At 32.7% G+C, this 121,996-nt stretch overlaps 5 protein-coding genes and 1 long non-coding RNA gene across 6 annotated transcripts; 5 read left to right on the top strand and 1 right to left on the bottom strand.

Moving 5' to 3' along the window:
* Positions 1-7,057: 7,057 nt before the first annotated feature.
* On the top strand, positions 7,058-23,566 carry LOC143060852 (E3 ubiquitin-protein ligase TRIM33-like). The gene is made up of 5 exons (XM_076233643.1): positions 7,058-7,096; positions 12,283-13,707; positions 20,620-20,669; positions 21,861-22,046; positions 23,561-23,566. The coding sequence occupies exons 2-5, from the start codon at positions 12,294-12,296 to the stop codon at positions 23,564-23,566; spliced, it is 1,656 nt and encodes a 551-aa protein (XP_076089758.1). The 5' UTR covers positions 7,058-7,096; positions 12,283-12,293.
* A 3,778-nt stretch (positions 23,567-27,344) lies between these two features.
* LOC143074787 (uncharacterized) lies at positions 27,345-30,895 on the top strand. Its single transcript, XM_076250064.1, has 4 exons — positions 27,345-27,702; positions 28,263-28,448; positions 28,827-28,953; positions 29,411-30,895. Exons 1-4 carry the CDS (start codon positions 27,425-27,427, stop codon positions 30,455-30,457), a joined length of 1,638 nt encoding a protein of 545 aa, XP_076106179.1. The 5' UTR covers positions 27,345-27,424; the 3' UTR covers positions 30,458-30,895.
* Positions 30,862-33,424, bottom strand: LOC143074799 (uncharacterized). The gene is made up of 3 exons (XM_076250067.1): positions 33,172-33,424; positions 32,518-32,730; positions 30,862-32,042 (listed from the first exon to the last, which is right to left on the bottom strand). The coding sequence occupies exons 1-3, from the start codon at positions 33,365-33,367 to the stop codon at positions 31,057-31,059; spliced, it is 1,395 nt and encodes a 464-aa protein (XP_076106182.1). The 5' UTR covers positions 33,368-33,424; the 3' UTR covers positions 30,862-31,056.
* A 5,488-nt stretch (positions 33,425-38,912) lies between these two features.
* LOC143074772 (uncharacterized) lies at positions 38,913-64,996 on the top strand. The gene is made up of 6 exons (XM_076250058.1): positions 38,913-39,016; positions 40,753-40,830; positions 42,092-42,193; positions 57,355-57,577; positions 61,526-61,591; positions 64,706-64,996. The coding sequence occupies exons 1-5, from the start codon at positions 38,969-38,971 to the stop codon at positions 61,558-61,560; spliced, it is 486 nt and encodes a 161-aa protein (XP_076106173.1). The 5' UTR covers positions 38,913-38,968; the 3' UTR covers positions 61,561-61,591; positions 64,706-64,996.
* Positions 64,997-81,110: 16,114 nt separating this feature from the next.
* On the top strand, positions 81,111-93,549 carry LOC143074751 (uncharacterized). Its single transcript, XM_076250050.1, has 2 exons — positions 81,111-81,149; positions 91,069-93,549. The coding sequence occupies exon 2, from the start codon at positions 91,087-91,089 to the stop codon at positions 93,196-93,198; it is 2,112 nt and encodes a 703-aa protein (XP_076106165.1). The 5' UTR covers positions 81,111-81,149; positions 91,069-91,086; the 3' UTR covers positions 93,199-93,549.
* A 226-nt stretch (positions 93,550-93,775) lies between these two features.
* On the top strand, positions 93,776-97,572 carry LOC143074764 (uncharacterized). Its single transcript, XR_012978070.1, has 2 exons — positions 93,776-94,878; positions 96,235-97,572. It is a non-coding gene; the product is annotated as an uncharacterized LOC143074764 (long non-coding RNA).
* The last annotated feature ends 24,424 nt before the right edge of the window (positions 97,573-121,996 follow it).

Here is a 121,996-nt window from a genome sequence, read left to right as displayed (position 1 = left end):
TTTTAACTGTCGTCACTCAGTATTCTTTATAATATGACGTGTATGGTAAATTAAATTAATTCTCTTTATCTCTCTATTATAATAGTCAAGCATTTGGTGAGGCGGTTACTCCATTGCGTTAATGAAAGTATAGCACTGCTCGAACGCGAGAAGTCTTAGGCTCGATCTTGGCTCGTTTATAATCGAAGACTGATTGCCTCTCTGCCAAGCATCCACTATTTATATATTAGGGCAAAGATTGGTCGGTCAAGGTTGAAATCATATAGGTCCGGATAGAATTACATGTCTTCCTGCAGTATATTACAAAGACTGTTCATATTCATCTTCTCGTCCTAAATATACATATGTAAAATACATATGCAACGAACATTTATATAATATATATGGCCTTACATCATATTGAACTTTCATTTTTTGTTCCACTTAGCACGATCCCTATATCCCCCTTTTCAAAACCCTTAGTTCTCATTTGGCATCGATATCTTATTATATTATGTATTCACTGTTACTTTCCTTACCTCCTTACTTATATCCGTTAATGATTTATTTAGTAAAAATAAATTAGGCGATCGTCTTTTAATAGTTTGTCAATAAAATTGATAATACTATAAGTTAATTCACTTCAATGGATATGAAAACAATGTCTGGAAATGTCTTTTGTATTTGGACTCCATTAGCATTCCTGATACACGAATAAGTTCAGAACAATCGCAAATCGAACACACCTCAATTATAATAACCATTAAATATGATAATTTTTTTTCTATATCCATGTTTTTTTTTAATTAAAAAAGATTGGTTTTTATATTTTTGAAATCATCAGTAAAATAAATATCCTTTTAAACTAATTTCCCACAACACATATCATAAAAAAATAAAAATAGATAAACTATGCAGAAAAAAGAAAAAAAGTAAGACAAAAAAAAAGTATAATGGAGTGTTCATTTGCATCTGATTCCTTTCACGGATTTGGCTATACTTTTTGGACCTTTTGGATTATAGCTCTTCATCTTTTATATAAGCTTTGGATTTGAAATATTTTGGCCACGAGCATCACTGAAGAGACATTTATTGTCGAAATGCGCATCTGGTGCAAGAAAATTGGTACCGTTAATTTTATTACTAACATTTATTTATATTATATAACAATCTGTCGTTGCCAAATGCTGGTCCAGGATTTTGAAAGGGGGAGAGGTAAAGGCAACGTTTGTAGTGGAACAAAAAATAGAAGGATTTAGGGACAGATATATAAGGTTCTTTGCATATCTATTTTACGTATCCATATTTAAGACGAGAAGATGAATATGATACAAACTTTGCATTACCACACGAAGACATGTCATCCTACCCGGACACATGTTTTTAACCCAGGATCAACAATCTTTGCTTTAACTCCTAAATACTGCGTGTTTGGCAGATAGGCAGTCAATCTTCAATTTGAAACGGGCGAGGATCGAGCCAAAGACTTCCCGCGCCCGAGCAGTGGTGTAGCTTTGATTGACGCAATGAGGCAATCTTCTTACCAAATTGTTGACCATTAATCAAAATAGGAAAGTTTACTTTATACCATGAAGGTCATTGTAAATAGTAGACTGAGTGACGACTGATCAAAACGTTGACTGCTTTTCTCTTTACTTACTCATTTCTCATTATTATCGTAATGCAAACTTTCTTTCATAAAATTAGCACAGTTGATGCAAGTTAAGTAAAAGTCAATGTTCACCTTGCAAAAAACTGATTCAAACATCTTTTTGAAAATGAACTAGTTACTTTTGGTAGACAAAGTTTTCAACAGACACTTGGCATTGCTACATTTTATGTAGTTCTCTTCTACCTTGGACTATATTAGCAAAACTTCATAGTTCACCCAGTATTATCATCCAAATATAAACGTATAAAGTTAAAAGACATAGTGGATCTTAAACTTAATATCCCGTAATCTGTATCAAGCATTAAAGAGAAGGCCATACATATGTTTATTGCGATTAATTCACTAAGATTGTCTTTTTATCGTTTTCAATCAACCGTCCACTCCCCATTGACATTGCCGACCTTTAAGTAAGCGAGGCTTTGCATACGAAGATTTAGATCAATTGCATCACCAGAAATAAAATTCAAGTTTCGCTACTTTCAATTGATTGAAACTTGGTTGCTCAACATCAAGTGGCAACTATTTATGACTAATTAACATTTAGAGCGCGTGGCATTTTCTCTACAAGATGCATCCGTTTTAACGTGCTCACTATGACCAGACGGGACTGCGTACTTGTACATCCAATGGTTAAACTGTCGATCGGATTACAAGACCAATAGTGGCCATATTTATATTCCACCGATCACCTTCGAGGCGAATGCGCGACGAAAGAGACAAACATGAATATGGGAGATATATATTCACTTACGTGTATTAATTTAAACAGTTGTATCACCGTGCCCCTTTACATGAACATATTTCCATGTTTTGTGGACCTCCTTCACTGCAATAGGCAGAGATACGATCAGACAGGATGGTTATGTCGAGTATTGTCACTTTATTTGCAATCTCTAGTACGATTGTAAAACATGGTTTCTAAAGGCAAGTCGATGGTTTACCGTGCAGATCATCTGTTATGTGTGTCGTATAAGATCATTTTACTTTCCATGCAGTTACATTAAAATATATATGTCGACGTCTTGATAGAGATTGCCAATAAAATTACATTACACGATATAATCAATCTATCTGACAGTATCTCGGCCTATTGCATTGACGGAGGGGAGCATAGAGTGCACGAATTTTAGAACGTTAAATAGATATACTTGCTTGGAATAGATGATTTTAAAAAATTAGCACAAATTTCTATTTTAAATCTTTACCTATTTTGTTATAAAATTTGGGATGATTTCATAAACAACAACCTTCAAGGGGAATAATTAATTCAGGTACTTGGAATCAAATGCACCGATCATAACTTCACCATTTCAATTGAACCATATATTTATCTCTCAAACAAAGCTACCAAATTAAAATTTAGTGTGAAAAATAAAAAATGAATAATCTGAAGCAAGCTCATATTTCAAATTTAGTTTTAAAAGTTATAAGATTTAAACAAGAGTTTCAAACACACCGGCATGTAAAAAGTGTGTAGTACACACGACTTGCTTCTTCTCCTTTGCCCGCTTCTATAATTTATCGCGAGGTATTTTTTTCCAAAGTTAAAATTCACATAATTGCTGTATTTTTCTGATACTAGAAGTACTTGTCGTCTTTCCTTAGAATTTTATCAAATGGAACGTATAAGTACGTATCTTCAAGAAAACATATGATTACATTTTTTCTGAATCAGTTACTTTTAATATCAGAGGTGTATTTAGGGGGGCAGGGGGCCACCTTTTTTGTTGGAAAATTTGGTTGATTATATAGGGAATCATTGACACAATACCGGAGCGGGACCCCTCTTAGGCAGTCATTAGGATCTCCATTATGAGAATTTCTGATTTTAGTTTTATGACCAACGTATGATAGCAAGGGGTTATTATATTTGCTGGTCGGTGCATATGTCCTTCTTCCGTTTTGTTCAAAATGAAAAAAAAACTTAAAAATTATATACAAAATTAGGGTTTGACCTAAATTAAGTGGTAGACTGAACATGAAAATATGATCATGAGAAGAGACATGATGTCTTAAGGCAACACATTATGTTGCAAATGTTTTGAATAATACATGTACTTGTACATGTATCTTCATATGCAGAACTGTCTCTTTTGTCCCGCACGCGCCTCGACAGTAAATCCTCAAAAGTGATCCTGGTAAGAAATATGATCACTATTGGTCTTGTTTCGATCGGCAGTTAAACCATTTCAAAAGCAGAAAGTCCGTTTGGTTGTGCGGGATGTACAAGTACGTAGTCTTGTCTGGTCAGAGTCGGGACGTGTAATCTGATGCCTCTCGTAAAGAAAATGTATTTGGAAATGTCTTTTGTATTTGCACTCCATTAGCATTCCTAATACACGAATAAATTCAGAACAATCCAAAATCGAACACACCTTTAATTGAGAGGCTTAGTGCTATAAAACCAGGTTTAATCCACCATTTTCTACATTTGAAAATGCCTGTACCAAGTCAGGAATATGACAGTTCTTGTCCATTCGTTTTTTATGTGTTTTGTTATTTGATTTGGCCATGTGATTATAGACTTTCCTATTAGATTTTCCTCTAAGTTCAGTATTTTTGTGATTTTACTTCTTAATTATAATAAGCATTAAATATGATTATTGTTTTTTCTATATACATGTTTTTTATAATTAAAAAATATTGGTTTCTATATTTCTGAAATCATTAGTAAAATAAATATCCTTCTAAATTGGTTTCCCGCAACAAATATCATAAAAAAACAAAAATAGATAAACTATACAGAAAAAAAGAAAAAAGTAAGACAAAAAAAAGTATAATTGGGTGTTCATTTGCAAAGTATATTTAAATATTTGTCACAATCAAAACAATGAAAGATAACTCAAATCTTACGTATGATAGGTATGGGATACGTGTGTCTTAGGTCAATGAAAATATCGGCGGGAAGCTGGAAAACCAAGTGATAATTATAAATGCAAGATTTCTGTAATTTTTCGTCATGTTAAAATTATTTTTGATATGGCCGAAAATTCCATTGTTTGATTTAAAAAGTCTTGGAATACTTTTTTTATACTTGAGGGATATGTTAATAAAATTCAATGGTTGGCAATAACCAGTCCAATTAGGTTCGAACGTCGAGTTATATACGTAGGTCATTTTATTAGAAACCTCTTTTATGTGCCAATTTTACAATCGACGCTCCCTATCGGATAACCTGGGGTTATACAGGACATACACCATAATAAAATTTAGAATGGAAATGGGGAATGTGTCAAAGAGACAACAACCCGACCATAGAAAAAACAACAACAGAAGGTCACCATCAGGTCTTCAATGTAGCGAGAAATTCCCGTACCCGGAGGCGTCCTTCAGCTGGCCCCTAAACAAATATATACTAGTTCAGTGATAATGAACGCCATACTAATTTCCAAATTGTACACAGGAAACTAAAATTTAAAAAATACAAGACTAACAAAGGCCAGAGGCTCCTGACTTGGGACAGGCGCAAAATGTATACTTCGTATCAAATTTAGCCCAATATTGTTTGTTAGCAAATTGCGTTTTTTAGATGTATAAATACATTATGTAGATGAATATATATTTTAGAGATATATAAAAAAAAATCGGCAATGTAACTAGTTGCTTTACGTTGACTTTAAAAAGGAGATAAACAGAAACAAATTTCAAACAAAGGTAATCGATGAAACAGGCCTAGGCAACACTACATTAAAAGATCTAAAAAACTATGGACTGGCAAAATTCGACTTTTAGAAACTATGACACTTTCTTTATGAGGATGAACATATCAATATGATATAAAACTTATCAGATAAGAAAAAGGTAGGTTTAATACAATATCAATCTATTACATTTAATAAACTATTTTTTTAAATATATTCCACACGAAAATATGACAAAGCCAGACAATTACTTTGCAGAATACAAATAAAATAAAAAAAGTTTCATCTCATTATAATTATTATTAGCAATGTAGACCATACAAATGGACTGAATAAAGCAATAAAGCAATATAATATAATGCGTTCTAAATGTTTTTGCACAAAGAATAAAATAAAAGACATATATAAACATATTTCATTTTTGTATCTTTTGAAAGTGATATAATATAATGCGTTCCAAATGTTTTTGCACAAAGAATAAAATAAGAGACATATACATCATTTTAGTATCTTTTTAAGAGTTGTTTTTTGAATAAATAAATGGTCGAGTACAAAAATATTAAGGACAAACCTGTTAAGTAGTGTTAAAAGCGGGAAAACCCCGCCACAATATGATTTTTGAACCACAATCATGTTAAGATTTTGATAAATAACATAAATAAGAATAGATAATATACAGATTCTTAAGTGGCTCGTGTCTAATATGATAACTCATAACGCACAAACTCGATCATACTACTGTTATGGAAAATGTTTTTGTATTGTCTTTCATAATTTCGTTTCATGAGCATTAATAGTTATCCCACAAGGACGCGGTGTGTCAGTGTAAGATCACCCCGATGGCCGGAGGCCAGAGGGTGATCTAACACTGACACACCAGGTCCGAGTGGGATAACTATTTTACATCCCAGCTGTTTCAGATTAGACGAAAAACACATTTACAATTCATAAAATCTAGTTTAGAACGCCACACAACCATTAAAATATACTTTATATATTACTATATGATGTATACCCTTTATGACCCCCGAACACGATGAGTAGATATCAAACAATGTCAACTCGCCCCACTTGCCAATCAACCCATACTATATCGCCACTTTACAAAAAAATCGCCCCACTCTTGTTTACCGACTCGCCCCACTTTTGAAAAAGTGTAAAATCAAATTGAACAATCAGTCTCACAACTCACTTATAAACGAAAAAGGTTTAAACCCCAATGAATAAAGGTCTACCAACTCGCCCCACTTATAAAAAGATCTTGCTTCCTTTAAGTATGTTAAATAACTATTAGATCGTATCCAGTCGTCCTGGTGTAGTGATATGTGTCGTGGCTTGATATGCTTAAGGTCTTGAGTTCGAATCCAAGCCGATTTTTTCTACGTGAATTTTGATAGATAGTCTTCTCCGTATAATTAATTATAAGTTTTATGGTGGATTTGACATTCCCGCCAAAATATTACAGAACAAAGGAAAGCATGCATAACAAAGAAACTCAAACTGGGGTGATCTGGTAGGGGTGATCCGGCTCAGATCACCCCTGTTAGAACAAAGCAGCTGGGATGTAAGAACACTTTAACTGCAAGTAACAAACTGAAAGTAACTAAAATCAATACAATTAAAATACACTAGTGGGAAATACTTTTTAAAGGTGTCATTGATTTCTTTGTGAGACCTCAGGGTCATTTGCAACCTTTAAGTTGGCGTCATAAAGGTATTTAAACTGGTTAGATCTCAATATTGTATACCTAGGCTAATTTATTTTTTGCATATACTGAACACCTGACCAATCTACTATCTTACAGTAAGTTTATAAATATATTATTGATAACTTTCATAAACAAGAATTACTATATAACGTGTTTTATTTTCAAAAACTACTTATAGTTGTCCTTGATTAGAAAGAGACAAGAAAATTCAATTCTCGTGGCAAATCGATAATGGTTGTATATAAACTCATGAAGGATAACATGTTTACAATTTTGTACGTCTACACAGGACCCACAAATGACTTCATAATTGATTAGCAGCTCTATAGTGACAAGTTGTAAAGAATGCCTCTCGATTCTCGACACCTTTTTCCCATTTTCTGATACTTAAAAATGGGGCTTATTTAGCTATCTAAGGTACCAGGCTTATAATTTGATATACCAGACACAAGTTTCGTCTACAAAAGAGTCATCAGTGAAGCTTAAAACAGTATACAAAAAACAACATAGAAAACTAAAGACTGAACAACACGAACCAAGCAAACACTTGGGGGGGGGGGGGGGGGGGGGGGATATCAGGTGCTCTGGAAGGGTAAGCAGATCCAAACCCACATGTGACACTTGTCATGTTCCTCAGAATAGTACAACTCGGTTATAGGTCTTAAGAAGTAAGTTATTGTTTGCACGAAAACGCGTGCATTTTTGTTAACATTGCACAAAGCCATGCTTTTCTCAGGCTGTTTGTGACGTTCTTATACTAGATTCATTTGTTGTGTTCCTATTGATATTTTTCAGAAAACCTGGTTTATTTATAAGTTGATTTTTGCTTCTTACTGACTTTACAAAATTCAATTATTGCGAATATCTCTTGATCGGTTCCTCGCGTGTTTTCTTTTTATTGGAGTGTTTGTGTCTTCGAGCCAATAAGCGAATCAAACCTTTCGATTAATTTTTAAAGTTTGTTCTTACATATCATTGTGTTGTTTTCATACACCAGACTCCCTTGTTAGTGATTGGATTGAGTGCTTACAACATGTGTTACCCCGCACTATTAACTATTTTCATATCTCAAGTTGGGAGGATGTAATTCACAGACTGTTATTTGAAGTGAAAAATTTAAATTACAAAATACAGAACACCAAGGACAATTCAAAAATCAAATGGCAAAATCAAAAGCTCAAACACATCAAACAAATGGATAACAAATGTCATATTCCTGACTTGGTTCGACGATATTTTTCTTTTTTTGTTCGGTTGACTTGTGACAACTAAAGAAACCCCATCAATGCGTTGCGTGTAAGGACCATTATGAAAAATAGACAAGTTCTTTATCTTTCAGTGAAATTCCTTTTGTGTTTGAATGAGTTATAATCTAAAAAATATTTGCTCAAAAACAACTTGTAACATAAAATTAGAAAAATATTAACACACAAAGAAAATCTTTAAATAGTAGTCTTATTGATAAATGATTTCAGTCGTCATTGTGTTAGGTTCACGGATTTATCTAAATATAAATCTATTATAACTTTGTATAGAAATTGGTGTTCACCATTTAAAAATTTTACATTACATAGTTTGCATTCAGAAAAGCGGTCTGTGTGATATATTTCCATAAAGGATTACTAATTTTGTAACTTGACGTGGTGATATCACCAGTTCGGTATAGTAATTACGTTATATTTTTGTACCTTTTGCACATTTACTAGTTAAACCTGACGAATATTTTTGAAACAATCGATATCAAAGGGAGTAGAAATGATATCGTCACGCATTTTCGGAAACAAACTATGATTCCGAATACCCACAAAAAATCCTCAATCCTCATTTTCCGAAAAAGCTCTATTTCTATAAAGACATCAAAGATACGATCTTGATGCACATTTCATTTACAAAAGATTCATCAGTGACGCCCGAATCAAAAAGATAAAGTGTTAAATAATGTTGCAGTATTAATTGTCACTCTTTAAAACAGTCAGAACAACGTAGATTCTTTTTTTTTAATTCAGTAGCGAAGATAGTTGATAATCGTATTCAGCATTTTAATCTTTACAACAGCCATAACAGCCCTATTTCTCAAACATAAGCTAAAAGAACTCTCAAAGGAATTTGATTTTGTGCCTGCTGAAAATGACGTAAATGTTACATTAAGGTTCCGCAAAAGGAAATCAATAATCCACCAACATTCCAACTGACTCCTTTTTCGTAAAATGGCATCTTTAACAAACATAAAATTTTATCTACCTCTTTACAAGGAGAACCAAAAACAATGAAAGTTCAAACTATGTATTGGCTTCCGAGGCTGAACAAAACAATTTACAAATACAGATTTATTGTTCCGGTACTAAAAGAGGGACAGCCAAACTCATAGATTGAAAACAAACTGACAACGCCATGGCAAAAAAATAAAAAGACAAACAGACAAACAATAGTACATAAGACACAACATAGAAAACTAAAGACTAAGCAACACGAACCCCACCAAAATCTGGGGGTGATCTGAGGTGTTCCGGAAGGGTAAGCAGATTCTAAACTATCTATTTCACTTACTAGTACACTTGGTACATTTAATAAACTGGTAGTAAATTGTTCATATAAGGCCTTTCAAAATAGTGAACTTATTCCTTTTGATGTGTTCAAAATTCGTTTAAAGTACTTAAAGATCAATTGCATGCTTATATTATTGATTTCGAATCTGTTCAAAGTTTTGATCATTGATATGTCTACACTGTATATCACTTTGTCTAATAATCTTATTAAGAAAAAAAAAAACACACTCCTAATTTATTGGGCATTTAAATAGTCAGAATGCGAATTTATATTTTGAAACTCTTTAAGTTCATTTTTTATTAACAACACACAAAAGAAATATGTCAATTGGAGACTAACTAATGACAACATATTGCGGACTTCTTTCCGTATTGTATAGAGTGACAATTTATTGCTATTATTAGCAAAGATCAATCAAAACAACATTTTATACTAAAATTTAATAACGTTTTGGATATTTGATGGATATATTAGGTCTCAATAATGACGACATTCGTATGTACATTTATATATCTCAACTTGTTTGATTCGCTCGTGTATGTAACAACGTATTTTATTTTGAAGTAAGACATCATTAAATTACTAAAATTTTATTACATCAGGGATTTCGAAATCAAAAACTAATGAAATCATTTACTCAAATTTGTCATCGGCACAAGGACTTCTTTCGTAATAATGAATAAACATACAGACATCTTATACGTTAAGATATTTCACATTCAATCTTTAATGGTAATATTCGTTTATAACACAAACATGTTGTAATTCACCTTAATAGCTAACAAAACCTTTAAACAGACTTATTCAGAAGTAATATAGTTACGATGCTGTTAACAGGTCATTGAAGACAGATTTTGGAATTGCTATTGATTCATTCATAGGGTCTTTGCATCGGAAATAAAAACATTCATTTCAAAACCAGTTGTTGCCATGATACGAGTTATGTTCTTCTTATATATATAATGATGGAAAAATCCATAACAGGAGGAATTGTGCTTGATTCTTTTCTTATGACGAAGACATAATCTTTTACAAAAATTGTGTACATGTGATAATTTGTTCAATGCAAAAATACAAGTTATAACATGTACAAAAGTACCGCGTACATGTTATAGCATGTACAACAAATTGCTTAAAAATGGTTTAAACTCAAACAAAATTTGAAAATGAAATTATGTTTCTATAATTATATGCAACCCATGCCATTAACCTCAATAATATTTTCATAATTTTTTTTATTGTCCATTCATGTTAGTGTGTTTTGTCCTGTACAATACAGTTAATGACCAGATAAATAGTTTTTGAAATACTTACAACCTTAAAGGCTTTCAAAATACACATGTATTCAATAAATATTATTCAGACGTATTCTACCATGATGAATTGAACATTGTGAGTTTTCACTTAAAAGGCTCTAGGGAAAGTATACATTCATACTAGTTGAGCCTTAAAGAACCCCTTCTGAAGCAGTATGAGATATTGACAGCTTGAACCCTAAAAACAATAATCAAAAGAAAAACATTAGATAGTGAGTGCAATGTTGATACAGCTAGTCTGTCAATAGTACCTTTTCAAATTTCCAGATTCTTAAGAAAAGGTAAATTTCTGAGATATTTTTAAAATGTTTGCATTTTGACCAATTTCACAGTCACATTGCTTAGTACATCAAAATGACGTTCGACTCATGCAATGATCTAACTAATTATAAAAAAAATGCTGCGTAAGATATTCATACTCATCTGTTATGCTTAAGGCCAAAAATGTTGAAGAGCAGATTCAATAATACCAAAGTTATTTATAATTAAGCTTGGTCCATTGAAAACCATTTTCTCTTTGGCTTTATAAAATATGCATAGGAGACGTTGTTTTCAATTTTGCATGTTTAAAAAAGAAGGGGGGGGGGGTATTTTTAAGGCATTGTTCTTTAGATTTTTAGTCAAACCAATTATCTAATTTGTAGCCATTTAGAAAATGTCTGTTATCACCAAGGAGAGCCACACTGCTGTAGGCCATGGGGGACTGCATAAAACATACAATGACCTGAAAACGCAATAGGCCAACATAAGCCGCGAAGCAAGAATTTGTTTTTTCAATCTTTGTGATCACTGTGCTCTGAAGAAAAAAAATCGGAGCCTTTCAAAACCAGTTATCAAACCAGTCAGATCGTCTGATTTTAGTACTAGAGGACAAGTTGCACTTATTGATTATCAATCCGTCCCAGCTGTTAGTGGCTATAATTGGGTGTTACATTACCGAGACCACTATACCAAGTTCAGTATTTTCCCTCTATTTAACCGAAAAACAGCTGCAGAGGAAGCATACAAAAAAGGTTCATGGTAGACCACGTCATCCACACAACCTGTTCTTTATTATTTAATTGATTTCAAACGTGCATGTATATTCTGCTTTATTAAAATTCATTTTCAAATTTTGTAAAGGTTGAAACCGTTTCCAAGCAATATTTTGTACATGTTATAGCATGTACGAGGTACTTTCGTATATGTTATAACTTGTATTTTTGCATTGTACAAATTATGACATTTACAATATGTTTGTACATGTTATAACCTGTACAAAATTATAGTTTAGTTGACATCGATATTTTCTCGCTGTGTTGAAAACCAATTGGTTGCCTTTTATTGTTTTCTTCTCTTTGGCCGGGTTGACATATTACCCATTTCCATTCGTATTTTGATGTAAAAGTTTTTATTCAATTGTTATTTGTTTCATTTAGCATTTTGCACAATGGCAACAGCGAATTTGGAGGAATGTGAAAATATATGCGTGGAATTGTTAAATTGTACACAGTGTAAAAAACGGTATGATCAAAGCTCATATCAACCAAGGATTTTACCGTGTTTGCATACAATCTGTACTGATTGTTTGATGAAAAATTTTGAATCGAATTCTATCAAATGCACGGTGTGCCAAAAATCAGTAAACATTCAAGATTCATTTGAATCATTGAAGGATGACTTTCCAATCGACTTCACCATAAGAGATCGAATAGAATTTGTAGACACTTTTGATAAAAACAAAAGTAGTATATGCGACTTCTGCGACGAGTCAAAAACTGCCACATATAGATGTAAAGACTGCGAAAACTTTATATGCGAAACTTGCATTAAATTTCATAACAAAAGCAATAAATTCAAAAATCATATTACTCGTAATCTGTCGGAGAGAAGTGATATTTCTGAATTTTCTCATGAGGTATTTTGTACCAAGGATGGCCATGAAAACAGACCACTTGAAATATTTTGCACAGGGAACGGTTGCAAAAGACCCGTGTGTAATATGTGCTTCGCTATAGATCATTCTGATTCAGGAGACCATCAAGCGAAGGATGTTCAAGATGTTTTTGAATTGGAAATGGAAAGAATATTTGATAAATATAAAGAAACTGAGGAATTAGGGCATGGAATAAATGAAGTGAGAAAAAGAATCAAAGACGAGATGTCAGCCATAAAACGTCAAAAAGAAACAGAACAACACAAATTGAACGAATTTTTCATCCACTGTCATGAACTACTTAAATCAAGACAAAATGTGTTAACGCAAAAATTAGGCACCGAGATAGAGATAAAGATGAAAGCTCTTACTTTACAAGAAGAGGAACTCGACAGTTTTCAGAATAAAATATTAACATCAAAAGTCTTTTTACAGCAAGCTTCATTGTCAAAGAATGCACCTGCCTTTTTGGCATCGGTATCTTCGGTCGACAAACAGTTGGACGAAATCAAAGAAACAGAATTTGACAGGCAACCTACGCATATTGCAAACATGAAATTCATCGACGACAGAGAACAGTCAGAAAATATAATTAAACGTTTAGGAATACTTCTGACATCAACAGTAGATCCACACACATCTGAAATAAAAAATCCGAAAATCATGTACGCAAAAACAGATGGTATATTTGAAGTTAGCCTGAAAGACAGTCATGGTAGGCAGGTGAAGGATCAAAACATTTGCATGGAGATAATCTTTTTGGACGAAAACACAGGCCAGGAGTTAACATTTCCGTTCTATGTGTCTGGTGCTAATGGTTGCTTTAAAGCCAAATGCTCAATAATCAGTCCAGGGACATATCAAGCTAATGTCGTAATAAATGGGACAACATTCTTTAAGCTGGATACGATTTCTTGTTTAGAACATGGTGGGTAGTTTTACTTAAAAATCAAGGGAATTATAATTACAACACTTCATAAATAACACATAGCTGAGAGAGTGATTGGGCAGATTGTCATTCCGAGAAAATAACATTGACAATTGAGGCGAAGTCAAGATTGACATTTTGTTTTGCCAAGAGAAACAAAAACAGTTTTTCCAGGGGAAACAACCTGCTCTATCACACTCTCAGCTATGTGTTATTTAGTTTATCATAGTGACTGTTCTGTTATTAAGTTGGCTGCCCCAATTAATTAAAATTGATAGAATTTTTTAATAATTTGTCAAATTTTTATCATGCTTTTTTCAAAAATATAATAAAAAGTATGGGTCACCGGACTTTTTTCAGACTCACTGGGGTAAAGCTGATGACCATAACTGCATTCACGGTCATCCCAAGATGTCGGATGAAAAATTAGGTCAGTTTCTGTATTGTCTGTTAAAGTGTTTCTATATCATTTTCTTTACAAATCATACATTGAAACGATGTAAATTTATAAAAGAGTTACTCGGAAATCACAAATTACTACCGAAAAATGTGCATGAAATGGGAAATTCGATTTGAAAAAATCGTTAAGATGACCGTAAATCATAATCAAAACATTTTCAAGATGACCGTAACATATAACAAGAATGACCGTGATTGGTAAAAAGATTACCGTAACTTGTAAAGGATGACCGTAATTTGTAAAGGCTGACTGTAATTTATAAAGGACGACCGTCAATTCTAAGAGATATCCGTACTTGTATTCAAAGCTTTTTGTTGAGTTAGTCGATCTCAATAGGGGCTCGGTTAGCGGATATAAATATGTTTCATAAATTTCTTTTTTGAAACTATTGGCCGTATTTTAGGTTCATGGCAATGATAGTAAATTGCATATTTCTCGCTCGTAAACAATGATTTTTTTTTTATTACTAACGATGTTAAAATTTTAATACAAATTGACAGCGATACGACGAAAATTTGAAGAAACATGAATGTGTCCCTAGTACACGGATGTCTAATCTACAATATCATTTTCTATGTTTAGTGGACCGTGAAAATGGGATAAAACTGTAATTTGGCATTAGAATTAAAAAGATCATACTATAGGGAAAATGTGTATTTGATTTAACCTGAAGCTGGACAAACGGACAAACGAACAGACGATCGGACGAACGCATGCACAGACCAGAAAAACATAATGTTCATAAATGGAGCATAAAAAACATTAAAAATACATATGAATATTCGGTAAACGAGCCCATGTGTACGGTTCCAGAGGAAGCAGATCAAAATCTTAATTTGTCTTGATATATGCAGGCGGAAACCCAGTTGAAATATAACAAAAGAATCGTATCTCTTTGTTAGAGAAGGCGATAAATGTTTACTGTAATGTTTAGGCAGCAACCATTTGATTTTCAATTATAGCATTACATATAGTGGCAGCTGAGGGTGAAACAAACAATTTTTTTTTCTCAGGGTCAAAAACAAATTATTTTTTTCTCCAAAAACTGGAAACAAACTTTTTTTTCCAAAAAAATCCATAGCCCCCCCCCCCCCCCCAGAAAATCAAATGGTTGCTGCCTTACTATAGTTACAATTTATAAAAGTTATTAGAAACAAATAAAACGACAATTTTCTTCTCAATTACGAAGTGTTTAATTCTATAAACACCATTTGCATACGTTTTCAATTTATCTATTACATAGTAATGTAGAACAATAAGATATCAAGTCGACGACATGGGTACTATAAGTTGGATGTAGAAAATGCATAACCTCCGATTTTTATACGCCCGTCAAAATTTTGACGGGACGTATTATGGTATACAAATGTCCGGTGTCCGTCCGTCCGTCTGTCTGTCCGTCCGTCTGTCCGTCTGTCTGTCCGTCCGTCTGTCCGTCTGTCTGTCCGTCCGTCTGTCTGTCCGGCGTAAACATGTCGCACCGTAACTTGAGAACGACTTATCTAAATTTCATGAAACTTAATATAGTTGTTTTTTATGATGGTCAAATGATCTGTATACTTTTTGGTGAAAATAAGATTTAAACTTTTTGAGTTACGGCACTTTGTAACTAAAACAGGGGTGTGTTTTTTTTTCACATGTCGCACCGTATCTCAAAAACGATTCTTGATTATTGCTTAAAACTTTATACACTTCTTAGTTATATTAATCTTAATATCTGTATACTTTTTGGTGATGATTCAAAATTTCATTTTTGAGTTATTGAGTATTTTGTAGAAAAGGGGAGAGTTTTTTACATGTCGCACGGTATCTCAAAAACGATTTATGATTATTGCTTAAAACTTTACACACTTCTTTGTTATATTAATCTTAAGATCTGTATACTTTTTGGTGATGATTCAAAATTTCATTTTTGAGTTATTGAGTATTTTGTAAAAAAGGGGGAGGGGGTTTTTACATGTCGTGCCGTATCTCAAAAAAACAATTTATGATTATTGCTTAAAACTTTACACACTTCTTTGTTATATTAATCTTAAGATCTGTATACTTTTTGGTGATGACTCAAAATTTTATTTTTGAGTTATTGAGTATGTTGTAAAAAAGGGGAGGTTTTTTTTTACATGTCGCGCCGTATCTCAAAAACAATTTATGATTATTGCTTGAAACTGTACACACTTCTTTGTTAGATTAATCTAAAGATCTGTATACTTTTTGGTTTGATTCAAAATGTTATTTTAGTGATATTTGTAAAAAAAAAACAGGGTGGGGGAGGGGGGGTTTCACATGTCCCACAATGTCTCAAAAGCAATAAATGGTAATTGCTTAAAACTTTCTCAGAAACTATTTATGATTATTGCATAACACTTCCACACAAGTCGTCGGGCGTATCATGCGCTCATGGTGCAGCTGTTTATTTTTTTTTACCACGGACGGAGAACATATCAATCTATTAGTTCAGAAATGTTCGTGTCTGCCCTTCCATTATGTGAATCAAGAAAAAAATCACAAAAATAGGTAACGATTGTATCGAAAAGAGAAAATCGAGTACACCTTTTTATGTTAGGGCGTGTTTGAGGTGTATATTTTGTCTTTAAAACTTACAAAGCAAGAATATTTGATATAGCATCTCGCTTCAGATGCTATAATTTTTATATATCAAAGCTACAGGTTGACTTTATAACGTAAAAATATGACAGTACGAAAAGATGAAATATATGGGTCAAGTGAAATACCTATCTAATGAATCACAAAAACAGAGTAGATGTGTTCGAATAGCTATGTTTTTTTAAAAGTACTTGACGACAGTCTTTTAATTTGGATGATGAAAATGCATATCTTCGAAAAAAATGTTTATTTTTGTGTGTGATAACTAGGGTTTATAATATTCAACCACTGAAAATTTTTAAGTCTGCCCTTCCACGAAATATTTAATATTGAAGATTTTTTTTAAATGTTTAAGAATTTTCGAAAATTCCACCTGACATCCGATTAGACAATAGTTTTAAGTTGAATCAATGCAGACAAGATCATTAACTGATGCTCATTAGCTAGTAGTCACATTTGTCTTTTAAAATACAACTGACATACTAGTATAATTACATTAGATGTACGTTTCATTATAATACGTTATTCTGAATGGCTAACTGCACATCACATGTTATTCCGTAAACAATTGCACGAGACAATAACATTTATCATGCATGATGACACGAGGTCCCACAATAAAGTGCATGGGTGAATCAAATAAAACTGGATAAAAATCGTGTTTTCATGATCCTAGCTTAAAAAATGTAATTATAAGTATTGAATGCTTCTTTTTGTAACTTTTTAGGGTTGTACACCCCAATAAATTTACAAAAAGTAGCATTCAATTCTTAAAATAAGGATCATAATGGTGCTAGGTGGATAAATTTATCGGGTTTCAAGAGCAAAATTGGCAGCGCGTCATCCCTACAAAGGCTCCCATTTCTACGATTGTGAAAATGAACTTCCTGACGTAATAGGGAGATAATTTTGACGAAGTAGAATCCTGACTGTATGAATAACATTTCTGTATATATACAAATTGACAACGTTCCCCCTTGTGATACGCTATTCGTACAAGACTATTTTAAGAATTTACTTTGCTGGAGCTCACCATCACTAGTTTAGTCGTATGATATTTTCAAAATATTTTCTGTTATTTTATTTGCACGACAAAATGGAAGACGATATAATATCAATGGGTGTACATGCATTGGCATTTTTAAACATGTGTATTAATTATACGTCAGGAATCCCAGAAATAAAAAAAAATCTTTTGTCTTGTAGTTGGAGGCTGTGCACCGCATTTTTTTCATTGTCATTTTATCGCACTTTTGTTGCATGGTTTCCCCACTTGTTCATGTGCATGTCTTGTTGCAAATTAATTTTAAAAAATTCAACCCTCTACTGTAAAAAAGATACATATTATGTTGAACTATGTATTTGAATTAAGCTCGTCTTAGTTTCTTCTACTTATAGGATAATACTCTCATATTACTACGTTTTTACCAACACGATTAACTTCATTGGATACAAAAAGGTAGTTATATAAATACGGATATTTCTTAGAAATGACGGTCATCCTTTTAAAGTTACGGTCATCATTTACATTTTACGGTCATCTTAAAACCAATTACGGTCAGTCTTGTGATGAATCGCTGATTCTGTTACGGTCATCTCGATTGTGATTTACGGTCATCTGAGCGATTTTTTCAAATCGAAATTCCTGTTTCATGCACATTTCTAGGTAGTATTTCGTGACTTCCGTGTGAATCTTTTATAAATTTACATCGTTGAAATGTATGATTTGTAAATAAATTGATATAGAAACACTTTAACAGACAATACAAATACTGACCTAATTTTTTAATCCGACATCTTGGGATGACCGTGAATGCAGTTACGGTCATCAGCTTTACCCCAGTGAGACTACAGGTTGTACAAAATTCTCATATTTTGTATAGATTATGCATGGAAAATCAAATTTTGTGTGATAAAAAGAAAACTATCGGACAGAATTTTAAGATATAATGTGAGAAGATAGCTCTTATAACATGCTTTCAGATAAGAAAAAGAAAGAATGTGGTCACCGAACTTGTTTTCTTGCTACATATTATAATAAGTAAATTCACAACACATTCTATTATATAAATTCCTTTATCTGAGTTATCTCCCCTTTTTTGGCAAAGTTGAAACAAAATTAATCAAACACAAATGAGATGTTTTTTAAGAAATTACAGCCAAAATTATGATAAAACACACAATGTTCTATATTAACACCAAAAGTCTTACCCATAAATTACATACTACTCTCCAAATTTGCACATTTTATCAAAGATTTAGACCAACGTTATCTGCTACTTCAATATCCAAGATGGAGGAAGACTCACGAGCCACCTTAATGTCTTTTAAATTATGAATTGAAAGTAATAAACTATGACGGCATGTACATATCAAATCTTAATTAAGTTGGATTTTAGCAAATGCTTCAGTGACATCATAGAAATTTCTTCTGCACTGTGTCTAGCGTCTGAAACTAGTACGCCCATTGGGCTCCATAATATAGAAATAAAAATATTAATTAATGCATTTTCTCCAAAATAAGTGCTAATTTGTGGTAAAGGTATTGATAAATGTTTAATAGACTGTATATATAAAAAGAAGATGATTGCCAATGAGACAACTATCCACAAGAGACCAAAATGACACGAACATTAACAACTATAGGTCACCATACGGCCTTCGACAATGAGCGAAGCCCATACCGCATAGTCAGCTATAAAATGCCCCGAAATGACAATGTAAAACAATTCAAACGAGAAAACTAACGGCCTAATTTATGTACAAAAAATGAACGAAAAACAAATGTATGTAACACATAAACAAACGACAACCACTGAATTACAGGCTTCTGACTTGGGACAGGCACATACATAGAGAATGTTGCGGGGTTAAACATGTTAGCAGGATCCCAACCCCCCCCCCCCCCCACCTCTCCTCACCTGGGACAGCGGTGTAACAGTAAAACATAAGAACGAACTATAAAAATCAGTTGAAAAAGGCATAACAGATGGATAAAAATACAAATACTACAAATACAAGTTGACGTGGCCGGGTATTTATTATTGGAATACACATAAGTAATGTTGTATGATTGACATTGAGAAATTATCAACCGGAGTTCAAATGTTGTTGTTACAGACAAACGTTCACCTAATCTGTCCCAGTCAATGGGATAATTTAGGTCGTCAGTCAATGGCCACAGCCACACTGTTTTGAAAATGATTCTATTTTTTATCTCAACTCCGTTGGTAAATTTTAGAATATGATGGATTTGGCTGTTCGTCTTTAGACCTTTTTGTTGTAAATTCTCCAACATAATATATATGATTTCCATTCCAAACTGTTGGTCTCAAGCTTTATTATGTATTATTATTGTGCTGTTTTATGTTGACAAATCTACAATAATGAAAATGTTTACATAATTTTACAACGCACACATTCAAGTTTTCTACCGAACAGGTAATATTATATGTTATTGTACCATCCAAATAATTATATAAATATTTAATGAAATTTATTTTCCGAAATATTTCTTTCAACAACGTGATGACAAAAGTCGTCAGTCATTTTTCTCCCTTCTTCGTGGCAACAGTTTGTCATCTTCATTTCCGTTTACTAGATCGATCCTTGGAAATAGAATAATTAAAAGATATACGACATCGTATCTATATTTTATTGTTTAACATGTCTTTTTAAATAATTTAAATCGTCTGTTTTTCATAAATAATTTGCTGTTCCATACTTTCAAGGATATAAAATATACAATACGGAGTATTTGCCCGATTGCGAATGAGACAATTCTTCACCAGCTTTCAAATCATGTAGACATTGTATGTTTTGAGTAAAAGTTTTCATTTCCGTTACAGATCTAGATGAAAATAGTTCAGATTTTGTATCTGAGAAACGCGTAGAAAAGGTAAGATCGTTCCCAATATTGCATTACTGTATGCCCTACAACAGAGCAAGAAAGAAAATGCGTAGATAAATATATATCTATTTGGAAGACTTATCTTAAACTCTAGATGTCTTTTGACTGTTTATTTTTTTGATTTTTGTCTCAGTGTTCAAAGTCTTACATTTGTTAGTACGATCTGTGTTTTGGATGGAATAATATGGCCACGAATTGGCTTCTTGAAATAGAAAATAAATAAAGTTTTACAAAGGAAACAAATGATTTTCAGATTTTCATAGAATATAAGGTCCGTTTCTGTGTATGTTACATTTTAATGTTGTGTCGTTGTTCTCCTCTTATATTTAATGCGTTTCCCTCAGTTTTAGTTTGTTACCCCAATTTTGTTTTTTGTCCATAGATTTACGAGTTCTGAACAGCGGTATACTACTGTTGCCTTTATTTGTCTCGTATATTTACAATGAAGATTCATACCACTGGTATATGATGCAAAACTGCAAAAAAAAAAGAAAATATCTTGTCCTTTTCGGATCGTTTAATATATCTAAATACGAGATAACGCTTTACCATAAAAATATAGTTTGCCACAATATGTATTCGTAAATGATAGTAATAAACTAGGTTAACATGTTTTTGTTAGGCGTTAGCCGATGTCCAATTTTCCAATTGCAACACGATGATGACATTATATAATTTTGACTTCACAAATGACCTAAAAAAACGAACGGGTGCAAATTATATCAGCTGATATATTTATAAATAAAAGTATCATAATATTGGATATTCTGCATTTTACCCTGATTTAATAAAACCTATACAAAACATAAGTTGATACGCTTGCACTCTGTTTTGTCTCTAAAACTTGAACATTCACTGAACATGGAACTCTGTATAGTTTCCAACATTCAGTTCTAAATTTTAATTCCTTTTTCAAAAGCTTGTAATGTTCTTAAAAAGAACGAAACTGCATATTTGCTTAGTTATATTTTTGAAATTGATAAAACATAATATTTCATTTTTGAAAAGAGTTTTTTTTTCACATTTGAAATATAACATATGTTCATTTTAGTAGCAAATATGAAAGTTATTTACCAAAAGTTATATTAGGACAGATATTTTGACAAAGGCATTTATCGACATCATATGTATTTTACGCAAGCTATTATAATAAGTCGTGACAAATTAATTAATTTTAAGGAAATATCTGAACATCTAAACGAGAGAGGATACAAGGATTTTCAAGGAGAGAAAAAAGAAGCTAGTAAATATTCCTTTAATGTTAAACCTCACAATGATACAGCTGAGAAGAATGAAAATAGTGATCATATAATAAAGAAAGGCAAAGTAGAAGAGAATAAAGAAACAGGGACAGGAAGTTCACAGGTACGTAAAAGTAGCGTATTAAATGTTAAATCTATTTCAGAAAGCACATTAGTCATCGAAACCGCCGATAGAAGCTTATATTGTCGTTTTACCCGTTTATCTTACGTTTTTTGTCTGAGAAAACTTGTGAGCAAAACTAATCTAAATTTTGGTTCACTAGTAAACATCAGTAAATTCACTAACCAGGAAATTATCACGCCTGATTTTTAATAAGCGAAATATGTTTCAAAGTGTTTTAAGGACAGTTCTTAAAATTCTGATTCAAAATTTAACCTGACTACAAGACTTTTGCAACAAGTGAATGATTTGCTATTTGATATTAACATAAATGTGACAATTAGTTGCACTGAAACTGTTATGAACACCCAACCAAATAATTTTGTTTTGATCAATGAATAAAATAAACGAATGTAGGACAGAAAGTCACAGGACAAAAAGTCACAGACAAAAAGTCACGGACAAAAAGTCACAGGACAAAAAGTCACAACTCATTTTTTCTGATTATTTTCTTTCAATAAAAAATGCTTATTTTTACAAAAACATTTTTGTATTTTTCTTGAAGTATTGTATATTAACCAACTTTGTAAGCAAAATTTATCAAAAAAATATCAAAGATGATCAAATAATTGTTAAGAAAACAAAATGTCAAAGTAGATTGGCACTTAAATGGCTTCATGGTGCCAAGAAATATGTCCTTTGCAGGATTAAAATTAAATAAATCTTCACTTTTAAAGTAAAATGATAAATATCATTTACTTTAATATGAATATATGTATTACAAAGTAAATATTTTAAGATATTTTTCTTATATATTCAAACAATTGTTAAAAAATTATTTGTGACTTTTTGTCCTGTGACTTTTTGTCCTATCAAATTTGTGACTTTATGTCCTGTGACTTTTTGTCCTGTGACTTTCTGTCCGTTTACCAAATAAACACTGGATATATGCCGTGTGTCCTAATGGCTTTTCTGTAATACCCCTCATCATGAACGCTCAGACAAAAACATTTGAAAGCCATTAATGCATGAATACGAATAAACGTTAGGGTGTATATGACCAGGGTTTTCTCTGGCGCACGGCGAACAAATAAAAATTATGGCGAAAAAAATATAACGGTTCGACTTCGTCCATCTTGTTTACTTTATTCGGGTCTCTCAGACTTTTCCCTGATCAAACAATACTCATAAATCACCTTGAACTCGTTAAGATTTTGATAGAAATCAATAATCAGCTGATTGCATTTCATAGCTTTTGGCAATAATGGATTATAATTAATAAATGTGTTGATTGCATTGTTTATTAAATTGGTGTGGTTATTTGGCGTCGGTTGTCACTTAAAGGATGTTTTCACCATAATGATTTTGATAGAAATAATTGTTTGAAGCATATGATACGTTTCCTCTTTTTCTTTAAACGATGGACTGAAAAGAAAAACTGTGCTTATGACGAAAATGTTCAAAAGTAAAAAAACATTCTGACATTAAATTTCATCAAATTATTATTTTACAAACAGTTATAATAGGGAAGGTATATTTTGACACAGACATTTTATCGTTGCAATCCTACTTTTGTATTAACCAAGTGCTACATCATGTGTATATTACGCAAATAAGTATAATGAATAGTGCAAAAATCAAATATTGTTTGTAGAAGGAAATATCTGCACAATTAAATATCAGAGGATGTGAGGACCTTCAAAAAGATGAAACTGACACTAGTAAAGATTCCTTGAATGTTAAGCCCAATAATGACAAGAAGAAAAAAAAGTCCTCCTCTAAGGCCACACCAATTTGATTCCTTGTTCAACGGACCCGCCCGCACCTATTTTTTTCAAAACAGATTTTTTTTTATATTCCCGCTTCCCGCATCCGGAAATGTAATCATGTCCATTTCCCGCACCGTTTTGTTTTAAATTATGTAAATATTATAAAAAGATATCAACATTTGTTTATTTGTTTTTAAAATCAGTCTAACCTGTATATAACGATTTTAAACATAAAAGCACCCCACCACACTGTGTAAATATCTGTGAGAATATTTGTTTCAGCATGAAACCTATTTATCCAAAGTGGGAGTGCTCCGATATAAATTTATAACAGCGAAAATACCTGTAAAGAACAAAAAATTGGTTTCTTTCCCCCTTACTTATATTCCCTATCAAAAAATGTTCGTTGTTAGAATAAAGTACAAAGAACTTCTGAAGGATTTGCCTTCAACTGCAATTATATTGTATGCTGGCGAAACAAAACTATCCATAGCCGCTGCATGTTTATGCACCTGTCCTGATTGATTTAAGGGCCTGTCGCTCAGCAGTTATCGTTTGTTGATGTTGTTCATTGGTATTTTCCCGTTTGGATATATAACTTAGATCGTAGGTTTTCCTGTTCGAATTGTGTACGCTAATAATTTTGGGGTCCTTTATAGCTTGCTGTTTGGTCTGTATCAAAGCCCTGTGTAAAAGGCCGTACTTTGACCTGTGTTTGTTATTATCAGGTTGAGAACAACACTCCCTCAGACAAGGGGTCATTTTACTGATGTAGAAAAGAAAATAGAAATACCAAGGATTTGTATAGTTCTTCTATACAACACCTTTGAAAACTTAGAATTTTGAACTAAAAAAGAGGAGAGTTACATCATATTTTAAACATTTTTTTCTAAAAGAGGGGTCCACTTATTTTGAATAATATTAAACTGTTAAAGTAAATGTGTTAACATGGTTAAAGTCCAGGAATATTACAAAAATTCTTGGACATGTTTTGACCATTTAATACCAGATAGATATATAGTTCTTTGAGAAAATATGAGCCCTTTTGTACAAACAAATATATTATAACTTATATTGATCCCTCATAAAACATGTAAAAGGGATATTTATAACATTAAGGGGTTGCCCCCAAACTGATTATGACTTGGATGGAGAATTGTCTCATTGTCAGTCACACATACATGTACATAGACCAGATTTAATTATTTCTTGGTGAACAGGGAAAAAATACTTCAGAAATTAAAGAAATGTCAAAGTACAAGTGATAAATCAAGTTTTAATATTGTCAAAACCTACTATTTTATGTTTACAAAAAAAAATTATAATCGCTCGCCTTTACTTTTCAAGCTTCGCCTCAAAAATTTGCAAATTAAATATTTTTTTATTAAAATTTTCAAATCGCTCGCTCGCCCCAAATTTTGGAGTCCAAAAATCCGTAGAACAAGAAATTAAATTGGTATGGCCTAAAAAAGAAATTTCAATTTGAAGAGAAACAATAATATGTCCAGAGTACACGGATGCCCCAATCGCACTATCATTTTCCATGTTCCATGGACCGGGAAATTGGGTAAAAATCTAATTTGGCATTCAAATTAAAAAAAAGTTTATACTATAGGAAACATGTGTACTAAGTTTCAAGTTGATTGGACTTCAATTTTATCAAAAACTACCTTGACCAAAAACTTTAACCTGAAACTCCCACTTTCATTTTCTATTTTGAGTGGACCGTGAAATTGGGGTCAAAAGCCTAATTTGGCATTAAAATGAGAAAGATCATATCATAAGCAACAAGTGTACTAAGTTTCAGGTTGATTGGACTTCAGCTTCATCAAAAACTACCTTGACCAAAAATTTTAACCTGAAATTCCCACTTTCATTTTCAACATTCAGTGGACCGTTAGGTAAGGGTCAAGAGTCTAATTTGGCTTTAAAATTAGAAATATCATATCATAAGCAACAAGTGTCAAGTTGATTGGACTTCAGCTTCATCAAAAACTACCGTGACCAAAAACTTTAACCTGAAGCGGGACGAACGAACGAATGGACGGACGAACGAACGAACGAACGAACGGACGAACGAACGAACGAACGGTGCCACAGACCAGAAAACATAATGCCCCTCTACTATCGTAGGTGGGGCATAAAAAACTACAGTGACAGAAGGATTGCAAGTAAGAAAGCACATTAGTTTTGTAAACCGCCAATGAAAGTTTAGAAAAGTAATTGTTTCCCGATTCACTTATGTTTTTCTCTTTGAGAAAATTTAAAAAAATAAAAAAAATAAGGGAGATTATGTATTACTAGTGTACACCAGCCAAGAACTAGTAAACTTACCAAGCATGATTTTGAAAAATTAAAAAAAGTAATGTTTCAAACTTTTCACTGGTACTAATATAAGGACATCTTTATTATTTTTATAACCATAATCGTATGTTGCACTATCAAATAAAACATGAAGGTAAAAATTATTTTCACTGAAATTGTTCAATCAAATAAAATCAATCAAATCAAATCAAGTTTATTGTACAAAAACAGGCCTCCAGCCCACGGTACATTTATAAATTCACATTTTAATATCAACTACAGTTCAATAATAACATATATTAAACAATACAACACACAAATATTACCAACATATATATATATATATATATATCTATTAATTTTCAAAAAGTTTTATAAACTCGTATTTGTAATAAATTTATTTATTTAGTATATTCATTTGATCAAGTCATAGTGACAAGACTTCTTCTCTACAGCATTTAGCTTTTTTAAAAAATACAGCCAGATTTTTCAAAGTAATTAAATTTTCTGTTCTAAAAAGACTAGTTAAAGTGTCTCTGTTACAATTACTTTGACACCATAATGGTAAAAAAAAATTTCTCCTTATATCAGCCAAAATTGGACAAACTAGTACAAAATGGAATTCATCTTCTATTTCATTTGTATTAAAAATTTTACACAACCTATTTTCCCTTGGTTGGTTTTCATGTCTACCTTGTTCAATAGCTAGCTTATGGTTTGAACATAAAATTGAAAAAATTTCATATCTAAGATTATATGACAGTTTCTGTATATTTTCATTTATACAAATATAATCCTTAACTTTTGAATAAAAAGCACACTTTGATGAGTTGCCAATATAATCTGACCAATTTGCGAAAAAATAATAATTGTGGCGATAAAAACTCGTCATTTGCGAAAGAATTTGGCGAAAGAAATATATATATATAACGATTTATTTTCCTCCATCTGTATGTATGTATGTTCCGTATCTCCCTCCTTTAGTAGGAGCACCACCATGGGTTATGGTGTAAAAAGGAAGACATTTAACACACTGTATCGGTACAGATTTAATGTGAGCATTTGTCTATCCAGTCTCCCAGCCTGGCCGTGACGGGTCTTACAACCAGAAAGTTAACCTTCCCCAAAACAATAAGTACAATGTAATAAAGCATACGAACACACCCACTCACCTGACTCGCTCATCCTCAAAAATATAAATGCATAATATAAAAAAAACATTATAGGAATTTTCGACAAAACAGGAAGTGACGCATTTTTTGTCATGCGCACGAAATTGGTTGGCAAGAACCATTCATAAAAATCGTAATGGCAGACAATAGTAATTCTATCTCACCTGAGCAATTATACTCGTCTTATGTAAACTCCTTAACACCAGACGCTAAACAGAGATACCAGACTAAACTTTTATACGCTTACGGCACAAAATCATTACCAGATCCTTATGTTTTAACCGATAAATGGAGCACAAACCCATGCACCTGGACTGATTTGACCTTCGGTGATATTTATGTGTATTTGATTGACACACCTTCCATCTACACAAAAGACTCAATGAAGGCCTACAAGTCATTAGAGGCATACAAGTAAGTATTGTTTCCTCATTAATATTCTTACTTATCATTTTAAAAGACTTTTACCGACAATATTTACATGTAAATTTGTAATTACCCTTCAAAGTTCATGGTTCACAGGTAGACATTTGCATAGTTCAAATGAGATTGTTTACCCCACGTGATATCCATATATGGTGATTTACAATATTGCTTACCTGTACAGGTAAATCTTTGAATGAAATACAAGTTAATCAATTTAATAATGAGGTTTGAGAATATTTCTTATATAAGACTAAGCTTAAATGTGATTAAGATAAAAAATATAAAATTTATTCCAAACATTATAATTTATCATAGGTTTAATTATTCCATTCATTTACAATACACATATTACAAGTACATTTATATATCAAGTCAAAAAATGTACATTGACCTTTTATTGAAAAAAAAAATCACATTTAAAATGATTTAAAATAATTTAAGTTGTTCTTACTTTGAGGAGGCAGTCCTATCAAAATTATTATAATTTTGCAACAATATTTTATTTTTTGTTGATGTAAAATTATTTATATCCTTTTATTTTTTTCCAGTTTTGTTGTTAGTGGACATGTGCAGGTTGTGCTTACACATCAAGTATCTGATGACTCACCTTTTATTGCCATTAAAGCCAAAGTGACGCCATCTCAACGTGCCAGGGAAAAGCCACATCAACCCTGGGTCTACTTAGATAAAGTCAGTGCGGCAGTGTATTGTGCACACTGTACATGCATGGCAGGGTAAGTTAGATTAATAGTATTTTTTTTTATTAAATATAATATATATATATATGTTTGTGCACAAGCATGCTTAATTAATATAGAATTACTAATAGAAAGTCAACATAAAAAGATTTCATGTTGTAAGGCATATAGCATTATTATTCTTTGAATAAAGGAATTAAAAGCAAATAAGAAATGTATAATAAAAAGGAATGATATAGGCAAAATACTTTATTCCAATTTTTATAACATGTACAATGTAACCTTTAAGGGTATGTACAACAAAATAGGCAGTTTACAGCCAAATTATGGGAATGATGTTTACATATCTGCGTTATTTGAAAGATATAAGTTTATTGAAATACAGAATAATCTATATTTGTTCTTGCTTTGTAGGTTGGGTGAAGTATGCAGCCATGTTGGTGCACTTCTCTTCAAGATTGAAATGGGAGTAAAGATGGGGCTAACTCTGTCAAGCTCGACAAGCAAGGCATGCCAGTGGAATAGTACATTTAGAAAAGAGGTAATTTAATTATATTTTAATAAAGTGTAATCACTATTAAAGGAATTATATTTATATACATGTACAATGTATCAATTTAGATATAAAAACAAAGATTTGTTATGAGACTATTAATACATGTACATGATTATATTTTTACAATATTGTATTTAATCGATTGACATGAATGAAATAATGAATCAAAACAATGCTTTTTTTTTACTAGAAATCATGATTATATATTTAAAAGCATTCCGCCATTATGAATAAAAATAAGTTGTATACAAAAAATAAGGTGTGATGGGATACAGCCCTCCATTCCGTACCATACATGTATCTTCCTAACGATTATAAACAGTGTGCGTGCACTCTGCAAAAGTGCTGAGTCAGTTACAATGTATGATGTGAATAAGGAAAAATATTTCTCTTTTTTTAACTATTTGATCTTAAATACTTATCATTTATTTTAATCTTTCAGGTGATACCTGCTACAGTGACAGAGATTTGTGACAAAATCAAAGGCAAAAGAACCAAAGAAGTTGTCTCCATTCAAGCAGATGGCTCATCTTTTCTTCCACAACCTGAAGTCCTTGATGAACTATATGCTCTGGTACCAAATGCTGCATTCTTTACATCAGTGACAGCACCCTCACAGATTGTAGAGAGTCAACCAGTAGCAACTTACACAGAAAAGTATCCTAAGCTATTGCAATCACTACAAGATCCTGACATTTCAGACATCAACATTGACAGTCATTGCAAAGACATTTTCTCTGACTACTTGTGTTCAGACTACCAAGCTACAAACTTAGAAGCCGCAACAAGGAACCAAGCCATTAGCCCACTATGGTTTCAACACCGTATGGGGCGTGTTACAGCATCTAAGGCCCATGACGTTTGGACACGCAAAGACACCACATCACCTGACGTTTTAGTAAAGCGCATTGTTGGGTATTCATCATATGACCTGTCCAAAAAAGCTGCTGTCAAGTGGGGAGTCGACCATGAAGAAGAATGCAGACAAGCCTATATCACCAACCAAAGCACACAACACATTGATTTTGAATGTAATTTGTCAGGTTTTACTATTAACAATCAACACCCATTCTTGGGAGCCAGTCCAGATGGCATTACCAACTGTCAGTGTTGTGGTAAAGGACTAATTGAGATTAAGTGCCCATACAAGCATAAGGACATTACTGTTATGCAAGCTGCATCATCTGATAAAGACTTTTGTTTGGACAAGTCTCTACACCTGAAGACCAACCACAGATACTACACACAGGTTCAATTCCAGATGTTCATCCTTCAACTGACATTTTGTGACTTTGTTGTCTACACTAAGTGTAAGCCTTCACCCAGTATGGTGATAGTTAGAGTGCCCATTGATGTAAACTTTTGTCATGCCTTAATAAGCAAATGTGAACTCTTTGTGAAAACGTATGTAATAAGAGAGTTAGTCACCAGACAGCTGGAAAACCAACAACAAGCCACAACACAACCACCAGAAGAAAACAACAACTAAAAAGAGACATGGTGTTTATGTGCCGAACCAGAATACGGCAGAATGATCAAGTGCGACAAATCTGAGTGTCCGTATCAGTGGTTCCACTATAAGTGTGTAAATATCCGACGAAAGCCAAAGGGAAAGTGGTATTGTTTGAGCTGCAGTGAATAGACTTGTACTGAACATTGTGTTATTTTGACTTTGTTATGTAAAGATTAATGCTAATGGTTGTAACCAATGTATTTTGTGGGTTTTTTTCTGAACACATATTGTCTCATTACTGCTTGCACGATTTATTGTGATAAAACTCATCAAGAAAGATGAAGACCAATAATAAATAAACATCATTTATTTTATCATAATACATGTACATTTTTAATAAAGTTCACATTGCACAGTTCTAGTGTAATGGCAACATGGTACACATGTATCATTTCTTGAAAAGGGTAAACTTTTTTCAATGTAAATATATCAAAACTATTGTTTTATTTAACCAATTCTTTTTTATTTCATACTAAATTTGTACTATAGGTTTAATATTCCATATCAATATTGAAATAGTAACTGTTTGAAATGTTTACATAAAGTATATATAATATATAAGTACAATCAGTAAATCAAGACACAAGTTTAGGATGTAAATTACACACTGCTGAACATAATGTAACAATACTGTCTGAATGAGGCACCAAATAAATGCTCATATTACTACTTAAAATGTTGAAGTTTTTTAACTGTTCAATTGCCCTCTCCACATGAATGCGCACATGGGCAATTTTTCTTGTCTGTTCTACTTCTTTTGCACTAAGTTGGGATTTACCTTTTGTGAAAGCAGGAATTATTAATGATGCATGGCGACTGGCTAACTCCTCTGCGATTAAAAAACCTCGGTCGGCTAGAACTTGGTCCCCATGCTCTAATTTATCCAAAAAACCACTACGCTGAGTTATAACTTTGTCTGACGTTCTACCTCCAAAGGCTTTTGACACAAATGATATTGCACCGGTAGGTGTTATGGACACTAAAAACTTGATGGTGTTGTGATGTTTATAATTCGACCAGGTTTGTGCCCTTGCAGTTAAATTTGCTGGTCTTTGGATAAATACTTCAAAACAGTCTATGATGCTGATGCACCTTGGATATGAAAGTTTAAATACTATTGGCATGTTCTTAATGAGATTGTCTTTATCTGGCCACTGCACTAGAAATGACAGTTTTTCAGCAAGTTTTGGTATACCTTTGTTAAATATATCGGATACAGTAGTGACTGACACTTTGAACCGATAAGCTATATCTTGGTGTTGAATGTTCAGTCTCAGCTTCATTAAAATACACAATAAAATATTTGACGGAGACATTAATTTGCTGGATGGTAATATTGTCAGGCCAAATGAAACTAACCACATGAAAATGGCTTTATTTGGCACACCTGTGTAAAATAGTGTTTTACGGTCACTGGATATTGCTTGGTCACCAAACCTTGAGTCATTAACTTCTTTTCTTAGCGTAATATTTGATGCTTGTAACCTGCCAAGCTCTTCATGAAGTTGTTCATTTTCAATACGAAGGGCTGCTATTTTCTTGATGCATGGACCATGTAAATCTGAAAATTAAACAAATCAAATAAATGACAATGAAAAAAAGACAGTATGAAAACTTCACTATACAAGAACATAACAATTTTAAATGTACATCACAATTTCAATACATCAGCCTCAATTTAATATCTAATAAAACAAAACATTTCACCATCTTTACTGTAATTAAATTATGCAAATAAGACAAAACAAGATTTTAATCATTTCAATACCCAAATCACTGTGATGATTAAGTATAATCTAATGAGTGTCATAAAATACAAATTGATGTAACAATTTAATTGGAATACTTTGAATTGGTAAAGGTCTTCTTATTAACACAGTTCAACAAATTTATAATTGCATTAATCAAAATAAGTGAGATTTACTATGTACACAACAAGCTCATAAAAGGAATGTTCTCTCACATTGATTAATTGGTAATTATCAATTTTAAAAATTATTTATTAAAAAATGAAATATAAATCATAAATAAATTACCTTCTGTTGTCTCTATACATGTAGGTGGTGGAAGGTTTTCTGATATGTCCAGAAGTACTGATGCTGCCTCTTGTTGATCTTTATCAGCCTCTCTCTTTTGAAATCTCTCAAAGCGGGCTGCACGCAACTGTCCATTTGTTGTTGTGCCCTCATATCCCCCCATATGGATGGATGGGACATAGTCAGGATTTGTCTTATCATTGCTCTTTTGACCTGAAATGGAATAAAACATGTAATCACAAGTTATAACCCTAAGTAGGCATATGCGTTACAAACAAAATGAAAATACTCATTGAATAAAACTTTATAAAATGAAAAAAGTACACATATGCATGAAGTGTAAAAAAGAGACATTTAAAATCAACCTAAGGAAGTGTATTGAGACTATGTTAAGTAAATAGTATGTATTCTAGGCTGTGTCACTTGTTACTCACAAAAGCTAGCCATGAAAAATTCAGAGACAGATGAAAATGTTAAATTGGTTTACTTTATCATCAGTTCTTTATCAAAGCCCCTTTCTACCCCCTCCCCCCACCCACCTTTTCATCAAAATAACCGGCTTCAACGGCATTTATGTACTCAAAAGGAAAATATTTCAGGACATATTGAAAATTAAATATTTTTACGGCAATGGAAAAAGAAAAAATAGCTTACCAGTTATGAAATGTCGATAGCACACTCTATCATGGTCTGCAGGCACCCAGGGCTTCCCTTCAGGGCCTTCTCGCTTAATAGCTGAAATCCAAAGTTGTCTGCGTGTGTCAGGCTTTTTTGGTACTCGGTAAAAGCTTTTAGGGTCACCATTATTAAATCTTGTTGTACAGTTGATTACACAACAAGACACAACCATCGTAATTAACCGTTAATCTCATTATGATCGGCCTTACAATGTAAACAACTTTCTTGCCAACCAGTCGGAAGTCACGTGATTTCGTGACGTCACGGCGAAAATTCCTATATACAAAATAATCTTGTTTATTTACTTTTTTCAAGTTTCTCGGATTTTACCCGATCAGACAATACTCGGAATTCACCTTGACCTCATTAAGATTTGGACAGAAAATCAATAATCAGCTGATTGCATTTTATAACTATCGACAACAAAGGACTAATTAATAAAGGTGTTGATTGAATTGTTTGACAAAATGATATAGTTAAATGGCTTCCGCTATTCACATACAGAATATATTTACCACTTTGCGACGCACGTGTTTGAAGCAAACTTTTGACGTCTCCTCTCCTTTTAAAGATAGTTTAGAAAAGAAAGCTGTTGTTGTGACGAAAAATGTTCAAAAGCAAGAAAAATCTCCGATTTAAAACTTTAATTATCCTTTGACTTAAATATAGGTAATTGATTAGGGAAACTACTTTAAAGTCGTTTGAGTGACACACGTGTTTCAAGCATAGTTGTACGTCCAACTTTTTCATTTACCGATGATCTAGAGAAGAAAACTGTTGTTCTGAAGAAATATATACAAAAGGTTAATTTGGGAACAACCCCTCGAAGGAGAGTAACCCTTCAATGTAATGAATACACATGAAATGAGGAATCAATTTCATGTGATAAAAGCTTTTGTTTTGTTGTAAAAAACACTTCTTAGTACAAAAGGGCACATCAGTATTTTTCTTTTAAGGACACTTTCCCCACGAACTATACTGGTAGTGTATAATAAAGAAGATATAAGTCCTGGAATATAACAAAATTAATGGACATGTTTTGATCATATACTAATACTGATAGTATATGATCAAAACATGTCCATTAATTTTGTTATATTCCAAGACTTATATCGTCTTTATTATAAAAAGTATAGTGGCACCCTCATTTAGAAAAGTTGTTTAAAATACAATGAATATTTTCCCCTTTTAAATTAAAAAAAAATCTGTTGTTTTAAAGTAAACGTTTAGTGTTTATTCATTAAAATGTAGACTCTAAAATAAGTTTGAGAGAATAATCATCGACACAATGGGGCGAAATCATCTTATTTAAGGGAAGGGGGGGGGGGGGGTAGAAAAAAAGGTAAATTTTAAACGATAAATATATGTTGCTTGGCGAAAAAAATAATAAAGTGGCGAAAAATTTATTGTTTTGGCGAAAGAGGTGGCGAAAAAAATAATTGACCCAGGGGAAACCCTGTCTGTAAGTCTCTGTTTAAATAAATGTAAAAACAATTTTGCATCTCCAACACTTTGACTTTCCCATACAACACCAAATCCATTTGAAAATAATAGTCTTTGCACTTTAGAACACCAATTTAAACGTCCATGTTCATTCATTTTAAACATCATACGATAGCATAGTTTTGGAAGTCTGTTATCATCCATGCATTGTAAGTGTAGAAAATACTTAATAGGTTTACACGCATAATTTATATATAGTTCATGACGGCCACATTCACCTCTTGCTATGTGATTATTAGTCTTTTGGCCCATTCCTAGTAGCCATTTACAAAATTTATTTTGAACAGTTTCAATGTCTTTCACTTTCTCTGTTCCCCATAATTCTGCACCATAATAAAGAATTGGAGCAACCATAGAGTCAAATAACTTAAATCCAAGATTTATATCTCTAGTTCCAAGTTTACACATACAATGTTTTATCATGTTCAGAGCCTTTTCACACTGCATTCGTAATGTTTTGCAACAGTAAGTCCATTTCAGTCAATTGGAAAAATATATTCCTAAATACTTATAATAACTGACAACTTTTAAAGGTTCATTATTGAAGTACCACTTCTCGTTTTTAGATAATTTACCTCCATTTTTAAATACAACAATATTTGATTTGTCCATGTTTATAGTCATATTCCACTTTTCGCAATACTTTTCTAAATTGTTTAATCTTCTCTGTAGATCAATTGGTGTATCGGCTATAAGTGCAAGATCGTCTGCGAAGAGTAGTAGCATAACGTTATGAAAGTTCTCATGTATAAAGATGCCATTTCCACCACTGTTCTCAATTTCAGTTGCAAGTTCATTTATATACATTGCAAATAACCAAGGACTTAAAGTACAACCTTGTCTCACACCAGAATTACATGTAAAAGTTTCTGATAATCCATCAGTTGTTTTAACTTTTGCTTTGACATTGCCATAAATATTTTGCAATAGCTGTATCATTCTACCATGTAAATTTTTACTTAACAATATATAAAAAAGTTTTGAACGATTTATGCCATCAAAGGCTTTGCTAAAATCAATGAATGCACAGTACAGAACACCCTTTTTCCTTGATAAATATTTCATAATAATACTACACAGTATGAAAATATTATCTATTGTGGAATAGCCACTGCGAAAACCAGCTTGTTCTTCTATTAAATGCTCATTCAAATCTGACCATACTTTTAATCTATTACAAATAATACCCATAACAATTTTACTTATAACACATAAAAGTGATATACCACGATAGTTACCACAATCATTTCTATCGCCTTTTTTGAACAATGTAATAATAATAGCAGTAGACCAACATTCTGGAAAATCTCCAGTGTGAAATATTTTATTAAATAATTTTAATAACACTGGCAGAAGTGTTGAAGATAAACATTTATAAAATTCCCCTGATAAACCATCTTCACCTGGTGATTTATTATTTTTAAGCTTTTTTAATTCACTTAAAATTTCTTCACTAGTAATATCACTGTCTAAATATGAAAAATTTTCATCAATACATAAATCACATTCAGTATTATGAGCCTGTACAAAATTATCAACAAATTCAGAAAAATTTACATCTTTATCTATTATTTCAGGGTTCAAAAGATCAGAAAAATAAGTTTTCCATTCTTCGCTAGAAATATTTGACCTAGGTATATTAGATTTACTAATAACTGATTTGATCAATTTCCAAAATTTACAAGAATCTCCAGTTTTGGCAATATTACATAATTCAGTTTTCTTATTCTCTTTGTGTTGTTTTTGTTTAGTTTCACACAACTTGTTAAAATTTTGTTTCGTTTTAACATATTCTTGTAGTATGTCAGCATTGCTAGTTGCTCGAAAATCATTTAATAATTTACACTTTTTTCTTTTCATAGACACACATTCTGAGTCAAACCATTCCTGATTGTTAATAGCACGTTCACTGCTTTTATTATGACATGATAATAAACCTGCTTCTGTACAAATATTTTGCAAGTGAGATATTAATGCCTTGGCAGCGTCATTTGTATTGCTGTCTATTAATTCTAAAATATCATTTAAACCTGCTAAGGAAGTCGGATTGACTATTAGATCTTTGCACAACTGAGCTTTGTTACTGTTCCATTTAAATCGTATCTGTTTCTCATTACCATATTCTTCACCATTTTCAACATGTCCTGAAACTGGAATATCTAAGCAACAAGAAATTGGTAAATGTTTAGATAAATCAACAGAAAGTACACTAAAATGTGATATCCATCTGAATACTAGTATGTTATAGCTAGAAATTATATAATCTATAACACTAGCACCATTTGCACACATATAAGTGAATTCACCATCTCTATCATTATGTTTGCGTCCATTTAATATATATAAATCCTTTGCACAACACAACTGTATCAATGAGCGACCAAAATTATTTGTAATTTTGTCTTTATTGCTACGTTTACACTGCGTAATATATGACTTTGAGTCGTGATCGTCGTTTATTATGTATTGAAGACCAGGAATATAGTTAGGTTTATCTTCTGTGACAAAATCATTTAATTCTGAAGTCCTAGAATTAAAGTCACCCGCCATAAGTATTTCACAATTATCATACAATGATTCAACCACAAAAAGCGCTTCTTCAAGAATATCAATACCATTTTTAGTGTTCTGATTACTATAAAAAATAGAGTTTTCTGGGGGTATATGAATAAATACCATTATAATTGTTTTGTTTTCAGAACAAAATTTAAGTATAACCATATCTTTAAATTGTTTCAAGATTTGTATAACTTTATATGTTGTAACAATATTTTTTCTAACCAACACTAACACACCACCTGAAGCTTTGTTGTAGACAAATTGATCGTTTACACGAATACTTTCGTAACATTCAAAATCACAAAACGTATTTACAAATTCATCCTCTGTTTTTTTAAATGTTTCTTGAAAGCTAATAACATCATGATTTTCTACTATCTCATCAACAGACTTCTTGTCACGATATAACTTAGTTTTTAGACTTTCAATGTTCCAAGACACAATCTTAATTTTGTTCTCTGAGGAATCGGGTTTACATTTAAAATAATTGTCATATGTACAGTACCGTGAGCCTTGACCACATCCCTATTTTCTTGTGACTTCTTGTATGTCTTGAGTTTCCGCGTCAAAAGTGTACAGTTTACTATCGATCAAAAGTTTATCTTGACGCATTGAGACTTTACTGCCATTTTCCCTTGCACGTAGAAGGAATGGGCTTAAATTTTTCCTTGCAGAAATTGTTCGAAATAAAACCAAATGATATTTTTGTCTTTTTGTGTTTGAATATATGAAACAATGCAAATTACTATAAAGATCGACGAACTTAATGTTTTTTCAATGAAGAATTGAATGAAAATTGATAGCTTTAGCACACAATTTTACACATGCTTATAGCTGCAGAACAATGTCAGCCGTTTTTAACAAACGAAGGAAAGTGTGTTACTCGTTACCAATTTTCTTGTGAAATCTTTAATTAAGACTTATGTCTGCGCCTTTTTAAAATCTAATTGATTGAAAGTTGCATCTTTTCGGCACTATTGACTTTTTTGTGACGTTCAGACTTTATTGTTTGGAGAAGCTAGAATGCCCAGAGAGAACTGCCGACCTTCGGTTGGAAAACCCGACAAACCTTTCCAAATAAGATTGGAGTCGAGCACACATGCCACGTGTTTAGAACACCCTCACAACCACAACATCAACTACAATTAAAGAAGATACAAAACCAACTTTCCCAAATAGAAACTTTGGCCATGACAATCTAATGATCGAGTATTTTACTATGTCAAAGGGACTTCCGGATAGTCTGCATCATTAAACAGACCCGGAAAATACTTAAAGAACAATAAAAATTTAAAAATCGAGGGGGAAACGAGAATGCTTTGGGATAATATGAGAAACCCTCTAACTACAACTTACCGTCTTGATTTGGTAAAGGTTTGTCTTATACATTTGGTTGGTGAGTCTCATCAATCTTGTTAAAAACTTACAAATTATTCTAATTTCAACTTAACTAATGTCGGAATTGCTTTTGTCAGATTCAATTGACTTTTATATCTTATAAATGAGGATCGACGTTTTGAAATTCAACTCAAATACCTTACAAACATGCCTGTATTTGAGTTGGCTATTCATATATGATGTTAATTTTCAATTTGGAAATTGTATATGCAGAAATGTATGCGTTTAAACATTTTCCTTTTCTTGCTTTTAGGGAAAAGAAGATGTCATATTTGAGACATTTAACCACAGGAGTGGCAGAGAGTTCCAATGCATGTATATAAATGGTACGCGATTTTACCTTGATGATTGGGGATCTAAGGTAAAAACAGAAAATAAATAAACCAAGTAGTACAAGAGAGAACGTATTGATTCATACATGTACAAACTGTTGTGCTTTCCTGTATCTTGTGGTTTATATCTGCAATGAATTGCAATATGTGATGTTTCGCATTGTTGTAACAGTTTTTTCATTTAGAAAACCCGAAAAAGTAAGTAAATGATTGAAAAAAAGTACCATATAAATATATGAATAATTCGTAAGCAGATAATCAACAATATCAATAAAGATCAGATAGTAGAACAGAGGAAAGACCTGTTAGTAAGAGATTAAATTAAAACTAGAAGATTTTTAAGTTAGCAATCAGACTGAGAAAAAAATGGGGAAAATAGGCACATATTTTGGTACAATAAGGTGATAGTAGTCTACTGATGTTAAAATCTCCTATATCTCGAGGAGACAATTCAAAGTAACAAATGAAAACAAAGGGAATAGCATAATCTCCATGTCAGACCGGGTATATCGACAAAGTAAGCGCCTGCTATGAATGAATCAACGAAAGGCGAACAGAAATATCACTTATATTGTGATAGTGACCCTTAAGCTTATGTGCGATTACTGTCGTTTTTCTTAATAACTCTATTGGAACAGCTTATTTCTAAGGAGCACCCCTTTTAATGACGTTTATATAGTGCAAAGACTTATGGCTTGACATATCTAGACGTCGCCATCCGATGGAGCAGAGACATACGTTAATAATGGGAAAGTTGAAATTTTCAGGTTTGTAATAGATTGTAATTTGAAGTCGTCCATCTATGTGAATATCGAGGAAAAGATCAGAATATTAAGCAGACTTATTCCTCCGTTATCCATGGTTAAAACGTGGTTATAATTGTCTATGCAGTGCCTATCAAAGCTTGCTGAGCAGTATGGGTTTTTCTCATTGTCGAAGGCCATACAGTGACCTATAGTTGCTTTAGTCTACGTCATTTGGTCTCTGTTGGAGAGTTGTTTCTTTGGCAACCTTACACAATCTTTTATCTTTATATAGCCGTTAACCGCTGTTGACGGATTATAGGAATTATTGTTCTGAAATGACTATTTCACCTTTTTATCTGTGGAAAATCGATAGAAAATCAAAGCGATACTGTAATCAGTAAAAATTATGAGACAATGCAACATCTGCAAATGTTTCAACAAAGACGAAATTGTCAGTCAACTTCTGATATGAGTTTTGCCCTTAAAGATGATTTTGACTCATTTTTAGTGTTTTTTTGCAAAAACTATTATAAATGGTAGAAAATATTATCAGCAATAAAAGATAAGAAATGAGAATTAAGTCATAAATTATAAAATATACTTCAACGTCGGAAGGGGCTTTGGTTGAAATTCACACAATTGCAGACAAGCGAGAAAAGCTATTTTAGAGACTCTAGTTTAAAGATATTTGTTCAAAAATTAAAAAAAAATATTTGAAAAAATTATATATTGCTTGAAATAATAAAAAAAAAAGCATAATTATGATTATAATACAGATATATCATCAGAACTGCGTGAGTTCGTATTGCTGAATGTTTTGTCATGATAGTAAATTCGTTGATCTTTTTGTAACTTTACGTTCAGCTGGAATTTTAAATGTTACTTAGTATACATAATCTTGTTTAAAACGCAAAATTAAAAAAAATAAGTTTTAGCCTTTATTTACTTTTTTTTTAAATTATGCACTCCGTTACTGTAAATTTTTCGTGATTTAGGATTTGTTCATTTTATGTTACCAGGAATGGCAAGCATTTCCAAAGAGGTGGTACCAAGAAGGTCTGTTGATCACAAACACTGTTGTCAAAGATGCCGAAAATGTAAGTTTTGGTTTTCTTATAGTTATTGAGAGAAAAAAAGATGTGTAACAAATATAAATAGTATTATAAATCTACAAAATAATATCATCTAGATGTTTGTAAGGCATTAAGACTGTAAGGTACTATGATAAACCTGGTTGAGTAGACTAATTTCCCAATTAAGCGTTTATAACTTCTAAATTGATATCATCTATGGATGTTTAGCAAACAGTAGTTAACAATAAATTCTTAGCTTTTTAAGACAAATAAGAAAAAATATTAACAAATATAAAATCAAATCGTTCAAATAAATAAATATTTACAAACATGTTAAACCCCGCCTTAATATTTTATTGAAATATTCTTTATAAAGCACAAACATGTCAGTATTCTCCTCAGAAGCTAACAAAACCTTTAAATAGACTTATTAAGAAGGGATATTGTTACGATACTGTTGTCAGGTCATTAAAGGTTGCATATTTTGGCGTTAATATTGATTCACTTATAGGGTCTTTTCATCGGAACTAAACACATTTATTATTAATAAACCAGTTTTTAGCATGACACGGGTTATGTTCTTCTCATATATGTTATGATGGTATGATACTAAACCCTTCAAGGGGAGGATTGTGCCTGAAATTCATATGATGAAGACATAATTTTTCAATCAGTTAAATTGAAGTCTGGAGCTGGCATGTCAGTTAACTGCTAGTAGTCTGATGTTATTTATGTATTATTGTCATTTTGTTTATTTTCTTTGGTTACATCTTCTGACATCAGACTCGGACTTCTCTTGAACTGAATTTTAATGTGCGTATTGTTATGCGTTTACTTTTCTGCATTGGTAGAGGTATAGGGGAGGGTTGAGATCTCACAAACATGTTTAACCCCGCCGCATTTTTGCGCCTGTCCCAAGTCAGGAGCCTCTGGCCTTTGTTAGTCTTGTATTATTTTAACTTTTAGTTTCTTGTGTACAAGTTGGAGTTTAGTATGGTGTTTATTATCACTGAACTAGTATATATTTGTTTAGGGGCCAGCTGAAGGACGCCTCCGGGTGCGAGAATTTCTCGTTACATTGAAGACCTGTTGGTGACCTTCTGCTGTTGTCTGCTCTATGGTCGGGTTGTTGTCTCTTTGGCACATTCCCCATTTCCATTCTTAATTTTACCTACTAATTATTGATAATTAGGTTTTTCTTTGTTATTCGTGTTTGTTTGCTTAGTTTTTTTTAGTTTTTTTTAGGGGGGGGGGGGTCACATACGCATAACATATACTTTTTTAGGAAGAACAATCGAAAGCAAACAGACCAACAAAGGACGGTGACGATAGAGAAGGATCAATCATGCATCCTAGAAAAAAGAAAATTCCTACATATATATTCCAGGTATTGTTGATAATTATTTTTTTTAATTTCTTTGTGACAATTATATGTTCAAATTTCAAATATGATTGTATGGACAAGATTCCTAAGGTGACAAATTAAGACAGCTTTAGACATTTGCAAATCTGAAAGGGAACATATTTCACGTTTGTATTTACTTATACATTAAAAAGTTGATAAACTAAATTTTGTAGTGGTTGTACAGCTAGGTTGCAAGTATATCCGAAATGTTTAACCCTTGACGGTGTTGTCTCTACTGTTTATGCCCTTTTGGTTTTTGTGCTTTCAAAATGGTTCTAGATTATTTGGTGAAATATTAATATATATAGCAACAGATTCGAAAGAACCTGCAATATTTTAAAGGTAAGCAGGTAACAGGGTGAATATCCCAAAAAACATATTGCCATTTAATATTCTACTACACAATGTGTATAAACCACATTCACTGATCTCCCTTTATCACCAGTTTGACTCATAGGTAACAACTGAAGTGAATCCACCTAACACATGTAACATACAATTATTCTATGAACCATTCGAAAGCTTATTATCTGTACTCTCTATGTTGTCTGATATTTGAAAGTCCCATGGTGAACTCACCATTTAAGCGATGCCAATGGTCAGAATGAAGTTGCCTAACTTCAGCAAGATTTAACCGAAGTGTCTAGTTCTGGCATATTTGATCATCAAATTTTTCAAAACAACATACAAATCATATAGAATAAAATGCAATATTTACAGAAAGTTGCAATTCTAAAAAGCTTTCCAACTTAATGATAAAATTGCTGTAAAAGCAATATGTGTCTTGTCTGATATCTATTCGTATGCCATTAATGGGAAATTCCGTGAAAACATGAAAAATAATATTATGTTCATTATGTATAAAAAAGCACAAATTCATACAAATTAAAGTTTTTATTCTCATACATAAGATATAATCATCAAATTTTAATTGAGAATATCAATTCTCTACATGCATGTAGCCATCTTGACGCCATTCCGGTTAATAGAACCACGTTATTACTATAAACCTCTAAGTATCCACACAAGCAGTGAACACGTAGTCGTAATTAAGTGTCAAAATCGTACAGTTGTTTTACCCGACAAGATAATGTCAAACGCATATTTGAGAATTCTTAGCCGTATTTTGCACAACTTTTTGGAATTGTGGGTCCTCAATGCTCTTTAACTTTATACTTGTTTGGCTATTTTGATCTGAGCGTCACTGATGAGTCATGTGAAGACGAAACGCAAGTCTGACGTATCAAATTATAAGCCTGGTATCTTTGATAACTGCATATACAGTTTCATAGATCCTAAAAAAAGAATTATTCCAGACATTTGTTCTACTTTTTGTTACTATCGGAAAGTTATTTTTATAAAACTTAACTTCATACTACGGGGCGCCGAATGGGACTCTTGTGGTTTGGTACAAAATTCAATTCTGTCATAACAAAATCATTTTTGTCTTACAAAACTATGTGATACAGACTTGTTTTATGAGAACTTCAATTTTGTGATGACAAAATTCATTTTTGTAGACAAAATTCATTTTTGTCATGACAAAATTCATTTTTGTAGACAAAAACAAAATTCATTTTGTCATGACAAAAGTCAATTTTGTCAAAAAGGTATGCAAATATAAACTTATTTGCATACAAAATTGACTTTTGTTACCTGATATGGAAATTGAAACACAAAAGTCAATTGTGTGAGACAAAATTCAATTTTGTGAGACAAAATTCAATTTTGTGAGACAAAATTTGTGAACACAAAATTCAATTTTGTCAATTTTGTGAACACAAAATACACAAAATTGACTTTTGTGAGACAAAATTCAATTTTGTCAATTTTGTCTCACAAAAGTCAATTTTGTGACGACAAAATTCAATTTTGTGACGACAAACTTCGATTTTGTGACGACAAAATTCAATTTTGTGAACACAAAATTCTCTTTTGTGAGACAAAATTGACTTTAGTGGGACAAAATTGACTTGAGTGAGACAAAATTCAATTTTGTGAGCCAAAATTCAATTTTGTGAGACAAAATTCGATTTTGTCAATTATGTCTCACAAAAGTCAATTTTTGTGAGACAAAATTCAATTTTGTCAATTTTGTCTCACAAAAGTCAATTTTGTCTCACAAAAGTCGATTTTGTATGCAATTTAGTTCACAGAATCCAAACTAAACTAATTTGCATTCAAAATTGACTTTTGTCGCCCAATTTTCAAATTAGGTAACAAAAGTAAAGTCTGTGTTACAAAAATGAATTTTGTCATGACAGACCGTGTATATTTACGCCAAACATTTTTCATTTTAAACTGAAATATAGATTTTGCAAAATACTTTTTTAATTTTTTAAGTTAATTTGTTTGATAAATGTAACAAATATTTGTTGAAGTCGTTCTTTAAATTCACATTCGTTATGAGATTTGAAATTTGTAATTTTCATGATATTACATTATTTGATTCCAAGAGGATAATATAAAAAGAAATGATAAGTTTGTGTTTAAAAACAAGTTATCTTATCAACATTTTGAATAAATTAAAACATTTGAATTTGATTGTTTTAGAACAAAAACAAATTTCAATCTCCTTCTTAAGAATAAAATATTGAAATTGATTACCTTAATCATTTTTCAATTTGCCTTAAAAAATTGAAAAATGAAAAATGCTCCAACGTGGAAACTGGAAAAACTTATCAGGAATGAAGCAGACATTTGAGTCAGTGCTTGGTGGAACTAGATACGACTGTCTCTATGAGACAACTTTCGGTGTTTAATTGTTCCTGTGGTCTTTTATTTTTATTGTATGGTTTATTTGGTAAATGTATAGTCAAAATAGGTTTGATACTGATATTGCTGATCACTTTGTTCATTTTGAGACAGACTTTCCATTATTTCGAATGAACGTAAGGTGGCATTTCAGTTGAAAATGAACTTCAAATGTGAAGCTTGTTTACGTTTCTCTAGATATAAGAAGATGTGGTATGAGTGCCAATGATACAGCTTGCCTTCTAAGTCACAATTTTTAAAATAAAAACCATTATAGGTCAAAGTACGGTCTTTAACACAGAGTATTGGTTCAGACCAAACAGTAAGCTATAAAGTGTCCCAAAAATGACTAATGTAAAAATATTCAAACAGGAAAACCAACGGTCTAATCTATATACAGAACGAGAAACACTTTTGACTGACATCAACAAACGACAACAAGGAACATTAGAAGATAACAAAACCTTCAAACAGACTTATTAAGAAAGGATATAGTTACAATACTGTTGTCAGAATGAGGTCATTAAAATTTGCATATTTTGGCTTTAATATTGATTCACGTATAGGGTCTTTACATCGGAATTAAACACATTTATTTCAAAACCATTTGTTGGCATGACACGGGTTATGTTTTTCTCTTAAATATTTTATGTGTATAATACTGAACCCCTAACGTAGTTGCCTGATATTCCTATAATGAAGACATAATCGTTCAATCAGTTTAATTGAGGTCTGGAGCCGGCATGCCAGTATTGTAGTCTGTTGTTATTTATGTATTGTTGTCATTTTTTTTCATTTTTTTTTACCTCTTCTGAGATCGGACTCGGACTTCTCTTGAACTGAATTTTACTGTGTATATAATTATGCTTTTACTCTTCTACATCGGCCAGAGGTATTAGAGGGGGGTTGACATCTCAAAAACATGTTAACCCTACAGTATTTTTTTCGCCTGTCACAAGTCAGGAGCCTCAGGCCTTTGTTAATCTTGAATTATTTTAAATTTAATTGAATTTAAGTTTTTTGTTTTTAATTAATTTACCATGTCGTCCATTATCACTGAACTAGTATGTATATGTTTTTTTAGGGGCAAACTGAAGAACGCATCCGGGTGCGGAAGTTTTTCGCTGCACTGAAGACCTATTGGTGACCTTCTGATGTTGTCTGTTCTATGGTCGGGTTGTTGTCTCTTTGCGACATTCCCCATTTCCCTTCTCAATTTTAGAAAAGGGTATTGTCTATTTAAAAAGATAGAAGATACAAAATTATTTTGTCTGAAGCTTTCAGGGAGAATTATAAAACCCTTGACATAAAATTATCCATATTTTGAGTTAGAGACGGGAGTTCATACCATAATGCCCGGCCATCCTCTCCCTCCAAACAAAAAGTCAAAAACAATAAAATCTTATTCCGACATTACAGATTGAATTTTATGTCATTCACGTGATTGAGGTCGGAGTGACTCGGTGTGCGCCTTTTCCTAAATTCCTTTTTTTTTTGTTCTCCAGATCCCACCTTTGTTGTCCCCTTGATTTCACAATCCCAATTTTTATAATCCTTTATCCAACACCCTCTTTTTGTAACCTCAACATCACCCCTCTATATATTCCACTTCGAGGGCTACTTGCAAGATTCATTTTGATCAAGATGGATTTTATGCCCAAAATTATCAGCCTGATATGGAACACGATTAAAGTTTCGTGATCCCTGTAAAAAAACAAAACAGTTGTGACTTTCTGTTTACATAACGAAAATAAAATGGGAGCGGACGAGCTACACAAAAAATAATAGTATCAACAATGAGGCAATATCGATAAATGTTTAATTCATTTTTTTTTAAATTTTCAAATTACGACAAGAGTGCACACGCTGAAATCTCTCGCCTTCTTTACCAATCATTGATATGATGTTGAGGGGTGTTGCTAAACGGCGGAAACGGAAAGGAATACGGAATGGAAACTGAAAACGGAAACAGAAAGAATTAACATGTTTTCTTTTTGGTTATTCATCTACATAGGCATGTTTTATATAGTTTTACACATGTTCACAAGAAAGAAACTTGATAACAGAGAAATGAATTTAAAATAAAAGATTTTTCAGCATAAAGTATTGAAATAATACCAAGAGATGATGAGACTATATAAAAAAGAAGATGTGGTATGATTGCCAATGAGACAACTCTCCACAACAGACCAAAAAAGGCACAGAAATTAACAACTATTGGTCACCGTCACTTTGTGTTCGTCGTTCGATTTCGCCTTTGTTAACTTTTACAAAATTTCTCGGTCTCTGAAACTACATTGTACTGGACCAAATATGTTATTGAAAATATGTCTTTTAGTGAGTCCCCTGATAGTTTTGGTTAAACTTTTATCATTGGTGTATCTAGTTTAAAAACTGAGTTGAATAACCCTGCCTGCCATCCAAGTAGGCCCGACATGGCTAAAATTTAAACATAGGGATAAAATGATAGTGCTGTCTATTGAAAAACGCTTTGAATAACGAAAACCTTATGTAAAAAACATGCCTAATCTGACATCGGACACGGACTCGGACTTCTTTTAACTTGAGTTTTACTATGTATTTCTTCAAATGTGTTTCTGCATTTACTATAGGTATAGGGGAGGGTTTGGTCTCACAAAACATATCTAACCTCGCCCCATTTTTGCGTCTGTCTCAAGCCAGGACCCTCTGGCTAGTCTTGTATATATATATATTTTTAATTTAATCTGATTTATATGTTTTGGAGTTAAGTGTGACGCCCATTTTACCTGAATTAGTACACAATTATATTTAGGGGCCAGCTGATACACCTCCGGGTGTGGGATTTTCTCGTGCGTTGAAGACCCATTGGTGGCCTTCGGATATTGTTTGCTCTTTGGTCGAGGTGTTGTCTCTTTGACATATTTCCCGTTTTCATTCTCAATTTTATTAGAATAGTAATTTCTACCTAATGTCCATCCACGTCAAAAAGGTCAAATGACTTCTTATATGAGTTATCGATCAATAAAAATAATCAATACCAAAGAAACGTTGCAATCTTATTTTTTCTGAGTTTCCCCCTATAGCAAGTACAACAAGCATAACCAATTGATACATGTCATTTATAAAAATTCATATACGTATAGCATATGAAAATATATAAAGCTGCCGCGCGCTCTCCGTTTATTCATTTACTCTATTCGTGAATACTAGGTTTGTTTTATTCATAATTTCATAAAAATAAAAGATATGGTATGATTGCAACAGACACATGCCGCACAGCAAGCTACAAAAGATTCCAAAATGAAAAATGTAAAACAATTTAATTGATTCGAGAAAAAATAAGTTTACGGTGCATATATAGAACTCTAAGGGATTAAATCGTTTTATGTGCACAATCAAATTCAAAGCGAATACCAACCTATAAACCATCATATGTCAACTTCCGAATCGTTTGAAATGTATGATATACCTAAAGCAACTATCAAGTTATTTTTGAAAGTCACACTGGAAAACTATCAAGTTATTTTTGAAAGTCACATTGGAAAACTATCAAGTTATTTTTGAAAGTCACACTGGAAAACTATCAAGTTATTTTTGAAAGTCACACTGAAAGTGCATTCGCTTGCACAAACTATTCATAAACAAGGTTAATATATATTTATTTACGTTTATTCATATGTTTCGCAATTTAATGTGACGTCCATTTTCGATGAAATAGTACACATTTGTGTAAAGGGTCCAACCGTGTTACCGATTTTCTCGCTTTATTGAAGACCCACTAATGGGTTTGGGCTGGTTTTGCTTTTTGGTCGGGTTGCTGTCTCTTTGTCAAATTCTCGATTCTATTATAATTTTTAATTCAGAGGAAAGTAAAAAGTATGAAACAGTTGTGGTTAAAGTTCAATAACTTTTATATATTGTTACATAAAAAGGAGAGAAATGAAAGCTATGCTACCAAGTTTATCCACTCTCTGCCATTTACATTAAGTTTAACCCTGCACAATCATGTTTCCGTAAGCGTATCACAAAATGATATGAAACAATTTCTCAAAACATCGTTCCCTGCAGAGAAATGATAATTATAAAAAAATATGAAAGGACCATTATATACGTTTGTAACAAATAGTTAAGCCCTGGATTGATTGACTGTTGGTTTCTAAACAAATAATAGATAGACGAAGAGAAATAAACTGATTATAACTTTTAGTTTATTATCATCATTATTATGGAAAATTATATTAGCACGAACAAACCCAAAAATTGAAACAATAAAAGAAACGAAAAAAAACCACGGTCAAGATTTTAATAAAACGATGAAAAAATAAGTTATAGCTGACTGCAAATTGAAAAAGGACCACAACTGTAATACATTCATACAAATACATGTATACAAATTAATAGCTTGGGATGTAGTAGGCAGGTACAGAAAAAGAAAGTTACAGTTTTAAAATATTAGTCGGGTTCAAGTCTCTGTCATGCCATTTGGGAGTCGTACAAAACGCTACCAAGATAATGATATATAAGAAAAAAGTGACATGACTCGATAGAGGACGATTTTTACACACACACACACACACAAAACTTGAACATTGACAAAAGATTTATCTATTAATTATTAACTTTTTATATACCTTTCTTTTGACTAGCAAACGAAAATTAAGGCTATTCAAAAGAGATGATTTATGTTCCGAATAAAACGCAAAACCCATGACCGATCATGGTAACAGTCACGAGAGCAGAAGGAATGTAGGATGAAAAACTTCAATCAAATAGTTTGGGGTGGGAGAGGGGAAGGGGTTGTAAAATCACTGCGAGTTTGGTTTATCCAAAATCGATGTTACATATGTCCATATTTTACAATCAATTTTTCTCAAGTTCAGTTTAGAAAAAGGGGGGTGTCAGTTAAAAAACTATGAGAATCAAGTTTTTTTTTTCCTACATTGAACTTTTGATATCGTCTCTTACTTCTTTTCTTTGTAGAAGCGTCGACCATGTGCATTATACGCTGTCATAATTGCAGAAGTTGAAACACTATATATATATGTATTTCCGTTGGTGCCCCCCCCTTTTGTGGGGAAAATTTGGTTGATTATATAGTGAATCACTAAAGCATGACTGGAGCCCTCCCCCTGTAGGTCAGTCACTGCCCCTCCCCCCTTTATGAAAAGTTCTTGACCCGCCACTGCTATTAGCTGTCGCTAATGCTTTACCAACTCTAACCTCAGACACGTTGGTTCCTTTGCTTGAAAAATGGCCTGTCATCATTTTCCGACCGTATGTGGGTCCAGCCTGAAAATAACACACACTGTGCGCACATTATGTTTTAAATGTAACTACAATTTACTAGTATATGTTCCATGTACATAATGCATATGGCTTTGAATACGTTTGTGTCGATCAGTGTCGATCTGGTTGTTTGTTTTTTTTTACTTTCTTTTATTTCAAAAGAATATTGTTACTGACTGAGACCCATTTTTTGTGTCGACATATTTGTCCTATAATACTAGTACTTGTTTTGCTTTCACATATTAAAAATGTAAAATCTTATTGAATAAAAGGAAATAGAATGTACATAAAACAGAACCTCATAGGAACTGTTTTATGTTTGCTGAAATACTATTCACATAATTATGATATAGTCTTTGCTAAATTTTGTTTCGGTAAAAGCAAATATAAGAAGTCATTCATCCTTCGAAATATACATTTACCACACCTACATGCATGCAAGTTAATTTCATATTTTCTTTTATAAGATACTGCGACAGAGAATTGTGAAGATTATAAGTTTGGGAAAACAAGTTTGTGTCAAACAGATTCAAAATTAGGAAATGCTGTACAATGCAGAAAAAATACAAATTTGAAGACAAATACTAGCGTAATGATCAGAATAATATAACATGTACACCCATCCATCCCCACCCACTCCACCCGCGAACCCTGTTCCTTTAGCATGTACAGAGAGTGACATGGACACTTTCAAATATTCTTATATTTTCCCTTCTTTCCTAACATGTTTGACACGATATGGTTTAATTAGTTTAAACATATTTATTTATAGTGGATTGGGAAACAAGTTTTGCAAGTTATATAAATCCCTTTCCACTTTGCGGGTGTTAGTGCTGCCTTGTAGCGGCATTAGCCTACTCTTTTAAGAAATCTACAAGGGTGTCTTTAACGTGCAAGAGATATGGCTCTCTCTTAACACGGGTCAGCCATTTATCGTCCCCTTCCTTCGGACTATCTTTAACTATGGTTTAATGCTCCTTCGTCTACTCTGCATCGCCTAGTAATTCCGTTTTCTGAACAAAAAACGACTTATTGTTCGTGCTGATGCATGCCTGATTTCTAAAGAAGTCAAGTGTTGAGAAATGTCTTGGTGTGTTCTTCCGTCAAGTATCATTTGTTGAATCAAACATCAATGGTCTAAAAGTTATATACCATTCTTACAACATGTACATGTATGTGAGCAAGGCACTTTTTTCACTTGAGAGGACTGAATTAAAGATTTCGACCCCGACAATTCAAAGAAAAAAAAGACAAACAAAAACAAAATTCAGATAGATAGATATATACAATAAATGACATATTGATAGATCGAAAGATATATATGAACATGTAGCTACAAAGACGACTAGGGTTATAAATATAAAAGAAAGAATGATTTTTTATTGTCATTATCAACAATCAAATTCAAAGCGAATACCAACCTATAAACCATCATATGTCAACTTCCGAATCGTTTGAAATGTATGATATACCTAAAGCAACTATCAAGTTATTTTTGAAAGTCACACTGGAAAACTATCAAGTTATTTTTGAAAGTCACATTGGAAAACTATCAAGTTATTTTTGAAAGTCACACTGGAAAACTATCAAGTTATTTTTGAAAGTCACACTGAAAGTGCATTCGCTTGCACAAACTATTCATAAACAAGGTTAATATATATTTATTTACGTTTATTCATATGTTTCGCAATTTAATGTGACGTCCATTTTCGATGAAATAGTACACATTTGTGTAAAGGGTCCAACCGTGTTACCGATTTTCTCGCTTTATTGAAGACCCACTAATGGGTTTGGGCTGGTTTTGCTTTTTGGTCGGGTTGCTGTCTCTTTGTCAAATTCTCGATTCTATTATAATTTTTAATTCAGAGGAAAGTAAAAAGTATGAAACAGTTGTGGTTAAAGTTCAATAACTTTTATATATTGTTACATAAAAAGGAGAGAAATGAAAGCTATGCTACCAAGTTTATCCACTCTCTGCCATTTACATTAAGTTTAACCCTGCACAATCATGTTTCCGTAAGCGTATCACAAAATGATATGAAACAATTTCTCAAAACATCGTTCCCTGCAGAGAAATGATAATTATAAAAAAATATGAAAGGACCATTATATACGTTTGTAACAAATAGTTAAGCCCTGGATTGATTGACTGTTGGTTTCTAAACAAATAATAGATAGACGAAGAGAAATAAACTGATTATAACTTTTAGTTTATTATCATCATTATTATGGAAAATTATATTAGCACGAACAAACCCAAAAATTGAAACAATAAAAGAAACGAAAAAAAACCACGGTCAAGATTTTAATAAAACGATGAAAAAATAAGTTATAGCTGACTGCAAATTGAAAAAGGACCACAACTGTAATACATTCATACAAATACATGTATACAAATTAATAGCTTGGGATGTAGTAGACAGGTACAGAAAAAGAAAGTTACAGTTTTAAAATATTAGTCGGGTTCAAGTCTCTGTCATGCCATTTGGGAGTCGTACAAAACGCTACCAAGATAATGATATATAAGAAAAAAGTGACATGACTCGATAGAGGACGATTTTTACACACACACACACACAAAACTTGAACATTGACAAAAGATTTATCTATTAATTATTAACTTTTTATATACCTTTCTTTTGACTAGCAAACGAAAATTAAGGCTATTCAAAAGAGATGATTTATGTTCCGAATAAAACGCAAAACCCATGACCGATCATGGTAACAGTCACGAGAGCAGAAGGAATGTAGGATGAAAAACTTCAATCAAATAGTTTGGGGTGGGAGAGGGGAAGGGGTTGTAAAATCACTGCGAGTTTGGTTTATCCAAAATCGATGTTACATATGTCCATATTTTACAATCAATTTTTCTCAAGTTCAGTTTAGAAAAAGGGGGGTGTCAGTTAAAAAACTATGAGAATCAAGTTTTTTTTTTCCTACATTGAACTTTTGATATCGTCTCTTACTTCTTTTCTTTGTAGAAGCGTCGACCATGTGCATTATACGCTGTCATAATTGCAGAAGTTGAAACACTATATATATATGTATTTCCGTTGGTGCCCCCCCCTTTTGTGGGGAAAATTTGGTTGATTATATAGTGAATCACTAAAGCATGACTGGAGCCCTCCCCCTGTAGGTCAGTCACTGCCCCTCCCCCCTTTATGAAAAGTTCTTGACCCGCCACTGCTATTAGCTGTCGCTAATGCTTTACCAACTCTAACCTCAGACACGTTGGTTCCTTTGCTTGAAAAATGGCCTGTCATCATTTTCCGACCGTATGTGGGTCCAGCCTGAAAATAACACACACTGTGCGCACATTATGTTTTAAATGTAACTACAATTTACTAGTATATGTTCCATGTACATAATGCATATGGCTTTGAATACGTTTGTGTCGATCAGTGTCGATCTGGTTGTTTGTTTTTTTTTACTTTCTTTTATTTCAAAAGAATATTGTTACTGACTGAGACCCATTTTTTGTGTCGACATATTTGTCCTATAATACTAGTACTTGTTTTGCTTTCACATATTAAAAATGTAAAATCTTATTGAATAAAAGGAAATAGAATGTACATAAAACAGAACCTCATAGGAACTGTTTTATGTTTGCTGAAATACTATTCACATAATTATGATATAGTCTTTGCTAAATTTTGTTTCGGTAAAAGCAAATATAAGAAGTCATTCATCCTTCGAAATATACATTTACCACACCTACATGCATGCAAGTTAATTTCATATTTTCTTTTATAAGATACTGCGACAGAGAATTGTGAAGATTATAAGTTTGGGAAAACAAGTTTGTGTCAAACAGATTCAAAATTAGGAAATGCTGTACAATGCAGAAAAAATACAAATTTGAAGACAAATACTAGCGTAATGATCAGAATAATATAACATGTACACCCATCCATCCCCACCCACTCCACCCGCGAACCCTGTTCCTTTAGCATGTACAGAGAGTGACATGGACACTTTCAAATATTCTTATATTTTCCCTTCTTTCCTAACATGTTTGACACGATATGGTTTAATTAGTTTAAACATATTTATTTATAGTGGATTGGGAAACAAGTTTTGCAAGTTATATAAATCCCTTTCCACTTTGCGGGTGTTAGTGCTGCCTTGTAGCGGCATTAGCCTACTCTTTTAAGAAATCTACAAGGGTGTCTTTAACGTGCAAGAGATATGGCTCTCTCTTAACACGGGTCAGCCATTTATCGTCCCCTTCCTTCGGACTATCTTTAACTATGGTTTAATGCTCCTTCGTCTACTCTGCATCGCCTAGTAATTCCGTTTTCTGAACAAAAAACGACTTATTGTTCGTGCTGATGCATGCCTGATTTCTAAAGAAGTCAAGTGTTGAGAAATGTCTTGGTGTGTTCTTCCGTCAAGTATCATTTGTTGAATCAAACATCAATGGTCTAAAAGTTATATACCATTCTTACAACATGTACATGTATGTGAGCAAGGCACTTTTTTCACTTGAGAGGACTGAATTAAAGATTTCGACCCCGACAATTCAAAGAAAAAAAAGACAAACAAAAACAAAATTCAGATAGATAGATATATACAATAAATGACATATTGATAGATCGAAAGATATATATGAACATGTAGCTACAAAGACGACTAGGGTTATAAATATAAAAGAAAGAATGATTTTTTATTGTCATTATCGTACTTGTCAGTGTACCATTCTTGTTCGGAATTTGTTGATACCACGCATAGTTAACACACACACACACAGTGACACACACCTTAAAAAGATCTGCAAGATATATTGCACTTAAACAAGAAAGAAGAGAACGGGAATAGTAAAATATTTAATAAAAAGTGTCAACAATTGAAACATTCGAAACGCCTACATTGAAACAAATTACATTTCGTTCTCATTATTAAACATTTAGTTAATGAACATTTTTAAAATTTGAATATTGCACAGTAAAATGAAAAATTAAAAATTCAACAATTTTTCATTTTTCATTTTTAAACGTCAAATTGAAAAATGCTCCACGTTGGAGCATTTTTCATTTTAAATTGAAAAATTCTCCACGCTAGAGCATTTTTCATTTTTCAATATTGTATGTCAAATTGAAAAATGCTCCACGTTAGAGTATTTTTCATTTTTCAATATTGTAAACTAAATTGAAAAATACTAAAGGTCAGTATTTTCAATATTTGCTTTTAAGAATGAGATTGAAATATGTTTTGTTTTCTAAAGCAAGCAATTGCAAATGTTTAAATATATTTAAACTTTTGACAGAATAAAATCATTTTTAACACAAACTTATTGTTATTTGATTTAATATCTTCTTAAATCAAAAATGTAATTTCATGAGAATAACAAATTTCAAATCTTTTAGAGAAAATGGTTTTTCGAAAGTGATTTGAATAGATTTTTGTTACATTTTTCTAACCAACTACATTAAAAATTTTCAGAGCAATTTGAAAATTTATTTTTCATTTTAAAATGAAAAATGTTTGGCGTAAATGTACACGGACGCATGACAAAAGTAACTTTCTTTCACTGAAAGATAATTTTGTATGACAAAATTTTAAGTTTGTAGTATGCTACAAATTTTGTTAAACTGCGCTTATTTTTGTTGAACAAAACTCACTTTTGTCCGTACAAAATTGAATTTCGAGTACAAAATCACAAGAGTCCCATTCGGCGGCCCGTACATACGGGATCCGGACCTTTTTTTTCTCAAAAATAACTATAGTCAGTCGTTTTTAAACTGTTTATTTTATTTAGTTTATGAAACAAATAAATGTCGGAAAATGTAAGCTTCAGTCAAGGATACCTTGATAGATTAGATTCTCTCATAGTTAAAAGTCAAACTAGCGGTGTTCCGCATATTTTTTCCCCTTCAAATCTAAAATTGATCATAACACTTTTATGAAGTACATTTATTTAATTCTGTCCTTCCCTAATTTGATTATCAGCATGGCTAACGGACTTATTGCCAGTGGTGATGTGATGTGAGATGACTAGGGATTCAGGATATTTCCTGTCTGGCCTAAAACACTATTACACAATTACGTAATGTAGGTTCATGCATTGCTTCACTGCTAACCTTACATACAACTGTGTATATAATTAGTGTACACGACCGGTAATTTGGCACTGTCAGGTGTAGTATACAGCACGCGAACATTTTGTTTATCTTGAGTCCGACATTTTTAAACTCTTACGTGTAGGCAATTTTACTACCACTTGTTTATGATCAATAACAAATCCTGGTGTAATGAATGATATTTATGAAAATCTAATTAATTCTAAATAACTAGAGATTAGATGAGGTAAAACTCTACTTAGATATTTTCCTATATATAAAATATTAGTATGTACTCTTTGTCAACAAATATGGGCATTTTGAAACATATAGATATACATGTATTCAGTATTTCACAAAAAATGCACACATATGTAGATCATTGGTTACAGCAGACTGCATTGAGGGGGTAGAAATAGGTACAATCTTTGGTTAGCTTATAAAAAAGAAGATGTGGTATGATTGCCAATGAGACAGCTATCCACAAAAGACCAAAATGACACAGACATTAACAACTATAGGTCACCGTACGGCCTTCAACAATGAGCAAAGCCCATACCGCATAGTCAGCTATAAAAGGCCCAGATAAGACAATGTAAAACAATTCAAACGAGAAAACTAACGGCCTTATTTATGTTAAAAATGAACGAAAAACAAATATGTAACACATAAACAAACGACAACCACTGAATTACAGGCTCCTGACTTGGGACAGGCACATACATAAATAACGTGGCGTGGTTAAACATGTTAACTGAACCGTGAAGTCTTTAATAGGTTAGGTTTACTATCCTCCTTTTGCAGTAGTCTAGTTCTACAGACATATAGATTGGTTATTTGTCGGACTAGTCTACACTTAAATGAAGGTAGTTTACCTAATCCAATGATGACTTTACAGTTCAGCTCGCAAGCAAGCTAATCAAAATTATTACCTTTACCCACACACTCAATACAGTCTGCTGTTTTCTGTTTTATAGAAATATGAATAATAAGAAATTTGGAATATATTTAGAGTCACATGACAAATTGTGTCACGAACTCAATTAATTCTTTACATTTCAGAGAAAACACAACATCCATTGTTTTTATGACCATGATAATGGTCAATGGATGAGGATGCCAATTGGTTATGAGTTACACCATGAAATGGTTGGTACATTAGTGGACCAGGTTGAAAAAGCTTTGCCACACTGGAATGACCGACCTGACATACTGGCAATGTTACGTCAGTGTAATTACGATGCTGATGAATGTATAAATACCTTCCTACATCTAGAAGGAGATGGTACTAGATCTTTATAATTAGGATACATGATCAGATACTCTATTTGTGTCTACAATTAAATATTTGTCTGATTGGAATTTCGTAATTACCACTTTTAAAGTAAATGAAATTGCAACCATAAAACTGCACTGCCAAAGTCTTTTCATATTTCTTACGTTGTACATGTTACTTATTACACATTTTTTACAACAGTGCCTACACATCTTCCATTTGATATTATGTTGTCGAGCTTGCAATTCCTGTCATAATAAAAGTTTGCAACTTACAAAGATATTATTGAACTAATGTTTCCTAGAGCGAAAAATTTTGTTGAATTAATCCCTTAACATTTTTTTACGGACGCCATCATGATTTATTTACATGTTGTCGAATATGTTTGTCACATTTGATCCCGGATAGTTTTCAATTGTTATGGTCATTCTCTACTCTCGTTTTCTCGATTGTGACGTCACCGAATTAGACTGATCACTGAAATTGTACCTATCATGAGCAGTGAGTGAATTTGTAAATAAGAATTTGAATAACCTGCTTAAGTAAAGTTGTGTCTACAATTTTTGCAAGTAGCCGTCATCAACCTTTGGTAAATCTATAATCATTTAAAATTAGTTATACAATAAATGCACTGCAAGAAGTGATTTTATATAATGATATCTTATCTTCAAAGGTGTTACAATAATGAAATAATATCAATTAAAATAAACTTATACACACTATAATATAATCAGACATATTATATGTTTACTTTGTTTTTGTTTTTCTAAGTAGATTTTTGTTTTAATAAATAGTGCATGGTGATTTTTAGGTGAGAAAACACCTCCTCAAGTATAAATTATTCAGACGACCCCTGATTTTTACACCAACTGAAAACGCTCACACCCTAACCACTAAAAACATTGTGTATTCACACACTCTCAAAGTTTAACTATTGAAGTGATATAAAAAAAAAATACTGCTTATGTTCTGTAATCTCTTGCCTTCGTGGTTGTCATTGCAGTTTCAAAAAATAAACCAATTAGTTCATAAAATTGATTCCCTAATGCTACATTAAATAAAATATGTGATTAGCAAACGTCCTTGGACATGTCTCTACAAAAATAGGGGGAAAATCATTCTTGATTTGTATGTCATTTTGTGTAAGGTCAATTGAATACTTACAAAAAAAAGATAGTTAACCCTTTTGAATAAGATCAATAAATAGTCATACCTTTGATCAACATACTAGACAAAACTTTGCCTTTGTTCTTCTCATATATTTTATGATGGCATGATACTAAACCCTTAACGGAAGGGACTGGGCTTGATTTTCATATGATGAAGACATTATCTTTAAATCAGTTTAATTGAGGGCTAGAGCGAGCATGTCAGTAAGAGCTAGTAGTCCTTTGTTAATTTGTGTACCATTGTCATTTTGTTAAGTTTCATTTTTACCTATTCTGAAATCGGACTCGGACTTCTTTTAAACTGAGTCTTACTGTGTGTATTGTTGTCTATTCGTTTTTCTACATTTGCTAGAGGTACAGGGGGTTGGTTGAGATCTCACTTAACATGTTAAACCCCGCCGCACTTTTGCGTCTGTCCCAAGTCAGGAGCTTCTGGCCTTTGTTAGTTTTGTATGATTTTTAATTTAAAAATAAAAAAGAAGATGTGGTAAGTTCATTTATACATTTCGAATTTTAGTATGACGTCCATTATCACTGATCTAGTACACATTTTTTAGGGGCCAGCGGAAGACGTATTTTAAATTGATGTATAATGCAAATTTTTATATCAAATAATCAAAATTCAATCTGAATGAAATCAACTTGAGCATTTTTTTTTTAAAATGACTTAAACAAATAAATGGGACATGGTCATATTTGTTTGATTTACACGACTTTAATTCATTAACTAAATTTAGTTTTTATAATCCAAAACTTTTTTAAAGTGAAGCGTTTTGTTGTTGTTGGTTTAAAAAACGATGTGTACTTAGTACAATAACGTTTCCTCAAGTTGACAATGGAGATTTTATGGACAATTCGTATAAAATAACAATAGTTTCAAAAATTTGTATCAATCGATGAAAATAAAATCAATTTCCCATTAGTTTGTATCTACTTACACCAAAAATGAACATGTAATTTCCGTAAATTTTTAATTAATGGATTACCGAAAAAGAATTATGATTAGAAGAAAAAATATGCAAACCCCACTTGATGTGAAACAATAGACTTCATATTTAATTTGGTAGGATCTGCCTCATAATAAAGATTTCTGCACACGTTTGTTTCTGATAATTTTCAATATGATTTTATGGTCTCCATCAAATTGCAGATGTTTTTCTCAGTGAGTTAGTTGATCATGTGCGAGAACAGTTTTAACACGAGTGAAATACGGGCTATCGAAACTACAATGCAAAAAGTAATAATACACTGGATTAGTTAACCAGCAATAAGGGTACGACATAGGATCTCAGAAATTTTTGTTAAGACCTATTAGGTCTTACCACTATTTTGTGGAAAGACCTATTGTATTTGTTTTGATTCTTTTTTTTCTTCTTCCCTCGAGTTTGTTTCTTGCTCTGTTTTGTGGTTTCGCAAGATGGCACTAATTTTTTTTGTAAATGATATCGATATAATGATATATATTGTGTTTTTGAGACTGACCCTGTTAAGTCAAAGACTTGGTATTGTAAGGGTTATCTTCCCAAACACTGTTTTCTTTGTGGTGAGATCTTTTCCGTAACCATAAAAGAAAGCGACATATCTATTTTACTAAATTGCTCGTCATATTCTAAGGATGATTAGTCACATTTTAACGGAATCAATTCGTAGACTCCATATATATAACAGTTATTCCCCCCGTTTGAACTGGACATAAGTGACGTGTCAATGTATCACATGAATAGTAAGTATTACAGACCTAAGGTACATGTATTTGAGGTCAAAGGTTCATGAAAATAAATTTGAAGTCAAGGTCAAAGGTCAAGGTCATGTTGTAAATTTTGACCTTTCATTGTTCCATTATTTCCTCCGTAACCGTAAAAGAAAGCGACAATTTATTTTTTGAAATGCCAGTTATATCCTAATGATGAATTGTCAAATTTAACCGAATCAATTCGAAGACTCCATATGACAGATATTTTCCATTTTGAATTTGACATAAGTGATATGTCATTGTATCACATGAATGATAAGTAATATAGACGAAAGGTACATGTATTTGAGGTCCTGGGTTCATAAAACATATTTGAGGTCAAGGTCAAAGGTCGAGGTCATTTTTTAAAATTTTGAATTTTCATTTTTCCGAGATTTTGTCTGATTATCTGGGAGATATTTTTAAAACTAGTGTAAAATGTTTGCCTCATTGTGATTAAGATATGATACGTTTGGTCTGAACCAATCCAATGACATATTGTAAGATTTATTGGACCTGAAATGATTCAATTTAAGGATAATTGTTTATTATTCCGACTTGGTACTTAATAAAGCCATAGGTTCTTTGCAAAATGTGACATTGAATAATATCAACCGAAAGTGACTTTGAGTAAACCGGAAGTAGCTTTTTTTCACTTAATTAATTAAAAAGTACCTAGAAACTTTATATTTTTGGAATATGATTACATAAACCTATTATTAGCGATAGGAAGGGAATTTCACTCTTTTATTACAGACAAAAGTATATAGAAACCATATATTATTTTTTGGAATCAGTGTAAATAAAGCTATCATGTGAGACTGGAAGTGACATTTTCTAAACCAGAAGGTGACAATTATCTCCCTTATTTTATCCAAAAATATATAGAAACATTTACTTATTGAATCAGTATGAAGAAGCCTATGCTTTGGCGCCAATAGTAACTTTGAGTAAACCGAAAGTAGCCTCTCATCAATGATTTATAAATGAATTGGGTTTAAATTCTTATATCTTATTCTTCTTAATCGTATTTGTTTTCAAATTATTATTTTTTAGAATGGCTAAAATATTCTAGAACGAGTACAAAATGAGATGCAGATACCACATGAAGCAAGTGAAACAGTTAGTATGCATTTTTATTTATTTCTATAAGTATGACATAACATTATGAATTGCATTTTTCTTTCTTTCTGGAGATACTGTGTATAAACGAAAAGAGAGCTTTACTTCATCATGTACATATAGTCATTTGATTTAACATAAATGTCGTGCATCCGAATCGTATCATGATTTGTACATGTATCACCTTTCTACATGCATATCTTTAACTTACCTCTAAAGTCTTATAAGAAAGAACTGACATTCGAAACACAAGTACTTCTAAAAATAATCCCTTTTCTGGAAATCTTAAATGAGTATATTATGGAGCGCATTTATCCTCAATTTTAATTGAAAACTCATAGACTCACTAAAATTTGGCTCAAAAAGATCTAAGTTCATTTCTCTTTCACTAAAGGTTTCATTTATTGCAAATGTGATGGTTATTTTAAGTGAACAAAAGCTTGATTTATTTGTTGGTTGGGATTGGTTGTAAATACATGCGAGGGCTCTGAAGTTGCACTGCATGTTTTGTTTTGTCTCATTTTGATAACTGTTGTGTGTATTTTGTGCCGATCGTATAAGCCAAGGCATTTCAAACTAATAACTGGTTTTATTGTCCCCTAAGCCATGCGTTGCGGTGGACATAGAAATACCGGGCGTCCGTTTGTCTGTTCGTCCATCTGTCCCTCCGTCCTTCCGGTATTGGTAGCGCTCTCACAGATACAATTCTTGCCAGATTTTTATAAAACTTATACTTCAGGTTTATATCAGCAATACCTCGGAAACATTTGTCCTTCTTCCATGACAAATATGTTGTTGTTCCTGCAGATAAAGCAATAAACAACATCGTTAGACAATTCACTTGGAAACATATGCCCCCCTCTACACTTACTAAAGAGGCAATCCAGGATAATCATAGGTCTGTTCTATGTTCCTTTGGAATTTAAACCGAAGATGAAGAAATGGATCTTATATCACTGTATTGGATCCCTAAACTACATAAGTGTCCATACAAACATCGGTATATTGCTGGGTCTTCCAAGTATTCCACGAAATTTCTTTCTAAATTATTAACATCAATTTAATCAGCAATCAAAGCCGGGCTTTAAAGTAATGGTGTAACTGCCTATTCTAAATGTGGATACTAAAAATATCAAAGATCTGTTGGGAGTACATGCAATCTAAGACTCTTTCATCTTGCAATAGTATTAAAACATTTGACTTCCTCTTCCAAACTTTACACGAGCATTCCCCATTCCAAACTAAAAGCAAAATTTATGAAGAGGGTATATTCTAAAGTATATTCTAAAGTATATTCTAAAGTATATTCTAAAGTATATTCTAAAGTATATTCTAAAGTTATTTGTTTCATTAAAAAGAATGGCCAACGTAGATACAGGTGTCTTAGGAAGGGATAAATCCCACTTTGTAAAAAATCAATCTAATCAAAACAAACAAATCTCTGAAAATGACATAAACAAGATGCTTGATTTCTTGATTGACAACATATTTGTGACGTTTGGAGGAAGTGTATTTCAACAAACAATCGCCATTCCCATGGGAACGAACTGTGCTCTTCTTCTTGCCTACTTATATCTTTATTGATATGAGGCTGACTCCATACAAGAACATTTTAAGGAAAAGGAAAAGTAGTTAGCAGTATCCTGTAATTTTACTTTAGATGATGTTCTCTCACTAAATAATTCAAAATTCGATAACTACGTTGAACGCTATACAATCGAACTAAAGATAAATGATACAAAATATACAGTTAAGTCTGCCTCATAGCTTTACTTACATCTGGAAATTGAAAATGAGGGTCGGTTGAAAACAAAACTTTTCGACGAAAGAGGTGATTTCAGCTTCCCAATTGTGAAATTTTCATTTCTATGTAGCAACATTCCAGCAGCGCCTGCATACACACAATATACATCGTGCAGTTTATACTATATTACCGGGCTTGTTTTTCCTATCGTTACTTCCTTGGTAGATGGTTGCATCTAAAAAGAAAACTATTAAACCAATACTTCCAAATGGTAAAGTTGAAATCGTCCCTTCGTTTATTTTACGGATGCCATCACGAGTTGGTTGACCGTTATGACTTATTCGTTTTACAGATGATAGCGGATATGTCAATTATGTCGGAACTACATTCCCGTTCTCTTTACATGAATGTGACTTTCCGATTTAGACTTATTACCGGGTGTGTACTGACATGCATAACACGACAGGTGCAACATGTGGAGCTGGATTTGCTTACCCTTCCAGAGCACCTGATCGATTTATGATATGGTATCTTTCGCCCCCTCTTTTATATAATGGCGGACGATCGCATTTAAAAAAAGAGTTATAACCCTTTAAAATATTAAATTTATAGACAATGACATGGTTAGCACTCTCATTGGTACATTCATGTCAGATTTTTAAATTTTGTTTACTATAGTTAATATGAGTAATATCTCGGACAATTTATATAAAGGTGGACGATCGCCTATTCACGAGGTTGCACAGTCTGTCGATATCAATTCTGGCCTTGCACAAGGTTATAAAATTCTTTGACTGTAAGTGACGTCGTTACACTAGTCCATTTGATGATACTGATTAATAGTTAAGTCTTGGATTTTATTTTTTTTAAAGAAATTATTAATAGCTTTGAACTAGCTGTCTGTAACTGGGAGTGCAGTCAATTCTGTTCTTGTTGGTTTTTTTTTGTATTGTTGTGGGGTCTGTCTGTGCTTGTTTTTCTGCTTAGTGGTTATTTTTTTTACTGTATATCATATTTGTTTTTCGTTAATTGTTTTGTGCATCATTCAGGCAAACAGTTGTCATGTTTGAATTGTTTTACAGTTGTCATTTCGGGCCTTTTACAGTTGACTTTACGGTATGGGTTTTGTTCACTGTTGAAGGCAATATAACTATGTCATTTTGTCTACGAGATTCCATGACTAGTATTTCCCATCATAATTTCCTTGTTGGAAAAGGATTGATGCTCACCAGGAAACAAGAGTTCCAATTTGCATTCAACAATTGACTTGTACAAGATTTATTTATGTAGGTTTTTTGGAAATTGGACTCAGTAGTTATAAAGGGTGATCAAAGTACTCCTTCCATATAATATTTTTTAATAATTTTCAGTGAAAACCTTTGTCAGTGAGAAATAATGTAAGATGTTCAGGGTTTACTATTGCAGACGTTTATCAGATGATGTTGAGTTATAGCCTTGATGAACAGTGCTGCAGATTTTATACAATCATTGAACAACAACAGCTGACATAATGTGCTGCTATAGATATCATACATTAATCTTTATTTTATAATTAACGGCGTCCTTTCTCAGCAAATATTATTGAAATTGTGATTGATTAATTTATTTGTGTTTAATTTGTATATTTGTAATTGATATGATGTTTTGTTCTTGAAAGTAGAAATAAAAATGTAAAAATTAAAAATGATTTATAATCTCCAGACAAATATTTAAACATTCACTTCAATAGGAACCCAGAAAACTTGGTTTTAAAAGGGCTATGGATTATTTAAGGTGCAGAGAATTGTGGTTTCTGTTGAAAGTCTAAATGTAACTTTATGACAAACAAGACCAATACCACGCTGTACCTTGATCACTTCACGCAATTGATTGGAGTAACATTTAACCAAATAATAAGATCATTTACATCAATAGGAGCCAAGCAAAATTCAAAAAACATTTTCACTGCACCATGAGTGTTGTAAAAATTTCAAACAGAAAGTTGCTACAAGGCTTATTCGCTACAACCCAACATTATCAAGCATCAGGCCAAATTTCAAATCATATCCTTTCACAAAGATAACTTGAACGAAAATTTTCATTGTAAATATTTCCGGTCAAACAGAAAGTAGCTATACGGCAGATATAAAAAAAATTGCTCTCTCAGTACAATTCAACATTATAAAGTTGCAGACCAAATATCTATCTTCCTTTTGAGTCGAGCAACCGACATACAGAAGGTAGAACTGACAAAGTCGAGCGGTCACTAGACCTGCTTTTGCCTTCAGCGATGCAAAAAGACGTATAAACAAATTAAAAGCATACAACATATACAGAACCTGGCCAAAAGTATTCGTCACTGCTTGTTTTGCTATATATTTCATGTAAAAACACGAATTTTTCAAAAAAATATTTTGAGGGCATTTTTAGCAACAAGGCCTTAAAAGACGTAGAATTATCGAAAGTATTTTTGTTTAGTTTTGTCCTCAGGTGTTTTGGGTTTCTCTTGATGTGAACACATACAATAAATGTTTAAACTTTAATTTGGTTGAATATATTGCGAATTTTTGAACAGAAAATAATATTTGTGTTATCTTGTGAAAAAATGAAAAATGTTCCTAAAAAAATATAACCAAACAAACAAATAAACCTCTGACAATTCTGCCTTTACTGGTCCCAAGTTGCTTAAAATCAAACCAAAAATGACTCCAAATTTTTTTTTGAAAAAATGTAGTTTTATATAAATATATAGCGAAAAATTTCAAGTGACGAATAATTATGGCCAAACTCTGTAACTGTTATGAAAATTCCAAGAAAGCATACTTTGTAAAGGCTGAATGTGGCTATATTTAAGAACCTTCTTATGAACTTGTATGAAGATTTGGATTTCCAAATAGTATGGACGTTAAACATCAATTCTCAAGGGACATAGATTGTCGAAATGTGCTTTTTGCCGTTTGATACCGTTAATTCAATTGATACAGGAACAACATGTGAAGGAATTACACAGGTTTCATATGCACAGAAATCATCTCTTCATTATAATATTTAAGCCATATGACTGACGTACAATTAAAACACAAAATAAACATCTGTACATTCTATTTTCCTAATAACCACTTACTTAACAACATACTAATACATGGAACATTTATTTAAATGCAGGGCAAACACGAATCTACAGATAGCTAGCTAACGTAGTCATATTTACTAGTTAAAAACTGCCGCTAAAACTCTTTAAGTTAAAGCTTGATTAATGCGCATTATAGAATATAACTGAAATCGGCAATATTTCTTAGAGGAAAGTGTTAATTTTAAACCTTTAAATCCTATAAGATTACGCATGTCCACCTTCTAAAATAGTTTCAACATAAAATTCTCTTGACATTTCAGTATGAGATTAGACCTCAAAAACTGTTAAGATAAAGTTAAATAAAAAAAAAATCAGAAAATTCTAAACGGAAAGTCCCTAAGCAAATGGCGAAATCAAAAGCTCAAACACGTCAAGCGAAAACTTTTAGATAACTGTCATATTCCTGAAATGGAATATATTTTATTTTATGTAGAAAATGGTGGATTAAACCTAGTTGTATAGCTAGCTAAACATCTCAAAGTAAGTTCTGCTGGTATGGAAGGAAGTTTATTTGAATAGCCTCGTTATAAATTTCGTTCTATTTCTTACCATTGATCTCTCATCTAAGTTTATATTCATGTACATTTTACTAAATACTTGTCCCTCAAAATTCATTCGCCTGTCTTGTAATAGTCCAAAATCAAAGTTAAGCTATATGGTATCTGATAACAAGTAAATACCCTCCTCTTTACTAGCATTTGCTCGATGTTTTCTCTATAATTTAATAAACCTGCGATTGTAACACACAAATCGTCTAATGTGAATAATTAGAAAAATAAGAATATTGGTGTGCGAAATTTAAACTAGATTTTTTTAATCTAATGATAATCGACTTGTAATTAACTACTTTCATGTTAGATTGACAACAAGCACCACTTATATGTTGTCCCAATGAACGTCAAATAAGATGAGCGAATGATTCTTTAGCAAGTTTTTGTTATCTCCTTCGATAGTGCTCGTCTTTTGAAGACATAGACATAAAAGATCTAATTATTTTTTTGGTACAAAATATGCACTAATTTATGGCAGATATCTAGTTTCTGAATACATATCAAGCTAACATATAATAGAAATGTATTTATACACCAGTTAGACAGCAGTCAACATCAGATTCTAAAAGACGACCAGAGGCATATGGATGTTCATCTACAACAGGGTGTTAGCTGTACATTCGCCATTGCGTATAGCTCTAAATCATTTATAGGTGAAACATTAGAAGCCCATATGAGCCTGTAAAGCTCGCCATACATTTTTATCTAAAATTGGAACAAAGGAGCTAATCATTTTGCTGGAGAGAAAATTTTTCTATCCATTACATATATGAATATTTGAAGAAAAGAAAGGGGTTTAATTATGATTTAGGGACAGCAACTACCACAAGGGATCAATGAATAATATTTGTTATACTGACTTATTACTAAAGTAGTTGATCAAGTGTGGATGATCAGTTTTGCTTTTCAAATTATAGTTTCAAATGAAAAATACACATTATTGATCAACATGGGGTTTGTTGACTTCTTAGTTGAACTTGTCTTGCCAATCATAGTTGCTTTCGTCATAGCCAAAAACAGTGTTGGTAAGTGACTTGCATAATGATTCATTTGCCAATATTATTCATGTTGACTAATGTTAGATATTCGTTGCTAATTAAAGATTCAGTAATATTACAGATTTTAAGAAACAAACACAAAAAATCAAAATAATCAACATATCAAAGCACCTCTATTAGGAGTCGACTTGGGATTTTGGTCGGTTGACCTATTGGCTACTATTTCTTATTTATCACATGTGACCTTGAAGGTTTGAAGATACTTTTAACGTCACAAATGATAAACAAGAAATATCGCCTTCAAAAATCAAACACAAAATTTGGAAAACAACGTATTTGAAAGACATTAACTTCGCTGTAAACACAATTGTGTCAGCACTTCTGTGTTGACATGAGTAATGATCAGTTATCATTTATATGTTCATAATTATAAAACTGTTAACAAAATTTTGAATTTTTGAAATACTAAGGCTTTTCTACCTCAGGAATAGATTATCTTAGCTGTATTTGGCAAATCTTTTAGGAACTTTTGGTCCTCATGTCTCTTCAACTTCGTACTTTATTTTGGCCTTTTTAACATGTTTGATTCGAGCGTCACTGATGAGTCTTTGTAGACGAAATACGCGTATGGCGAATATACGAAATTTCAATCCTGGTATCTATGATGAGCTCATTTACCGACCGAAATCGATAGACTTTTTTAAGGGTTGTGAAATCAATGTGTATTCTTTATTGATATGTTTTCAATTAAACAGCAAGAATAAAAATGGGTCAACATGATCGAAATCATCATTCGAATAAGAATCATTCGAGTACATCTTTTCCATTTTTTCCTCATTTGCACTTGGTAGAAACAATACAGGAGATAAATACTAAAGGTCAGTTAACCGAGACTAAAGAGGCCAGGCAAACTAGCCTCCATGAAAATGAAATGAACATTTGATTATTCAACTGCATACCAGGTATCATTGACCAACATCAAGTGATTTCCCGTTTTAATGGCCGAATCACATCGAGTATTTTGTTGATAATAGGTGTTCAATTCATACCAAAATTCATTATAAACCATATTTTCTAACACCAAGTTCAAGTATTTCCAGCACATGTTTATATAACAAAAAAAGGTATCATCTGAAAAAAATGACTTCATTTGTATTGTAAATATGAATTACAAAACTCACCTAAGATGCCAGTCGTATTATAGAAGAGGGACGAAAGATACCAAAGGGACAGTAAAACTCATAAATCTAAAACAAACTGACAACGCCATGGCCAAAAATGAAAAAGACAAATAGAAAAACAATAGTACACATGACATAACATAGAAAACTAAAGAATAAACAACACGAACCCCACCAAAAACTAGGTGTGATCTCAGGTGCTCCGGAAGGGTATGCAGATCCTGCTCCACATATAGTGTATGCCTGACTCTTACAAAAGACTCATGAGTAACACTCGAATAAAAAAATGTAAAGGGCCAAATAAAGTACGAAGATGAAGAGCATTTAGGACAACACATTCTGAAATGTTTTACAACATACAGCTAATGTAATTCATCCTGTGATAAACATCCTTGTTGAGCAATACAATAAAAAGAATTAAGAGTTACGAAAAACATTTATCAGATCAATACTACTATTTATTTTATCAGATCAATATCACTATCTATTTATAAACAAATCAGTATCATAGATATCAAAATGCGTATTACAAACAACATTAAGGTAAAACAAAAACATATAATAAAATTAATCGCCCTATATTTTGATAAGGGACTCTCCGTTGTGAGTTTTCGTCGGATTTCGATATTTTTGTTTTATTCGCTTTTACCAAATTGTACAAATTAACCTAATGAATTGAGTAACAAAAACACAAAGTTCATGGATTGTATATGTTAGCAGCTCCTACTCTATCGAAAGCACGCATCGGGTTGTCTCTTATAAGAAAATAAATTTGTATTATACAAAGAGCATTGTCACAAAGACAAAACATAGCAGTATCTTTTAAGCAGCATTAGAAGTTAAGAGTAGTCATCATATTTTAGTAAATTTTGTTTTTTGTAATTTACTACCAAGAATAAAACAAAATGTTATTTTCAGCTGTGTTGAACATAAACATATCGGTTACAGCAACAAAGACCAAAGCTAAAACAATTTAGATGAACATCTAACTGTTGTGCCATATTTCTTCCGAAAAAAATAACGTTTAATGATAAGATACCTATGTCTTATGTCATAATGTTCAATGAACAAAGTTATCGCATAATACATGTAATACGTTTTTTCGCAAAGTACTTTATTCCATGATCATAGAGAAATGATTTTTGTGGTCCTTTTGATTCGTTTGACTGTTTTGACTTTTAAACTCTTTATACCCCACTTCAAATACACAATCTAATCAAATAAAGTTTTTTCTTTTATTTAAAGAATCGAAAAGCTTACCTAGATCGTATCTAAATTTCCTGGCTCGGTAAACAACAACCGGTTGGAAGTATTCCTATGACCACCAATTGTGCCTATGTAATAGGAGACTTGTTCATGAACATTTTTGAATAACAGTTTATGGCCATACGAAGTGAAGGTAATTAAAATCATATAAAATATTATTGTTAAACATATATACACATTTGTACATTCACGGTAGTACAATCTGTCGATACCTATATTTTGGCATTTTTCAAAGTTGTGATTTTTTCTCTGACTGCTAATGACGTCATCTTGGACGTCATTTAACTTAATCCATTTGAATTTAGATGTATACTGATTGATATATTAGTTTTAGATACATGATGTTTTTTAATATGTTTTTGCTTTTGAACTAGCTGACAATTACTGTAGTACTCTCATATCTGTGATTTGCCTAATTATTGTTTTTAGGGATGCATAAATACCCGGCCACGTCCAGTCTGTGTTTTTGTTATATTTTTTATGAGTTGAGTCCTATTCATCTGATTTTATAGTTTGTTCTTTTGTTGAACTTTTATGCCACTGTCCCAGGTTAGAAAGATGGCTGGGTACTTCAAACTGGATAAACCCCGCCACATTCATTCTATATATGCCTGTCAGAAGTCAGGGGCTTCTAGTTCAGTGATGAATTGTTTCATATTTTTTATGTTGAGGCCTTGTATAGCCGACTATAAGGTTTTTTTCCCTATTTTTGGATAATTGTTTCATTGATAATAATGCCATCTCTTTTGCCGTCATCTGGATAAAATGAAAAACAGCAATACAGTTTTGTTAAATTGTAAGTAGAAAAAAATGTACTGCAAAGAGTCACGAAGTACATACCAAAGTGATTCAGTTTGGTTATATATGATATTAAACTGACCAAGAAATGTTTGATGCTCAAAGGAGTGACACTGTACATGTATTATATGCTTTATACTGCCTAAAAAAAAGTGCAAATAAATATCAAAATGGGCTGATTTGGCCATAAATAAAGGCAACAGTGGTATACCGCTGTTCGAAAATGGTAAATCGATTGTGAGAAAACAAATCCGGATTACAAACTAAAACTGAGGTAAACACATCAACTATAAGAGAAAAACAACGAAACAAAAGAAATACTAAAGTGCAACAGTATCATACAATTTATAGTCCTAGAAATATGGAAAAATGATAAAATAAACATGTTTGATTATGATTGATAAGTTAGCATATTTTGCACACATAAAACAATGATCCGAGTTTGAAGTAGATTGTATTGGGTCTATCTGATTTAGCAAAAAAGAAACATACGGGTAACTGCTTAATCGTAAGTGAAAGAGACCTTAAGTCTCTTGAGAAATAACACCCGTAATTATTTGCCCTATAATTTTTATCTAATGCAATTTCTAGCATTAAAGCTATTTTGTCTTACTATCAAACAATGTGACAGTCATTTCATAGCAAAACTATACATTTTCCTGACATTATACTAAGGCTTTTCTACCTCATGAATAGATTACCTTAGCTGTATTTGCCAATATAGCTTTATTTGCATACTAGAGTGCTCTGCTTCCAAGAAGTTTGATAGTATAAAAACAGGTATTTGTAGTTCTGATCCGACCAACAGGGCAAAAATGCCCTTTTCATTATTTCATATATTTAAGAAAATTTTCATCAAGGGTTATGCTTTCAATTCTACAATTACGTATGCGTGCGGACTATTATGTTTAAAATATATATCCTTGTTTAAAATTCTTTCTGAGCAAGCCCAAATTGTAACACAGCGATGACTGCTGTAATTATATTTTGACTATTTTACCGATTATGTCTGTTTTGTTCACGCATCGTTGTAAAAATAACGTAATTTGATACGACTGTCATTTAAGTGAGAGGTTTAGCTCTATAAAACCAGGTTCAATCCACCATTTTTTACATTTGAAAATGCCTGTGCCAAGTCAGGAATATGACAGTTGTTGTTTATTCTTTTGATGTGTTTTATCATTTGATTTTGCCATTTGATTAGGGACTTTCCATTTTGAATTTTTCTCGGAGTTCAGTATTTTTGTGATTTTACTTTTTTCTATACCTTGATGTGAGGTTCATTTAAACGAAATTGATATCATGCTCAAATACTAAGGTCATATTCTATTTTTTTTTCTTGTAACCGCTACTTCCCAGACTAGAAGAATGAAGACTTGAGACATGCTACTGCATTTAATTAGGTTTCCATGATAGGATTACAATAAACTTATCCTTCAAGAGGGGTTCGTGATGCTCAGTCCTTCGATTTCAATGTAGAGTTTTGTGGACTTGAAGGGATATATTTCCGATACTGTTGTAAAGTCTTTAAAGATGGCATATTTTGGTATTAATATTTATTTACTCATAGGGTCTTTGGATCCAGTTTTAAAACCAGTTGTTGTCATGATATGGGTTATGTTCTTCTTATATATTTTATGATAATTGTGATACTAATCCACTAACGGGAGGGATTGTGCTTGATTTTATATGATGAAGGCAGGTTGATATTAAAACGTTTAAATCACGCTGCATTTCTTTGCACCTGTCCTAAGTCAGGAACCTGATTTTCAGTATGTTGATGTGCTTCATAAGTCTTTTACATATTGTGACTTGGATGGAGAGTTGTCTCACTGGCACACATACCACATCTTCTTATATCTATAATTTTTCAATCAGTTTGATTGAGGTCTGGAGCTGGCATGTCAATAACTGCTAGCAGTCCTTTGTGAATTTACGTATCATTATATTTTTTCTTAGTTTTATTTGTTAACTTTTCTGACATCGGAGTTAGGCTTCTTTTAAACTACGTTTAACTCCGTAGCATTTTTGCGCCTGTCCCAAGTCAGGAGTATCTGACCTTTGTTAGTCTAGTATGTGTTTCATAATCTTAGTTCATTTATATGTTTTGGAGTTAAGTATGCCGTCATTTTCACTGAACTAGTACACATTTTTGTTTAGGAGCCAGCTGAAGCACGCCTCGGGTACGGGTTTTATTTTCGTGCGTTGAGGGCCTTGAGCTGCTCTTTGGTCGGGTTGTTGTCTCTATGACACATTCCTCATTTCCATATCTATCTTCAATCTTATTCTTTTAGATTCATTGGAGCTGGTGATTCTTACCGCTCTATACTAAATAGTTAAAATGTGTACATATTTACACATGTCACTATAATAAATCATCTACTTACTCACTTATATATAATTTAGGATGTTTTACAATCACTAGAGACTTGTCAATGTCTGCCTTTTTGTTGAAGGACATTCCCTGTAAGATCGATATGCATAAAAAAGTAGTTTAAAGATTAAACCATTATCATCTAAACAGCTATTGAACATTATGACTAAGTTTCGGATTACTTAATCAAATATTAAAAAAAAATTATGCACAAATGGCATAAGAATTGTGCAGTTAAAGGAGTAGGTCCAGTAAGACCCCTTTTTGGCCCCAAAAGATAGCAGTTTTATAAAATTGTTAAAATGTAAACTTTTAGTTATTTATTGGAAAGTAGATAGATAGATAGATAGATAGTTTATTCTCATAAAACCATGCAAGTACAAAGGTTACAGAGAAGTTAAAAAACAATATACATAAAAATAAAAAAATTCATTAAAAATGCATAAAATTCTAAAGTAGAACGCCTCTGCTACATAAATACTGACTGTTTTTGACAACACAATGCACATATATCGTGTACTAGCACCATTAAAATATGCTAAATTACTGAAATCATTACAATTTTAGCATCTTAGTTAAATTTTAGACGGTTTCCGTCTTAAATGAAAGTGGCCGCATTTGTGTCCATTCTTAATATTGAAATGTAAGTTGTATCTGATGATAATACACAACATATATAAAGGTTGAGGATGAACACGGATGCGGCCACTTTCATTTTTGAAAAAAAAAACATGTGAAAAGAGACGTTTTTTGGCATATTTGATAGATTTTTCATATCTAAGCTTGAATCGGAGTGTTTTAGTGACTATATCAGTTAACATCTTTCACATAAACTAATTGAATCAACTGAATTAGACACTTAAGTATTCAAGTTTATGCAGAATTGACATCATAAGTAGAGGCCATTCAAGTCCTGTCAAATTTCAAGTGAGAAGTGATATAAGTAGCCTAAAACCTTCCACGAAAAGAACTTTGAAACGTAAAGTAGTTTCAGCCATTGACACTGTCCTTAATGGTAAGCTCATTTATTTTTATTAAATAAATTATTATGAAGCTGACTCTCACTGATAAAAATAATATAGAGTTATGTCCCTTTTTAACTTGATATGACAGCCATTCTCATATATTATATTTTACTTATATATTATAAACAAATTATACATAAACACATGACATGATATAACTTATTAAATTTTCTTTTAAATGCAATTGCAAGGAAGGACAATAACAATTTACAGTCATTCACTGTTCAAAAAACTTTTGAGAATGAGTTATCTCCCTTAGTAAATGACCATTTTAGCAAAAATGGCAAGCCATTAACAGTACTATGGTTTGAAAACTGTAGACTATTAAATTAATCTATAAATTTAAAAATAAGAATATGTGGTAAAATTACCAATGAGATATATTGCCATCCAATACCAAATGTCATATATGATCAATTATAGATCACAGTATTGGCCTTCAACCTGGAGCATTGACTCACATTGCAAGGTAAAATATAAAAGGACCCAGAATGACCAGTGTAAAATAATTCAAAAGATACAATCCAATTGCCAGATGTACATAAAAAATTAATAAGGAGACTGTTGTTCTGTATAATTGTGCCCCTAATAAGTGGTGAATATCCAAAATTGTAACCTTAAAATATAAAAAAGAAGATGTGGTGTAATTGCCAATGACACGACTCTTCACAAGAGACAATATGACACAGAAATTAAAAACTATAGGTCGTTATACAGTCATTTCTTTTTTACTGTGCCCTCAGTAAAAAAACTTTGAAGGGTTAAACATTTGGAATATTTACTTTGCCTGAGCATGCTGAGGGTCATAATTGTATAATAATATTCATAACATAAAAATCACTAACTGAATTGGTTTCTCTTCAGGTATAGCTCCAAGTCAAAGTCAGGCACTTTTTAAGATGATTCAAGACCCAGAATCTGCCAACTCATCTGAACTTCAAGAGATCATTGTAAAGATTCATCAGGAGAGTACAGACAGAAACACAAAACAGCAACTTTTGTCATTGATTGCCTTGTCACATACTAAGAAAGATCTTCAACAGCTTATACCTGGGCTGACAGTGTATGCAATAAATGATGCCAGGAAACATGCTAAAACTAATGGCCATGGTAATTTTAATATCCACATATTATATATTTACCATAACTTGAAGTTGAAAAATTATTGAGATTTTCAATTCATTAATAAAGAATAGAATAATATTTTTTGCACAAAAAGATTTACTTACTCTATTATAGAGCATTTCTTAAAGATTATGGTCACAGTTAAAAACAAAAACAGCTAAGTTAATGTCAGTCAGACACAGCTTTTTCCCATAACTCAAAAACTGTATCTTGATCTTGACCAAAGGTCAGATGTTGAGAGTTAAGGTCACAGTAAGAAAACTATAATAACAATTGTTTCTAGGCATTACTGCATTGTTTTATTCCAGAATTTGACCCCCAAAGGTCATATCATTTAGGTCAAAGTCACATTCAGAGAATGATTTTAATCATATTTAGTCCAAGTACTTACTCCTTTTGATTATTATCATCATTCTTTGTTTATTGATTCATTGATACAAATGTTATTATCATAAAAAAAAAAGAAATTGCAAAATGTGCTAAGTAAGCATATGAATACCTTTTAGCAGAATAAATTGTTTTGAATGTGTTAACTACCAGATTTGTTTCTTTGCCTTATGGAATGTAAGGAAACAGTAATATGCAAACTAAAATGTTATGAAAATAAAATGTCTTAAGTCTTTCCACTAGTGATTTATAAAAATATTTGCTTTTATTCAGGTGCTATAATACCTAAACAGCTCCCAGTCTTTCGACATAGGATGGATAAAGACAAGTTAGACCATGCCTTAGATTTTTTCTTTAGTCCATCATTTCAAAATATTTGTGTGGTTATCTTTATCAGACACATATTGATATTATACTTGCAACTTTTCGTAATCTCATTTTTTCTAGAACTGTTCTCTAAATTAAGAAAGAACGGGTTTGAGAAATAAATCAAGTTCTTAAAAGATGTCTTGAACTGTGCATTGATTCACAGTAAAACATATTTTCTCGAAATCACTTTCTTATTTATTCTTTTGTCTATTTATATCTGTCACATTTAGAATTTTCTATAAATAGATAGATGCATTGATCAGCTAAATGCTTTATCTTTAAAAGGCACACCATGAATATCAATTGAAATTACTTAAAAGAGGGCTGAAAGATACCAGAGGGACATTCAAACTCATAGATCGAAAATAAAGTGACAACGAAAAAGGCTCGACAAAAAAGACATATTAACAAACCCAAGTAAACATACACTGAACGAATTAATTTGATCTATGGCACCCTTTAACCTAGGACAAAATGGTGTTAAATAAAATAACTTACACTAGTAAATTTGAATAAAATAATTTTGTTGTCAGTTTTTACCGAATTTTACCGAATGTTATCTTGGTGAGTTATTGATGACTTTATAACTTAGATGATGAAGATTAACGGCATATACAACTGTCATTTTTTTATGAATACCGATTACATGTTTCTAATAGCCTCTTTAAAGTTGACGTGACATGTCATTATAATTTTGTTTTCTGTAAATTAACTGCTGATAAAATGTAGAAATATTCGAAACACTTATGTATTTTACACACAGGAAACTATTCTTTTACCCTTATTTGGCACAACTTTCTTTTGAAATTTTCGGTTTATAGTACTCTTTCACGTCGCATTTATTTTGCCTGCACACTGTTCTTATTCCTGTGAAACTGGTGAGTCTTTTGAAGAAAACACACATCTCTGGTGTACTTAATCTTATAAGCCTGATATATTTGGGTGGATATCACTGGAGGTGGACATTTCATCCTCGAGTAAAACACAACCTATAGAGTCACGATTTTGTTGTTGACGTGACGGTGCAATATAATTGATATGAAAATTTAATGTATATTTACTGTTTATTTTTAAAGTATTGAAATATTAAACAAACAACCATGTTTCTTCTTAAAGAAATATATCGCCTTATTCTTGTTTGACAAACTTTTTTTACGACGCTTTATGTTTTCGTGCTCTTTAATTATGTATATTATATAGAAATAAGGAGATGTGGTATGATTGCAAAGGAGACAACTATCAACCAAAGTTAAAATGAAGTAATTATTTGCAACTATGTGCACATTTACGGTCTTTAAGAACAAAATATGAATTGTATAGACGGCTATAAAAGGCCCCGACATATAAAAAAAAGAAACCATTTAATTGAAAAAATAACTAGCTAAATTATTACAAATCAATTGACGAAAAACAAATATGACAGACATAGTCCATGATTATTATGCAATCCACTTTAATAAACTTAGTATTATGTTCCTGCATAGCCATGAAACTCATGTTTATTAATCATACCATGCTCATGTTCTATTTTACATAAATATATTGTATACTATGTATTGCGTTTCTGAATTTCGAAAAAAAAAGAAATAGCTATTATTAAATACAGACATTTGAATGAATTGCTTGATTTTGAATTAGTTGATTTTTCTTTCAAATGGAAAGTGAAACATGAACAATAATGTACTTTAATGTCTTTGGAAAAAAAGTTTTTTATTGAAGGCGAGCGCCCCCCCCCTAAATCGTTTCCACAGTTTAAGATATATCAAAACAAATTCAGAGAGTTACGTATCTGGAATGACAAATTTAGATCTTTTAAAGCTATTAAATTCATAATCTGCAATTTTCATTGGTTTCTGAATATCTTCACGTGGAAAGGCATTTTCCCAAGGAGTTCGTAAAAATCTACCATTTAATTTTATCTTAGTTTTATCTTAGTCTGATACATTTTTAACCTAAATGTCGGAAAGCCCCTGGTATTTTTTGGAAAACTGGTACATGTATGTTCACACGTAGATGGTCTATACCCAATGCCTTCATAAATTAAATAAAAAGTAGTACAAAATTCTACTATTGAAATCACCATTTAAAAGTATATACTTGTACTCTACAGAAAATTTCATAAAATCTTGTTCTAAATTGTTAAAAGCATCAGGATCCTTATATACATAATTTTCTGTAGGGATATAAATATTTCCTATCATGACATCTTGGTTAGTATTAAGTAAACCGGAAGAAATTTTCCACCAATATACTAAACTACTTACTACTGAAATATTCAACTGGCTTTACAAAATTTTCCAAATGTGATTTATAGCCGAAAGCTATGCCCCCCCCTCCCGATTTAAATCTTTACGTAGAACTTTTGCACTACTTTTTATTTAATTTATGAAGGCAGTGGGTATAGACCATCTACGTTTGATAATACCAGTTTTCCAATGATTATAGAACTAGTCGAGATGTAGAATACTAAATTATTGCATTTACAACTCTGTCGCATTTTTTCGCAAGAATAAAAACCTCGCAATAATTTGTGAATTTACAGTATATTGAAATTGTTCATAGCATGATATTGTCGATACTGATAATGTAGATATTTTAAACAATTTAGAATTATACAATATGTCTAAAGTTAGATGTAGTATGGATACAAGTAAAAACTCTTATGGTAACATGTTGTTAGAAATGTGTAAATACAATAATATAATTATCCTTAATGGTAGAGTTATTGGTGAGAAACATAATTTACGTCAAAAATTTTGAAATTATGAATTCGATCAAGACCCCAAAGATCAAGTGGTAGTTTCTAGTTTCTTTTATATGTCATATACTTTCAAAAAGCCCGAAAAGCAAATGAATGATCAAACAGACACATACTAGTCTATTCAATAATTAGGTTAGTAAACACAGTAAAACCAATTCCAAAAATTAAATAATTTGAAGGTTTCTAGAAATAACGATTGCATTGAACTTTAAAAAATCGATAGACATCCGAAAATAGAACTTCGGTAAAGAAATGAATACAAAAACTTGATTTCAAGTGGGCATGTTGTGCTTGAATTGTACTGAACGATATATATCTGTTTATAGCAAACCCATTATGATTTTATTTAGACGAGGAGACATAGATTTAATTGATATTATTATCTAATTAAATAAGTACGATTTCAGTTCTGATCAGTGAACAGCTTTGTTTTAAATTTGGTAATCTTTTTGATTTAATAAAGAAACATTCTGTCATCTTTTCAAAGATTTGTTGTAGATATATTTGTTTGTATTGATATGTTTATGTAACATTATTATAATTGCGTTTTAACTTTAGATGTATTCATTTCAAAAACAAGTAATCAAGTTTAACTGATAACTTGAACTATTCTACAAACTACTTGACAAATGTGTAAGTAGAATCAATCTTTATACAAGGTTACAAAGGAGTAGGTCTGGTAAGGGCCCATTTTGGCCTCAAATTTCATGTTCATCTAACGAAAGTTTTTGGACACTTTTTAAACACTTAAGTGTCTATTTAAATTGATTCGATTAGTTTATGTGAAAGATTTTTACTCATGTAGTCATTAAAAACGCTTCGATTCTAGTTTAAATATGAAAAATCTATCAAAGATGCCAAAAACACCACTTTTCAGATAGTTTTTGTCAATATGGAAGTGGCCGTATCCGTGTTCATTCTCAACGTTCATATATGTTTTGTAGTTTCATCAAATACAACTTACATTTCAATATTATGAATGAACACGAATGCGGCCACTTTTATTTTAGACGGAAACTGTTTAAAATTTAACTAAAATGATAAAATTGTGAAGATTTCAGTAATTTAGCATGACTTAATGATGCTAGTACGCGATATTTGTGTATTGTATTGTCAAAAACAGCCCATATGTATGTAGCAGAAGCATTCAACTTTCCAAAAAATAGCTTAAAGATTACATTTTCACAATTTTGTAAAACTGCTGTATTTTTGGGCCAAAAAGGGGTCTTACTGAACCTACTCCTTTTATTTTACTATTCATATTGTATTAGTTATTAAACAATCCAAAATTCAAGACAACTTTGAATAAACTTTATTAAGAAAAAAGTTGAAAATTATCACCCCTCACTTTGCTAATCCAAAAACCGATGTCTGAAAACAAGATAAACATTTAATGATGTATGTTAACTTTAGAAAAAAAATGCTGATAAATACTAGTGTATTGATTTGGAGACAAGTTTCAAAGTAATAAGTTGTTTCAATTAAAATTATGAAATCTTTAGATATCTTTTTTGCACTACTTTTTATCTAATTTATGTCAAAGATAATAAAATACGTTTTGAGTATAGAACATCTACGTGTGAACATACCAGTTTTCCACCAAACAACAACTACAAGGGCTTTCCCACATTGATGTAGTTAAAAGTGTATCGGACTAAGATAAAACTAAGATAAGATTAAATGGTACATTTTTACGAACTCCTTTGGGAAATGCCTTGCCACGTGGAGATATTCAGAAACCAATGAAAATTGCAGACTATAAATTTAACAGCTTTAAAAGACGAGAAAACAAGTTAAAGGTTTTAAATCATGTTTTAAGAAATATGTGGTGTGACATACATTGTTATATTATAAACACTGAAAGAAGGTAAGCATTAAAGTTATCTAGCATTCCATTTTCTTTTAAAGGTGTTAAAACATTATTTGACATTTTTTTAATGAATTTGTATGAATTTTATCTCAATATTTTTAATTCATTTTCTAACATGTTCGTAACACTCTAAATTATTATTAACGGAATTCGTCTTAAAAGATTCACATTCTGATTTTGTCCAAAGATATTCTTTATAGATTTTTATCATTCTTTTTTTGTTTGTCTAAATATTTTCGTAATGTTCCTAATATTCTAAATTTGTCATCCCAGATACGTAACGTAACTCTCTGAATTTGTTTTGATATATCTAAAACTGTGGAAATGATTGATGTTGAGTAACTTGTTTCAAATATAATTCACTGTGTTATTTTTTTTCATGATACTATCATAAGTATAATATATTGAATAATACGAAGTTTTTCATCTTTCGGTGGTATGCTGTTTTTTTATTCCGTTATTATTAAACTGAAGTATGTTCACTTTCCATTTGAAAAAAAAAATCAACTAATTTATAATCAAGCAATTCATTCAGATGTCTGTATTTAATAAGATTATTTCTGTTTTTGTTTCTAAATTCAGAATACAAAACATAATATATAATATATTTATGTAAAATAGAACATGAGCATGGTATGTTTAATAAACATGGGTTTCATGGCGATGCAAAAATAATAATACTAAGTATATTAAGGAGGTAGACCTAGGTTAAGGGAAATAACTCTTAAAATCATCAGTACGTTTGTATCAACCATTTTCAAAAACATATTCTAAGCTTCTAGGTTACATAGATTATTTTTAATCTGTTTCAGGTAAATGCTTAAAAAACATTGATGAACTTGACTTTTACAAACGCTTAACTGATTTAAAGAGTTATCTCCCTGAACCAAGGTCTACCCCCTTAAAGTGGATTGCATAATAATCATGGACTATATGTTATATTTGTTTTTCGTAAATTGATTTGTAATTGGTTAGCCAGTTATTTTCTTTTCAATTCAATTTGGTTTTTTTTTTATGTCGGGGCCTTTTATAGCTGAGTATACAATTTATATGTTTTCGTTATTTACGACCGTAAATGTGTATATAATTGCTAACAATTACTTCATTTTAAATTTGGTTGATAGTTGTCTCATTTGCAATCATACCACATCTCCTTATTTTTATATAATATACGAATTGGAGAGCACTAAAACCTAAAGTGTCTTAAAAAAAAGTTATTTCTTTAGGAGGAAACATCGTAGTTTGTTTAATAATTCAATACTAAAAAAATAAACAGTGAATACACATTTAATTTACATATCAATTATATTGCACGTCAACACAAAAATGGTGACTACATAGATTGTGTATTACTCGAGGGTGAAATGTCCACCTCCAGTGATATCAACCAAAGGGTTTTAAACTCTTTCTTTTGTGTAAAAAACATAATTGTTTCGAATATTTCCACATTTTATCAACAGGTAATTTACAGAAAACAAAATTATAACAATATGAGAGAGCTTATTGGTAACATGTAATCGGTATTCATAAAAAAAAATGGCAGTTGTATGTGTCCTTAATCTTCATCATCTAAGTTATAAAATCATAAATAACTGATCAAGATAATCATTCGGTAAAAACTGACAACATAATTATTATATTCAAATTTACCAGAGTAAGTAATTGTTTTATTTAACACCTTTTTGTCCAAGGTTATATGGTTTCATTTATCAAATTTATTCGTCAGTGTTCCTGGGTTCGTTATTTTTCTTTTTTGGTTTAGTCTTTTTCTTTTTAACCATGGCGTTGTCACTTAATTTTTGATTTATGAGTTTGACTGTCCCTCTGGTATCTTTTGTACCTCTTTTACGCCATTTCAATTGATATTTTATAGTGTGTCTTTTATAGATAAATCATTTAGCCGATCAATGCATCTATCTATTTATAGAAATTTCTAAATGTGACAGATATAAATAGACAAGTAATTTCGAGAAAATATGTTTTACTGTAAACTAATACACACTTCAAAACAACTTTTAAGAAATTAATTTATTTTTCAAATTCATTCTCCCTTAATTTACACAACTTTTCTCGGAAAAATGAGATTACGAAAATGTGCATTATAATATCAATATGCATCTTTTAAAAAATAACACACACATAAATAAAAGAAATAATTGCCTTTTGTTCATATCCAAATTGCTGAATCTGTTAAGGGGAATGGCAATATGGTTTAATGCAAAAATTTGACTGTCTATAAATGATTAATAAGGAGGCTCGAGGGAACAAGCATTTTTGCAAAAATTTGAAAAAAAGAAGATTTTTCATCATGTTTATTACAAATTTTATTTATATCTTTATTAGTTGTTACTTTATCATATGGTACAAAAATCAATCAAAAAATCAATTCGCTTTGGCCCAAGATGTCTTTTAAAATGTATGTTTCATTGAAAAAGCTCTAATTATTCCCCCCTTTGGTGCAAAAATGTCATTTTTTGGCATTAAAATTGAAATATCTTTTTAAACTCATCGGTGAACTATATATATTTTTTTAAATTAGCTGTAATAAAACTAAACTTTGAAAAATTTTAGCGATTTCTGTTTTTTAGGCCTTTTTTATTTTGATATTACCACTATTTCTCCTTTTAGTTCAAGAGAAAAAAAGTACCTTTACTAAAATGTATGCTTTTTGCGTATTAGCTTATATATATATTTATTTATATTAACGCTCGATCAAACGAGAAAAGTCCTTTAACGAAGATATTAAATCTACAGTATATATATAGTAGGGTCCCCAATCAACAAATTTTATCGATTTGCCTCAACGGAATAACACACGTCTATATTTTATATCACTAGAAAGAGGAGAACTAACCTCATCGAACTATCGTTGTCGTCGTTGTCTGTCTTGGTCACGTTTTTTTTTAAATCAGGGTCAAAGGTCAAAGCAAAAAGTTCAGTAAAATGCACAGTCACTTTTAGATAGCTGGTTTCACCTACATATATGCGTTTGGAGCAAAATAAAAACAACAATTTTATAGAAATATATCTTTTGTATCTACATTTAAAACTTATTTTATGTTTTTATCCCCAAAAATGACTTTAGATTGACTTTTTTGCACATAGGGTGCACATTTGAAATTTTCAAAGAGCTGTTAAATAACAGTGACCTTGACCTATTTCAAATTCTAAATTTGAAATTTTTGTATTTAATTCATCACAAGTAACATCTAAAGATATTTTTTAGATCTTAACTTTAATAATTTGTCGAAAACAAAATGTGTTTTTCACGTCTTTTGATGTGTTCGTCAATTTCTAGGTAAATACCAAACTTCTGTTATTGGTTGTGAAAGTGTATAAACAAATGATTTGTTTTGAAATTTGTGTAACATTAACGTCAAACTTGGTTGAATATGAAGCTCTGTGTATTGCTTTGCTTTACAGAAGTAAAAAATAATGCAAACGGAGAAAAAGGGGGGTTAAAGTCATAAAAACAAAACGTCTATTAAAATTAAGTAAAACACCCCATCCTACATATACAGATGACTAAATGAGCAACAATTGGCTATGCTGTTTACAAGTATTCCAAAAATAAAATAAGGGAGAGGGTTATGTACAGCACAGATGTATTTTAAAAACAATTGTAAACAAAAAAGGCGTGTGAAACCAAAGGGACATTATAAAAAACTTAGTAAAGACAAGCTGACAACACCATTGCAAAAACACGAAAGAAAGAACAAATACAAATAGAAAATTAAAATGTCAATTGTTCTTGAACAATTGAGAGGTCTTTCCTTTTCGAAATGTAAGGTACATGTTCTAATAGGCGTAGAATGCATTGAAAAGCTCTCAAACACACACAAAACCGTTAAAAAATGACAAAAACAACAAATTCGATAATTTGGACATGACCTTGGCTTTTGACCTTGTAACCTTTGTGAAGGTCATTGGTCAACAATGTCATTGTAAAAGACCCCATGGGTCTAGGACTTTTCGTTCAAGGGTTAAAGCTAATTTTACCTTTTCAGAAACCGTTAACGGGGGTTATGCCCCTTAAGAATATTTCAAATCCTTTTGGTCAAAATGTAAAAAAGTTGTGCCTCAGTCACTTAAACATTTTTCACTGTTTACTATTTCTGTAAGAGTAACCGTTTTTGAGATATCGACTAACAAGTTGAAAGGTCAAAGGTCAAGGTCAACCTTAAAAACATTTAAAACACACTAAAAATCATCAAAATAAGGTCAAAAACACATAATTCGCTAACTGGGACATGACCTTGACCTTTGACCTTGTGACCTTTGTCAAGGTCATTAGTCCCCAATGTCATTGCTGAAGACCCCATGGGTCTAGGACCTTTGGTTATGTAGTAAAAGCTGATTTTGTCTGTTCAGAAACCTAAATCAGGGGTTATGCCCCTTACAGAAAGGTCAAATTTCTTCGGTCAAAATGTAACAAAGTTGCGCCATAATGACCCAAACATTTTCCACTATTTAAAATTTCTGTAAGTATAATGGTTTCTGAGATTATCCCATAACAAGGTGTAAGGTCAAAGGTCAAGGTCAACATACAAATTTGACCTTGAGGTATTTTTCAAAGATACATGAATTGATGATGATTGGTGAAGATCCTAGGTGTCTACGACTTACGGTTTCTGAGTTTTGGTGGCCAACCGACACCGGTTAATTTTCAGAGGGGCATAACCCTACCAATGAGTCTTTGAATCCTTTCGATCCAAATGTAACGAAGAACCGGGGTCTGGTCCTGAACAAATTTCACCCTTCGGTTTTTTTCTACCTATTACGGTTACGGTGTTGGAACGATAACAAGGTTTTTGGGTTTCGGAGGGATTACTCCGAACCGACAAAATATTTCGACTCACAGGGTGAGTTCCGGATAGGTATTCATGACACAGATACAAAGTGTGAATATGAAAGCGACACGTCTTACGGTTAACGCGGATAAATTTGTCAAAGTTTAGCGGAAGAATAATAATAATAATAAACAGAAGAAATACAGTAAGGTCTTTCCCTTTAGTAAAAGGAAAGACCTTAATTATGATCGAAGCTGGTATTACCTACTACGTTGAATGGTCTCCTATGGTTTAAACCAACCAACCACGGCAAGGTCAGAGACCATAGGGCAGGGTTTGTTTTACATATCTTTCCCCACTAGATAGATTATTACTATATTTCCAACAATTTCAAAATTGAGTAGATGTTATATTTATTGTTTAGAAAAGATTATGGACTGCCTAATTTTCATTCAATAGCTAGCAATGATTCATAAGGTACAAACAGAAAAATGAAATCTTATACATCTATATCTTTGTAGTCATCAACTGCAACCAGATGAGTATTTGCATTTTGACAAATGTCATTTGCCTGACATGGGCATAAATCTGTACATGATAGATTTTGTTCGAAACAAATGCAGACTAAATCTTGCAGAAATTCATATGACATCTGACCTTCGAGATAGAAAGGAACAAGTTATTCTTCTTTTCCCATCCTAACTTAAGAGGAGAATGTAGTATAGTTTTGCTATATGGGAAGACATCAAATTTATGTCTGGAGTGAAGCTCTTATTACATATTGTTTAAAAGTAAATTTACAAGGATGAACTTAATGATGCTTTCTATAAAATTATCATAAATAAAACAATTGGAAATATTTCAAAAACTCACCATTAGAGACACTTAAATTAGATGAGAACCTCCTGCTCATCATAAAATTTATACACGTGGCAGTCTTTAATCATCCGATCATCTCAACTTTCACGTGAACTTGTTTAGATCAAGGTTAAGGTCAACGATTAACTTCTTTCTTTCTTGTATGAGCTTCCTATCTAAGGAACACCCCTACTGGGTAATCAGGAGTATCTACAGGAGAACTGCAAACTTATAAACAATATCAGACAAAAGATAATACAAATTCCGTAATTACGTAATATGAGGAAACTGTAAAAAAAACCAAATTGTCAAAATCAGTGTATTTATATATTATTACTGTATAACTAATCATATTTGATATATAATAATTTTACTGTATAATCTCCCTGGTTAAACAGTAACTAATTTACAGGGATACCCGACTGAATGCTGTGAGTCAAGTAAGCAGCAGAGAATTGTGCAATAAAGGATCTATTTTATTAAAAAAAAAAAAAAGGATGAACTTTGATAAGGGAGAAATTATAAATTGTAAAATTGACAATGGAAATTGGGAATGTACCAAAGAGACCACAACCCAACCCAACCCAACCATAGAACAGACAATTTTAGCCAATATTACGCTCAATTTGTTTAGGTGACAATTATCTATTTTGATTTTTGACTTGAGATCATTCAGCGTAACAAAAAGATCTCGAGCTGCGTCCATAGATTCATCGCATATATCCAATCGACATAATCAATAAAAAGGGAAAATTAACCTCCCCTATCCAATATTCCCTATACTACGGGGCTGGCTGTGGGTTACTTCCTATATAAATATATAAGCTATAAAATGGATAACATTTTTGGTCTTCGGCAATATATGAAAGGGTATATTTATTTTAGCAGCACATCAGGAATAACACCGCTCCCTGCCCCGTGCCCTATACAAGCCTCCTTCATCATAAGTTCCCTTTTGTTTATATTCTGGAATGGGTCCACAAATTTTGAAAAGGGAAATAGGGGGTGCTATTAACTGAACGTTTATACTAAATTTTCGCGCGAAATGAACAAAAATTTCCATCAGTAACTTAACTGCATTATCGGATTAAACAGCTGATACTTGTATTGGTGTTTACATTGCCCTTTTCCATATATTTCAATAGAAATATATATAGTTTAATTTTTTTAGTGAAATGTATCCCGGTTAAAAATAGCCGTTCATACTATTTCAAGTGGATTCACTTTTGTACTATTTTACACTGATATATATGATTTTAAAAATTAAATTAAAATGTTTTGATTAAATACTCATGTATTTTAGGAATTTCTTTAAACAGTGTGGATGGTAAAGGATCTAGAATAGTTACAAGTTTATTGTTTGTTACTTGTGCTTATTGTTTTTATTAGCCTTAACTACATGGCGCGTATAGTCTTGCGAAGCATTTAAAGGATTAAAAAAAAACACAAATATATATTAGATATATTGTGTATTGATAAATTACCTCTAAAGGCATAATATGTAGGTCAACACAGTCTAAACTGGTTTAATTACAAAAACTTTGAGAGATTATCAAACAAATATTTAGTGCTACAGGAAAATAAATGACAATTAGGAAGGCTAATTTTTGTTTTCATTTGATAGAAAATACTAAGTACATGGTACCTATGCAAGTACAAAAATGTTCCTTGTTATCTTCAATATTTTTTCTCAACAATACCTTCCATGCATATGTATGCAGCATTCTTTGTATATACCAAGTATTCATAATTTCTTGAATTAGTTTGTTTCTGATATGGCGGAATAAGCGCTATAATTTCTTAAAGTTGCAGTCATTCTTTATATCTGTAAGAAAATGTAAGGCCACACCAATTTGATTTCTTGATCTTCGGACTATATAGGAACACAAATCTATGTTTGCCAATAAACTCCATGTTAACATGTGCTTAACTTCATAAGACACAAAGCATCCCAACCTTTCTCTGCTATAAATATTATCATTACATTGATGTTGTTAAATTTTATAGTTATTTTCTGAGATGTCTCAACGTCAGTCACGGTCATGAAGTAGCTGAGAATGTTATAATATGTATGGGCTATACAACTGTTTACACATTCAAAAAGGTGTGACATTTGTTTCAAAGTCCCTTTTTAAATAAAATACCAAACAATATTTTTCTTTAATTCTAAACATTTAGAGATCATGATGACATTTCTTTTAATTTTAAAAGATTTTCTCGTTCCCATTTTTTGTATCATTCCTAGTTCCTTGAGTTTTCTGTATTTTAACATAGTACGTGTTCCCCCATTTCCAAATTTGTTGAAGCTTGTTCCCATTCCAATTTTATGATTTATTATTATGTAGCTGTTTACATTAAAAAAAAAGAAATGTCATAAGATGTTAAAACGTTTCCGTGATAAATTCATCACCATATTTTCATCATATGCTATTAGATAGACAGTTTTAAGTGTTAATATCAATCAATCACTATCCAGTTACGATTATCATTTTTTTTCGACAGCAATTTTCTAAGCGTTTAGACAATTATAGTGCACCGTTACGATTCAAATATGATGTAATGGTATAGAAAAAATTGCAGTTGAGTACCTATTGAAAAAAAAACATTCTACATTCGAGAAAAATGACTGAAAAGATTTTTCCTATTTCTGCTGTCGCCATATTGGGAGTGTCCAGTTACAGTTATCAGTTTAACACCAGTGTTAAGGTTATAACACAATGTTAACTACTGTATCCCACTTTTTAAACGCACGTCAAAATTTTGACGGGACGTTTTATGGTATTCAAATGTCCGGCGTCCGTCTGTCTGTCAGGCGTGCACATGTCACCCCGTAACTTGAGAACCACTTATCGTAATTTCATAAAACTTTACATAGTTGTTTCCAATGTTGGTCAAACGATCTGTATGCATTTTGGTGAAAATAAGAGTTAAACTTTTTGAGTTACGGGACCTTATAACTAAAACAGAAATGTGTTTTTTCACATGTCGCGCCGTATGTCAAAAACGATTTATGATTATTGCTTAAAATTTTACACATTGCTTAGCTATATTAATCTAAAGATCTGTATACTTTTTGGTGATGAGGGACGTATTATTATAAACAAACGTCCGGCGTCCGTCTGTCTGTCCGTCTGTCCGTCTGTCTGTCCGTCTGTCCGTCTGTCCGTCTGTCCGTCTGTCTGTCTGGTGTCCACATGTTGCACCGTAACTTGAGAACCACCTATCCAAATTTCATGAAACTTAATATAGTTGTTTCTTATGATTGTCAAACGATCTGAATATTTTTAAGTGAAAATAAGATTTAAACTTTTTGAGTGACCGGACTTTATAACTAAAACAGGGATGTGTTTTTTTACACATGTCGCGCCGTATCTCAAAAACGATTTAGGATTATTGCTTAAAACTTTACACACGTCTTAGTTATATTAATCTAAAGATTGTACACTTTTTGGTGATGATTCAACATTTTATTTTGTAAAAAAAAAGGGGGGAGTTCACATGTCGCACCGTATGTCAAAAACCATTAATGATTATTGCTTAAAACTTTACACACTTTTACGTTATACCAATCTGAAGATTTTTAATTTTTTTGGTGATGATTCAATATTTATTTTTTGAGTAATATAAAAAAGGGGGGTTTTCACATGTAGGGCCGTATCTCAGAAACTATTAATGATTATTGTATAAAACTTCAAACACAAGACGACGGGCGTATCATGCGCTCGTGGCGCAGCTGTTAATTGACATTCTTTTCATATAAGGTCTGTTTGTTTTGCTCACACATTGTTGTCTATGTATTGGAATTCTATGCGATTGCCATACAAGTGAGAAGTTTAGCTAGCTATAAAACATATTTTAATCCACTTTTGTCTACATAAGGAAATTTCCATTTTGAATTTGGTTCGGATGACATAACACTTTCGGGAACCGGTATCCCTTGTTTAATCTTGCCGTATTTGGCACAACTTTTTGGAATTTCGGGTCATAAATGCCCTTCAACTTTGTAGTTGTTTTGCGAAATTTAGACGAAACGCGCGTCTGACGTATTAAATTATAAGCTTGGTACCTTTGATAACTATTGTTTAAGTTTATTTACGGTCAGTAACTATAAATTACAAATAAATATGTGTTCAATGCAATTTGACCGAGCAAAAAGTATCATTGCAGTATAAACGATCTATATCGTATTTTGTATATCTTCAAACTGTTAACAAAAATGGCAGTGCTGATATGCCGTAAACATACAGCTGAATGTATTTATTTTATAGGAAACTTGACGGAAAGTGATGGATGAAATTGCAAAAATAGATAAAGCTGTAGCAAGCTTGTGCAAAGGAGATGACAAAAAAAGTGATGCTATGATGATGATGGCACCAGACAGCAATTGGGATCAGTTCTTAACACCAGCTCCATGTGCTATTGCTTTGTTGGGAGATTTGATATTGATTTCAGCAGACACAGATTTTAGTCTTGACGAAAAACCACCCAGGGATGGCTTCAAGCTACTCCGGTATCCAAATTCATTCAGAGCATCATTAGTCCAAGTCAGCAATGCTGGATGGGGTGCATTTAATGAGGCACATACCAGTATGGATCAAATTCGTCTTCATAGTGGTAACGTTGATGGTCATGTAAAAAATGCCGTTAAATTTCTTATGCAAGGTACACCAGATGAAGTAAAGAGAATGTTACCTATGTCATTGTCCAAAATACAGAACATCGCTGACGAAAGCTTGCTGCTTGCTAAAGCCATTGAAGACCGATTTATTGGAGTTATGGAATTGACAGGAGAACTTCTTGAAGCATCTACTAATACGAAAGGGGTTTATGATGAAAAAACAAAAGAAACTGAAATAGCAATTGAAGTCGCAAGAACAGAAAGAGAGTCAAGAATGAAAGAAATAAAAAACACAGAGAAAAGACTTAGTAACATGGACAAGGAGGTAAAAGAAGCACAATCAGACTTTAAGGAGGCGATTGATAAAATTCCATCAGGAGGTGATTTAATTGGAATAGCCGTTTGTGAAGCAGTAATAGAAGGAGTACGTAATATTACTAGTTTTCCAAGCAAAATTTCAGAGGGAATAAAGAAGAAACTAGGAACATCTGCTGGCAATGATGAAGTTGGCGAAAGAGATGATGCGTACTTTGATAACGAAATATCACGGCAGCGTGTCTACTCTCAAGTATCAACAATCACCAGGTATATCTACCAGCTTGTGGAGATTACAACAGGTAAAACTGATGACAACGGTCAACAATGTCCTGATATGGGAAGGATAAATCATGGTGATTTAGGTCGCATCCAGCAATTCATTGACACAGCTAGAAATCATGTCAACAGTGAGGTGAATAGTGGAGAACTTCGTGAAAGGGTATTGCAATTATGTGATAATGCTGTTGACATTTGCAATACGCTCCAACGTCTAGCTAAAAGTATGGCAGATTTAGAAGATAGAAATGCTGTTGTTTCGAAAGCTGTTAACAAATGTAAATACCTTCAGAATGAATCTCAAAAACTTGAAGTAGAGGCACACAAAGCACTTGGAAGGAATCCACTTGATAACAAATCACCTCATTTGTCCAAAATGCCTACACAGAGTGGAAGTTCTTCTGCAGTTACAGCAGCGACTGAGAATGCTCGCTATAAAACGGAGCTAGCAAAAGAAACCCTGCGAGATGCAAAACGACGTCAGGAAAAATCAGCTGATGAGTTACGAGAGTCCAATGAAAAACTGACAAAAGTTTTAATGGACATGGCAAAACTTGACTTAAAGAAGATTGACTTTGACACTATTCGTGAAACTTTAGTTAAAGGTATTAAGGCATTAGCTGAAGTAAGAGAGCAATGGGGAAAACTTGTTCGATTCTTTCAGATGCTGTCCAATCTAATCAAATGTTGTCTGCACTCTTCTCTGACGGATTTTGTAGACCAGGCAACAGTGGGCCGTGAAATACAAATGACGAATAACGCTGCACCATTATCTGATATATTTAGGGATGTCATCTTTGAACAAGCATCAAAAGCCAGCCAAGTTGCTTACGTAGTGCGTACAATTGCTGGGACATATGTTCAAATATCTAATGAACATTTGATGGACCGAATCACATGCTTAGGACGTTTAGTAGCTCTGGATCCCAAAAAAGATGAACATGAAATAAGGAGGAAACGCGAGGAACTACATAATGGTTGTCAAGAAGCACAAAAAGCTATACTCTCTATAGTAATGAAACAGAAAGCGGAATTCAACGCAAAAGTGGAGGAAAGAATCGCAAAACTTCATGAAATCGAAAAAACAATGCCTCCAATTGAACCCGAAAGAATTAAAGAAATAAAAACGAATGTGACATCTGGTAAGGCAGCATTTACCGATGATGACATTGATGATATGATCTGATCAAATAACTTCAAATCAATTAGAATCTGACTGTTCGTTTTGGACGGAAAATATTGTCGAATATAATGATGCTTATCAATTTAACGCATTTCCTAGAAGCATTACTTTTTTTATTTTTAGCCATGGCGTTGTCAGTTTATTTTCAATTTATGAGTTTGACTGTCCCTCTTGTGTCTTTTGTCCCTCTTTTACATCAGTGAGACATTTCCCAAAATTTTAAACTCTTTCAACAAAGTGTGGTAATATTTCATAATATATACAAAATTCTAATATATATAAAATCATGTATGGCATTAATATATATACGTCGTGATATGAATGTAATAATTACCACTTGACGTTTAACACTAACACTTGTTTCTATTGTTATTGGTTTCTTCTGGATTGTTTGCAATCAAACAAATGTTCAATAAAAAGGCCATTAGCTTCGAGATATATAAAAAATCTAATATAAGATTTATTTTGTTCAATCATTAATGTAAGTGAAATATCAAATGATATTTCGTTTTTAGCATCCAGTGTGGTTCAATTTTGTCAAAATAAGAATAATTGATGATGATTTATTCACTTGCAAAGGAAAAAAAAAACAAATTTTAAGGGGAAACAAAGGTAAATCATTTGATTGACTGATTCGATCCACAAAAAAGTCATTCTTATACAGGTAAAAACATTGATAAACATAAATTTATTTATAATATGAAATTTAACAGACCTAGAAAAATCTAATTGCACGAGTTGCTTAATCTTTTTATATTTATATGTATGCTTATATCGCTTATATGGTCATCGAAGTTGTTCTGAGGTCAACTCGATAGTTAATTAGATGGCGTCCAGACTAAAATACACACAAAACGAAGTTACATAATATCGAGCTCATACCTGTAAACTGTTTATTTAAGACTTTCAATAGTTTGGATAAATGTTTAAATTGTTATAAATCAAATATGAGAATTTGAGTCAAATCGGTAAACAAAAATTCGACACCTGGTGACCCTTTAAAGAAATTACATTAAATGAAATTAGATTCTCTTTGGAATTACACAAGTTGCTTTTAGCTGCTTGATTAGATATATGATAGGTTAAATTCAATTGTATCAGAACATTGTTGCTATAAAAACATTAGAAAATAAAAGTGTGATTATATAGAATTGTTTAATATTTAAGCATAAAAGATTAAAACGAAAATTTAAACAATACACGTAAACATTCTGAGAGTTCTTTGGTTTGGTTGCTGTCTCATTGTAGATTCATTACTATTCATTTTTTTCTGTCTTAAATTTTATGGATTTGTGATTACATGTGAACCACAAATTTCAATGTTCATCGAATTGCTAACTATACATAGTAATATAAGCAAACTTTGGCAAAACCACCATTCCAAATATCCACAAAAAGTTTTCCGCAATCTACAAAAATTGGTACACACGAAAATAAATGATTCCACAGTAGTTTTATTTTCTCTACCTTTTGTCCGGAAATTCTAATCTTCAGGAAGTTTTCATCGTAGATTTCTCGAAAAGTTTGGAAATATATATTGACGAAGAAATGTTTAAAAAAATTACAAAACGAGACAACACGAGACAATAAAGATCAATTGAAGGGGATGCAAGCTTACCTTTTGATATGAAAAAAGAAGATGAGGAATAATTGCCAATGCGACAATCTTAAACGTGAGATAAGGTATAATCAACACAAGTAAGGTTTCCTTGTACCGAGAAAAGACGATGAGTTTGGAACAGCAAATGTCATGAGCTATTTTGGAATAGAATTAAGGGTGTCCTAATTTTAATCTTTTCATGTGATTGGTTTCGATATATGTTGTTATGAAAACATATCACCAACAACAACAAAAAAACAACGTAAAAAACATAGAGAAAACAAATTTGTTTACATAGTATTACAGAAACTATTAATAGCGATTGAAATCCTTACACCAAATACTTTTCAGAGTTCGATCACTTAAATCATCAATTCAAGAATTATAACATAATGCCTGCAAAAATATCTATGTTTGATAATAATATATATAAACATAAATTTAGTTTTAGTTTTACTAGATAATTAAACATGCTTTCAAACATAAAAAGCACTTACTACACTTAACCACCCAGTCGGCATGCGAATATATTGCATTACATTTTCCTTCTATTTATAGCCGAGTCCCAATGTTCTCGTCTGGCGTATTAAATTATAAGACTGGTACCTTTGATAACTATTAACACCACTGGGTCGACACCAGTGCTGATGAACGTTTCTTCCCCGAGGCTATCACCAGCCCAGTAGTCAAAACTTCAGTGTTTACTTAAATATCAATTATATAGTCATTTTTATAAATATCCTGCTAAAAAAAGTAAGATTGTTCGAAATACGAAGGATTTTTTTTTTTATCCCAGGCACAGATTACCTTAGTCGTATTTGGCACAACATTTTGGAATTTTGGGTCCTCAATGGTCTTCAACTTTGTACTTTGTTGGCTTTATAACTCTTCTGATCTGAGCGTTACTGATGAGTCTTATGTAGATGAAACGCGCGTCTTGCATATTAAATGATAAACCTGGTACCTTTGATAACTAATTCCAAAAACGTTTTCGAAAGGCCCGTCCTACAATTACCCATTTTTTTAACATCCTGGATTCATGACTGATTATTTCATGTCTGTCTCTGAACAAGTTAAATCATTGACAGACCAGATGCGCATTTCGACAACTATTTTTCTCCAGTGACGCTCGAGAAAATACAAAATCTTATATGAACTTAAAAAAAGAAGACAACTTTTTATAAATTCAATAAGGGCTGTCAAAGAAAAACGGACCACACCATAGCCGAACAAAAATCGACGAAAAGAAAAACAACAGTATCCTAAGCACTGCACCATGTACACAGAAAGTAAAAAAAACCTGCACGACACGAAACTAACCAAAATACAGATTTATCTCAAGCGAACTAGAACGATAAGCAAGTATTTGATAAAATGAACTTCATGGCATCATAAATTTTTCCCATGTTTAGTTATTATATGTTCCTTTATAATTACAGGCAATATGTCAGTAGTGCAGGCCAGAATTCATGAGAAATATAAATACAATTTTGAAAAAGTTCTAGAATTTCTGTTGAAAGGTCTGGAACATTTATCCGTGTTTATTCAGCACTTGAACGAAATAACTGGGGGTAGATGTCAAGATGATGACACATACATAGCTAAAGTCCTGTTTCCTTTGATTGAAAAGGCAAAAACGGAATTTGATGAAATGTCTACATACGCTGAAAGTTTATTACAACAGATAAATTCCGACTTCGAGCGATGCGTGGCTGATTTGAAGGTAAATAATGACAAATTAAAGGAAATAGATTCGGATCTAAATGAGTTGGAGAAAGAGTTACAGGGTACAAAGAAAGCTGTAGACAATGCCAATGATCAATGTAGAAGAAAAGGAGAAGATCTGTCCGCTGCCGAAAACGCACTCTCTGATGCAAGGCGTAAGCTCGATGACGCAAAAACAACCCAAGAAGCAACCGTTGCAGCTGGCGTATCAACAACATTAGTCTCGGCTTTCCTTACAATATTCGTTCCACCCGTGGGTATAGTTGGAATGGCAGCCGGTCTTGGAACAGGAATAGTAGGCATCACAGCCCTTGAAGAAGCAGTCTCGTTGTGTTCAAATAATTGTAGTTCTGCTCGTAATGAAGTGCAATCGAGTGAACTAGCGCTGGAAAAGGCAAAAAAGGCTAAAACTGAAGTAGAAAACAAGTTGGAAAGTGCAAACAAAAAGAAACAACAAATCAAGACCCAAATGGAAGACGTAAAATCTGATAAAAATAGACTTGAAGAATATCGAAACCTTATGATAATATTCGGTGAAGATTACAAGAAATTTCACCGCCAACTTTGCGATTTTTATGGCAAATATAAGATTTTAAGATGCGAAACTACTGGTGGATATTCACTTTGTATGCTTCAATCGCCAACAAAGATGCTAGGCGCTTCTCTCTCTTCTTTGTGTAAATGCGTGGCAATCCAAGCATTGTGTGAGCAGCCTATGCAAGCAGTTATGAGAAAACACCTGCTTCAGATTGAGTGTGTAAAATGGCAAACTGATGATGAATGTTTGGATATTGATCATCTCATTTAAGTATTATCTAAAATTGTAACATCTTTTTATCTTAAACTTGGTAATTCAGAATGCTCATAAAGTTTTACAATATGATTATTTTATTTAGAGTGTAAATTAAAGTCACAAATATAGTATACTAGATTATCATGTCATTAACATTTTGTCGATTCAACATTGCACCATAAACATTATGACAATTACTTATCTGCAAATAAAGCTTGTTGAAGATGTTAAATGAATAAACATACTTTATATACTAAAATACTTGAATTGCATAAATTAACAATACATAGAAAAAGATGAAAGAGAGAGAGAGACTTACATCAATTAAAATAGAACTGACGGTAAAAAGCATTTTCGCCTTCAAGTATCTCCTCAGATTTTAATACTAGAATGTACTGTATGAATAAAGGCAACAGTAGTATACCTGTGTTCAAAAGTAATAAGTTAACTGAGAAAAAACAATTCCGGACTACAAAATAAAACCAAAGGAAAGTCATCAACTATAAGAGGAAAACAAAGGATGACAACAAAACGTGATAGAAATATAGCACAAACACATGCAATTTTACCGTTTTCGTTTTTGATTATCGCTAGTTTGCTAACAACACATCGTTCTTTGAATTACTGAATATGAAAATAAGAAGATGTGGTTGGATTGCCAATGAAACAACTATTCACCAAAAGATCAACGCGTAATGTTTCAAGAAAGGTGCTACATGTCATCATAGACATACGGGCTTCAACAATGAGCAAACGCCATTACAAGTAGTGAGAGCTCTGACTGATTACTGATAACAAAGTTCAAAAGAGAATACGAACTACCTTATTTTAGTTAACAACAATAAAAGAGAAGAAAACACGGCAAACGGCAACCAGGCTTACTAACAAAATTGATATTTTTTATCGTTATGTCCGTTCGTTTGTTTGTTTCTGTCTGTAATTTGTATCTACACTTTTAAAAAACCTTTCTAAATTGTCCGTTTATAAATTTTGAAAGTATATTTATCTCACTAAGGCAAGATTGACTTAAGATGAATTTGGCTTTTTGTTAGATCCCTTGTGATCATATAGATCTTCAACTGTTTCAGTTCTTATACATCCTTGGCTTTCAAATATTCGGCGTTTGGAGTTACTAATGGAAATAAATACGGAAAAGCGCTTCGGGGATCGATAACTCTGCTAGAAGACTATCAGTGCCCGAGTACTCAGTAGACAGTACTTCGGTACTGATGTTATTTATATAACAATCCTTTCAAAATTTGTCCAGTTATAAATTTTGAAATTATAAAGAAACTAAGGTTTCAAGTTTCTTAGGCAAAGCTGATCTTAGATGGATTTTGTTATACAGCCTTGGCTTTCAAATATTCGGCTATTAGTGTTCATGATGAAGGTAAATCCAAAAAAGAGCGTTAGACGCACGAAATTTATAAGAGACGCACGAAATTTACAACGTGTTGGGTTTTTTGTTTTTTTTTTCTTAAATCGGAAATTAAATTTCACTTTAACTTTCGCAGAATCTGTGATTATTTTTAGAAATGTGCGCTTATAAAGAATTGGAGAAATTTATTTATGTGGTGTTCTCAAAGGTTTAGTTTCGACTTAACGATTCGTGGAAGGGCGGGACTAAACTCATCAAAGATACCAGAATTAAAATTTGATATTTACGTCAGACGCGCGTTTTGTCTACTAAAGACTCATCAGTGACGCTCTAATAAAAAATGATTAAAAGGTCAAATAAAGTATGAAGTTAGAGAGCATAGAGGACCAAATATTCCTAAAAGTTTGGACAAACACAGCTAAGGTAATCTATTCCTGAGGGAGAAAAGCCTTATTATTTCAAAAATTCAAAGTTTTGTAAACAGTTAATTTATATTTATAGACATATCAATGATAAGTCTAGTCAACACATGCACAGTAGTGCTGACTACTGGGCTTGTGATACCCTCGGGGAAATAAATCTCCAACAGCAGTGGCATCTAAGGCGTTCCGTTTCGACACCTCCGTCAACAATTACAGTCCACAGGGACTCGGTTAGCAGATTGAAATTTTGTTAATCAATGATTTTTATATTTTTGTTAAGTATTTTCTGTCTATTTGTATTACTTTATTAACGTATTTGACGATGTCATCGATTTTTCTTTGTTTTTTTAGCAATGTGCACTTTACTATCCATATCCTGTTTTTTTCAGTATACGGATATGGATAGTAAAGTGCACATGGTTCATTGAATTTTTTTCATAGTAAATAAAATAAAGTAGTTTTGGGATGATTCACAATCACAAAAATAAATTGCTTAAATAGTTATCGAAGGTACCAGGATTATAATTTAGTACGCCAGACGCGCGTTTTGTCTACATAAGACTCATCAGTGACGCTCATATCAAAATATTTATTAAGTCAAACAAGAAATAACATCCATTCAATTCAGGGTCCACTCGACTCGACTATATCTGATGTTCCTGTATTTATGTCTTTTTCTTATCTAATGAACAGTTTAAAAAAAGAAGATGTGGTATGATTGCGAATGAGACAACTATCCACAAAAGACCAAAATGACACAGACATTAACAACTATAGGTCACCGTACGGCCTTTAACAATGAGCTAAGCCCATACCGCATAGTGAGCTATAAAAGGCCCCGATAAGACAATATAAAACAATTCAAACGAGAAAACTAACGGCCTTATTTATGTAAAAAAAAAATGAACGAAAAACAAATATGTAACACATAAATAAACGACAACCACTGAATTACAGGCTCCTGACTTGGGACAGGCACATACATAAATAATGTGGCGGGGTTAAACATATTAGCGGGATCCCAACCCTCTCCCTAACCTGGGACAGTGGTATGACAGTACAACATAAGAACGAACTATAAAAATCAGTTGAAAAAGGCTTAACTCATCAGATGGACAAAAATAAGTTTAATATAGCTTTTAATATTTTTTAATTGTTTTAAATTATCACAGGTTTTTAGTCTGTCTATGTAACCAGGTTGTCTTGGTCGTATAATAAAATAAACACCTCAGGATCAATGGATTCGTTTTATTGTGTAATAATTACATTAGATGTATGTTTCATTATAATATTTTATTCTGATTGGCTAACTGCACATCACGTGTTATTCCGTAAGCAGTTGCATTGCTCAATACAACTTTTCATTCATGATAACACGTGCTCCAACAATAAAGTGCACAGGTGAATTAAAAAATAAAATATATAAAATTCGTGTTTTCATAATCATAGCTAAAATATGTAATTATAAGTATTGAATGTTTTTTTTTGTAACTTTATAGGGTTGTAAAAGCGTTGACCGTGCGTACATTTTTAGAATGAAGCGCTTCCGCGCTTCATACAAAATGAACTTCGGTCAACGCTTTTACACCCCAATAAATTTACAAAAAGAAGCATTCAATTCTTAAATATATGAAATGACACTGCAATACAAACACAAATAATCAGTACAAAGAAAGATAACTCTATTCATTCTAGGTGACTATGCCTAAAATACAATACTCAAATATCCCCTACTGGACAACTATGGTTTTCCATGTTATTTACAAACAAATCTATATACATAGAATGTTAACCATGGGAAATATTGTTCTCATCACAAATTACACATTTTAACCTTAAACATGTTGTATTCTACCAAATATTCTTCTGATAGTCATTTACGGATCATTCCATTCAAATTAATAACATTGAATTAGTACACATAAAGCAAAGTGTACAGTAACATAACACAATAAGCTTATTAAAACAAATATTAAAGCCATGCTCAAGACAAATGTTAAGCAACAAAACACACATATAAACAGAATACAAAACCTACCATGTATGAGGTACATAGGTCCTGTATTTCCAATATGGAATCTTCTATTTCTGCATGACATACGAACAGTATGGTTCAAATATCTGTAATAAAAGTATTATCATAACTATTTGTGTTTATAGATTACGCATTAAATTATCCAATCATTTAATAGTTAAAAATACGTCTTAATGTACATATTTACTATTGTATCTCTTACTATTACTTCTTTTCCCTAAACTGAGTTATTCATATAATTTTACTGTTTATGGCTGAAATACTTACAAAATGATTTACTTGACTGTGTCAATTTAGTTAAACTGATTTAAACAATATTTAATATACTTTTATATGTTTTAAACTATTTTATACACCTTTAACTCTGAAATCATTCATTCTGACCATTCATACAAAATCATCTATACAATCCATTCATATCAGTATTTTAGTATGAATGTGAAATATTAAGTAGAGAAAAACTGACCTTATAACAGAATAAAAGATATCATGAGTGAGTCCCGCATGTTTTGACCAATACATTCAGTTTGGCCATACTATCTAGCGTGACAGCTCTTGAGTAGAGTGAGGTTGTAGTGTCTAAAGTAAAGAAGTTTCTCACTGCGGAAGTAAGTTTTTTAAATCTTTGTTAGATGTAGTTAATGATTTCAATGTACTTTGTTGATAACAGCTGGTTTTTGTGTTTAAATGCTGTTTTTATAATTAATGTACTTAAATGAAGTTTGCGTCTGCATTGGTTGCAACGCGTATTGAGAACTGCCCCGTAAGTCTGGAAGTGTTGTATGATTTAAAGCTTTAAGTGGCGTTTGCATAGGTTGCAGCGTTTAATAAAAATATTGTAAGAGATTTTTGTTAAATATACCTAGGGAGAAGAAGTCTCCGAATTTTGCGTTATTGCCGAGATATTGAAAATAACTTTTAAGGAGAATGTTTTTGTTTTAGTTCATTCTAGGAGTTTAAAAGCAGATTTATTTTATTGAATATTCAAGGGTTAATTTAGAAAAAAAGTTATTTGTATCTTCAATTTATGACAAAGACAGCCCGCATTGCACGATTTTTAATGGCGGATTTGTAATGGGATTACTAAATTTGTTTTTATCAATTTCAGCTATGGCTCAGGTATTGAAGCCTAATTGCTCCCTGTCGGGGAAAAGTTTAATCCCGATCATTTTGAAGGTAAAAAATGCAGATGCAGAAGCGGTTTTAGAGCTTTCAAGACTGAAAAAAGATGAACCTTTAGAGAGTTTAACAAAAGTCGAATTAATTGCTCAGTTTGAGAAGCTGACAGGTAATTTATAATTTATTATAACGTTTTCTTAAGACTTTCAGAGAACCTTGTATTCAAAGTAAATATGGCTTTAATGTTGTTGTTTTTTTTTTTTGATAATTTAGCTTCAATTGACCGATAATGCTCTTTTGAACAAATATTTTTGTTAGAAATGTAGATCTGCATCTGGTGCAATAAAATTAGCTTTCGGTTTATACGTTAATTTTTGTTATTTAATGTCATCAGAAGTTATGATTTTATTGACGGTAAACAAGTTACCTCCGGGTTTTTCGCTTTTCACGGTTCGTGATTTTTTACACATTACATGTATACATGAAATTGTATCTGTTCCGAGGCGATTGATTGATTAATGATTTTATTTAATTCCAGATGAATCCGTTAAAGATGTATTAATTCTTCTGTGTGGGAAGGATGAAAGTATTGAGAATGTGAGACTTCTAGTGCATGAAAGCATATTGTTGGCTAATTCTGTTGGTGCTAGAGGTCAGAGGTTAAGTAATCCGAATACACATACACCAGCGGCGAAAGGTATGAATGTTTTTTTTTTACCTTATTCTTTGAATAAGTTTGCTTGTCCGTCTGTCCTAATTTAGCCCTTTTTAAATGCTTATCGAAGATTTGTAACATAATGATTATGGACCTTTATGTAGGCCTTTGTTTATTTAAGTGATATAGCATTCACGGCAACAGATGTAGTCTTGTTTTGTTGCATGTTATGGAAATCTGGATTTCTTGCTAAGTAAAATTATTTTTTTACAGAAAATAATTTTATATAGTTTTTCGTTATTTGCTTTTACACTTAATTTTGTTTCATGGCTATCTACATTTACAGCTTACGAATGTTATTTAGGGCAAGGCATTGTCCTGTATTTGTATTGATAGTATGTTTTGATTTCTTGATGTTTCTTTTGATATATATTTAAAAACTGTTGCAAGGAAGTTTAGTTTTTTCGTTTTGTTTGTTGCAGGAAGTGATAGTAAAGCGGCTCCGAGAGACCCATACACAACAAACCAGCAGCTGTAAGCAATTAGACAAGGCCTGGATGAGTTGAAGATAAATTCAAAGGTTTTACAGGTAGATGAAGCACTATCTTACGTTAGAACGTTGGCAACAAGACCAAAACTTACAACACCAGGAGTATTACTTGCGGCCATCGAAATGTTGGTTGGTGCAGCTAACAAAGCGAATCATAAGGACTGTTCTTCGTTTTCAAAATCTTTTTCAATGTGTAAAAAATACGAAGATAATGTTGATTTTTGTGGGCTCGTCTTAAAGTTATTTGGTTCCAAGGAGGACAAGAAGATTTACTCCTTAATTTCAGACTAGGCAAAATCTAAAAAATACGAGGAACCATCAGGGACAAAGGAGAAGCAGCATATATAAGTTGCTCCACCTACCTCAACTCCTGCATTTCCTTTTCCTTGATATGGATATCAGAATCCAGGTTTTGATTTCCCGTATCCTAATTTTTATCTAGGGCCAAACTATAATTCATGTGGTTTTAGGCCTCACAGAATGCAAGGAGGTAAGGACAGGAGAGTGTAAAACCGTGTATGCTATTTTTGCAAGGAGTCGGGACATTTTATTGCAAATTGTCCAAAGATGAAAAAAGACAATTAATTTTGTATTTTGTGTATTTTTTAATTTTAATCTTTTAAATGCCTTTCCCAGGAGCTTCGATCTCCAGTGAAATATTTTCACGCGGGCAAGGGTTGATTGTCTCTCTCCTTTATCTTATTTTATAAATCTTAAGCAATTTTTCAGAGTTGAAAAGATTTTCTTTTTTGTTAATTTTAGAATATCAGGGTTCATGAAGCTTTGGCTAAGAAAGAAGAGTTTGATCCAGAAATTCTAGATTGGGAGTAAAAATCGGGTTTCGATCCATCTAGCGTTAAAATAAGAAAGCAAAGTGACATACATTCAGTAAATTATAAAGGAGAGATCGCCCAACCCTCTGATGCTTACCAAATGTTGAAGAGGTTGTACATTGTAGCGACTATGATTTTGAGGATCTGTCTTTTTTAGATCCTAACTTTTTCATAGCAGGAAATTTAATGTCTTGTTCAGAACAATGGGAGTAAATAGGTTGTCCTGGTGAAATTTTGGACTGGATTAAACACGGGGTAGATATTAGGCCCATGTTTAAACATTTTAAGGGAAATTTGGAGGGTCGTTGTTTTGATTCAAGCCTTCCCCAACATGCTTATTTTCAAAATTCTGCTAGTTGCAAAGGATTTGAGAAATTTCTGTGTGACACTTTATTAGAAAGAATAGCCAATGGATCATTAACTGTAATTGACAGAGTTGGGGAATGTGATCCGCCGTTCCTTATTTTACCTATCACCATTGAGCCATCAAAACCATGTATGTGCCATGATGAAAGATACTTTAATTTATGGATTAAGGATTTCCCTTTTTCTTTAGATACTCTTAAAGAGGTTCCTAAATTAATAGTAAAGGATTCTTTCATGGCACCTCTTGATAATAAGTCTGATTATGATCATATACTTTTAAATCCCAACTCTAGACAGTATTTTGGAATCCAGTTTGCAGGCTGGTACATGGTTTTAAACTCTCTTCCTTTCGGCTTCAAAGCTAGTGCTTTTATTTATCACACTACTTGTCTGGTTCCAATCAGCTATTGTCGCTCCCTTGGTGTACCTTCTCTATTGTACATAGATGATTGGTTAGTTTGCGAGTTTAAAAATACAAATTTGAAGAAATCAGGTCATGCCGGATTGGAAAAAAGTCTGTTCATTCTTTGTCAGGTTCTTGTTAGATTATGATATTTTTAAACTTGGCCAAGTGTTATTTTATACCAACCAGGTGTTTGAAATTCTTGGGAATGTTTTGTGACTCAGCTACACTGGCCTATATCTTGCCGGAGCAGAAAAAAGAATCATTTAGAATTTTAAGGGAATCTATCCTTGATGACAATGACGTAGGCATTAAAACCCTTCAACTTTTTGCAGGAAAATGTATTTCATTTTTTCTTGCTGTCCCCTCTGCCAGATTGTTTTCAAGGGAAATCAATAGCCTTGCTTCTAGAAATAGTAAGAAAATTAGCATTTACAAAGAGTTAAAAGAAGAATTAGAATATTGGCGTTTTTTTTTGGGGGTTTTTTTTTTTGATAATTGGAAGGGAACTGCCTCTTGGAGATTAGAACCCCATTTACAATTGATTTTAGCAACTGACTCGTCGCTTTTTAAGTGGGGTGTTGAAGAATCTTAATAAATCATGCGTTGTGTTTTTCTATACGTTTAATCGTCGTGATAGCTAATGCATATAATATAACGTCACAGAGTAAAGCGGTATGGTAACAACGTAATGTTTGTACTTCGCGTATTTTCCGACATTCTGGGGGCCGACAAAAGTACAATATGTAACGAAAATAAAAAATGTAAATTCACAATATAGATAAATGAATAAATTTAAAATTAATGTCCATCTCAAATAAAATAATCAAATTCCTTAACCTTGACTGAACACAATTACAGTTTATCTTTTAGTCCATTCGTGGATGTTTCTTCTAGCACACAGTCACGATAACTTCACTCAGCAGTAATTTTCTTAAGCGTTATAAGTTCCTGTCCTGTATCTATGTGGCTTGTTGACTCCAACAGTTGAGGGTGTGTTTGTTCAGGCGGTCTAGGTAGCAAGTTACTTCCTTGGAGAGTTTCCTCAAATTGGTTGATGTACGATCTACTTTGTACGAGCCATTGCGATGGGTTTTCTGGTCTTCTTTTGGCAACGGTCATGCCTGAAGGAATATCATCTGGATGGTCATGTTTCCAAGGCAACCTTTCTGTGGAATAGCCTTTCTCGTTTTCAATAGCTGTGTTCTTGTCTGTAATGACGTTTACAAGAACTGTTGACGACTGGTTGATGTTTCTATTGATCGGTCCTGATAATAGATATCCGATCTTTGACTGAACAGCGGTGGGTCCGTTTCCTCTAATTACTTTGTCCTCGATAATGTCCCAATAGTGGTCGGCGCCTATGAGTAAGTCGATTTCAAAACGTTCTGTACTTTGCACAGAATGTGCAAGTTTAATTTCTCTTAAGTGTGGCAAGCTCCTTGAAGTCTGGGAAATATTGTTCTCAATTAGGACGGCAATTTCCGGAACAATGAGTGTGTTAATAAGCACCTTTTCTCCTGTGTCGGTCTGTAGTTGTATTGTTGCAGTGTCTAAGTTACGAACTTTCTGAGATAAATCTCCGAACGCAGACAGTTGAATGCTGACATTTTCTGTTGGTTTAATTTCTAGTTTATCAGCCAAATTCTGAGTTATGAAAGAACGCTGTGCTCCCTCGTCAAATAATATGTTACATTCTACTTCTTGGTCGTTATATATAACTGGCGCAGTTGCTGTTTTCAGGAGAATGTCCTGACTTTGTTGTGATAAATGCATTACTCTAATCTCGTTTGGTATTTCCACTTCATTTATTGCTGACTGTTGTATTGTAGGCTCCGGTTTCGTACCCGGAATGACCTCTTTATCTTTACATATGCTAGTGTGATGCATTCCGTTACACTTTTTGCATCGTTTAGTAGACTGGCATGCGGCCACTCGGTGTGACCCTAAACAGTTAAAGCATAACTCTTTCTGTTTTACAATTTGATTTCTTGTGTTTGCGTCTGTTACTTCAGTGCACTCCGTCGGATAGTGCTCACCTGAACAGAATATACATGTACGTGTATTTACCTTCTTGCGTGTGTCTGTGGAATTACCCTTGTTGAATGTATGTGATTGCGTACCCATGAAAAATGCAGTGGCGTACAATCTGTCTGAATCTGTGACTCCTTCTCCAGCTTCGAGTATGTCGATCTCTTTAGTTATAGATTTGCGTAGATTGTTCAATATCAAATTATCTTTCCCGTGTTCTCGTGCAATATTCTTTCTTATGTCAATCGGTAACTTGTCCAAAACTACAGGTACCAAAAGCGAACCATACATCTCTGGTGTTTGACCAAGTGACTCTAATCCTCGTACGTATGATTCTAATCTGTCTCCGTAAGACCTCAAACTAAAAGCATCATTTGTCGGTGCGGGTAAATTCATGAGTGCTTTCATGTAAGCATGTATAAGTTTGCTAGGTTGTCCGAACCGATCTCTAAGAAGGTTCACTGCGGTTTCGTAGTTACCATTAGTCAAAGCGAAACCCTCTACTGTTTGCGCGGCGCTTCCCTCTAGCTGGGCTTTAAGATAATTAAACTTTTGGATTGGCGTTAATGTCTCGTTGTAGTGTATAGATGACTCGAAACAATCCCAAAATGTTTGCCACTTGAGAATATCTCCATTAAAATAGGGTAAGTCTAACTTTGGAAGCCTATGGTAATTAGTTTTTGAAGATCTCGGTTCTGACGGGACTTGAAACATGACATTCTCTGACGGACGGGTATGCACTGCAGGGGCGTTAATTGAATACTGCTGGTTTATAGAATCTATTGCACATCTGTTCATATCAACTCTAGCTTCGGGTGTGAAATTATATGCGTCTGGGTTAAGTCTGCTCGTTGAAGGACCAACAGTATCATGCGAAATTATAGTATTTGTTTCAACATGTTCAAAGGACTTAATAAATTTCCGAATTTGTCTAATTTTACAATCAAGTTCGTACATATACTCATCTGAGTCGGTGATTTCCTGCTCCAGATTTTCCTCCGATGTCTGTTCCAAAAGTCTGTTATTCAGGTCAATCAATGTTTTCTGTTTCTGCGTGACGGCATCATCAAGGGCTTTAACTTCGTCAACTTCTGTGTCTGTTTTTTACTTTAACTCGTCGAATTTCACCAGTAGCTTCGTGACGGCTCCTTTGTGTCCAGCACGAACTGACTTCAGCTTTGAATCCATATATATCCTGGTCACGGCACCATTAAATGTTGAAGAATCTTAATAAATCATGCATGTGTTTTTCTATACGTTTAATCGTCGTGATAGCTAATGCATATAATATAACGTCACAGAGTAAAGCGGTATGGTAACAACGTAATGTTTGTACTTCGCGTATTTTCCGACATGGGGTGCCTTTATGATTTGCAAAGAGGTTACGGTAGAGTTTGGTGAATTTTGGAAAGAGAACGATAGGTCGTCTCCTACTACACTCCCTCTGCTTGTTAAAGAGAGAATAGTCGACTCTCGAGTTGACGCGTTTTGTGATAATCTTGCGGTAGTTAATGCTTGGAGTAATCAAGGAAGTAGAGACCCCTCGTTTTAATGCAGTTTTTTCGGAAGATATTCACTCTTTCAAAAACAGTTAACATGGACCTACGTCTTGTGTATGTTAGTTCTAGTAGAAACCCTGCTGACAAGGAGTACGGGAAGTTAAGATTATCAGATGCTTTGTTATCTCATATGAAATTGAAGTTTGTTGAACAGAGGTTTGGTCCCAACACTTCAGATTTGATGGCATTTGACTCGAATTCCCAATTCACATATAATCCCGCTGGCCACGTTATTACCGGTGACCTCAACATTGTTAATAACACTTCTCTACGAAATGTGTTATCGAAAGGTCCGAAATATCGTGAGCCTAAATCCATCAATTGGAAATTCAACTTTAAAATTTTGATGGATTCAGTTGAGGATTATGCCAGGCAATGGGCTAAGCGCGAGAAGGAAGACGTAGACACTCTTTCAGAATGGATTAAGGCAGTGAGGTCGTTGATACAAATCAGAATTAAGAAACTGAATGGGTCTGTCAATGCCCATGCTACGTCAATCTTTAAAGACCCAAATGTTGCAAAACACCTATCCTACCTCCATGACAAATATGTTGTTGTCCCCGCAGATAAAGTCCCAAACAACATCGTTTTTGTATGTAAAACTCATTACATTAACTGCTTGATAAACGAATTAGGTATTGACAATTCACTTGGAAACTCAACATACTTACCAAAGAGGAAATCCTGGATAATCATAGGTCTGTTCTGTGTTCCTTTGGAATTTCAACCAAAGATGAAGAACTGGATCTGCCATCACTGTATTTGATACCGAAACTACATAAGTGTCCTTACAAACAACGGTATATTGCTGGGTCTTCCGAGTGCTCCACAAAACCTCTTTCTAAATTATTAACATCTATTTTATCAGCAATCAAAGACGGGCTTCAAAGTTATTGTGAAACTGCCTATTCTAGAGAGGGCGTGAATCAGATGTGGATACATAAAATTTCCAAAGATCTTTTAGAGTACATACAATCTAACTCTCTTTCATCTTGTAACAGTATTAAAACATTTGAATTTTCTACTCTGTACACTAGTATTCCACATTTCAAACTAAAAGACAAATTGAAAGAGTTGGTATTGCTTTGCTTCGTAAAAAAGAATGGCCAACGTAGATACAAGTATCTTGTCTTAGGGAGGGATAAATTCTACTTTGTAAAGGATCACTCTGATTTGAACAAAAAATTCTCTGAAACTGATATCAAGATGCTTGATTTCTTGATTGACAACATATTTGTTACGTTCGGAGGACGTGTTTTTCAACAGACTGTCGGCATTCCAATGGGAACAAACTGTGCCCCTCTACTTGCCGACTTGTTTCTTTATTATTATGAGGCTGACTTCATGCAGGAACTTCTTAGGAAGAAAGATAAGAAGTTAGCACTATCCTTTAACTCTACTTTTCGCTATATAGATGATGTTCTTTCACTAAATAATTCAAAATTTGGTGACTATGTGGAACGCATCTATCCAATCGAGCTAGAGATAAAGGATACTACAGATACAGTTAAGTCGGCCTCATATCTTGACTTACATCTAGAAATTGACAATGAGGGTCGGTTGAAAACAAAACTTTACGACAAAAGAGATGATTTGAGTTTTCCAATTGTGAACTTTCCATTTCTAAGTAGCAACATTCTGGCAGCACCTGTATACGGGGTATATATCTCCCAATTGATACGATATTTCCGTGCTTGCATTTCTTATCATGATTTTCTTGATAGAAGGTTGCTGCTCACAAGGAAGCTATTAAACCGAGAGTTCCAAATGGTGAAGTTGAAATCATCCCTTCGTAAATTTTACGGACGCCATCACGAGTTGGTTGACCGTTATGGAATAACCGTATCACAAATGATATCGGATATGTTCCTTACGTCGTAACTACAATCCCCTTCCCTTTCCTGAATGTGACCTACCGAATTAGACTATTTACCGGATTTGTTATCACATAAGCAACACGACGGGTGCCGCATGTGGAGCAGGATCTGCTTACCCTTCCGGAGCACCTGAGATCACCCCTAGTTTTTTGGTGGGGTTCGTGTTGTTTATTCTTTAGTTTTCTATGTTGTGTCGTGTGTGCTGTTGTTTGTTTGTCTTTTTCATTTTTAGCCATGGCGTTGTCAGTTTGTTTTAGATTTTTGAGTTTGACTGTCCCTTTGGTATCTTTCGTCCCTCTTCTATGAATGATAATAATGATAATCCTTCAAAACATGTTACACCATTCCCCACAGTTTTTTCAGATGGCATTAATGTTTTTTTCTCAGGACTTGAATTTGGAAAAAAAAACTTATGTGTTCCCCCCTTTTTGTTTATTTTTTGCCGTTTTGAAGTTTTGTGCTCAGATCGGGGTTAAGAGTTGCACATTTGTGGTTCCTGAGTTGTTTCCAAGACCAGTGTGGTGGCCTTTTTTCTTGGAACATGTGTCTGTATGGGATGTTTTAGCTGAACGAAATGAACATAAAGCCCTGTTGTACCCATCTACTAAAAGGTTTAAGTTGGACACTAATGCTTTACCATGGCGTTTAATTGTCGCACGACTTCATTTTTAGTTTAACCTTTTTGTAGAATGGTGTACCACGTGTTTAGCTGCCAGCAGAACAGTGTTTAGTGTGTGGTTATGCAAATGAATCAATTTTGCCAGTCATGTGGACAAAAACCAATTTTGATTGAAAGTTCGGAAAAAATCACAAGTAATTGTTCAGTGGAAAGGCGTTTGAGATATTTAGACAGTTTAGTTGGAAGCACTAGTTATATTTAAGAAAAAAACTTTCGCTGGAAAAAGAGTTTGAGTAGTTTTTATTTGGAGGTGAACCTGTTAAGTGTCTAAAATCCGCTTTCCCTTTAGATGTGAGGCGATTTATGGTCATGAGGGATTCAAAGGGAAAAACTCAAGTACATGACTTAACATGTGAATTTCTTGGTAAGTTTGGTATTCATTCATGTCAGTGTCCGTTAAGGTTAGCAGCGGGAACTGTTCATTCTATGCTGGGACAATTAAAAGCTATATTTGAATCTAATGGTCGGGGTTCTGAGTGGATGAAATAACTAAAATTAGTAATCCTGTGTGTAGTCCAGAGGTAGACAAATATTTGCATACTATTCAGTTTGAGCAGTCAAAATCCCATGTTGTACAAAAACAGGTAAAACCTCTGTTTTTAGACAAACTCCGATCAATTAGTGTTCATATTGATGATTTGTTGTTGGATCCTGTTTTGAAATCCTCTGAAAGATTCATATTTCTTAGAGATCAAGCTTTCTTCTAACATGCGCGTAGCTACGTTTACGTCAAAACGCCCGGGCGTACACTTGAATTTGGTAAAAAAAAATATTTTCATATAAATAAGAATAAAGGAATTGGTTAACAGTACATCAACCTTCTAATTCTTTCTTCAATGGCTTGTAATTGCGAATAAAAGTGACGAAAATTAGTTTCATATTATTTCTGTCAAATTCTAAATCTACCGTTAATTCTATACTCTCTCTCCTTTATTTTTTTTTAAGCAATTCATTATGAGCTAAGATTCGATATGTGGTTTTCATTTTTTGTCGAGCCATTGACATTTATGTCGCGAAAGCGAGCTATTTTGATCGTAAATTTCGTCGGCAGTGCCAATATTATAACTATGTACATGCAGGTTCATTACGTTGTTTTAGTTTTAAGATATAAATAATTTTGTCAAACATTTGTGAAATTTTACGGTAGCTGGACAAAAACTGTTTATGCTCAAACGAGTATCCAGAGCATAATGACGAAATTATATCGTGATGAGTTTTCCCGTATTTTTTTTATTATTTTTTTTTTTTGTATCTTTTTTGCCTTTACAGTCTAAGTTAAAATTTAAATTACATATCAATTACTTTGTTAAACCTTCGTCGAATTCACTTAAACTTCCTTGAAGTGGTTTTTTTTTCATGGTTAATTTCAGAAGCCATTTTTTTTCGTTCCTATTTTAGTTTTTGCGCGATTTAAGTCAGACGATCTGGTCGCCGTTTAGTAACACATTGCAAGCTTTCAAATACTTGTAAGATCTAGTTACGTTGCTACATCAGATCGACAGATTCAGAAGCCATCGCTCTGCTAGGTTCAATTTCAGATGAAAAAATTTTACGAAAGAAGTCGAAAACACTTTTCTGCGATTGATCCATCTTGTTTTCATAAAGTAAAATAATCCTAAATGAAAGACCACGCATACTGCTTCGGTAATGATTGAAGGTTATCCACGGCTCCCTTCAATCATAGTTAAAGGTAACTGGTTTTGACGTTTACTCCAAATTAAACCAATGACCGTCATTAGATTCATTCTAAATAGATTTTAAACACAAAAATAGATTAAACATAAAAATTGATGAGTTTTCAATGACAGGAATTTTATGACATTCTCTATTACTCTTAATTTTTTTTGGGCCTGGAACCGCTTGGGCATTCAGGCCCCTTACCGAGGTTCGGGCGTACACGTAAAAATGACCTAGCTACGCCACTGGCTAATACAGGGGTTTCTGATCTATATTCGAGTCGTTTTGTGAGGTCAATAAACTTTCCAGTGCTTTTCAGTGACAATTTGAAGAGTTTAAGGTAAAAGTTTGATATACTTTTGATGCTTGTTTAATTAATTTTTGTATTTTGAGGGAATTACATGTATGTACTACCACTATTTATGTATATTGAATATGACTTGCTTGTATTTTTTAGGGATAGTATGTATAACTATAAGTATGAAGGTATGTAAAAATATGAGAATTTCTTAAATTGGACTTGCCTCTATTTTTCGAGGGATAGTATGTATTACTATTTTGTACATGTGTGTTAAAATTGAATTTTGTAAGGACTGTATTGAATATACTTTTCTTTAATAAATATTACTTTTCATAATCTATTTTACGTAATTTGTTTTGAAAACAAGATTATAAGGCAGCAACCATTTGATTTTCTGGGGGGGGGGGGGGGGGGGGGCTATGGTGTTTTTTTCTGTGCAAACTTTTTTTTTCGCCTGCGGCGAAAAACAATCTATTTTTTTCGCAACAAGTCGAAAACAATTTTTTTCTTTCAATTTTAGCATTACATATAGTGGCAGCTGAGGGTGAAACAAACAATTTTTTTTCTCAGAATCAAAAACAAATTATTTTTTTCTCCAAAAACTGGAAACAAACTTTTTTTTCCAAAAAAAACCATAGCCCCCCCAGAAAATCAAATGGTTGCTGCCTAAGAGGGAGACTTGTGGTTTCTATTTAGATATGCGATTTGCTTACATCGACAACATTTTGATGATGGCTTGTTACCTGTCTCATTGGTAATAAAACCACATATGATTTTATATGGACAAAAATGCAAATGAATCAATTTTGCCAGTCATGTGGACAAAAACCCATTTAAACCCATTATCCATATAACGGATAGTCCGCTTTCTTTTTAATTAATCAAAGTTTTATTGCACTTTTGCTGTTAACAATTTATTCAATCTACAGCTTCAATTAAGTATCACTTAAATTAATCATTGAATATTTAGGGAAAAATATTCAATAAGTATATCTATAAAGTTGTATTTATTGATTGATTGATTGTTGGTTGCTTAACGTCCAGTGGCAAATATTTCATGCATATTCAGGACGAGAACAAGTTCACAATAAATACAATAGGTAGGTTGTTGTAATAGAGGCCATCTAGGATGATGGTCGGGGAAATTTGGACTGCCACTGGAAAATGAGGGTATATTGGATAGGGACAGAAATTTTGCCTTGCAACAGGCCACCTACGGACCCCTCACAGAGTTGTTGCAAGGGTTCTTAACGTGCAAAGAGCGTGGCACTCTCTTTACACGAGGCATCGGATTTAACGTCCACTTCTGACGGACGTGACTGCGAACTTATACATCCCGCACAGCCAAACGGACGCCCCACTTCAGCAAGCGTTTTACTGCCGGTCGGGAGAAGACCAAGTGACCATATTTCTATACCCCAGTCACCCTTGGGTTAAGTTGTATTTATTACAAAAGTCATACATAATAGCAGTTCTACAGAGTTCTCAGATAATTAAGGATAATTTGCCGCTAAAATACTGTGCCTGAGCTAGCCACATATCTTTGACAGAAATGCGTCACCATAGGGGTATTTGCATACACGTGCGTGTACGACTACCAGTCTACTTGTCTCAGAGTACTTTAGCAAGCCGTTCCCGAGCGGTATAGCCTTACTTGATTTTCCACGTGGTACCGCATAAGAGTAAATCTTTGTGGACATAGACCGACGTGAAATAGAGCTGTTGAGCAATCAAGATGAGACTATTCCTCGTTAAGGTACGTAGGCACCCTAACTACTCAGAACATGTTCATAAATGTCTGGCCTGATCATTTATAATAGTAACATAACGTAAACCATAACGGAACAACATCTTCATAAAAATTCGGCGGTGTTGGGGCGGCTGGAGGGTTGATTTGAATTTTGCACTGCTATACTGCTACTAACTTATTAATGCAACTGACTGAATAAACCTGACAAAGATTGAAAAATTAACACGTGCACCAAGTTCATGAGACGGTTAAGAAAACATTGCTGTCTCTACCACAGACATCATAAATCTAGTAATAAAATGTGTATCGTCCACCTAAATAAATAATGATTTTAACAGAAGCCGAGTCGGACAGAACATAAAACATTTATATAAACATCAATTAAAAATTTCTAATTGATACAATCATGTTTCAAACATAATAAATACACATCAAGCGTATGATCCAAAGTTAATACCGACACAACAGACAAAAGCCAATTAACTATAATAAAACCTCAATGCGTTGACCTTAATAGACCACTTGATAAGAGAATTACAGGCGTGAACAATGATTAGAGATATACAAATAAATATAAATTAACCTTGACTGCAGATAATTGATAGCTTTTAATGACCGCTCTTATAAGAACGATCACAGACAATATACCATAATGACGAAAGTAGTTGTTGTTGATATAAAGCCTGTAAACGTCCAGTAGGGAGTATTTCAAGATACCCAGTCTGATATTGTTGAAGTACTGAAAAAATATAAAACATGATAAAATAATTATTTTTATTATACAAATATTTGGGCTTAAGGACAACACGTTATGTTACAGAAAACTTCTTTGACGTCAGTGAATAAAAAGCGATGAATGTAAACTAACTGACGCCATACACATATCCTCAGTGATTGATATAATCTTGCATCCAGTTCATGTTAAGTTATGGGCATAAAAAACTCTAGAGGAAAGTACCGAATACAAGATAATATCTTAACGTTTCAGAATCCAAAATGTGGACTACCATGCACAGTGCAATGCAGAAGAGCTGATTGGATATAGTGCACAGTTGTTTTTCAGTTATAAAACTTCTCTGGAGCTCATAAAATGAAGCATTATAATCAACATTATTGTCATCCGAGATATATAATCTTATTTTTACCATTGTAATGAAAAAGCAAACACAAACATGCCAATACACTTGCCCTAATTGACCTTTCCCTTGAAAATCGATAAAGCGAAGGTTTGTTTTGTCAACATGATCCCATGGTAATGCTCATGTTTTTCTAATGTTGTCTCGTGCTCATCAACACAAAATGCATACATGTAATACCAATATTGAAATATAAATATAAAAACATATCCACATTTTGGTACTTATGGGTGGGAGAGGAGGGAACTTATCAAGAACCTCATCAACCCAAACAGGCAATATGTATTGCCTGACCAAACATATAGCCCTTAAACCAACCACCACTTGGATATTGAAAGAATGAGGATGTATCACATGTACTTCCGTCAAAGATTATGGAACGCCGACACTGTCTTATTTTAACATTTCTCATTATATGATGTTCATTTGCCTTTATATGATGTTATTTTACCCTTATATGATGTGCAAATGACATTATATGATGTGCACTTGTCCTTATATGATGTACACTTGTAATTATGTGATGTGAACTTGTCCTTATATGATGTACACTTGTCATTATATGATGTGAAGTTGTCCTTATATGCTGTCCAAACACATTTATATGAGGTACAAACATCTTTATATCATGTCCACAATTCATTATATAATGTGCTTTCTCCATTATGTCATGTGATTGCGTCCTTATATTATGTGATGCTTTCCTTATACGGTGTAGAAACGGCATTATGTGATGTGCAGTCACCTTTATATGATGACAATTTGACATTATCTGATGTGTAAATTATATTATATGATGTGCAAATTATCTTATATGATGTGCAAATGGTCTTATATCATGTACAGATGTCTTTATATTATGTGTAAACTTCTTTATATGATGTGAACGTATCCTTATGCTATGTGCTAACATCGTTATATGATGTGGTAATGTCATTATATTATGACAATGTAACATCATAGGGTGTGGTTCGGTTTACATCTTTATAGGGTGTCAGAACAGCATTATGATGATGTCGAAACATCATTATGATGATGTGCATTAATCGTCCTGATGGTCAATGAACATGATTACGATTGAAGCGATTACTCACTACGTCAGAACTGATTCCGATCTGCTTCTGCAGAATTAGTGTAAACCCGGATCAAATCTTTAGCTATCGTTTGGAAAATGGTTGAGATGTAAAAAGAAAAAACCTTGACATGTTTGTTCCTTGATTCAAGATGAAAAAAATCACACCAGATATTATTGATGGAAAATTGTCAAATTATGAATTTTTATCGATGGGTCTACAATAATGAATATACGGGATCTACAATAATGAGCATATGTAGTTAACTTATTATGTTTTAGAAATAGATCTTTAATCTTTTAAGCGAAAGTGCATTTTTAAGATAAAGTGAGACAATGCATTTTAAAAATCACACCAGATATTATTGATGGAAAATTGTCAAATTATGAATTTTTATGGATGGGTCTACAATAATAATATACGGGATCTACAATATTGAGCATATGTAGTTAACTTATTACGTTTTAGAAATAGATCTTTAATCTTTTAAGCGAAAGTGCATTTTTAAGATAAAGTGAGACCAGAGGCGGATTTAAGGGGGGGGGGGCAGGGGGCCCGGCCCCCCTTTTTGGGAAAAAAATTTGGTTGCTGATATAGGGAATTACTGAAGTGTGACTAGAGCGGGCCCCTCTTAGGTCAGTCAGTGGGCCCCCACTTATGAAAATATCTGGATCCGCCACTGGAGACAATGCATTTAAAAAAAAATAACGTTTCAAACATTTCGGCGGAAGATTAAGATCAATTGATACAGGAACTAGTTGAAGAATTTCCCTGCAGCGGCGAAAATATGATAAAACAAATTTTGTGGCTCTTATTTATAGCTTGCTGTTCGGTTTGAGTAAAAGCTCCGTGTTGAAGGCTGTAATTTACCCTATAATTGTTTCCTTTTACACATTATGACTTAGATGTAGAGTAGTCTCATTGGCACTCATATCATATCTTCTTATTTCTATTCATTGCAAAAGACACCAATGAACTCAGAGTCAATTTTAAAAATATTTAATAACAATAGCTACAAAATTATCCTCTCTTGTATTTATCGTGGCGGTGAGTTTATATGGATGGAAGAAGCCGAATTCCCCGGAAAGAACCACCGACTTTCGGTAGGAAAAACTAACAATTCTATTAAATTAAGATTGGAGTCGAGCTTACCTGCCACGTGTGGGATTCGAACTCACAACCTACATGTAAGTGTTGACAGGCTAGATACTTGGACTACTCGCCAACCGAGCCCCCCATACCCCACCCCCCAAAAAAGGAATTAAAGGAGATATGGGATGACCTTCAACTCGGTGCATGACACTTGCTTGCATCTTTTTATTATGTTTTCATGCATTTATTGCACACTGATATGATTATGAATGTATGCTTGACGTCCAGCGGAAAATTGAAATATATATATATATATATATATATATATATATATATATATATATACATACAACTCGTCTAAACATCAACCCAACAATGTTAGATCTGTAAATTTGCTTTCGCAAATTTTTGGTTCTTCCCTCGCCGGGATTCGAACGCATGCTACTGTGATATCGTGACACCAAATCGCCTGCACTGCAGCCGTCCCGCTAGACCACACGACCACCTGGGCTCTCTTAAAAAGAGCTTTCGCTGGCCGTGTGTTACCTTTCCTCGTCAGTTTTAATCTAGCGGCGTACTACAGTACATGATATATAAGGCATGAAGATGTTATTGTTACAGATCAGCTAAATTATATATAGTAAAGGATCCTAATATATATAAAAGACTATGTGACCAGACCGCGCTGAAGTACGTCCATTATTCATAGTTCATTATTCATTATTCAATAATGAATAATGAAATAGTTCACTATTCATTATTCAATATTAAAAAATGAATAATGAATAATGAAATAGTTTATGTTTCATTATTCAAATTGAAGCGGTGAATAGTGAAATAAATATAAAAAAAATTGACTGTTGACACTAAAGCTATATTTTGATTCGCAATGACCATACGGGGGTTTACGGAGGACCAAAATGCCAGAACATGCGTAAAAATGAGGAAATATCAGATAGAAGATGTGGTATGATTGCCAATGAAACAACTATCCACAAAAGACCAAAATGACACAGACATTAACAACTATAGGTCACCGTACGGCCTTCAACAATGAGCAAAAGCCCATACCGCATAGTCAACTATAAAAGGCACCAATAAGACAATGTAAAACAATTCAAACAAGAAACCTAACGGCCTTATTTATGTAAAAAAATGAACGAAAAACAAATATGTAACACATAAACAACATAAACAAACTACAACCACTAAATTACAGGCTCCTGACTTGGGACAGACACATACATAAATAATGTGGCGAGGTTAAACATGTTAGCCAAATTTGAATAATGAAATGGATATTTTGAATAATGGAATGGACTGGCAGGACCCTTCAGCCTCTAATTACAGATACATATTATACATCGATCGAAAGCTTATTAAGAGAAGAACAAAAGGTATATAGTCAATATGTTCCGCAACGCATATTAAAGGAGTAACGAAGGACTTAAATATCGAAATACGCCTGAACATTGAGAAATAGCCAATTTTGAATAATGAAATGGATACTTTGAATAATGGAATGGAATGGCAGGACCCTTCAGCCCCTAACTACAGATATATATTATACCTCAATCGAAAGCTTATTGAGAGAGGGACAAAAGGTATATAGTCAGTATGTTCCGCTACGCATATTACAGGAGAAACGAAGGACTTAGATATCGAAATACGCCTGAACATTGAGAAATAGCCAATTTTGAATAATGAAATGGATATTTTGAATAATGGAATGGAATGGCAGGACCCTTCAGCCCCTAACTACAGATATATATTATACCTCAATCGAAAGCTTATTGAGAGAGGGACAAAAGGTATATAGTCAGTATGTTCCGCTACGCATATTACAGGAGAAACGAAGGACTTAGATATCGAAATACGCCTGAACATTGAGAAATAGCCAATTTTGAATAATGAAATGGATATTTTGAATAATGGAATGGACTGCGGCGACCCTTTAGCCCCTAATTATAGAGACATCTTATGCCTCATTCGAAAGCTGATTACAAAAGGAACAAAATGTATATAGTCAATTTGTTCCGCAAAGAATATTAGAAGATCTAAATGCCAAAAAACGCGTGAAAATTAAGAAATAGTCAATTTTGAATAATGAAATGGATATTTTGAATAATGGAATGGACTGCGGCGACCCTTTAGCCCCTAATTATAGATAAACCTTATACCTCATTCGAAGCTGATTACAAGAGGAACAAAATGTATATAGTCAATATGTTCAGCAACGAATATTAGAAGCCCTAAATGCCAAAATACGCGTGAAAATTAATAAAATAGCCAATTTTGAATAATGAAATGGATATTTTGAATAATGGAATGGAGTGCGGCGACCCTTTAGCCCCTAATTATAGATAAACTTTATACCTCATTCGAAGCTGATTACAAGAGGAACAAAATGTATATAGTCAATATGTTCCGCAACGAATATTAGAAGACCTAAATGCCAAAATACGCGTGAAAATTAAGAAATAGCCAATTTTGAATAATGAAATGGAAATTTTGAATAATGGAATGGACTGCGGCGACCCTTTAGCCCCTAATTATAGATAAACCTTATACCTCATTCGAAAGCTGATTACAAGAGGAACAAAATGTATATAGTCAATATGTTCCGCGACGAATATTAGAAGACCTAAATGCCAAAATACGCGTGAAAATTAAGAAATAGCCAATTTTGAATAATGAAATGGATATTTTGAATAATGGAATGGAGTGCGGCGACCATTTAGCCCCTAATTATAGGGAAACCTTATACCTCATTCGAAAGCTGATTACAAGAGGAATAACATGCTTATAATCAATATGTTCCGCAACGAATATTAGAAGACATAAATGCCAAAATACGCGTGAAAATTAAGAAATAGCCAATTTTGAATAATGAAATGGATATTTTGAATAATGACATGGATATTTTGAATAATGGAATGGACTGCGACGACCCTTTAGCCCCTAATTATAGAGAAATCTTATACCTCATTCGAAAGCTGATTGCAAGAGGAACAAAATTAATATAGTCAATATGTTCCGCAACGAATATTAGAAGACCTAATTGCCAAAATACGCGTGAAAATTAAGAAAAAGTCAATTTTGAATAATGGAATGGATATTTTGAATAATGGAATAGACTGCGGCGACCCTTTAGCCCCTAATTATAGATAAATCTTATACCTCATTCGAAAGCTGATTACAAGAGAAACAAAATGTATATAGTCAATATGTTCCGCAACGAATATTAGAAGACCTAATTGCCAAAATACGCGTGAAAATTAAGATTAAGTCAATTTTGAATAATGAAATGGATATTTTGAATAATGGAATGGAGTGCGGCGACCCTTTAGCCCCTAAATATAGATAAATCTTATACCTCATTCGAAAGCTGATTACAAGAGGAACAAAATGTATATAGTCAATATGTTCCGCAACGAATATTAGAAGACCTGATTGCCAAAATACGCGTGAAAATTAAGAAAAAGTCAATTTTGAATAATGAAATGGATATTTTAAATAATGGAATGGACTGCTAAAGCCCCTATTATGAATAAACTTTATGCCTCATTCGAAAGCTGATTACAAGAGCAACAAAATGTATATAGTCAATATGTTCCGCAACGAATATTAGAAGAACTTAATGCCAAAATACGCGTGAAAATTAAGAAATAACCAATTTTGAATAATGAAATGGATATTTTGAATAATGGAATGGAGTGCGGCGACCCTTTAGCCCCTAATTATAGA

This window comes from Mytilus galloprovincialis, chromosome 1 (genome assembly GCF_965363235.1).
Source record: "Mytilus galloprovincialis chromosome 1, xbMytGall1.hap1.1, whole genome shotgun sequence".
In the NCBI taxonomy this organism is placed as follows: domain Eukaryota; kingdom Metazoa; phylum Mollusca; class Bivalvia; order Mytilida; family Mytilidae; genus Mytilus; species Mytilus galloprovincialis.
This window is presented reverse-complemented; position numbering and strand designations above follow the sequence as displayed.

Coding starts and splice junctions, on each gene's coding strand:
- LOC143074772 (XM_076250058.1), top strand. CDS start 38,969: ATGTATATAAATGGTACGCGATTTTACCTTGATGATTGGGGATCTAAG. Junction 42,194..57,354: donor TTCCTACATATATATTCCAG/GTATTGTTGATA, acceptor TTTACATTTCAG/AGAAAACACAACATCCATTG. Junction 57,578..61,525: donor CCTACATCTAGAAGGAGATG/GTACTAGATCTT, acceptor ATTATTTTTTAG/AATGGCTAAAATATTCTAGA.
- LOC143074751 (XM_076250050.1), top strand. CDS start 91,087: ATGGATGAAATTGCAAAAATAGATAAAGCTGTAGCAAGCTTGTGCAAA.
- LOC143074799 (XM_076250067.1), bottom strand. CDS start 33,367: ATGGTTGTGTCTTGTTGTGTAATCAACTGTACAACAAGATTTAATAAT. Junction 32,731..33,171: donor CTATCGACATTTCATAACTG/GTAAGCTATTTT, acceptor ATTCCATTTCAG/GTCAAAAGAGCAATGATAAG. Junction 32,043..32,517: donor ATGTATAGAGACAACAGAAG/GTAATTTATTTA, acceptor TTTAATTTTCAG/ATTTACATGGTCCATGCATC.
- LOC143074787 (XM_076250064.1), top strand. CDS start 27,425: ATGGCAGACAATAGTAATTCTATCTCACCTGAGCAATTATACTCGTCT. Junction 28,449..28,826: donor CACTGTACATGCATGGCAGG/GTAAGTTAGATT, acceptor CTTGCTTTGTAG/GTTGGGTGAAGTATGCAGCC. Junction 28,954..29,410: donor ATAGTACATTTAGAAAAGAG/GTAATTTAATTA, acceptor TTAATCTTTCAG/GTGATACCTGCTACAGTGAC.
- LOC143060852 (XM_076233643.1), top strand. CDS start 12,294: ATGGCAACAGCGAATTTGGAGGAATGTGAAAATATATGCGTGGAATTG. Junction 13,708..20,619: donor GATTTCTTGTTTAGAACATG/GTGGGTAGTTTT, acceptor TTTCCGTTACAG/ATCTAGATGAAAATAGTTCA. Junction 20,670..21,860: donor CTGAGAAACGCGTAGAAAAG/GTAAGATCGTTC, acceptor ATTAATTTTAAG/GAAATATCTGAACATCTAAA.